This window comes from Pipistrellus kuhlii, unplaced genomic scaffold (genome assembly GCF_014108245.1).
Source record: "Pipistrellus kuhlii isolate mPipKuh1 unplaced genomic scaffold, mPipKuh1.p scaffold_m20_p_23, whole genome shotgun sequence".
Lineage (NCBI taxonomy): Eukaryota > Metazoa > Chordata > Mammalia > Chiroptera > Vespertilionidae > Pipistrellus > Pipistrellus kuhlii.
The window spans coordinates 4,893,863-5,038,041 of record NW_023425522.1 but is presented as its reverse complement, the minus strand read 5'-3'; positions in this window follow the sequence as shown (position 1 = coordinate 5,038,041).

Genomic DNA, 144,179 nt, shown 5'->3' with positions numbered 1-144,179 from the left:
GGGAGGAAGATATGAATCCAAATCGGTAGAACCCAAGGAGGCTTTATGGGATACGATATTTGAATTTAGCTTTGTAAGATAACAGGAACCTAAGAAACCAGAAGACTGGTGGTATATACCCATCTGTTTATATTTCACAGCAACAAATTAGAGAGGACAGTGGGTGATGAGAAGCTCCTAACCTTGGCTGAGGACAGCCTGTGGGCCTGTCAGCTTTCCCACTCCCCTGGGAGCCCCTTCTCTCCAAGTCACACAGGACTGAGCAACTTGCCTGAGGCCCTAAGTGTGGTTGGCTCTGTGTTGTCATTCCTGGGAGTTCAGCTTATGATCTGGGTGTGCTTTCTTTCTATCAGATTTATCTTCCCAAAAAGGCAGGGACTAGGAAGATAGAATGAAAAACTGGGGAAAAATCTCCTTGAATTCCCTCAAATGAAAGTTTGATGAGTTCTCCAGGGAGGTTACATGTAAAAATCTTGGCTTTGTCTGTGGGCCTATATGTGTATCACAGCTTTCTGGTGCAGTAGGAATATTTGATCATGGTTACATAAAATTTGTATCAGTGCATTGCTCCTCTCACATTGCCTTACAGTTTCAATTAACAACCATGGCCCTGAGGTCTTTGGACCATGTCAAATATAAGCACAATAACAGGCTTGCAATGGCCCAGATAAGAGCAGAGTAGCTCAACAAAATCTGGATGAGGAAAACAAAAAGATATGTGACTCAACAATTTCTATTCAGGACGTGCTTGAGAGACCCAAAGAAACTTGTAGACGTCAGTGCAGCCCAGAATATGTCTGTATTTTTTATCCTAACAATTTTAGTGCAATAATATTACAATAAAAGTTCAAATCCATGACATGATGAGAAATTGGCAATACAACAGGTGGTTGTATAAAGTTGAATTTAACTAAGTAACAGCACCATAGTCTAAAATTTGGCCTCAGAATACTAATTTTGTTAATATACTTAACGATTTTTTTAAGAGCTGATTTATATTAACAGATTTTTTTTAGATCAGTAGATAAAACTAGGATGACACCTGTGAATTTCAATGAGAGATAATACACCAAGATGCTTCTCAGGTTGCCATTGGCAGTTATGTCTGCTTGCCACACTTCTCCGCTCCCCATCTGCACAGGAGTCTTTGAATAGTTGGCTCCTTTTTATCAGTTGGCCTCAGGTTAAACGCTTATGATGCTATTTTCATTAGACTAATTCTGTAGGGCACATGTGTCAAACACAAGGCCCGCGGGCCAAATCCGTCCCGCCAGGCCTCGCAATGTGGCCCGCACCGCGCTGTCATCACTGCACTCCGCTGCGTTTCCATCACAATGACAGTTTATGACTTTTCAGTAAACCATTCGGCCCGCGATTTAGGCTGGATTTTAGATTTTGGTCCCTTCTCTGATTGAGTTCGACACCCCTACTGTAGGGAATAAACCAACAATGTATAATAGCTCACACACAACAGAAGTTCATTTTTGTTTGTTCATGTACGATGTGAAAGGCAGGCAAAGAGGTCACTGGGGAGATTGCTCTATAAAGTCATTCAGAGATCCAGAGCCACATCTGTTTATATTTCGCAGTAATGAAATTAAAGAGCAGAATGAATAGTATTAGCTTCAGACATGGTTTCTAAAGGTCATCCCGAAGGTTGTCTTTAGTCAGCCAGGACTAAAGGGAGAAAAGATAGGAATGATGCGAAGTATAATTTGTCAGAATTCTGGGTTTCCAGGGGACAGGCTTATATGAGTGCACAGTAACAATAAAATGAAGAGAGAATGATCAAATTTCTTTGAATACAGAATTTCAGGAGAAGCCAAATTGTAGCCAATGGATTCTTTGGGTGTGGGCAGTTACTTGAGAATTTAATAAAAGCAAGATAAGAGGTCTATAATGCTTCCTTCCTTGTGATAGGTAAATTCTGGTTCTAAAGGTTTTCAAACAGATAAGATTGGGATGAGGACTGCCAAAATTTGTCATCATTATTCTTATTTTCCACTCAATTCATCAACTCAGGTCATGAGAACTATGGTCCAGGAGACTATGCAAAACTCTGGTTTTACTAATGATTCATTTTGGTCCATTGCACATTAATTTTTATAGTTGAACTCAGACTAATCTACTACGGAAGTCTCACCCAGCCCAATGTGTGTGCTCTTAAAATATTGTATTAATACACCATTCAGTCCTCATGCCATTGCTGGGAGGAAGACAAGACGCTATCATGGCCCCCGTTTCATAGATAAGCACAGAGAAGAGTGTTTCTCCCGTTCATACAGAAAATGAAGCCCATTGAGGACACTATTTCTGACCTATATCCTCAGCCATTCCTTCTCCACTTGCTCCTTAACCTCAGTGTAACTATAGGCATAAGTCACCTTTATCTTATTTTTGTTTGAAAGTCCTTGCCCCTTAATCCTACCTCTCCTTCTATTTCTAATCATCAAAGGATTTCTTGCCTTCTCTTCACGTCCAAGCTTCTTTAACATGCCATCCCAGGTCTCCTAATAGCTCCTCCACATCTGGCTGCTGCTGCCTTCCGAATGAGGACTTCCTTGTCCCCAGCCAGCGAACAGTTAGGTGAGTGCTCTCTTTCATTGGACTGTTGATATGCACTCTTCTACAAGCCTGCCCCTTGAAAACACAGGAATTCTGACACTTCACCTATTCCCATCAAATAAGTTAAGAATATATATGGTGAATTATTAAGTGTGTTTCTGACTGGAGAGGATTTCAGTTTGAACCAGGTGTTCAAGATAAATGATTCCTCTTATAAGTTTGCACGTTTGAAGGTTGGCAGACATTTAAACCTAATTTTTCTTCACAATTCACCTATTTCTGATATCGAGTATTGCAAGTAACATACCTATTGTGATATGGCCTCTAAGATTTTCATTTCAAGAGGCCTGGTGAGTCAGCACAGTAGATGTGTTTGTAAAATCTATTCAGAGGCCAGACTGACAGGCTGTAATTTACTGCTCCTGGAAATGACTTTGGACCCCACAAGTACATCCCACAAAATGAAACCGAAATGCATCCACAACTAAATGTTTTTTGTAATAATTCTAAAAATGCCTCTCTAGTGCAATCTAACATCAGGGTAATTGCGATGGCAGGGGAGTCAGAGCAGAAGGAAGACTGTATTCACAGCTGGCTGTCTTTGCATTTTAACAAAACAGAGGCCATGTCTACCCATTGCTAACTCCATTGCTAGGACATGGAAGCTGTCTGTGTAGGTGATGGTCCTTGAACTTGAACTTCCTGGTGAATCTACTCTGGTGTGTACAACACAATCCAGGACGAAGGGAAAAGAACAAAACTGACTTAGCAGCAAAGTTGACTAAAAGCATAATAGGCTACAAATTAGTTTATATCTAGTGAACCCTTTCCTAAAGTTTTGAAAGCCAAAAACAAAATAGTTTTTTGTTGCTAAGGTCCTGTGCCAGTCCTGGGCCTGTCTGCCCTTGGATCCTTTCCTGGTCCTTGGCCTGTTCTCTCTGCATCACAACCAGGCTGCCCCTCAGGCTACACCTCCTTCTTAGTCCCAGGCTCCAGCTCTTATTGGACAGGTCCTCCATGGTCTGGCTTCCTCAAGTGCCTAGGCCCCTTGTCTCCTAGGTCACCACCCACCCTCCTGCTGTGAGCATCATCTCCGTGAGCTTTCAGAGGAGCTCTGTGCAAAGTCACCCTGCTAATGTACTACAATGGGTTTGTTTCCTGGCTTGACTGAGAAGACTCCGTGTCCTAAGGTATTTGGAACTGTTGACTGTTTGGAACTGAGAGACTGGTTGCTCTGAGCTTAATGGTTAGAACAGAAGCTATTAGTTGTTTATTATCAGAGGCAATTACTTAAGTGACATAAAGAATGTTAAAAAAAATTGTATTTGCTTAGATACTCCTTTTAGGAGACTAGAAAATTCCATAAAGTCAGAAATTGAGTGACACCCCTGCAAAAAATCAAGTAATGGTAACATACACTGAGTGGCCAGATTCTTATGACCACCCCATCAGTACTTTGTTGGGCCACCTTTTGCCTTCAATACTGCAGCGATGCTTTTTGGCATTGACTTCACGAGATGTTGAAAGGTGATGCAGGAATCTGAGACCATGTCTGATGAATAGCACTGTCCAGTTCTGTGAGATTGGTTCTTTTAACTTCGTATCACAAATGCTCAATTGGATTGAGATCTGGGGATTGTGGGGGCCGTCTAAGCAAGGGAAAGGCTCCCTCGTGTTCTTGAAACCACTCCTTCACAATATGACCACTGTGGCATGGCACATTGTCTTGTTGGAAGAAGCCATCTCCAATGGGATACACCATCAACTTGATAGGATGAACTTGGATCAGCAATGATACTTAGGTATGGTGCTATTCAGACGTTGTTCCACATGAATTAAAGGGCCCAAATCATGCTAGGAAAACATACCCCTAACCATAACACTGCACCCCTCCCTGCCAGCTTGAAGGGTTGTACTCATGCATGTGGGATGCATGCTTTCATGCTATTTCCGTGAAATTTCACTCTGCCATTTGCATGATGCAACTGGAAATGTGATTCATCAGACCACATGACTTTTCTCCAATGCTTGACTGTCCAATCCTTGTGTTCCTGTACGAATTGGAGACATTTTATCTTGGTAACTGCAGATAATAAAGGTGTTCGAACAGGCCTTCGGCTTCCATATCCCATACTATGCAGTGTACGGCGAACAGTGCCTTCAGAGATTATTTGAGAGGATCCCTGATTAAGATCTGCAGTAATTTGATGCACTGTTGCCCTTCTGTTGTCTTGTACCAGTCTTGCCACTCTCCGTTCTGCCCTAACATTGATTAGTTGCATATGGCCACAGTTCGCACATTCAGACCTAGATTTTGACTGACAGTCCAGTCTTTAAACACTTTAACAACAGTTTCTCTGGAACATTTAACGAATTCAGCTGTTTTGCTGATACTTGCTCCATGGCTCCAAGTGCCAACAATCATCCCACATTTAAAGGCTGTTAAATTGCGTTGCTATCCATATCTTCAGAAAAAAATCACTTCTGTGATGGTAAACAACCTGCTTCCTTATTTATAATGGTCTGGCCCTCCAGCAACTTTAGCACAAAATTATAGCTAATGTCAGGTGGTCATAATAATCTGGCCACTCAGTGTAAGTATGTAATAAAAATTTATCTTGCCTTGCAAAAAATATGAGAGTATATATTTAATATGTGATATAGATATACAGACACATATATTCACATACAGTTGAGGAGAAAGAATACTAAACGTTCCATTTATTTCCCTTAAAAGCTATGAACAGTGTGATAGTGTGATTTATAATAAGAATGTATGTTTTGTCTTCTTCCTGTTTCTGGCACAGAGCTCCTAAAATGTAGAGCTCCTTTGGAATTTTCTAATCCATGAGAGCTCTAGAGGTGTCTTTGGTTATGCTAAAGAAGTATTCTTTGGAAAGAACCGAAGGAAGGATGGGGGCTTATTGCCAGGAGAACCAGCCTTGTGATTTAAGGTTGAAATGTTCAGTCCCCTGAACCTCTTGCCCCCTACCTCCAGGGAGGAGAGAGGGGATGGAGGCTGAATGATTGTCAATGGCCAATGATGTAATCCATCACACCCGTGTAAGGAAGCCTCCCTTACACTGCCAAAGGATGGGGTTTGGGGAGCTTCCAGGTTGGTGCACACTAGGGATTCTGGGTGGCTGGTGTGCCTGCAGAGGGCACGGAAGTTATATCATTCTAATTAGCTAGCTGTTAACAGCAGGAAAGAAAAAAAAGGGAGGCCAGACATTATAAGCATGGGCAGCTGGGCAGCTTCAGCAGCAAGCTGCAACTTACACTCCCTAGGGAACCACCATTCCATGTCACTCACCAGGGAGGGGCCCAACGCGCAGGAGACAGGCACATGTGCAGCCAATGGGTGTCCTGTAGGGAAGGTGCCTGTCAGTCTAACTGGGAACTGGGGTGGGGCCACTGCCAATGTGCAGACATTTGGGCACACTTAATTTTCCAGACAAAGGAGTTAGCACTTTCGGCTCTTGGTCCTCTGATTTTGCTCCCGCTCCTTGTACTCACCCATGTCCCCTCAAATAAATCTGATGAAAATATAAAGGAAAAAACAAGAAAGGAAAAAAGGAAAAAACCTGAGAGAGGTTTAAATATTAGAAAGAAGTCAAAATTGTCATTGCTTTGCAGGTAATTTACAGGAAACCCAAGCAAATCAATGAAAAAAATTACATTTGTGAAAAGAGTTCATTAAGGTGGCCAGTTACAAAATAAGTGTATAAAAATCAGTAGCTTGTCTATATACCAGCAGTAAACCTTAGGCAATCTCATTCTCAATAGCAAAAGCAATATAAAACATTCAAAATTAAACTTAAGGAAGAAGTGTCCAGGGTACACAAAAAATATGACCACACATTATTAAGCTATATAAAATATTTTACTGCATTGAAATATATTACATGTCTGAATGATAAGGCATAGTATTGATAATTACTTTAAATTAATTGGTATGTTAATATAATTTCAATAAAAATTCTAATTTTTTTAAGAGTTTGACAAAATAGCCAAATAATATTTTGAAATAAAAAATAAAAATTGAGACGAGACCAGTTTGGCTCAATGGATAGAGCATCGGCTTGGGTACTGAAGGGTCCCGGGTTTGATTCCGGTCAAGGGCATGTACCTTGGTTGCGGGCATATCCCCAGTAGGGGGTGTGCAAGAGGCAGCTGATCGATGACTCTCTCTCATCGATGTTTCTAACTCTCTCTCTCCCTTCTTCTCTGTACAAAAAATCAATAAAATATATTTAAAAAAATAAATAAAAATTGATACCATATGATCCAGCAGTTCCTCTTTGGGTATTTACCCCCCAAAATAGGAAATCATTTATTCTTTGTAAAGATACCTCTATATTTATTGTAGTATTATTTACAATAACCAAGACATGAAAATGACCTGTGTCTATTGACAGATGATTATATAAGAAAGATGTGGTATACATGCACAATGGAATACCCAACCATAAAAAAGATAAAATATTGCCATTTGTGACATCATGGATGGATCTTGAAAGTATTATGTCAAATGAAATAAGTCAGACAAAAAAGAATAAAAAGTGTATGATTTCACTCATATGTGGAATATAAAACAAAAAATAACTAAGCCCTGGTTAGTTTGGCTCAGTGGATAGAGTGTGGACCTGTGGACCAAGGGTCCTGGGTTCAATTCCAGTCAAGGGCACATGCCTGGGTTGCAGGCTCTGTCCCCAGTAGGGGGCTTGCAGGCGGCAGCCAATCAATGATTCTCTCTCATTATTGATGTTTCTATCTCTCTCTTCTTTTCCCTTCCTCTCTGAAATCAATAAAAAACATTTTTAAAAAGTAAAAAAATAAACTTATACATACAGACAACAGAATGGTGGTTACTAAAGGGTAATATTAATAGGGGGAGGGCAAAGTGGGAAAAGCAAGTCAAATATATTGTAACTAGATGCCCAGTGCACAAAATTCTTACACAGGCAGTGTCCCTAGGCCTGGCCAACAATCAGAGCTGATCTGTGGGCAACCAGTGGGGTGCACCCTCCTTGGCCTGGCACTGCTCGCTCACCAGCCCTGCTCTCTCTCCATCTCCCCTCCTCCCTGGCTGCCACTGCTGGTTGCCATCTGTGGGGGGACTGGTGGGATGATTGGGCCCACTCACATACTTTATCTCAAAACAAGGTACATTCATATGGATTTAAAGTTTCAGTATAAAAAATCCTAAAGGTTTATCTGAGAGGAGAAATCAGAGATATGGACTAAAATTTGTGCAAGGATGATCTATGCGCCATTTAAAAAACATTTTTTTACTGACTTCAGAGAGGAAGGGAGAGGTAAAGAGAGATAGAAACATCAGTGATGAGAATCTTTGATTGGCTGCCTCTTGCATGCTCCCTGTTGAGTATCAAGCCCTCAATCCAGACATGTGCCCTTGGCCAGAATTGAACGCAGGACCCAAATGCCATAAGCTGACTCTCTATCCACTGAGCAAAACCAGCTAAGGCTCCATGGGGCATTTTCTTTAGAATAGTGGAAAAATTAGTAGCCAATTTCAGTATTAGAGTATAGATTAAGAAATCATAGAAAATCCATAAAATGAATACCATATGGCTACTAAAAATGTTATCTTTATTTATAGAGGACATTTTTAGTTTTATATTATTAAATAAAATAATTTAAACACTATGTTCACATTTTGCCATCTAATAATATATATAAAATAGCACTAAAAGATATATACTACCATGTTTATAATATTTTTTCTCTCTCCCCCTCTCTCTGCAAGATTAGCTCCTATCTCACAGATCTTTTCACTGTTCCCTCAAATTTACATGGACAACAGAAAGATCGGAAATCAGCGATTCCTCCAGAGTTTAACTAGTCACTATGCATTTTTAAATTGAATTTATTGGGATGACATTGGTTCACAATATTATACGGTTTTAAGTGTACAACTCAACAAAACATCCTCTGTCCACTGCATTGGACTCCCATCACCCCAAGCATAGTCTTTTTCCATCCCCATTTATCCCCATATGCCTTCCTCCAACTACCTCCACACCCTTTCCCTCTGGCTATCTGTAGTCTCTGTCTTTTATCCAGCTCCTAACACCCCTCCCCTCTGACAGCTGTCAGTCTGTTCCAAGTATCCATGCCTCTGTTTTATTTTGTTTGTCAGTTTATTTTGTTCATTAGATTCCACATATAAGTGAGATCACATGGTTTTTGTCTTTCTCTGTCTGGCTTATTTCACTTAGAGAAGGGAAATCTTACCCTTTGTGACAGCAGGGATGGACCTGGAGATCATTGTGCTGAGTCACTTTGTATTTTTAAGTGCAAGTGGTGTTAAGGTGTAGGTGCAGGATCTGCAGGGAAGCTCATTTGGTTGAGTGCATCCAGAAAATACTTAAGCTTCAGTAAAATGAGAGCTGGTCCTGACCTTTTTCCTACTCAGACCATAGATGCCTGACAGGACATGATTTGACTGGCAGTTGTGCCACCGACCGGATCTTTGTGATGCTTGGACCAGCAGTTCTCACACTTGAATGTACGCACCAATGACCTGGGAACTTTGTCCAAGGGCAGAGCTGGCTCAGAGGCCTGAGAGCCTGCATTTCTCACTTGCTCCCCCGTGCCGCCGGTCCACCTGGAGTAGCTAAGCACTTGGGACATTTCTGATCACTCGGTGTAGCTTAGTTCTAAATGATTTTCATCGTTACAGTTGTCCTCTGTTAAACAGTCATCTTGTGTTTGTTTCCTTTCTTTTGGGGTCTGACCATGGACTTTGTGTTCCTAAGAATGTGTGTTACCTAGCGTTTGAGTCAAGTGTGGAGTTACTGCCTCGTGTGTGCCAAGAGCAAATAGAGAATAAAAAATGCATGGAAAAAAGAATATTTTTTATCCTAGGCAAATACTTCAGTCAGATAAAACAGAAAATATCTTTATGAAACTATTAATAAATCCCCAAGACATCTCAGATTAAACAATGGCAAGAAATGTTATGTTTGTAGAAATACATAAAATTCATTTGAGGTCAGGACAATTTATGGTGTCAGCCAATAAAACAGATGGGAGATTCCACTCATTTGAATGGGCCTGGATAAAGCTGCGGGTCCATGGGACCAACCAGGGGACTGGAGTCCTGCGGTGGCCCAGGTAGCTGAGGGGCAGGGGTGGCAGCCACCCTAGACGGTTGGTCTGACCAATAGGCTCCTGTGTTCAGGACATACTGCAGAATGGCTGCAATTCGGTTTTGGGAGAGGCCCCTGAAGTCAGACTCAGAATGACTGACTCAGAGAGGGGACTTCGCAGACCATGGGGATGGGAGTTGTGTTCGCCTGGTAATGCGTGGCTGTCACCCACAGACCCAAATTGTCCAGTGGCTCAAAGACAGTAGATGGTTTATCCTTCACTCACATAACAGTCTAAGGTGATTGGTCCTAGCAGGTGGACAGCTTTCCTCAAGGTGGTGACTCAGGGCCCCAGGCTCATTTCATTTGCATCTCAATCAAACCCAAGGGAAGACAAAGGGAGCAAGGAGGAGGCTCACCTACTTCTTAATTTTATGTCCCAGATGCTGTCACATGGCAAAAACCCAGTCTGAAGGCCATATTAACTGCAAGAACACTGCTGGAACTGAGGACTGGCTATGTGAAAGGGAGAGGATACGGTGCCTGATGAAAATCTTCATCGGAATTGGTACTTATTGGGAAGCCACAGAGGATGACCCATGCCCCAATCCATAATCTCAGACTTAATGGAGAAAGGATGACTTATTAAGTCATAAGTAGAAACAGCCTAAGGTTCTTCTCAGTAAGGAACATTACCTACAGTACATTGGGTGATTGGGGGGCAAGGGGGGTGGTGGTGGTGGTGGTGGGGAAATTACCAATTTTCTGGGGGAAGTATAATTTTAAATTTAGTTTCAGGATGATTCATTCTCTCTGGGATACTTTACCTGCAATTACAACAAGCCCTCGGCAGGCGGTGATGAGGCTTTGGGTACCGAGATACTGGCACTCATTTCCTTAGAAAGAACCACTACAAACATTAAGAGCAGAGAAGCGAAAGCCCACACTATTACAGGTGATAGAGATCTGCTAGCTCTTGGGAGTGATGGGTGGGCCCGTGGGCTGCGGCTCCCGTGCTGGCTGCCCGGGTCCGCACGAATTCCATCTCCTCTCACACAGAGCTCACTACCACCTGTGTGTAGCTTGGCATGAAGACATTTGGGAAGCACTTGTATGTAAAAATGTGCATAGTGTTTTCTAAAAGCCTCACATGTGTCTAACCTCAAGATTAGATAACTCTTCCGTGTCTCTTCCTAGCATCACTGTAGCAGAACATCTTATTTATTTTATTTTATTCTCGCACTTCAACCTCACCCTCATTCAGCAAACACATATTCAGAATCTACTGTATATAGACACTGTTCTAGGCACTCTTTTTAAAAATAATATATTTTATTGATTTTTTTTTACAGAGAAGAAGGGAGAGAGATAGAGAGCTAGAAATATCGATGAGAGAGAGACATCGACCAGCTGCCTCCTGCATACCTCCACCGGGGATGTGCCTGCAGCCAATGTACATGCCCTTGACCGGAATCGAACCTGGGACCCTGCAGTCCACAGACTGATGCTCTATTCACTGAGCCAAACCAGTTTCAGCTGACTCTGGTTTTGACTGGAAGGTCATTTTAGCATCAAAAGACTTGACAACTGTTTTGATTTTAGTCTTATGGCTGTCTCTATTTTTTTCTTCTTTTTTTTTTAATATATATATTTTATTGATTTTTTACAGAGAGGAAGAGATAGGGATAGAGAGTTAGAAACATTGATGAGAGAGAATCATCGATCAGCTGCCTCTTGCACACTCCCTACTGGGGATGTGCCCGTAACCAAGGTACATGCCCTTGACTGGAATTGAACCTGAGATCTTTCAGTCCGCAGGCCTACGCTCTATCCACTGAGCCAAACCGGTTTCTGCTTTTTCTCTTCTTTAACTTTGAGTATGTTTCCCATTTGAGCAGATATCAAGTGGCCCTTCATTATGCTCCTGTCCCTGAGATGGCCTGGGCGTCTTCTCTGAGGGGCACACACAGGACACGTAATGTCTGGGAAGACGTAGGTCTATCCTGGAGGAAAAAAATGAACCCCAATGACAGTGTTTTTCCAGTCAAAAGGGAGGAATTTTCTAACCAAAACAAAGGGAAAGCCTCCGTCTGTTGACAGGTAGATACTCAGTGAAAGGCCCGCAGCGCTGCCAGGTTTTTACATTAAACACTTAGTTTCTGTGTAATGTTTCCTTTATAGAGATTCTTAGGCTCCGTCAGCCACGCAGGGCTTCGGTGGAGGAGTTCCTTAGAACTGAGCAGCTCAAGAGCTCGCCTCTCTTCCAGAACCGAAGATGTTTAAACAACATTCAAACAAAACAAAACAAAACAAAAAACTTAACAAGAATTTTTAAACAGAGATTTATAGTGGTTTCATCACGGGCTCATTCCTCCGGCTCTCAGCCCTGGTGGCCGCCTCGCTGCCAGAGCCTATATGGCTGGCTCTCCATGCAGCCCCACTCTGGCCCCCAGCCAGCCCGCAGGCCGCTCAGCACGCGTCCCAGGGCAGCCTGGTCCCAGCATCTGTGGCCAGAGGTGCCAGATCCAGGCTCAGAGCATGAACACCCATGTGGAGACGCAGCTGCTGCTCCTCACAGACACTCCTGGAGGAAAGGGCTTCAGGAAACCCAAGTGGGACACTTCTAGTCAGCCCTTCCAGCATCTGCAGAGGCAGTGAGTGTGCTAGCTGTGAGCTCAAGGCCAAACAATAATGTCTGGGAGCCGGAGGAAGCATGTGAGATACACACAGTCCCTGTGTTATCACCTGTGTTCGTTCAGGGAAGCTTAAGGCATTAGAGTGTGTCTCACATGTTTCAACGTGAAGTGCCTTCAGCCTAACCAGCTCATGTGGGCCCTGGGTGGCTTCGTTCTCTCTTCTTGGACCACAGATTTACCCCTCTCTTCCAGGTTCCATCTGTCTCTCCGTGGTAGTCTAAATATTGATATAACGATTCTCTCCCTCTTGACTAGTCCTTCTTTATCAAGTCTCTCTCATTCCAGGCTCTCGCTAATGAGCTGGGCAAACTCTCTACAGTGTCTGCTCCATTTCCCAAGACTTTCCTAGTTGACCTTGGAGTGGTTGATCTTGTCCTGTGTCTTAGGATCTTGCGATGCTGTGACTCTCCGCATCTCCCATGGCCCCATTTTCTTTGATTTATTGCAAAGTTCTCTTTGACTCTTCTTCCTTGCCCCTTGCCATCCAAAGCATATATTAGAAAAAGGGTTTCATCACAGTCCTCACCAAATCCTGTTTTCAGTGTCTTTTCATTTGCAGTGGCAAGAAAGGATATTAACATGTGGCTACTTCTCCATAAGTCTAAAACAGAGCGCTAAATGAGGTTTCATAGATTTGAGGCAGGTTTAACAAAGGATCTAGTTCAACTACTTGTTTTGCAATAGACTCTGCAAGATTTAGAAAACCTTGCAGACTGCTTGTTTCATTGGTTTCTGTTTAGAGAGTAGAAGATGTCTTGAGGGGATTTATGCCGGGGGCTGGCACTGAGATGAATTGGAAGACTAATGCTGAGCCCCATAATACACCTAGAAAACATTTAGAAAACACATCAGCTGCTCTTCCTGACTTGAAAGAACATATAACCTGAGCAGGAAAGATGGGCATATGTGATCAGGGAACAACACAAGATGACAGGATGCTTTTAACCAGTGTCTGCTGTGGGTGGGTAGGCTGGTGTCACTTCCTGAGGAAGTTGGTCTTGGGCTAGACTCAAGGGGTTTAAATAGGTAGGATGGAGGGTGTAAGCCATTTTGGGAGAGGGGGGACCAAGTAAGTCTTGGAGATAGAAGCAGAGCATGGGTAGAGGTCTAGGAGAACCTGGGCTTGGATGGAAGGTAAAGCCAATTGGAAGTTGGGAGACATATGGGCAGAGATAAGATAGCGCCAGATGAAGGAAAGTCTTTGCTCTCAGAAAGAACTTGTTTGGGTGTCTGGATTTCTTAATAATTTTTGGACGTACTTTGGCTTCAGGATGAGCAGCTAAGAGGAGAAAAATGTTGCTTCTTGGCACTTTAAAAAAAATGAGATAGGAACAAGATGTCATCATCTTAATTAGTGTTTTATCTCACCTAGTCTACCAAGAGGTTCACGTATGTTATCTATAGTTCATATTTGTGTTTGCTCTTATTTTCTTTGGAGGAATATATTTTAAAAATTGTTTTTCCTTGACCCTTCATGTCACAAAGTAATACTTGGATTTAGGTTTATGTATAATTATTTTAATTTAAAGCAGTATTGGTTACATTAAAAATTTTATTCTATTGTACAGACATGAAATCCTTGTTGTCTTTTGTTGGGAACTCTTGAGATGGTATTTCAGTGAAGAGAATTCATATAAGACTTCATATCAGGAAAATTCATATAACGAATATTCCTTGCAAGTGTATTTCTCTTCTGAACCTGAGATTTATTCACAAGTTAACTTAGGAATTTTACAATGCAGAGTACTGGATCCCTGAGCCTTAAGACTTTAAATCCTCTGTTAATCATTATTTTCACCTATAAAATGAGATGAGTAATAAACTGGCCATTTTTATCCTTTAAATGCCTAAGCTCTATAGTCTACAGTGTTTTGCAGCCATATCTAATTGCTTCAAACTCAGCCATAAAAACCAAGCCCCATTTTTTATCAGTCTTGGACAGAGTTTGAGTAGGTGGGCAACAAGAAGATGTTAGAGGTTTTCTTAGTAGAGCTGTGTCTAAAATTGGTTTTCCTAATTCTTTTACCTCCACTATTACATGTAGAGAACTACCACAGGAATCTTTTTAGGACAGAACTTTCAACATGTCATATAATACTCTTCTACCAGAGCTTCCAGAGTGGTTTTGACACCTTTTCCAAGGTTAAACTCCTTTTGGGTTCATATCTCTAAACCTCACCCATATTTCAGAGTCCAGTCCAATCCATCTTCCTCTAAACTTCTTCCTCTAACCTCACATCACACTGTCCTACCTTAATGTATCTTACTACATGCATAATCAATCCAATTCTCTCTTTCTCATTCTCTCTCTCTCTCTCTCTCTTTCTCTCTCTCTCTCTCTCTGAAGGGGGTATTATTATTATTTTTTTTTGCAGGTTAATTTCCCCTTTCTCCCACAACTTTCTATTTCCCAACTAAATAGATGGATATACACGGTCTTTTAGTTTAGGGTTTATGCTTTCAGTTTTCTCAAAAGTCCAAAAAAAATAAAATAAAATACTTGGGCTCCTCTTAGCCTCTCAGTATGTACAGATTAATTAATTGATTGATTAAGCTATACAATAATAGGGGTAGTAAAGGCATAAAAAAAGACAAATAGATGTTTTAAGTTCCAGATTCAACTATCTACTGGGTTAGGATATCAATACATGTGGGTGATTCTCTTTCAGCAAACAGTCTTTTTACAGCTTCATCAAGACGAGGAAATGTTCTGAAATAGAGGTGGTGCCAAGCCTGGATTCTGAAGACCACCCACCAAGGCTTCAGTGGAAAGGAGAGAAGACACTGGAGAGAGATGAAACAGCTCTGAGGGTGAAGAGTCTGGACAGAGGGATGGAGGACCACGAGGTGACCCCACCAGGGACAAGAAGGAAGAGAATAGGCTGCTGTAGGTCTTGGGCAGCAAGAAGTTTACATGGATCAGTTTATACTGTTGGATTAATACTGTTTGGCTGGAAAAAATAGTGTAAATAAGATGAAAATGAGCCATCTGGTTGGTATATTGGTGCAAAATGGGAACAATAATTGGGAGACATGTCGGAAACAATAGGAAATGAATCTTGGCTTTTTAAAGAAGTCAAACAACTTTGCTATTTAAAATTTGGGGAAATTTGCCAGATTGGTATCATAGTGATAACCACACAGAAAGCAATTAAGGGTGCATACCCAGGACCCATCTTGCCACCATGACTGATGTTCTCTGATGCTGGGAGCAGATGATAATGCTTCAGGGACAGCTGACTCAGATGACTGAGCATGTGCCAAGTATTTTGTGTTGCAATTAATTAAAATTTACAACAGTTAATCTGGCAGTATCCACATATTTAACAATATGGATAATTGTTATAGTGCTGGGAGGCTCTTACAAATGAATGGTGACCAGAACACATAAATGCCTGTACTTTGAGATTCTTTACACAGTTAGGCTGAGTCTTTACAGATTTTCTCCTCTTTGTTAGGGCTCCAATAACCCAGAAGCAAAGCCAATGTTAACAATTTTCTGTGACACTGAATTAATCACGCACACACACACACACACACACACACACACACACACACACCTTAAAAGACAAAGGTCCTGGTGCGATTACTTGAAAACAGACTCTCCTTGCCCTGACTACACAGTTGGGGCCCAAGTTCACTCTCTTTGGGCAATCCCCAGGTGCCTCAAGTCTTCCCAGTCTTTCCCTACCCATAACAGAGCCCCTGATTTCGTCAATTGCTGGAGGTCTCAATCCCATTGGGGAGCACTAGGTTGCCAAGTTCTGAGCCCAGCCTGGCTATGGAGTGAAAGCTCCAGAACCATTCTTAGGAGGTCGAGGAAAATGGAGCCTGAGCTTATGAGACCTGGCCCAGCACTGCAGGCAGTGAGTAGGGAGGTTCCCTGCCTCCAGGGTCTTGAAGAAGAACAAAAAATTGGCCTTTAACTGGTCCAGATGCCTTGTTTTTATGTTTCCCCTTCTCTAGTATAAATATATAACTTGGGGGAAAATTAAAAAAATAAAGTTATGTGAAAAGAAAAAACAAACAAACAGGACATATTTTTGTAGTTCTAAGTGATAACCACTTTAACTGTCACTTACCTATGCCTGTATTTGCATACACGGATTGTTCCCAAAAGGGGATCAGACTTTTTAATCTACTTTTTCTTTGAAGATAGTATGAAAACCTCAACAAGTTATGTCATATGCATTCAATGCATGATTTTAATAATCATTAGTTGTGTAGAGTGCATGCTGTGCATTGGATAAGTTTAGAAATGTGCTTTTTAGGAAAGCTAGAATTGACACCACAAATATATAAGTGAGGTGAAGCACAAATTTTAGAAACTTTTATATATTGCAGAAGAACAAAGAATTTTTAAAAAATCCAAGAGAAGATGAGCATTTTAGGGACAGACAGTTATCTCTACTCAGAGCTGCCATCTCCGATGAAGATTTTCTATGCTTTGTATTTTATAGGCCTTTGTGGAAGGATATTGAGGGCAGGGCTAAGCTTGTGTCCCTCATCTTCTACTTTTCTTTTGAAATCACAAACTTGTTCCTTTGACATGTTGGTTTCTGACATTCGGAGTAGTCCTTTAAGGGGAATATAGCACAAACCTTCACAATAAGTGTCTTTGAGGTTTATACTCACTCAAGCATATACTTTCATTTTCTAAGGTGAATAATTGCAACATTGTCATTCTACTTCTATACAATAGACAGGAAGTTGTGGAGAAGTCTGTACCACCAAAACAAGACCTAACTTCCCTTCCCAAAAGAAGCAGAATTTGAGATCCATACTTGAGGATAGAAAAGTAAAAGATTGTCAGTAGTAAAAGAAACATGTTGTGTATCAATTACCTATTACTACAGAGCAATCCATCTCAATAGTCAGGGTTTAAAACACCCACCATGGATTCTGATTAACTTATCAGTTGGTCAGTTGGGAGTTGACTGATCTAAACCATATCCAGACTGGCCCACTGGGGCGTGGCTTTTTCCTGCAGGTCATGCAGGAACCCAGACTGAAGAGGCAGCAGCTACACTGGGGAAGGATTCTTTTCTTATAGGAATGGCAGAAGTTCAAGAGCTCAAAAACCACCACTCACGCTTATTTCAAACTTTGCTTGTGACATTTCTTCTAGAATATCATTGGTCAAAACAAGTTACATGGCCAAACCCAAAAGCAAGGGTTGGGAAAGTCTTATACTGACTAGCTCATCCTAATACATTGGGAACTTTCCTGGTTTTAGTATCGAAAGCCACATCATGGGAAAACAAGATGGTTGGTTACCCTAAGGGAACTACCCTTTGGCTTCAGTGGAAAGACTTACAAAGTTATACAGCGAAGGACATAGATGCAAGAAGGGGTAAGAGACTGGGGTCAATGGTTCAATCTACCACAAGATAGGAGATACAGTTCCAATGCTAGGAGTTCTGTTGGGAATGGCCTCAGGCTGTCTACCTAACATATGCACAGCACTTTATATATTCACAACATGTCTGCACCCTCATTTGATCTCTACAACAAGCCTGGAAAATGGGAAGGACAGGCATTTTAGGTGATCTCAGCTGACAGTTAAGGAAACTGTGTCAAGGGCTTGCATGACTTGACCGCATTGGAGTGAGCCTGCTCAGAGCCTTGGTTAGTGAAGAATCGATAGTCCTCAAGCTCAGGTCTTCTGACTCTTAGCCTTCATCCTTTACATTCTTCTGAAAAATAATTATTTTGATAAAGTCTTTGGGTTCAACTGATGACAAGATTAAGCTGTGAAACCACATTCTGTCCTTCCAAACTCTTCAATTCTAGCCGTGTTTGCAAATATGTGCAATCATTCTTCATCACTTGCAAGCAGCAGAGAGGGGAGGAGGCTCTCTGTCACCTGAGTAATTGGCAATGCAAATTTGCCCTTTACACGTGGGGACACTTGAGAGCAGCCTGTGATGGATTCTGCATGGGAAGGGCTCTGGCAATGGGACAGGAGAGTCATGTTCACTTACTTACAGCAGGATCAATAGGAAAACCTGCAGAGATGGAACTACCCCAGGAACATGGTCCCCTGCTTTTTGCCTTTCCTATCTAGGGCCTAGGGACGGTACCTCCAGTGGTCTGTGCCTGTGAAATGCTGTGCCACTCATCTCTTCAGCAGACTCTGTGGACTTACTCTAACTTGTCTGGCGTAAAGGGACTGAGAGGTTGCAGAGCCGGTACCCTTGTGTGCATCCAAGTGTTTGAGTCAATATTTTAAGTAAGTGAAACACAGCCGTTGGTGGTTATTTATAAGGCACTGATGTAAGTCGCTCCTTACAAATCATTTATTACTATTTAACTGGAAGCGATGAGATCATGCCTAAAAAAATAAAAGGCCTTAATGAGATGATGGACCTTTGGGGAGGGCCTCTCCCGGAGCCAGTTTGCTCTGGATGGAGGAGGGAGGGAGTCAAGGAGCAAAGCCTCTCATCCCACTTCCAAAAAAATGTACCACAATCTTATAAAATAGGGGGTTTCGGTTACATTTCCCTGTATGCTTGGTGACTTCATTCACATGGCAAAGATTTATGAACAAGTCCGCTACCATAGATGTCTATGGCATTGTGTGCCTTTGACCTCACAAATATTCTCTCCCTGCTTGAAACGATTTTCTAAGTTTGAACTCTGAATTTTGAAAAAAAAATAGTCCTATTTAAAGAGGAATTTTGACTAAGAAGTCTAAATATGATGAGAAGTGAGTTTCTTGTGGCCAAAGCCCAAATATTCACGATTCGTTACAAATACTTGAGACCCAGGGATAATTCTGGCATCTTTTAAATTGAGAGAGTGACCTGTTTTGTCTTATCTGACTGAACTTCCCAATTGACATAACCTGCTCGTGGACTTAAACAAAAGTCAAATCCTGAGATGTTTATAATGGCTTGCGTTGAGGTTTCCAGAAACACACGTGATCTATTATTGTCCAGAAGAAAAATGACAACATTGTTTTTTATTAAAACAAACTAAAAGAAAAATAGAAAATCATAAAAGATTTTCAAGTTTATCCAGGAAGTCAAGAACTTTTAAAAATACATATATGTAGTAGATCATCCATCCACAATTCAGTTTAGTACCGTGAACAGGTAAGAGAGACAAGAACAATCAGACCACACTGGCAAGTAGGAGAAATGTGTGGAAGGGAGTGGTGGACAGTGGAGAGGAGACATTCAGGGGAAAGTAGATAAAATACAGAGAAGGTGAGTGGTCTTAATGTTTGCTCTATCAAAGGCTGCTCAAAACCTATACCTGTAAGCTTGTGGGTTCTTTGAAACTCTCACAGCCCAGTCTTTGCTTCTAACTACATAAGTTGAAATATATTTACTTATGTGTAATATAAGGCTGCTATTTATATCAACTTTATTTAAATACAAATTGCACTCCAAACAATTCACTCAAAGTGAATAATTCAATGGCTTTTAGGGTATTCCCAGAATTGGGCAGCCGTCACCACAATCAACTTTAGGACATGTTCAAATTTTTTTTTAAATATACTTTATTGATTTTTATAGAGGGGAAGGGAGAGGGATGGAGAGTTAGAAACATCAATGAGAGAGAAACATCGATTAGCTGCCTCCTGCACACTCCCCACCAGGAATGTGTCCACAACCAAGGTACATGCCCTTGACCGGAATCGAACCTGGGACCCTTCAGTCCGCAGGCCGACGCTCCATCCACTGAACCAAACCAGGGCCAAATTTGTTTTATGAGAAGCTGCCTATCTGTAAGAATTCACCTCTGGAGCCTTTCCTGTTGTCCACGTTTACATTTCTGTTTGTAGAACATCTTTTTCATGTTGCCTTTCTCTTTATTGTCTGGACTTGTTTGTTCAAGCTCCTGGCCTCTTTGCTGTTTATTTTTATATCCTTATAGTGATTATAACAGCCTCTGCATTTCCAAATGATGCTAATGAGTTTTAGTACAACCGTTTCTTTTTTTCCTCCTTACCCAAACCCCACATTTCACTATGATTCTTCTCTTAGAACCTGAAACACCTTCACAAGAAGATCTTTTCTGGGATAGCCTGTAAAAATAGGATATTGAACTTTATTGCAAAATTATCAACATTTCAGAATGCTAACTCTCTGAGAAAAGGCGCCAATTTTTTTGTACAATAGGTAATTTTTAAAGCTCTGAGGGGAAGCTTTAAAATTTTGGGGGGAGGGGCTCAGGGACTCCCTTTGGGTTAGTTTTCTCATCTGTCCTGCAGCAACTTTTGGGAATTAATCTGGAAACTGAGGTCAGTCCAGAAGCTTGCAGCTCTTTCGACCTAATTTAAATTTCCCTGAGAATTCTTTATAAAAGCTTCTAGAACAACAACAAAGGAAGAGATGGAAAAACCAACAACAACAAAAGGAGAGATGGAAAGAAAGCCGCATTTTATTTTTCTAAGCCAGTTATATATATTTCCAAAGGGTTCGTACTAGAAAAGTTGAAGGAAACTATGTGTAATTCAGATAGCAAGAGCCAAGTAGACATTTATTTACCTAAAAAAAGGGTCTACTTGAGAAAGTAGTTTCCAGTATAGTTCCTATTCTCGTGGTCCAACATTTTTTAACATTCTAAAATTAGCCAGGCAAACCCGATCACTTGATCCCAAGAGGAATTTTATTATCTTTTCATGGCCTGGAGCATAAGTGGAGTTAGAGTGATTGGATTCAAGCTGCAGGTTCACAATCTTCCAAGAAGCAGGTAAGCCCCCTGTGAAACTGCAAGCTCTCAGCATGGGAAGGCCCCTAACCCCCTCCTTTCCATATGTGCTTACAAATGTTGTTTAGGATTTCATTAGCACCTCTTTTAAGTTCACCTTCTCATGGATCAGGTGCTCCTAAAAGAATGACCCTCATCCTGCTCCATCCTCTCATCCGGCTCATTGCTCCTGACGGTAGCTGTATGCAGTTCACATGGCTTATATTCATGAATGTAGCTGCTGCCTGCTCTACTAGATACTAGTATACCCTGTGTGAGGAAATGAACATGGAAATCTCTCTTTCCAATGTCTACAAGTGTGCTTGGAACATATTAGGAGCTCAACAAATATTTGTTGAGTGTATGTGTGTGTGTGTGTGTGTGTGTGTGTGTGTGTGTGTGAGAGAGAGAGAGAGAGAGAGAGAGAGAGAGAGAGAGAGAGAGAGAGAGAGAAGCAGAGAGAGAAAACAGTGAGACAGAGAGTCAAAGAGTGAGACAGAGAAAGTGAGATAGCGAGTAAGTCACACAGGGAGAAACCTACACACCGGGAGAATATTATACTTTCAGTTTAAAATTGTCCACTCCTTGGTTTGAAGAATGCTATTAGACTTGAAGGGGACTGGAGTAGATGCTGAAAAAACATTTGAGAAGTTAGCATGACAGCTTAGGGCAGAAAGTCTATGTGGGAGAGGGTGCCCGTGATTGTAAAGGAGAGAAGTGAGTATGACTTGAGAAAGATTGTTGGATGTCCATGAGGAAGAGTTGGTGACGGACTGACCATGGAGAAGCAGAACGAGGTGATATCAGTGTCTCTTCCTTTCCTCTTTCTGCTCGTTCAGATCAGTGACCCTTGCTCTACCTAAACTATTAAATGTAGGCTGCTCATTGCGCAGCTTGCTGCAGGTCTTTGTTTTAAATACGTACTCCTTTGAAAGGAATATTGTAAGACATGATGCAGTACAAACATTTTTTACTGGCTCTCTGTGCCCAGAGGAGAAAAAACAGTCACTAGTGCTTCCTCCATCCTGCTACTCTGAGTTCCGTGCTACTAGCACTCCTCTCTGGGGAGCGGCCTCCTCTCTCCCGTGGAAATGTTGTAAATCTGACCACCCCATGCCTGACCAATGCAGCCTTCAGTGAACCTGAAACCATATACTATTTACTGCCTTGCTCATTCATTTGGCATCAAGCATTCCGTTCACTTGAGTGGACATTTATTGGGTACTGACCATATATTCAAATACAGTACTTGTTCCAAGTAATGTAAGGATAGTAATCCTTCTATCGCACTTTATAGTTTCTGGTCTTGTGATAATGGATGTTAATTGCAATGATGGTTGCCATTACTGAAAAACTACTATGATTCATTTAATTGTCACATTTCTTCTTTTAAAATAATTTAAAAAAAAACAAAAACACATCTTTATTTTTGAAAGTATTACAGGTATCCCTCCTCCCCCTCCATTGATCCCCTCTAACCCAATTCTTGCCCCTCCAGGCCTATTGCATTATTCTCTGCATCATGGACTATGCACAAATCAATTTGCATCCTTTAGCTAAATCCTACAAAGCTAAGGAGGCATGTTCTTTTAATATTCTGAAGAATTATTTTTCAGAATATTTTATTGAATTTTTGTTTTGTTTTGTTTGTTTGTTTTGCCTTATACTTTAGATTGGCCTATCAGATATCTTTTCTGCTACAGTACTGTAGTTCTTTTTAATTCAAATAATGAATCAGGACTCTGAAGAGTTCACATATTCCTATGAGCTTTTGGACCTTGATTCATCAACTCTCACAATAACACATTTTTAGCTCTGGGTCTTGTTAAATGGCAAATTCTTTGAAAACTTTTTCAGTTCCTTTTAGTCTAGTCAGGTTTTCAAGATTTGGGAGGAGGTCCTTCCACAATTTAACTTTTTCCATATTTTCATAAATTTCATCAGCTATAGAAACCTCATGCATTGAGTAGAGCATGGTAATTATTTATACTCTGTATTTATTGCTATGCTCACTTATTGATTCTAATTTCATTTTCTTTAGTTTTACTTCTTTTTGCCTGATTAGACTTGTCAGAAGTCTGCCTACTTTATTGTTTATGGTCCTCTCAAATTAAACTTGTTGATTTATTTATTACTCTTCTATTTCTATTTTTTAAACAAATAATTCTAATTTTCATCTGTGGTAATAAAAACATTTGGGCTATTAATTTTCTTGAGTATAGCTTCCACTGTGATACATATTTGGTATTATGAGTTCTTTTCTGTTTTAAAAAATCTAACTGGATTGTAATTTCAATTGTGATTTCTTACTTCTTTGATCCAAGAGTTATTTAGGAGAGTGTTTTCTTATTTCCAAGTAGTGAAAGTCTTTCAGTCATATTTTTTATTTCTAATTTTATTGGATTATGATAAAAGAATGTAGTCTAAGAAGTCTTTGTGTTTTTGAATTTGTTAAGCTTTCTCTGTGGCCAACTATATAATTGATTTCTGTAAAGGGTCCATGAATGTGAAGAAAAAAAATACCTTTATATATAATTCAATTATTTTGTATAAAAAAGAAACTTTTATCTTTTTGTATACTCAAACTCTCTGATTTTGAAAGAAAACCTTAACAATTTTCAGGGAAGTTGTTTAAAAAAAAATCAAAGATTCTTTGAATCTCTAATTATTATTACTATATCCTTAGGTGCCATGATCATGTTTTGATGATCTTTTCTTTTTCATAAATTGCCTTTTATTATTACGCAGTGTTCCTCCTTACTTTATTTAGTGCTTTTAACCTCAGGTTCTACCCTGTCTGATATTAATATTGTCATTCCTGCTTTCTTTTGTTTGCATTTGCTTGACATCTCTTTGCTCATCCCTTTATTTTTAACATTTCCATTTTTAAGAGTGTTCCTTATAAACAACTTATATCTGGGATTTGTTTTTTAATTCAATATGGCAATCTCAGTTTTTTATGAGATAATTCATCCTGTTCACATTCAGTTTAACATGGTACTTAATTTTTATTATCCTTATCTTTACTATTTATTTTACTTTGTAATTCTCCTTTGGTTATTTTAGTTTTTAAAATAATTTTAGTTAATTCTATTTATTATTCATTCTATGTTTTTCTTATCAATTTAAAAGTTCTGGCCCCTGCCCTTGCTGGGTTTCTCAGTGGTTAGAGCATCAGCCCACAGACCAAAGTGTTATGGGTTCAATTCCAGTAAAGTGCATGGACCTCAGTTAAAGGCCTAATTTCTGGCTCTGGTTGGGGTGCAAGCAGGGGGTAACTAATTTATGTGTTTCTCTCACATCGATGTTTCTCTCTCTCTCCTCCTCAACTCCACTCTCTCTAAAAAATATCAATGGAAAAAATATCCTTGGGTGAGAATTAAAAAAAAAAGTTCCATATGTTTTGAGAGATTCAAGATGGTCTTCCAGTATCAAACAGAAAGTAGAAATAAAATGTAGAGCAAGAAACCTGGATAAACAACTGAAGACTAGCTGCAAAGAAGTCTAGTAACCAAGGATGCACAGAAGAAACCACATTGAGATTGGTAGGATGGGTGAAGACATTACCCCACTCCCATGGGTGGCAGCTGAGATATCTCAGCTGCAGAGGTTCCCCCTGAGGATCATGGGGTCTTAACACCAATGTAAGATCCCCAGCCCACAAGACCAGGGCCAGGAAGAAATGCTCACAAAGTATGAGTGTGAAAATCAGCTATAATTTTATCTGCCAGGGAGAGACAATAGTTTGCTGGAGACATAGACAGCTTCCTAAAGGACCAACACTTAAAATCTTGCTCACAGCCACTTACCTGGGCTCTTGCAGAAGGAGAGACTGGAGTCATATGAGGAGAGACTGGGGTTTGTGGCTCTGGGGAGAGAGCCGAGGGGATAGCCATCAGGACTCCAGTACTGAGTCCCTCTCCCACACTGTAGACAATAACTTCCTTGTGTGGAGCACCCCTTTCTTTATGGCATCAGCCTGGGGAATGCAATAGTCCCACCTTCTGGATACCCTCTTGTCCAACCCTATGGAGATCACATCCTGGGCTAGGGTCAGCTGCCTGGGCTAGGGTATAGAGATCTGGGAAGACTCAGGAAGTGTCAATGACTGAATGGTGTGACTTTGGAGCAGGGACCATTCTCCCCAGTTTCCTATGAACCTGATTGGCTCATATCCCTCTTGGGAGGCCAACTAGCCCCACTCTTTAGGCTTCAGATGACCCCGCACTCTCAACTCCTGGTAGCATCACCTGCTAAAATCTGAGTAGCATCCCAGACAGAGTGGTGTGGCTCTGGAGCAGGGGCCACTACTCTCATGTTCCCCCAAGCCTGACCAGCACCACATCCTCATGGGAGATCCACTGGCCCCACCCTCCTGACTCCCAGCAGCCCTAACCTGTTGAGTTTGAGGTCCTGGAAGAATCTTGGACAGACTGAGTTGTGTGGCTCTAGGGTAGGTGACATTCCCTCTCTCCCCTTACATGCTAGACTGGTTCAGAGCTCTCCCTTCACATGGTCAAATCTCAGTTTGTTTGGTCTGCTGTCCTAATCTGATGGCTTTCCAAGACCCTACATCACCACAAAAGTCTGTGGGCAACTTGTAGGTAGCAGCTAGACTTGGTAAACACTGGGAAATTTGCTGAGTGGCCTCAGACCCAACACTGACCCTGAGCTTGAATCTGGTGAACACCACTTGCCTTAACTGATGACTCACTGAGAATTTATCTCATATAAATCAAATAATGCCAGAGGCTCTTTAAATGACAGGTAGAGGCAGGTGGAGGTGGATCTCAGGGTGCCTTGGGACTTGTGATGACCTGCCCCTGGGACCAATACTGGCAAAAGCTGGCTGTGGTGTATAGCATCATTTTCTTGAACACACCCAGGCCCAGCAGAGGCAGACACAAACTGTGGACACTTTGTAGCTCCAAACAGGTTGCCCAGGGCCAGTCACAGGTAGCATCTGACATTGGCCTGCACCAAAGTATCTTCCAAGGGGCCCAGAACCAACACACCCAGTGGCCAGCTTCAGAAAACATCTCTGCAAGATCCAGACAGCTTCACAAGTGGCATATCCACAGGGAGATCTCAGCAGGCAGCAGACCCTGCTGTGGTGAATTCTGCTTCCTGTGGTCAGCACCTGGACAGCAGCTCACACACTGTGCTCAAGGTTGATCCTCATAGTCAGCCAGCCTGAGGGTCCACACAACAAATGAACAAGCCAATAACAATGAAGACTCAATTACAGCAGGAGGGCCCAAATAATTCAGCAAAAGGACATCCCTGGAGCACCCAGAGCAGATGATCAAGAAGACTGTGCCACTTGGTCCCACAGGACACCTACTGTATAAGGCCACCCCACCAAGACTGGGATTCATAGCAGATTTACCCAATATATAGAAACAAACATAAACAGGCAGCCAGATGGGTAGGCAAAGAAATATGCCTCAAATTAAAGAACAGGAGAAATCTAAACAAACAAACAAATAAATACAAAAAACACTAAATAAAATGGAGGAAAGCAATTACTAGATATAGAGTTAAAGATTTGTTATAAGAAACCATGAAAAAGAACTAATCAGAAATGAAGAATACATTAGAAGGAGTAAACAGTAAGTTAAATGAAGCAAAGGATCAAATCAATGATTTGGCACACAAAGTAGCAGAAAACTCCCAATCAAAGCACAAAAGTGAAAAAAAGAATATTAAAGAGTGAGGATAGGTTAAGGTACCTTTGGACAATGTGAAGTAACACCTGCATCATAGGGGTACCAGAGAAGAGAGCAAGGGATTGAGAACCAGTTTGAAGATTGTCTTCCTAATATTTTATCTAGATTACTGTACATGTGTTAATGACATATATTGGCCTATCATTTTTCTTTCTGAGATTGGCCTCATCAGCACTAAGGTCATACTGGTCTCATAACAGGAATTATGAAGTTTCATATATTATCAATGATATGGAAGAATTTGTAAGACTGATTTATTTTATCTTTGCACTAGAGGCCCACACAGGGGGGGGGGGATAATCCTCAGCCCAGTCTGCACCCTCTTGCAATCTGGGACTCCTTGGGTAGCGTCTCTAAGCCTGGCTGGTGATCAGTGATTGGGGCCTATCGGGGCTTTTCTTCCCCTGACTGCCAGCAGCTGGCCTTGCTCCCATCGCTGCCATTCCTTGCCATCTGTGCAGTACTGCCACCCCCCTTCCCCATCCTCTCTACCAGTCACCTCCCTCTATGAGCAACAGACATGAGGTGTGATCACTTGGCTGGCCTTGGTTTCCCTCTGTGGGGTGATAGTTAACCTTAACCTTAACCTTAACCCTAACCCTAACCCTAACCCACCACAGTGTCACTGGCCAGTGGCATGGTCCTTTCTCTTTGGGGTGATTAATCGTGGGGCTCCATGGTTGATCGCCCAGCAGAGGGAGGCCCCACTCAATCGGCTGGAGCTCTGCGATGGATGGCCGTGCAGAGGGTGTACTGGGCCTCCCTCTGTGGGGTGACGGCCGAGGCCCCCCTGACCAATCGCATTGCTTCTGCCTTGGCTGGCCTGGCACCAGTGTGTGTTATAGTGTGGTCATCCGAAGGTCATTCTGCTGTTTGGTCATTTTGTCAATTTGCATATTATACTTTTATTATTATAGATATTTATAATAAAAAGATAAAATGCTAAAATTACCTGAATGAGTTTTCTGTGCTGAAAGATTTTTAGTTACAGACTCAATTTCTTTAGAAGATATATAATGATTCACATTTAAAATACATTTTATGACAGTTTGATGTCTTGGTTTTATCAGGAATTTCTCATTTTTATCTAAATTGTAATATGTATTGGCATATAGTGTTCATGTCATTTTTGTATTGTACTTTTAACCTTTTTATTTGCTTTTGCACTTTTATTGAAGATACTTCCAGTCTTCCATTTCATTTGTGTTAATTTGTGACTTTTTCTGGCCTTTTGTGATAGATCACTAATTTATTTTTTAGTCTTTATTCTTTTCTGATGTGTATATTTCAGGCTGTAAATTTCCATCTTGAGGTCTGAGGCTGGAGCTGGGGAGAGGGGCTCCTTCAGGAGTGCAGGGAATAGTCCCTGTGGTTGGCATTCCCCTTACATGGTTGTATCTGTCCTGGGTTTTGTGTTACTCAGATTGTTTGGCCTTTCCCAGCCATGATCAAACCAAAACAGAAACAATAGCTACTGGGCCAAGAGTTTTATTGTCACCAAATTGTCTCCTTTGCATCACTGGCTAACCTGTGCAGAGCCCTGAGGGCCTTACTATTTTACAACCTTTAATTGCCCTCTACTTAGAATGTGACTTACTGGGACAGTTGAGGGACAAGAAGTGATTGGAAGAATTGGTGCAAGAACTGCCAAAGGAGAGCTAAGAAGAGGTTAATAAATAATATTTTATTTACTCAGTGAACATTCCCTAATTGACTATTGGGGCAACTAATAAGTGGGTGGGTCAGTGTTGTTGGCAGAACCAGTAAGAGACAGTAAGTGTCTATGTGAAGGTTACAATCTCGTGGGGTGGAGGGGGCGAGTTTTGACATGCTTCTGTGACTCCTATTGTTAAGAAATAAAAAGGATTGTCCTTAGCTAAAATATTTTAAAAGGTGACAGCTTAAGGATGCTTTGCAAGAAGGGCTGTCTCTTTCTGTTCCTTACATTTCGTATTTTAGCTGTGTGACCAAAGGCAAATTATTAAATACTAGAGGCCCAGTACATGAAATTCATGCATGGGTGTGTGTGTGTCCCTCAACCCAATCTGCACCCTTTCCAATCTGGGACATCCCTCTCATAATCTGGGACTGCTGGCTCCTCACCACTCGCCTACCTGCCTGCCTCCTGATTGCCCCTAACCTCTTCTGCCTGCCAGCCTGATCACCCCTTAACAGCTCCCCTGCCAGCCTGATTAATACCCAACTGCTCCCCTGCTGGCCTAATTGCCCCCAACTATCCCCCTCAACAGCCTGGTCACCCCATGTTGCTCCCCATGCTGGCCTGGTTACTCCAGGCAGCCTGCTGTTCAGTTGTTTGGTCATCCCTCACTAACCCCCTGCCAGCCTGATCTCCCAGGCAGCCTGCTGGTTGTTACTGTTACTGTGACAGCATCCCAGACAATTTGCATATTCCTTTTATTAGTATAGATCTTTATTATTTAATGTGCCCCAGTTTCTTCACCTGTAAAATGCTTTCCTTTATCCTTAAATTACAGAGGATTTTGGGGTGAATAGATAAGTGAGAAAACCTCTGTGATGTGTTTACCATTTGGCCTGACACAACCCATGCCAGGTATTATTGTTGATAGCTCTTCTAGTGTTTGTGTTGTTATATCCTTTATATGTCCCTTCTTCTCTGTCTCTTTCTCTTTCACATAACTCACTCTAACAAGGACAGGAGAATTGTTATCAGTGTTTCTAGAATTTTTTTTGAAAAAGGAAGAAGTGATGACCACAGCAAGGGGCTGCCTGAGGTACCTCCCAGGATGTGAACCTCCCAGCCTCGTCGGGTGGTGATGGAAGAAGAAGGTGGCTGTAGGACTGAGCAGGGTGCAGAGCTCACGCATCTGGAGAGGCATCATCAGCACAGGAAAAGGGGCCAGCCCCAATGGCCATTTAGGAAAGGAAAATTTACACAAATCCCTCTGAGCACCACTACACACAAGTCTGCCTAGAACCTCCAGATCACGGAGTTGGACTGAATGCAGCACAGTTCAAACAGGTGCTTAGTTAATCCGAGGGACCTGGCTGGGGCAGTTGATGCAGCCTGACCCCTAATCTACCAAGAGAAGACCTTGTCAGCAACCATTAGAATATGTAGCGTGGTCATGTCACACTGTGAAGCCCGTCCACTCTGTTAGCATCCTGCAAAGGCAAGAAACGTGTTTTCTGAAGGCACAGCCTCCTCCTTTTCTCCTTGCATTATGTAGGAATAGGAGGTAACAAGTGTTGGACTGAAAAGTCTTCAATTTCAGACACATTCCTCTGTTCTCAAAGGTACTTTTTGGTGCCAGCATAATGTTTGAAGACTGAAGCAGGCTCAGCCCTCGGGTTGATGGAGTTTGAGGGTGACAAAGATGTTCCCAGCTGCCGTCTTTGGTGGGGTGGGCTTCAGAGGAGCATTTGCCAGAGCCAGCGGAGCTGGGAGGCAGCACTTTCAGCAAATGCACCTCCAAGCTGGAGACAGGGCTGAACTCAGCAAGGCCATCACACGGAATCCTTTGCGTTTAAATGGAGATTTTGCAAAACACACCAAGTTAGGAGAGACAATTGTGCATGGAGTTTTGATGAGTGGACTCATTTCCCTTCTCCTAGGTGCTAACGTGCCAGGGCCAGGCTGTATCTCTTTCCCAGGAAATTAACTCTGCAGCCCCTTTATATGTTGGAGAAGTGGTTGTAGCTTTGCAGAGGTGAAAGGCTGAGGCTGTTCCTTCTGCTATTGCCGTGTCATGCTTTGTAAGAGAAAGTGGAAAGACTGCTATGGAAGGCTGGATTAGGGTTATGGTCCTAGAGCTCTCAATTCGTGAACTATGTGTTTAAAGATGCAACTTCAGCATCAATGTTGCTGTTATTGAAGAGCCTCTGAGGAGAAAGGGTTGCTGCTCTTCCATGAGGAGTGGCCAGCAGACTCAGCAGCCCATGTTGGGGAGGGGAGCAGGTAGGGAGGTGTTCACATGTCAGCTTCACAAGTTGGTCATAAGCTTCACATAGACTTGAAGATATTAAGTATATGTCTAGGTTTGTAAAATTAAAAATATATTGGGAAATTTATCATTTAGCTAAAGGTTCTAGTTTTAGGATTTCAAATCTATTTAGATTTGCATTTGAATAACACAAACCCACCTATATCTGTCTAGAATGAATTTTTCACTAAATTTATAACTAGCTAGTAGTTGGGTCATCTTTAAAAATCTATATTTTAGCAGTAAATATTCTTAGATACTGTTCTCAGTGGTTTCTGGGTCAGAGTTCTTTGTAGTATGTTCCTGCTTGCACCAAGATGGCATCTTGCTTATCCTTCTCATGGTACTTGTCTTTCAGATGGGTTTCCCATTATCAGAGAAGGGTTGATGTGAAGATTTAGACTCAGTAGTTCTGTAAACTTTTGGTCTAATCCACACAGGTGTGTTGGAGATGACACCTACGAACAGCCTGTAAACAGTAGCCACTGTTATTGTTCATTCTCCCCTGTGAATGAGGTTTTCCTGAGTTTAAAGCTAATGGCCCACAGGTAAACAGGCCAATCATTTGGAGTATCATCCAATCTGTGGTTATTCTACATGTGGAATAGATCTTGAATGCAGGGTTTCTATTTTAGTAATCCAGATTATTTTCTCCCTTGCTTGAAAATATTATGGATTTCCCCTTTAAATAAATAATATATGCTCTGTAAAGAATATAAGAAACACAAAGAAAGTTAGGTTTTCTGTTTTTGATTTTAAAATTATGTTTGGCTTTTCCCCCCCTTATGTTTCACATATAAGTAATATCGTGTAGTATTTGTTTTCCTCTGTCTGGTTTATTTCATTTAGCATAATGCCCTCAGGGTCTATCCATGTTGTTTCAAATGGCAGGATTTCCTTATTTCTCATGGCTGAATAATATTCCATTGTGTGTGTATATGTGTGTGTGTGTGTGTGTGTATGGGGTGTGTATGCAGACACATAAACCCCACATACACTATTATCTTTTCATCTCATAGGTACAAACACAGATATTTATACTTGGAAGTGATGAAAGGTCTGATTTTCTAGATGTCAGAAATAGAGTGACTTCAACATGGACTTGTGAGCTGCTGTTGAGCTCATGGTGGAATCCATTCCCAGTGTGCCCAGACAGTTCATCAGGCAGTCATTGGACATAGCTCAGCATACTCATGAAGGGACATGGATGAAGTTGTGGAGCCATCATCAGTCATGAGATTGCTCCCAAGCTGTCAAAGACTGTGTAGACATCAAACCAGAAGGATTCAGAACTGTTGTTATTACATATTTTCATGTAAATGCAACTTTTCCCTGTGATTGTACAGAAAAACAAACAAACAAATTTGAAGTATCCCAGTAGAACTCCAGTGTAGAGGGAATATAAAAATCAGATTTAAAAAAATGTAATGTGGCCAGTTTGTGGTCTTTTATTACCCAAAGATTTATCACATTCACTATATAATTAAATCTCTACATCTGTGGGGCACAAATGTTTTGTTTCCAACATTTATGGTTTGACATCAGAAACATCTGTGCAGGCCCAGTATGCAACATCTGGAAGACATTTCTGAGCTTTTATGACATACAGAGTGATCTTTGTTTTGGAACAAGTGTGTGGTTTTCTCCAGTAGCTCTTCCTGCTGGTAATGTCCTTCTAATTGGCATTTCACTGGGGGATTGAAAGAAGCCTGGCTTCCTGACCTCTGCTGTGTGTAAGAAGATGCTACAGAAGAATCTTCCGACTCAAGATTCACAGACGGAGGAGATGCTGAGTCAAGGGTGTAATTCACTTAAACCATGACTCATTGATCAAGGGGAGCAGGTTGAGAGGAGGGAAGCAAACTGTCATTATTAGCTCAGAAATTTCCTAGATGCTTTTTGTCAGATGAAGGCATTTATAGCAAAGTGAACATTACTGCCCCTATTAACTAAGGAGGAAACTGTGTCTCAGAGGGGCTAATTTACTCAAGGTCATCCAGTCAATTAGTGGTAGATGTGTAATTTATCTAATACTGTGTTAGAATATGGTATCCTTGCTTGGAGAGTGGGCAAGATAGTTTAATATGATTTAAATATTTATTGAGGACCTACTATGTGCAAGAAGGTGTTTTAGGTGCTAAGGATAGATCATTGGACAAAATAGACAAAATTCTCTGTTCTTATGGCACTTATATTCTAGTGCAATAGAATGAGCATAAACAAAATATGTAAGTTACATTGTAGGTAGGATGTCAATGAGTGCTATGAAACCAACCAACCAACCAACCAACCAACCAAGCAGCCCAGCAGCCAGAATGATGCATTTAAATGTAACAAACAAACGGTGACAGATATGAAGTTCAGGAACATTTGCTTCAGTAGGAGGATTTGCTTCAGTTTGGCTTCCTCCCAGCAGACCTGACCCCAGCACCTGATAGTGGGTAGTTTATTTTGGAGGTGGTGCCAGGAAGTAAAATGAGGGGATAGGGAAAGTGACCCAAGGTAGAAAGAATGGCCAATAAGGGCACACTAAAGAACTGATTATCCCAAAAGGGAAATCTCTGGGAACTATGTAGAACACACCTAGAGTTGTCTTGTGGCAAAATGGAGAACTTGGGGCTTTAGTCTTTCATTGATTGAATGTTGCTTCTGGGGAACTCTAATTCCTCTCAATGGCCAGGTTGTACCTGTGAAGGAAAGGTCTCCTGTGGCTCAAAAGCAGCAATGCATTGAGGTGCCAGAGCATGTACTTGGTGGAACCCTGGAAATGATTCCAATATGCTGAATTCAAGTGGGCAACAAGCAACGGCATTGTATACCCCAACGGTCTCCATTACAGGGTTGAAATTTAACGTGGAAAGGTCATTGCAGCTATTGCTGTACAAGTGCTATTTAAATAAGGATTTAAAGAGGTTAGGGGTGAGCTGATAAAAGAGGAGTCTATGCTAAGGTAGACCAGTTTCAAGGCCCCAGTGTGAGAGGATGTCTAGCATGATCAAGGAATATTAAGGAGGCTTGCCTGGGTAGCTGGAATGAAGTAGTCATGGATGAGAACAATAAAAGATGAGGTAAAGGGTAGTAGAACCAGATCATACAGGCCCTGGGGATTACCATAAGGACATTTGGTGAGCCATTGGAGGGTTTTGAGCAGAGGAGTGATGTAACTTGGCTTACATTTAAATGCATCATTCCGGCTGCTGGGTTGAGAATCAACTGTAAGAGAGAGAATGAGTATGGCTGGGGCAGGGTAGTCAAGGTAGAAATGGTAGGAAGTACATAGATTCAGGATATGCTTTAAAGGCAAAGCCCACAGGATTTCCTTGTAGACTGTGAATTATGAGGCAGAGATAGGTGAAGGACAGTTGTAAGTATTTTGGCCTCAGCTACTGGAATAATAGAGTTGCTATTAAGTGAGATGGGGAGGCAATAGAAGGGACAGATTTGATGAGGAAGATCAAGTGTTCTGTTTTGGACATTTATAGTTTGAAGTGAAGAGTAGACAAAATGAAGATTGGTAAGTAGGAAGTTGGATCTAAGCCTAGAGTTTAGGGGTGAGGCCCAATTTGAAGATGTAATTGTGGGATCTTCAGCAGATGGATTTATTTCAAAGCCATGAAACCACATGAGATCACCAGTGGATGAAGAGGAAGAAAGTGCTCCGAGGGCTGAACATTTATGAGTAGGGAAGAAGAGGAAGCCAACACAGGGGACAGAGAAAATATAGCCAGAGATGAAGGAGGAAAGCCAAGAGAGAGTTGTGTATATGAAGTCAGACTGGCTCAGGTTTTAAGAGAAAATTGAAGGAGAGTTATTGGAGACAAGGAGTAGAAAATATTTCTTTGAGTTATTTGGCTACAAAGAAGAGTTAACAAATGGAGTAATAATTATATGGAAAGTGGAGCCAAGAGAGGACTGTTTGTTGTTGTTGTTGTTGTTGTTGTTGTTGTGAGAAATAATTGCAATTTGTCTGATGGATGGAATGATCCACTGGGTAGGAAATGAAAGATATAGAAAAGAGAGAGGAGAGTTGCTGCCTCAATATTCTTCCTGCTGCAGTTAAGAGGTAAGGGTATAAATCTCCAGGAACAGTTCAGCCTTACATAAGAACAAACAAAGTTCATCATCTTAACAAAAGAGCTCTAGGTTATGGAAGCTGGTAGACGTGGAGATGTTTTGATGGGAGTTTCTAAAAGTTACTTCTCATTGCTTCATTTTTTTTTTTTTAGTGCAGTGGTACAAGTTATGACATTGGATGCTGAAAAGAGGGAGGATTAAAATATTGCCTAAGTGAGTAAGGGAGAGAATAAATGATTGAAATATTCTGTGATTGCCTGGGAACAGCATTAAGTGTCCATCTGAAGTTTATACTCATAAATTTATTTTAGCAAGGTAAGACCCATGAATCAGTCATTAAAGGATGACAGAGATGAGTGAGGTGATATTGCCAGTACTTTAGGATTCCCTGTCACATGTTCCCAGGGCATACTAGGGATCCAATCATCAGATTTATGAGGGAGCAGAAAAAGGGACATTTTCATACATGAGTTAATGACAATAATAATTGATAGAACTTTTTGGGTGAGCAGTTTGATAACATCAAAATTTAAAACTATCTAGCTCCCTACATCTCACAATGTGGTGTACAACCCAGAGCTTCCTCCCCGGGACCATGTTCTTCCACAGGACTCCAGGACTCACTTCCCCAGCTGCTGGGAGTCCTGACTCTACTGCTAGTTCTTAGCTGACTTGCTTTTTGGGAATTGCCCTCAGACAAAGAGAACCAACCCAGTTGGGAGCAGCAGGCACCCACTGACTGTTCAATGTGGGACAATTTAGAAGAGCCACGGTAAGTCTAGAGCTCCCTGTGCAATCTGCTGAGGCCTTTGTCATGACTGCATCACAGCTCCACACCATCCTTTTTCCAGTTCTAGTTCCTGCTCTCCTCAACACCCAACAGGCGTCCTGCATTCTAACAACCTTCCTGCACTGACACACACTCAGGCTATGTCTCAGGGCACCCAACCTAACAACTCTTTGATTCAGAAATTCTACAATTAGGAATTTATCAAGAGGAAATAAGCAAGAGTGCAAAGATTTTGTTGATATTTATACTAATAAAAGAGAAATATGCAAACTGACTGTACCACCACAATGCCCATCAGCCAATACCGAGTGAGTATGCAAATTAACCCAACAAAGCTGGCAGCTTAATTTGCATATGCAAACACGGAGCTGCTGGGAGGGATGGAACACCTGCTATGAGAGTGAATGTGGGGGCAGAGAGAGCTACAGGAGCAGTGCTCTGGCCTGGAACAAGGACTTCCCAGGATGAAGCCAGGGGAAGGAAGGCATATTCTTACACAAATCTTTGTGCAATGGACCTTTAGTATTATTTATAAAAGTAAGAAATTAAAATGACTTAAACAGGAAAGATAGCATAAGTTATGTATGGTTTCTCCATATGAAAGAGGCATCTATCTGCTTAGAAGCATGTTTAAGAACATGAAAAGATTTTCACAATATTTTGTTGAGTGAGAAATGCCAGTTACAAAAAAATGAGTTCTGAAGAACCTTTTTAAAATGATCCCTATGGAGACTTGTGTATGAAATACATTAGTAGTGAGACATCTTAAAGAAAAATTATCAAGGTCATTAAAGTGATTAACTGGGCATTGGAATTATATAGGTGGTTCAAATATTTTTCTTTTTGTTCACTTTGGTTGTCTAATTTTAATATGCTGACCACAAATTGCTTTAGTAATACAATTAAGCAATTATTTTAATTTGATGAAAATGCATTAAACTCCTGTTATCTTCATTGTGAGAGAAATAGAAAACTCCCATGGGTAGACTGGTAGCACTACACAACTAGAATAAACTTGAACTCAAGCCCTCATGAGCAAACTTTTGAAGACTACATGAATGTGACTGTACTGAAATATCTAAATTTCCGGGACACTTCAGTGATTTATGGGGACAATACTCACAAAGTTTAAAATCAAGATTGAAAAAGGTGATCTACAGAATCACCATAATGTAAGTATTTCCACACTTACCACAGCTATGGAGACCACTTCAGAGATGCCGACATTATGCTGCAACTTTTGGCAAAATCATCACATCAATGGTTCCAACACTTCATCATGAATGGGCCACGCTCATGATTTTTTACATTCATGCTACCTGTAAGATGATAATCTTTTTCCTTAAGCAGACTCTTTGTGGGACAATGAGAACTTTATTAACCTGATTCTGAGTACAATGTTGAAGGTAAATTGACTTAATTTGCTAGTAATAATTTTTAGACACACATTTAATTAGGAGCATAACTATCAAAATAGGAAGCGCTTGTTCTTGAACCTGCTTGGGGAACACCCTGCATGGGCTGCCATTATCTGGAAGAACAGATGATTCTGGTACCCATGCTGTCCTGCTCAGCTGAGGGGAGAAGCATGGCATGTCCGCGACATTTGCCCAGCCTCTTCTCAGTACTAGCACATCCATATTTCTGCCAAATATTTATGTGTAGTTCAGTGAAGTGGAAGTTGATAGATGTTAAAGAGCTGATGGGAGAAAGTGATCATCACATAGAAAAGTGTAAATTTTTATGACCTGTTATCTCTGAGGCATGTGGTGTCACCACAGACATGACTTATGTATTTATTTTGGCCAAGGATAACATACCAGGGCCTGATACCAGGTTGGTGGTCGACAATGATTCTTGAACTTAATTGACTAAAACCTTTAAAAATTTTTCTTTGATATCCTAGACATTTCAGAAAGCAAATGATCCCCATTTGAAACTTAAAGGAATTCAGAAGCCACATTGAGGTGTGGGAGGATTTGTGGTGTGAGGTACAGGAGGGACTGTATGTAGAGTGTGGGAGGGGCTGTTGAGAGAACACGTGATCTCTGTTGGAGGACCTTGCTTCAGCTTGAAGAATAAGTTGTGGTAATTTATATAGATACTCAAATTATGTGGAGCAATCAAATCCTTGACTTGAGATGCAGGACCAATGTCTGGAAAACCTCCCTGGTTCTCATCCCCTCTTCCAAACTCTGTCACTTGGAATTGATTCAAAAGTGTTCAGCGTGGAAGAGACTCCTTACGTTTCATTGTCTAAAGCAGCTCTGGTCAGTTTTCTTTCTAATTGGAACTTGAAGAATACAAACAGAAAAGCTAGTTTACTGCCATTTTCATGGACTTCATACTGATTCAATATGCCATCCAAATATATTTTTCATTTATAATCTATAAAAGTAATAATAGTGATAGTTCTCTTTCATATAACATATACATAAACTTTTATACCTGTTCGAACGTCTTATTCTCCTTACTGTGCTTGGGGAAAAGCAGTGTAAATGTTATTATCTCTGGGCCATAAATAAATGAACATTGTTGGAATATTACTATAATCTGAATATTGTACTAGCTATCTTCAGATTTTAAGCCCTTTAGTGATACCTCAGAGGTCAGCATCATTATCCTCATTTATAGGGCAAAAAACTGAAATTCAGAGAGGTTAAATCATCTGCCCTCAGTGTTGTAGTTTGTATGATGTAGATCAAAACCAGGCCCATCTGGCCGCAAGCAGGGTGCTCATGTGATGCATGTTATGGCTACTCAGACAACCATCCATGCTCTGGATGTGAAGAAATGCTTTGGGGTCATACCTGGACTCCACTAATCTACTGTAATTAATTATTGAGTTGGAAGGATTGAATTCTGTCATTCCAGAGGCATATTTCTAGAACCTTAGCCAAGAGAAGAATCTTGATCAATCTGTTTTAAGGCCTGGACATGTTCATCTGGTTTAATTTTTAAAGACTTGAGATCTATGAGTTTTCTTATATGAAAACTATCTTTCAGAGTTATGGTGAGGATCAACAATAATGTACAAAAGGCAAGTATAATCATGTTTGGTGGGTGTGGATGCTCAAAGGCTGATATATTATGAGGTATTACAATGTCAGAAACATGAGCCTTAGTATTAGACAAATCAGGGTACCAGTCTTGTTATCACCAATTGCTAGTGCTATGCCTTTGAGCAGTGGACTTAACCCCTTAGCAGTCATAAAGTGAAGGGGGCACTCAAAGAGTAGTAGCCATCTTTGCTATCTTTTTTCAGGGAGGTATTCTGGCTGTCTGTATATTCTCTTGTCAGTAAATGTGTCTGTAGTAGACCTACTGTGTGCTCTATGTTTGAACCTTTATTGTGGTTTTCAACTTGGAAGGTGCTGAATCAATGTAAACTAGCAGTTGGCAATAGTTCAGCTCCTAGCTGGAGTGAAACACTTTATAATTTATCCCTCCTTCTTGATCAAACAAATTTTGGAGGCCTAGATGTGAAAAGTGCAAGTCTAGATGTTGAAACTATGTAGAGAAAAGGATGAAATGCTGTCATCGTTGTACATGATGAGTACTTTAGGAGGAGTTCAGAAGGGGGCTGTGACCTAGAAGTGATGAGGAATGTCTCTTGAAAGTTGCAAAGACAGGACAGGATTATTAAAGGAGATTCCAACTGTGAAGAAGGGTGTGTGTGGAGGGCATAGGCAGACATGTGCATTGTGTGCTAGAGGAAAGTTGAGTCAAGCTGGAGTAGAGGGAGTAAGATGTAAGGAGAATAATAAAAAAGGAGGACATTCCAGGCAGGTATCTTAAAAAATCAGTTAGGTCAGTTGAAAGCAGTGTTTAACAGCCCATCTGTTCCCTGAGTATTCATGTGTAGGAGGTCTGGTGTGGTGGGGCTGGAATTTAATGAGCTAATAACTTTCTAAGTTGTTCAAATGCTCTGCAGATGGAAGGAATAATAATTACTACTGTTCTGCTCAATTGACCACTTTCTCTTCTTCCATTCAGTTATTTCCTACTGTGTTCTCTATTTCTACTACTTGTCTCTTTTATATTTTATGTTTCAAGCATGGTAAAATGTTACTTTGATGGTCTCAAGTGACTCTCCCATTGTGTCTGTCTGCCCCGTGATCCACAGCATGTGGCAGAATTGGTGCTAATCCAGTTCTTCACCTATACTTTCAGAAGGCCTGGAAGCTTTGATTTTGTGTCTGGGGGAAGCCGTTCTGAGACCTTCACATTGTGTGAAGCCCAAGCTCTCCATGCTGAGAGTTTATGTGAAGACCTGAGGTCCCCAGCCAATAGACCCTGGTAGCCAGCATCAGCCATTCAGCTGTGGGACTATCTTGGAAATGGATTATCTTACCCTACTCAAGCCTCCCGAGCTGATGCCACAAGGAACACAGATGAACTGTGTATTAGTTTCCTAGCATAGCTGTAATGAAGACCCACAAGCCAGGTGACTTAAAACAACAGAAATTTATTCTCTTATAGTCCTGAGGCTGGAAGTCTGAAGTCAAAGGCCATGAGATTACTGACGGCTCTAGAGGAGGAACCTTTTTTGCCTTTTCCAAGACTGGCAGCCCTGGGTATTTCTCGGTTTGTGCCAACATCACTCCAGCCTCTTCCTCATCTTCATATGTCCACGTTCCTTCTGTGCCTGTGTCCAAAGTTCCTTCTTCTTATAATGAAACAGTCATTGGATTAGAGCCCACCACGACGACCTCATTTCAACGTTATCATATCTGCAAAGATCCGTTTTTCAAAGGAATCACAGTCATCAGTACCAGGGATTAGGGTTTCAACATATCTTTTTTTTTTGGGGGGGGGGAGCACAATTTAGTCCATTACAAAGTGTCCACATTGAGCCCTGTTCTAGTTGCAGAATCATGAGCAAATAAATAGACGAATTCCAGTTTTTAGCCATTGAGTTTTGGATTGCTTCATCATGCTCAAAAGATAATGGTACCCTGCCTTGGATTGCACTGTTTTTCACCTTTTTACCTCAGACAGTTAATGCCAGAGGAAATGTGAATGCGTACACCCCTATTCTCTCCCGTTTTCAATCACTCCTCATCTTCCTGGTCCAAGTAAGTTTGCATGAGGAGTCATGGCATTTCTTACTTTCCCAATATGATTATTCCAATATGGCTTCAGAATCTTCTTTTCTGCATGCTCAGGTGCCAATATTTTTTCTTATTTCAACATTGTTTTAGATTTCTGATAAATGTCTTGTCATGTGATAGACACAAACTTATGGCTGTCCCTTCCTCCATTTATGGGTCTATATACCTCCCCTCACTATAAGGATTTGAGAGCGGGTGTTCTCCTCTTTAACAGAACTGACTCTGTGTCTTCTCACTGCCTACTGCTGTGTCTTCTAACTGCCTGAGCCCCATCATAAGTACGAAGGTTGTTGTTTTAAAAATGTGTGTCCAACCTTGTATGCTTATATGCATGGCCCATGGACACGGACAATGGGGCAGTGAGAGCCTGGGACTGGAGGGAGATAAGTGAGGGGGTGGGGGGAGGGCAGGGGAACATATATAATACTTTAAAGTAAAGAATTATTTTTAAAAAGGTGTGTCCAGGCCAAGCAGGTGCGGCTCAGTGGTTGAGTGTTGACCCATGAACGAAGAGGTCACTAGTTTGATCCCTGGGTTTCGGGCTCCATTCCCAGCAGGGGGCATGCAGGAGGCAGCCAATCAATGACGTTTCTCTATCAATGTTCCCATCTCTCTATCCCTCTCCCTTCCTCTCACTCTAAAAACAATAAAAACTGATTTAAAAAAATGTGCGTCCAGGATCATTCTCAACCTATATTACCATACGTGGAGGTGGGAAGACATGAATTGAAGGTGAAGCTGGGTAGTTGATAAGAATGCAGGGCGAGGAGGAGTGAAATGCTAGAGCAGGAATGAACCTTGGGGAAAAATCTAGCTGCTTAATTCTATTCCAGCCTACCTTCCCTGTCATTCTTACGTATCCCAAATTCATGCTTATCTGCTTGCTAGTTTTAAAAATTATCTCCCTCTCATTTTTGTATTTATCCACAGCATCTTCTCCTTCAAGACTCCAATACAGAGCTCACCTGTCTTTCTTCCTGCTCTTCCATAACTTTGAAGCTCTGGGATTCCAGCCATCTTTCTCTATGCATTATTCATGTCTTCACATCACCCCTGACATAAACACTCATTTACAGGTACTCTAATCCCTCTACAGGTACACCTGGCTTGATGACCCAAAGTGCCACTGCTGAAGACATTAAGAGTTGACAGTGGGAAAGAGGTGCAAGATGGCTCCCTTAAGTCTTAAAAAAAAGGAGATCAGAGAATCAGGGAGTAGGGAGCAAGAGTTTGCAGGCAGGTACTGCCAATACACTGATTCTCCAGCTCCCCATGGATCCAACTTCCCAGCAGGCACTATGTTTTGTGTGTTCAGAATGGCGAGTCTCTCATGCAAATGAAAAAAATAATTTGAGAGACCTTGCAGCACCTGACAACAACCAAAGGTAGAAAGAGAAGCTGTTTCAAGAAAGTTATATGTAATCATGTCCAGCTTGTGAAAAAATGATCTTTCTCAATTATACGTGTTATCACTTATAATAATTATTCTAATAGAGGAATTTTATTATAAGGTGATTTGAGTTTGCATTTTAAAGAAAAGGAATCATTTATTCATTTGTTTATTCCTATAAGAATATACTGAACTATTTTGTATTTGCCATTAGATGTCTTAGCATTGTGTCTCTAGAAGGTCCAAGTCACAGATTTTGCACAAGCCTTTTATGAAGAAAGTTCTCACACTTCCCAAGCCCAGAGGAATCGTGCTGTGCACAGGCAGGGAAGAAACTGAGTCAAGATTCTTCTTCTGAGCTCTGGTTGTGACTCTAACTGGTGGTGACCTTAGATTTGTTCCTCTTAAAGCCTTTCTGAAAGCTTTTGAAATTTTTAAATAGTAATACATATTCATTTGACAAGTGCCCAGTGAGAGTCTCTATAGGTGAAGAAGAGGCAACTGAAGAATCCTACTTTTGGGAAAGTCCCAGTTGTGATAACAAGCTGGATGCTTGAGTCAGCACAGTAGCCACACCTGCTCAACCCACCAGCACAGGAAACGTGGTTACTAGCCAACTTAGACTTCCACCTGCGGTTTTTTACATGATGGAGTGGTGCCCCTCTCAGGGTGAGGAAGACAGGACTCAAGAATAGAAATTTAAAAGTCACTTCTTGATCCAGCCCCTGCTTCTGCTAAAGTAAGTGTTGCTGAAATAACTCAAGGTTTTATTGGGAAAGCATGGCAACTTTCGCTTTTACTTTTTATCTCAGCTTACAGATGTATGATTGACAAATATAGGAATTGCATATGTTTAAGGTGTACAACATGAATTTGTGCTCAAAAATAAAAATATTTTACATATATATTTACTATTTTTAATATAGGTATACAGTGTGAATAGATCACCACCATATACTGATTAACATATCTTTCATCTCACAGACCTTTCTCATTCTTTCTTTGTGATAAAGTACTTAAGATCTACCTTCTTAGTACATTTCAATATGTAAAGCAGCTGTATGAACTATAATCACCATGCTGTACATTAGCTCTCCAGAACTTATTCATAGGATACAAACTTTGTACTCTTTGGCCAACACCCTCTCTCCATTTCCCCTCAATTCTGCCTCTGGTAGCCACCATTCCGTGTTCTGTGAAGGCACAGCTGTCTATTGGGGGTAGCAGAAATGGGTTCAAATGCCTATCAGGGAGGTGTTCCAGGATATCTGAAAGATGACTCAGAGAAAAATCTGCATATCATCCAACACTCATTCACCATTCACCAAATATTTATCAATAGTAAGATCCTGCATTGTTCTAAGCCACGGAATCAATCTAGCAATAAGTGGAACAAACATAGTCTCTATAAACTTATATCCTAGCAAAAAAAAAAAAAAAGGCAGGCATAAGAACAATAAATAAGTAAACATAATAACATTTCAGGTGGTGATAGCATAATGGAAAAATCAGCCAGGGTAGGCAGTGGGGCTGCTATGTTGTATGGAGAGGATAAGAAAGGTCTCACAGGGAGGATGGTATTTGAGGTAAGAGCCCTGAAGGAGGTGCCATGGGTCACAGCAAAGTGTGCGCAGTAGGAGTGTGTGTGTGTGTGTGTGTGTGTGTGTTTAGTGTTTAAAGATAGCCTGACATGGTGGTAGGAAATCTAATGAGGAGGAAAACTAGAGGTCATAGTGGTGGGAGAGGCCAATTATGTAGGACAATTGTTGTCAAATTTTGCTATACATTAAAACCACCTGCAGAACTTTAAAAAATATAATTAATCAGACACTCTGCAGTTGGGACCCAGTATTAATGTGTTTTTAAATGCTTCTAGGTGATTCCACTGTGTAGCCAGGACTGAGGTGTATCAGTGAGAACGGCTGCAGGCTGTTGTGAGGAGATGTGATAGAGAATTATGTCTGTCGACTGGGCTGGGCCATGGTGCTCAGGCGTGTGGTCAAACAAAACTCTGGGTCTTTTATGAGGGCATCGTATGTAGGAGTTACAATTACAGTTGACTTTGAACAAAACAGATTGCCCTTCACTACGTGGGTGGGCCTCATTCAATCAGTTGAAGGCCCGACTAGAACAGAAGATTGACTTCTCTTTAGCAAAAGGGGATTGTGCCAGCAGGAGTTGCAAAACTGGCTCTCCCTGGATCTCTAGCCTGCAGGCTTGCCCACCCAGAAGATTTTGATCTTGTCATCCTCCCCAACCAGATAAGCCAGCCCCTTAAATAAACCTCTTTGGACTAACCAATGAACTTGTATCCATATATGCATAACCATGGACACAGACAATGGAGTAGTGAGGCCTGGTGAGGGGAGAGACTGAAAGAGGTTAATGGGGGAAAAAGGAGGATCCTTGTAACACTTTCAACAATAATAATTAAAATAAAAAACAAAATCAATTTTAAGAGATAAAAATATATATAAAAGAACCTCTTTCTACCGTGTTTCCCCGAAAATAAGACATCCACCGAAAATAAGACCTAGAGCAACTTTGGGAGAAAAAATTAATATAAGACACTGTCATATTTTCGGGGAAACAGGGTATGTATGTACACATCTCTGCAGAGCCCTGATACAGGAGCAGTATAAGCAGAAAGGGAATGGGATCTGATTAACCTTTTAAATAAATCTCTGGCTGCTCTTCTGCACTTAGACCACAGAGAAGGCGAGGGCAAAGCGGAGAACCTACCTAGGAACATGTTGTAATAGCCCAAGAGAGGGAGCCAGTGGTGGCCTGCACCCCGTCAGAAGCAAGAGGTGATCTGAAATGGTTGGATTCTGCATTATCTCTGAAGGTAGAGCCACCCGTATGTGCTGTTGGGTACATGACAGTTTAGCTGCAGTTCAGGTTTGAGAGATCTCAGGCTTCATCAACTCATAGGTTAGGTTGGTCACTTATTTTACATGACTCAGATCATGTGAGGCCAAACAGAAAAAGACTGTAAGTGTTAACAGACACATGCCGTTAAGTGAAAGCCTGATCCTCAGAGAATTCTGGCCTCCGCCAAACAATTCAAACATTTTCAAACATGTTGGAATAAGCAAGAAACAAAACAGGCTTTGACAGATAATTTATTTCTAAACTATATGTATCTTCAGGGTAACTGAATCCAGCTGTTTCCCCGCCTTTGCTCCTCCCCGAGCCCATCTCGGTGATGAGGCACCGACAGGCTTAGAGCGCGTGGAGCAGAGTGTGCGCACAGCGGGGACCAAACATTGTGTTACTCACAGGGACTCTGACCTCAGGAAGGCTGTTTTCTTCCATAAATTATCATTCAGACGCCCAAGTGCCGCTCTATTTGGCAAGGACCCTCTCCTCAAACCACGTCTGGCGTGCTCCAGGAGAGCCTCGCCCAGGTTCAAAAGCAAGCTCTTCCTGGCCCTGGCCCTGGCCCTGCTCCAGCACTACCACACTCCTCAGGGCCAGGGGTCTGGCCGCTGTCTTCTGCCTCAGGGGCTTCATGCAGGCGTCCTCTCTGTGGGGTGGCCACTTCTGCCAACTGCTCACCTGGCTCAAGCCATTCACCTTTCCCATGGAGCCTCTGCCCAAGGTAAGACAGGTGGTGTCTCAGTTAGCCTCCACTTAGAGCAGTGGACCCCAACCTGTTTTTGGCCATGCCCCACCTAAGCAAATCTAAAATCCTGGTGCCCGCCCCCCTGTGATATATCATTTTTATCATTCAAAAAGTGAGCTGTGGAGGAAGCCTGAAAGGCCATTACTTTGGTCTAAGCAAGCTTCCAAAGAAAATGGCATCCATGAAAGAGAAAAATAAAATAACTTTTATTTTCAGTTGAAGTCCTGAGGAAGAAATCACTAAGAACTTGTTAAAATTAAATATGAAATGATATAAAAAATAGCAAAGTTTCAAAACATATAATAGAGAACTGAAATACATGATCATGTCACAATATATATTTATATACTCTATTACTCTATAAGAGGTCCCTAGAAGCATAAGAAATGCAAAAAAAAAAAAAAAAAAAAAAAAAAAAGCTCTGTGAATAACTCATTCTTGAATTGCCCCCTTAAAAGTCAAATGGCCCCCTGTGGGGCATGTGTCCCACGTTGGAAACCACTGACTTAAGGCTGCTTCCATACTGAAGCTTCCTTGAGCCTCCCAGACAAGGTCACCTGTCCTGTCACTGGAGACTATAGCAACCTTGCAGATCCTCTTTTTAATGCCCAGCACATCTGTATGCATCCTTTAATGCCCAGCACATCTGTATGCATCCTTATGTCTATTTTAAAAAAATATATTTTATTGATTTTTCTACAGAGAGGAAGGGAGAGAGATAGAGAGTTATTGATAGAAACGTCTATGAGAGAGAAACGTCGATGAGAGAGAAACATCAACCAGCTGCCTCTTGCACACCCCCTACCGGGGATGTGCCCGCAACCAATGTATATGCCCTTGACAGAAATAGAACTTGGGACCTTTCAATCCGCAGACCGATGCTCGACCACTGAGCCAAAGCAGTTTCAGTTATAATGTCTATTTTTATTCTCTGGCTCCAAAGATCCAGGAGGACAGCCCCAAACCAGCTGGGTTCACTCCTGTATGTCCAAACACCAGCATATTACCTTGTATTCTTTGGGTAATATTTTTTTTGGGAAAAATTGCTATGTGTCTGGCACCATGCTGGGCTCTGCACATACACTAGTAAAGCTTTGTTGACTGACTGAGGATTGTAATGAAATTGTAAACATATCTAAAATCTCAATTATTTCCCTAAAATTAGGTCCCATTTCCAAATTTGGAGTATCAACAAAAGGCACCACCATTATATCTCTCCATCTCCAAGCTAAACACACTACTTTCTTTATTTCTTGTATTAGTTACCATCAATCCCTACAAATAGTCTTTATATTCATCTCTTCTTTACTCCTGCTGAAAACTAATTGGTGGTCCTCATCATGCCTCAATTACTAAAATAACTATTCCCATCCCTTCTTTATCGAGTCAAATATCATCAGGAATTTGGTGATATGCAGTCCACAATCTTATATTTTTATATGTAAATATGTAAATGCACACAAACATATACCACATTGTATGTATGTATATATTGGGTCGGCAGCTAAGTAATTGCGGATTTTTTAAAGAAAATCAAAGACAATTTTTTCATGGAACTAAATAACTTTATTCTGTAATGTATTGCCCATTTTGATCAATGACCTTTTGCCATCTTTCAGGCAGCATCATAATCCCACGTTCAAAAAACTTCTGGTTTTTATTAGCAAAAAACTGAATCAGGTACGATTTGACATCATCATCATTATTGAAATTTTTACCATTCAAGGAGTTTTGTAAAGATTGAAACAAAAAGTAATCAGATGGTGCAAGGTCAGGACTATATGGTGGATGTGGCAAAACATCCCAACCAAGCTCCATTAATTTTTGCCGAGTGACCAAAGATGTGTGTGGCCTTGCATTGTCATGATGGAATACAACACCTTTTCGATTTGTCAATTCGGGCCGCTTTTCTTCAACTGCATTGTTTAATTTCGTTAGTTGTTCGATGTAGACATCAGAATTGATCGTTCAGTTGGGTGGTAAGAGTTCAAAGTAGACAATTCCTTTGTAATCCCACCAAACTGATAACAAAACCTTCTTTTGATGAATATCAGCTTTTGATGTTGTTTGAGTTGGTTCACCTGGCCTGCTCCACGATCTTTTCCGCTTGATATTGTTGTAAACAACCCATTTTTCATCGCCAGTTATCAGTCGTTTTAAAAATGGATCATTTTCATTACGTTTCTTTAGCAAATCGCAGCTGCTAATGCGTTGCGTTAACTGTGATTCTTTCAGTTCGTGAGGAACCCATGTATCGAGTTTTTGAACATAGCCAAGTTGTTTTAAGTGATTTTCAATGCATGTATGTGATACATGAAGCTTCTCTGCAATCTCACGTGTTGTACTGTGACAGTCCGAATTGATTATTGCTTTGATTAGGGCGTCATCAACTTCAACTGGACGACCAGAGCGTTTTTCATCTTTGAGTGAAAAATCACCAGAACGAAATTTGGCAAACCAATTTTGACACTGCTGTTCTTTTAAGGCTTCGTCACCATAAACAGCACATAACTTTTTATGAGCTTGCGATGCGTTTTTCCCTTTGCGGAAATAAAAAAGCAAAATATGACGAAAATGTTCCTTTTGATTTTCCATTTTTCAACGAACGCCAAACGAAAACTACAAAACATATCAAAAAACTTTTTTTACTGATTAACAGCTGAATAGCCAACTATCAAATAACAAAATGTGTTTTACATTTGTACTACGTCTGCAAACCTAAAAATTCAACTGAAGCCATATATGCGTGGAACCCGCAATTACTTCGTTGCCGACCCAATATATATATATATACATTGGCATATATATATTGGCACCCCCATGCATGAATATTTGTGCAAGAATGGGCATTTCTTTCCCTGGCTTCTGGAACTGCCTTTTTTCTGTGGCCCCAGAGCCACCTCTTTCCACTTTGGCCCTACTCTGGCACAGCCTTCCTATACTTCCCAGAGGCCCTGAGCAGCTGGGGAGGTACAGAACATCTGTGTCATCTCCATGGCGATGATGCAAGCATCCTATCCCACCCCTGGCTGCTGGGTGCCTGTGTACGCAAATTAAGCCTACATCTTTGTTGGGTTAATTTGCATACTGAATTCTGATTGGCTGGTGGGCATTGCGAAGGTAGGATCAATTTGCATCTTTCTCTCTTATTAGTATAGATAGAATATGTATATGTATATATAGATATACATATTCTCTCTCTATATTGATATAAACAGAATATACACATATATTATATATACACATATATCCTATATATGTATATATACATATTCTATATATATTGAATATATATATATATATTTTATATGTGCATGTATACATGTATATATATAAGTATATAATACATGCAATCAGATATGGACACATATATATATTTTAAATATTTATATGAATAATATAATACTATATGTAATATTCTGCAGCATGCATTTTATTTATTTTATTATCTTATTGATATGAAATAAATATTTATGACTTAGTAATCAATACTTATAATTTTAAAATATTATACTTTTTTAAAATAAGGAGACTTGAAATTCCCGTTTTAAGATTGTAACCTAAGACATGTTTTGCTTTCTTTTCCTCTTAAAAAGGCTTCAGAAACTAAGAAATGAAACAAACCACAGATTCTATTGGATAAAGTGAGATATGTGACTGCAGTATATGAAGATGGAAAGCAGAGCAAGGAGGACACATGGATTAACCAGAGGAACAGAAGTAGGTTCCCCCAAGGCATAGAGAGGGAAGGGGCCAACAGGACAGAACTAAAACCTAGGACTTACCTGAGGTGGAAAGCTAACAGGAAACCTCCCACTATAGAGTCATGTCCTCAGGAGGAGGGGGAGGGAGTAAACCTATGACCAGCCTCCACCCACAAGCCTGGGACTACAAGCCAGGACTCTCATGGACTTGCTATTTAAATTAACATCATCTGGGTGGCTCCAAAAACTTCAAACTGTGAACTTTATTTATAGTGTTGCTAAATTGGCAGATACCCTGAGTGCCTGGCAAAAGCAAATAAAAAATGGAAGCAATTATTAACCCCAAGGAAAAAAACAAAAAGCTGTACAAGAATTATTTGGTGGGGAAATATATCTACATAGTCATAATAATGAAAACACTGAATATGGATCTGACAAAAATGGAAATATAGTAATTATATTGAGAGGATTGGAGGGGGGGGGGATAGAAGTGGCCTAAATAATAGGGAGTCAATAGTTAAGGTCTGAAATAGATGAATAAAAAGAGAATTTCTATTATTTTTGTGAGATTAAATAATAATAACAACAGTTAAGCTTGTAACTTTTTGAAGGAGTTGCTCTGGGGACTTAGAAGTAAGAGTAAGATTAAGTTAAAAAATATATCTGTGTGTGCCTTTTAACATTATTTGACTTTGAGTGGTTGGGTGGAAGAAATCAACCAAAGAACTTGCATGCATATGTGCATAATCCATGGACACAGACAATAGGGGGTGGGAGTCTGGGGCAGGGGGCTAGAAGAAGTCAATGGGGGGAAAATATGTAATACTTTTAACAGTAAATATTTTTTTAAAATGAAACTTTAAAAAATACACATTTTTAAAATATATTTTTATTGATTTCAGAGAGGGAGAGAGAGATAGAAACATCAATGAGAGAGAATCATTGATTGGATGCTTCTGCACACTCCCTACTGGGGATCAAGCCTGCAACCTGGGCAAGTGCCCTTTATTGGAAATGAACCCAGGACCCTTCAGTCCACAGGCTGACGCTCAATCCACTGAGCCAAATCAGCCAGGGCAAAAAAATGATACTCTTATGGGATGGTAAAATAAATTACACAGATATAAGCCAAGTAAAAACATTGTGATGTTAATACAAAAGTAGAATTCAAGGCAAAAAAAAAATATCAGATGAGTATTTTAAATTGAAATTATAGTCCACAAGGGAACTATAAAATCATGAATATTTTTGCCTTCCAAACACTAGTAAAATAGATGAATCAAAAACTATTTTAAATTGCAGGAACAATTGCTAGAAGCATAGTAATGCCTGAGGCATTAACCATTATAAAATCAAATTGGAGAAACAAGGAGGGAAAGAATTTAGAGAGAATTTAAATAATGCAATCAGTAATTTAATAAGATGCTATTAAACAGAAACTGTATGAACTATGTATACTGATTATGAATCTATACAATTAGAAATAAATAACTTAAACATAATAAAATATTCTAGAATCACTCAAAAGTTTTATTGTACTGTCTGAAGTAGCTCTTGGAAGAAAGTGAAACATCAATCCTTCAATTAAAGTATGTTGAGAAAGCAGTGATAATGTGAACACTACAAATTAAAGCTTATGAGGAATGGCTAACAGGACTGAAGAAAAATTCATATTTATTACTTTAACTTTCAGACAAATTGAAGTGAAAACAAAATGTGTTAACTCAAAGAATTGGAAAAAATAAATAAGATAATTAAGAAAATACAAGAAAAATGAAACAGAAATATAAAACATGTTAGTAACATAAAACAGAACTGAATAATTAGGATTCATAAATAATAGTAAAAAAAGTTTAGCTTGTCTAATACAAAATAAAATGGTCACTCAAAATCATACCTTTTAGGCATCAGAAAGTATGTATAGTCACAGATAGAAAATAAATAAAATACTATGAAAATAAATATAAACTACAAAGTTAATAAATTTGAAGGCTTTTGGAAAACATAAATTAGAAATGTTTAATGAGAAGATCTGAAATAAGATCTTAATGAAGAGACAAAATGAAAAAAAAAATTAAGATATCACCAAAAATAAATGTGTCAATTCTCAACACTTTTACAGATGAATTCTTTCGAACTTTCAAGGGACAGATAATCCCTAGAATGTAAAATCTGTTTCCCTTTCTATCACTTTCTGTGGTTTTAAAAAACACCTCTGAACCCCAGTTTCTGAATTAATAAAATTAAAGTAGTAATAATGAATATGCCTGATTATAATAATGTAAGAAAAACTACACACACTTAAACATATGAGACTTGATAAGAAACTACAGTAATGTCCCCAATTATAAAATAAATATGGAAAATTTCAATATCTTTATTATATAACAATTATATTTGAAAAATTTTACAGGGAAAAGGTACCATTCACAAGAGTAAACATAAAACTAAAACTAAAATATAACCCACAACAAAAATGTAGTACAAGAAGCACCAATGGACTGGCACCCAAAATAATACTTGCATAAATAGGAATACATAGATTTAGGATTAGAGTTGACACAAATTGATTGTGGGAATTATAAGTACTTGAGCAGTCTGATGCTGAATTTATACATTTTCTTTGGAATTTACTTTCTATGGAAGTCTTGTCCTAAATATTTTTCGTAATTTTCAACAAAGGGGAATATCTACATTCATACCATATTGTGGCTTATATTTAGTCTGCTACTGAACACGAATGAACAAATACGTTTCCTAATTTTTATTATTAGGGGGTTTGCTTCTATATTCTGGAGAAATCTCTTCTTTTGCCCAAATGGTGACTCACATAAATTAAATACTCGAGGACTCAGATGATGAGGTCACCCAGGAGGCATGAGAGACCTCCCAGGAGACCAGAGCAAACAACCATCGCCACCACCAGTCTGGCATTGGGGGCAGAGAAAGGAGGATATGCGATTAGACATAACATATCTCTGAGAAAGCCTCAGACGAACGTCAGTTTCCAGAGAACCCCTGTTTCTAAAAAAAAAAACAACAAAAAACCATGACAGAAGTAAGTGCCAGACTGCAGCTGCTTCCTACGAAGAGCCCTTGGGTAGCTGCTGCTTTATCATTCGGCAGGAACTGGAAATACTCTTCCATCACAGCATTTGGTCCAGTAACAGGGGTTCTGAAGTGAGCCAGGACAGCAGGATCTGGGAATTTAAATATAACTCCCCAAAGGCCACAACTGGACCAGGCCAAGCTGTGGGGGTGTGGGCACAAAGGGTGGAAAGATTCTAAGAACAGGCTACAATGAATCTCACACACACATCCACCACTGGTGTGCCTTCTTTATTCCCATTGTGATTCATCTCTCTCTCATCTTTCAGACATACAGAGTTTTTCATGGTCTTTTCTAAGTTCATGTGATACCCATTGCAAGTAGTGTTCTAGGCCCCCTGACGATGCTCTCTTCAGTATCACCATAGTTTATTGAGCACTGTCTAAGTTCAGAGAATGGAACAGAAGAGTCTGACATAGTTTCTGTTTCTGATGGGCTCACGATCTTCTCTGTGTAACCCTGATTTAAAAACTATATCCAAGTAGAGCAAAATTGGCCAAGGGCTAAGTGAGGGGTGAAGAGCACAGTGTTCTATAGAATGGTCCCCGGGGCTAAAGGCGGCGATATGGGGAGAGGACAATTGGAGGTGCCAGGGTTTGATGGCTGGCTTGAACACCCACATGCTGGGGAGATGGTAACTGGAGTCCTATCTTATTAGAGGCCAGAAAAGACCCCCCAAGCTCCACCTTCACTCCACACCAACACCTGCTACAAACAGCCATAAAACAGAACTCCGCTGGGGAATGTGATTCTTGAATTTAAGATGGTCAGGCTCTCAGAGCACACCCTGGGCAGAGAGGCTGAAGAAATGGTTAGAGCATACGGTGAAGTGGAGTAGTCTTGCCAGAGGGATCTCAGAGCTCCCGTTCTGCATTAGAGGTCTGGTGCATGAAATTCGTGCACTCAGTGTGTGTGTGTGTGTGTTGGGGGGGGAGTGTCCCTCAGTCTGGTCTGTGCCCTCTTGCAGTTTGGGACCCTTTGAAGGATGTCCAACTAAAGGCTTAAACCTGCTCCTTGTGGGGAGCTGGCCTAAGGTGATAGTGAAACATCCTTAGTGCTGCAGCTGAGGTGGAGAGGCTCCTGCCACCACCGCTGCAGCTTCTGGCTGAGTGGCACTCCCCCTGTGGGAGTGCACTGACCACCAGGGGGCAGCTCCTGTGTTGAGCATCTGCTCCCTGGTGGTCAGTGTGCATCATAGCAACTGGTCATTCTGCCATTTGGTCAATTTGCATATTAGCCTTTTATTATATAGGATAATGGACTATTACTCAGCCATAAAAAGGAGGAAATCTGCCATTTACAACATCATGGATGCCCCTGAGAGCATTATGGTAAGTTAAATGTCAGACAGATGAAGACAAATATTGCATGATCTCAAGTATATATAGAGTCTAAAAAAACCCAAAAAAACCCCCCAAACAATCCCCCAGAAAAAGAAATCAAATTTCTTGTTTCCAGAGATGGAGTGTGTATGTGTGTGTGTGTTTGTGTGTGGGGGTGTGTGTCAAAAGGTACAAGCTTCCTGTTATAAAGATAAATAAAGAACGAAAGAAAACCAAAACCCCAAAATACTTTGCCTAGGGTGGGAGCTGGGTCATCACATGGCAAGAAGAATTTGAGGTAGATATGGCAGGTTAAAGAGAAGTTCTGGAATTTGAATTGGCCAGGAGAGAATGATCTAGAAAGGGAGGGTAATGTTGGCACTCACTTGCAGAAGAGAAACTGTGGCTTGCTCAGAAAGCCTTAAGTAGTCCACTTTGTTGGACAGTGTAGACTATGAGCTGGAGATCTGTGAAAAGGCCAACCTGAGTGTCCAGCGGCTCAGCTGGACACTCGAGAGCCAACACGCAATAACATAATGGATCATATTCTGATCCTCTAACACCCTCCTTGACTTGCCACTCTAAGTGTAGTCCATGAACCAGGAGATCAAGTTTATTAAAAAGGAGGAATCAACCTCATTTTACAGATTCAACCTCAGGCCTGTTGAATCAGTATTTTCACAAGATCCAGGGTAACTTACATGCACATGAAATCTTGGCAACCACTCTTCCGTGACACAGCTGATTCAAAGCCCAACCCTCCCTTAAAGTTTTAAACAGGACCAGATGGCTTTGAAACATAGCAAACGACTTGGTTTCCCATCATTGCCTGGATCCTTCATTTCTCCTGCAGTTCCCACCTGTGGAGAGGGTGCATCAGAAATTCTCACTTCAATGGGCAAGGAACAGCCAGACCTGGGTATTAACATGCCCTTTGTGGGTGCCACCCTCCAGCGCTCTCCAGGCTCTGAGGCTGGTCCCCAGAGACTAGGGTATGATAAGCCCTGGGCTAGAAGGACCGCTGATTCTCGCCAAGTAAAAGGTTCTGGAAAGATCAGGGAGCTCAAAGATATGAATATTTCCCGTATGAAAAACTTAGGAATTTCTCGTATTGGTCTTTCACTTGCCCCAGCCCTGCTCTAACCGAACATTTATCATAGTTAAAGTATAAATAATACCATCAGCCTTCCAAGCAGTGATAAAATTAGCAGTGTAAACAAAGCGAGCCAGTGACCTTGGTCAGACCCCTCGCTGACGCTGACCCAACACCTAAGTCAGGTCCAGTGTGAGCAGGACAGAGGGCCCTGCAGAGGAGAGAGACCCGCCCCCTGTTTCATTCCTGAGAACCATCCAGTGCAAAGGCCTGCCGACGACTGGGGCACTGAGTGGCTAGGGTTTCAGCTCAGCTCTGTGCCAAACTCTTTCATGGCTAGTTTTCTCCATGAGGAAAGTTTCTTCCAACTTCAGACTTTCTTGCTGTTAATATTTAGGCTTCCCAAGACAGGAGCCCTCTCTCACAGAGCTACGGAAGGCAAAACACAGTGCGGGAAGCCAGCCACAGTGTCCGCTTCATTCTTCATGAAGATGGGTCCTTAGTGGGTGAACAGAAACCGTGTCCATTGGCTTGAGGCAGATACCAATGCGGACCCCACGTTTTGCAGTGGCCTGATTGGCTTCGGGGCCACAGTGAGCCTCCTTCTGACCCGCTGGTTGGCGTTATTGACTTGGACCGCTGTGGCTAGGCTCCCTCTCCCCTGGATGTCTTCTCCTGATTGTTCATTTCTTGACCGCATTGCACTTCTTTTTTGCTTGTTTGTAGGAAAAGTCTGCTTATTCTCAGAGGACCTGACTCATCTCCCTAGTTTTAATGCAGGGCTGGAGGGAAACGCTCCTTTCATACTCTTTCTAGCTCCTCTCAGGAGGAGGCAATCTTGATCTGGCTGTCAGATCGCAAGCATTAGATTGGGGGGCTATGTGTTAAAAGGCCCAGTTTGCAGGTGAGAGCATGTGTGTGCACGTGTGTGTGTGTGTGTGTGTGTGTGTGTGTGATGTGCATGTTACTTCCTCCTCCTAGGCAGCTGAAGCAGTAAGCTCTCTGCACAGTTATCACCCACATGGCGAGTATGCAGAGAGCTTACTCTGCAAACAGGCCAAACTAGCACTGTTAGTGGCAAACAGAGCTACTCTGCAGCCTTTTCTCATGGCCTGGGCTCTCTCTGGCTCTAAGGTGAATCATTTCTGCAGTCTCTGGGCCACAAGGGAGGCCTCCAGATGCACCTGGGTTATTAGAGCAGATGGACAGTGGCCCTGAGTGTCCTGGGAAGCTAGACTAGACTAGACTCACACTCAGCCTGACACAGAAGGGAAGCTCACAAGTCCATGGCCATTGCTGGCCACATATAGTCTTCTCTCAGGAAGCCTCCGAGGGAGGCAATCTCTGGCAGTGGAAAGGGTACATAAGATGGAATTAGTCCAATTCCATCAGTTAGCACCTGAATCCCAAGTTAGCCAGCGACAGAATTCTAGCCCATGTCATCTTGTAAATCACACACACTCTCTAGATCACAGTGTCTCCTCTACAAAACGGGGATCATTCAAATAAAATAACATTGGCAAATGCCTGGCAAATTTTTAAAATGTATACAGAAAGCAATTTTTTTATTGTCTTTCTCTTCAGGTTTGGTGTGGTTTCTTGATGAAATAGACACAAGTCATTCTAGGATGGTTGATTGAACAAACAGGTAAGACTTTTTTTCCCCTTACATATAATTGATGAAGCAATATATCTATTGCAAGTTGATATAATATTCTGCAATGGGGTATAATGGAGCTGAACTACCCTGATGGGATGGAGGGAGTACTTGTCAATTGTAAATTGTCTCTGAGGACATATATTAGGTCTCATCATCTAAGAAGTCCATCTGGTGAGTCGGTGTTCTTGAGAGGGCTCCATTAATTAACCCAGTATGATTTTGCTTAAATCATTTCTCTAAACAAACGTTGATTGATTTTTACACTGGATTTGGTTACTAAGGGCTAGACCTCTGCAAACATAGTCTCACCATGGAAAAAGTGGGTAAAGACACTTATATAGCCTTTCCACACCAGAGAAAAATGTAGCTTTTTTGTTTAATCTATTGCACCCCAAATTGTAGGAAACCAGATACTGATAAAAACAATCCCCTGGTGAAACTGTCAAGGAGCCAAGCCAGCATGGCTCTGTGGTTGAGTGTCAATCTATGAACCAGGAGGTCATGGTTCGATTCCTGGTCAGGGCACATGCCTGGGTTGTGGACTTAGTCCCCAGTAGGGGGCATGCAGGAGGCAGCCAATCAATGATTCTCTCTCACCATTAATGTTTCTATCTCTCCCCCCTCATTCTCTCTGAAATCAATAAAAATACATTTTAAAAAACTGTCAAGGAACCTTTTGTACCGGCCAGCTCATTCCAATCTCCGCTCGCACCATTGACCACTACGTGAGGTCGGATAAGAGCATCCTCTCACTGGGAGCCCTGACGTCCACATGCATTATGTTAGAAGTCAAACCGGGTGTAGGCCTTCTTCTACCCACTGCTTCTCTTCCATGGAAACAAAAACAAATCTAACGAAACAAAATAATTTTCTCTTATCCTATTATCTTACTGTAGTCACACTGCTTTTCTTCCTTTCCTTTTTATGCCATGTATATGCAGAGTACATGATCAGATCCAGTTCTTAGCCAATGACTTTCTTCTTATCCCTTTTTGTCTGGACTACTCTGCCCAAATTACTTCCTGAAAGTGACCCCATAGCCACCTAGCTGGGAAATCTAATACCTATTTTGTAGAACTCAACTTCCTTGACATCTTTGCAGCATTTGACTCTATTACATGTTGTCTTAAGTTGTATTAATCATGTCTTTTCATTTTCTCCTTTGATGCTTTCATACATTCAGGCTTTGCTAACCCTGACCCTAAAGGGACTACCCCTGGAAGGGCTGGCCATTTCCTAGAGAAAGTAACCAACTTGCCCTCAGGTGCACCTTTCAAATGCAGCCCCCACCCCTTCTAGCAGACTCACACTCAGGGCCACTGTCTATTGCTCTAATCACCCAGGTGCATCTGGAGGCCACCCCTGTGACCCAGAGACTGCAGAAATGATTCAGGCTAGCCAAGCTAAGCCTGTTCCCCCTACCTCACATGCTCCTTCCCACACACAATAAAAGCTCTTGTTCACAGTCCCTCCTTATCCCTTTGCCCCTCCACCCACCCCTCCCCTTTTTACCCGTCAGACCCTGGTGCTCCCCATGCAGCAGTGCCTCCTGTTCCCAGGGATCTGTGAGTATAAATACATTTTCCTTCTTGGAAGTCATTTTCATGTATGTCTTACCATAACCTATCAAAACAAAGCCCAGGTACCCTGAAAAACCATACTCTTTTTGGAAAGTCATTTCCCTTGCACTTGGAACAGCTCCCTGGTCTTTGATTCTCCTTTTGTTTTGCTTTATTCTATATTTTGCTTCTGATTTGCTTACAGATGCTCTGGAATCAGGGTCCTATTTACCAGCTAAGGGATTTCTAATTGTGAGATGAAGTGGATGGTACATTTAAAAAGGTTTTGTTGTTGTTTTTCCTAATAGGAGAGGGGAAGAAAGGATTTAGAAAAGACAAGGGTTAGAATAAACTCTGTAACTATACATCAAACACACTCAACCTGTGAGATAAATTAAAAAGTATCTTTATTTTATCTCCTATAATCCCTTTAAAATTGTGATTGCCATTAGCAACACCCAAGGTTGAACACTTTGTCTCTGAGTTGTTATTCAAATGAGCAGTTCCATGCCATAACCCACACCCCAAACTTGACTTAGCATTGCATCCTTTTGCTCTCCCTACCAGGACTAGCCACCTGCTGCCTAGGAGGGAGGTAGAGTCAGCTTAAAACAAACAAACACTTGGTTGATCTCAACAATCCTCTTACTAACTTCAGCTCCTATACCTTGCAGGCTGGGATGCTGGGAGACAAAGTGAAAATGAATATTCAAGTTTCTTGCATGACAAATACCATCACAATACTCTGAGTACCTGACGAGGACAAAGCTGGCTCTTCCTCCAAGGGGGCTCCTGTATGCTCTCCAGAGACTGCTCCTCCAACTTCAAGGCCTGGGCATCTCTTTTGGCTGTGGCTCCATGGTCAGCCCCTACCTTTCTGATCGTCCGCTCTGAACAAACTTTCTCAGTTGGACTCTGCTACACTTTTAAGAAGTCCTCTTGGATGGGATTTAAAATAGCTCTAGGAAGACATTTGCAATCTACATTCGGTCCCCTTCCATGGAGAGGAGCGTAGTCACTCCAGATACACAACTGCATCACCTCACTAAGTCCTTCTTCCCACGAGAGGAAACATGCCTCTAGTGCTCTGAGTGGTCTCATTTGAGTCCTTCCCATAAGGCTTGACTTTAGAGGAAGCTCCCTTCCCCTGCACCATTGGTGGGCCAGCAACATCTCTTTCCCAGGGCATCTTTTCCCTTCTCTTTTAAACAGAGCTTTGGAAATGCTGTCCCTAGAGTTTGCCTTTGGACCCTTTATTCCTCCAAGTCTCATGATCAAAACTTCCATTTTAACATCACATACATTATTTTTAAAAGCAAAAGAAAAATGAGAATTCTTAATATACCTATGTCTTAAATGATATTTTAAAAATTATGTCACTATTATCTAAAATTATATCTGCAAGGTGGGTAGGTATTACGTTTCTTCTTACCAATGTAAAAGGGAAATCAGGCTATCCTTTATGACATTTAGTTTTCTATGCCTGTGCAAAATCTTTCTGTTTGGACAAGGACATGATCCAGATTAGCAATTCTCAAACCTGGCAGCACATCAATATAACCTGAGGAACTTATTTAAAATTCAGATGTCAGAATCTATTCCAGACCCACTAAATCAGACTCCATCTTGTCGGCATTGTTATCAAGCCTCACCTGTGGTTCTTTTGCATAACTAGGATTACAGGCCTCCTGGTTAGCTAGTCAGGAATGCCAGTGTCACCTCAAAGGGTATAAACAGCCTATGATGGGCAAGTCATGCAAATTCAAACTTCCATACCAAACCAAACCAAACAAAATTACTCCCTGTAACTCCATTGGGAGTAAATTCCAATGGAGGTTTATTTTTACTTAGTTGTCATGAAGGCTATTCTTCCTTCGTTTACTCTGCACCTCCAGGTTGACCAGTTAGCTCCTTGTTGAATCCTTTGTTATGGAATGTCCCTGATTAACAGAGTTGCTAGGAAAGCCTGAGTCATAACCTTCAACCCCACGGTTTCTATGTTCCAAGGCTAATTCCGTTATTAACCAGTTTATCCACTTGCTCTTTACCAGGCTTGACTACTCGTGTCTCTGCTGCCAATTCTCTTGTTTTGTGTGTTGGTAGCCTTGGGGATTTTAAACATTTCACCCCTTTCTCTTTCTCCTTAATCAGAGAACTGGACTTCTCCATGGTTCCCATCAGTAACCTCTGGGTATGAAAAATGATATCTAAAGTTCATGACCTTTAAAATGTTTTCCTCATCGGCTATTTTGATTTTGTCTTTAACGCGTGGTAAAAAGCTCCCTGTTCTAATTCACAGTCTCAGCTCTGACACTGGGAATTCTTTAAAGGTCTCCTAAGAGAAGGAGGTGGTGATGGCTAAGACAGAACATAGGTCTGGAGGGGAGAATTTATACCTCTCCATTACAATCTCTGCAATCTAGACAATTAAAACAATTCTAACTCTTCCCTCTGATCTGAACTTCTTCCCCAGCCTTTCACCTACCTTTACTCTTTTATTGACAGTGATTACAGTCACTCTTATAGATTTTCCCCAGCCTAATTCTCCCCTACCCCCATCCCAAACAGCCATATCACTAAGTGCCTGTACAACCAGTTGCTGAAGTCTATTTCTGGTTATGACTTCTATTTCTCCCACTAAAATTTCCCATTTTGTCATGATCCTCCAAATATGCAATCCCTGAATTGGGGAAAGGAAAGGGAACTTACTTGTTGAGCTGCTTTCTGTGTCTCAGGTACTATGTCCAATGTATGGCATTCATATTTCTCAGTGGTCCTTTAAAACAGCTGTCATCAACCAGTGGTATGCAGACCACTGGTGATCCGTGAGGTCCAAATGTTGGTACCGCTGCTTTAAAATACTTATTTGCAGCCCTATTTTAGATATAGGAAAATAAATGCTTTAAATAAATAAATACTTTAAAAAATCTTGTCTGATGCCATGTAACTAATAAGAATCAATGTCACTTTTCCATGAAATCTCTTTTACTTTCCTCAGTTTATTGCTTTCAATTTTTTATTCATAAATATTTATTTATTAGTATTTATTGAGAATGTACCGTCTGTCAGGCACTGTGGTAGGTCATTGGCAAGAACAAGACAGAAAATTATTGTGTTCAAAGAGCGTACATTCTCATGGGCAGATAGATAATAAACAGGCAAATGAATGACTAAAAAAATTAGTGGGGTAAGTCCTGTAGGGGCGATAAACAAGGTAATGGCAACTGATAGTATCTGGAAGGAACTTGCTTGAGATACAGAGAATCAGAAAAGATCTCTCTGAGGAAGTGATATTTGAACTGTGACTTGGAAAATGAGAAAGAGCTAAATAAGTTAAGTGCCATAGAACTCCAAACACAGAGAGAAGTTAAGTGCAAGTGTCCCGGGGCAGAACATAGTTCGATATGTTTGAGGGATACCCTTGTTGGAGTAGGTTAGGCTGACAAGGTAGAGTAGCACCAGATCAGATTGAATAATGGATACTTTGGATTTTATTCCAAAAGCAATATAAATCTCTTGAATGATTTAAAACATGGCTTTATTGAGGTAAAATTAACATGCAATAAACTAAACATATGCAAAGTGTATGAGGATAAATTTTGACACACTTATCCACCTGTGAAAGTATCATAATGCTGAAGATAATAAATAAATATATTCATCAAACTCCACTCAGCACAATTCCTGACTGCAACCTCAGGCAACCGCTGCTCTCCTCCTATGACTATACATTAGTTTGCACTTTCTAGCATTTTATGTAAATAGAATTGATCACTTGGGTCTTTACAAAATGTACTTTTGTGTGCATGTGTGGCTTATAGGTTTTTCATAAATACCTTTTATCAGGTAAAGGACAGTCCTTTCTGTTCTTATTTTCTTTTTTTTTATTTTAATATATTTTTATTGATTTCAGAGAGGGAGTGTGAGAGGGAAATAGAAATATCAATGATGAGAATTATTGAATAGCTGCCTCCTGAACACCCCCCTACTGGGGATCAAGCCTGCAACCAGGGCATGTGCCCTTGGTCAGAATAGAACCTGGGACCCTTCAGTCCACAGGTCGATGCTCTATCACTGAACCAAACTGGCTAGGGCTATTCTGATAGTTTTATTTTTTATTTGGGAATGGGTGCTATATTTTGTTTATTCTCAATCTTTTTTTGTTGTTGTTAATCCTCACCTGAGGACATTTTCCCATTAATTTTAGAAAGTGGAAGGGAGGGGAAGAGACACAGAGAGAAAAACACCAATATGAGAGCAACACATTGATTGGTTGCCTCCCATACACACCTTGACTAGGGCCGGGATGGAGCCAGCAACTGAGAGGTTTGCACCCTTGATCAGAATTGAACCAAGGACCCTTCAGCCCGCTCTATCCACTGGTCTATCCACCAGCTAGGGCTGTTCTCAATTTTTGATATGATCTTTTCTAAAAGAAAAATGTTGACAGTATTTTCCCCCTTTGCCTCCCTCCACCCAGTCCCCGCCCCACCCAGGCTTTTTTCACACTATTGTCTGTGGCCATGGGTTATCTTTATATGCATATATGTTCTTTGGTTAATCTCTTCCCATTCCCTTTACCCCTCTCCCCTCTGAAATCTGTCAGTCCTCGTAGCCATGCCTCTGGATCTATTTTATTCATCAGTTTATTTTGTTCATCAGATTCCACATATAAGTGAGATCAAATGATATTTGTCTTTTTCTGACTGGCTTATTTCACTTACACAATACTCTCTAGGTCCATTCATGCTATAACAAAGGGTAAGAGCTCCTTCTTTTTTACAGCAGCATAGTATTCCATTGTATAAATTATGTTAAAAATCAACTTAATAGATTGTTTTAAAGGTTAAGTCAAAATGACATTCTTGGTATAATCCCTATACTTGATAATTATTTATTATTCTTTTTTATATTTTTGGATTAAGTACCCAAAGATTTTGTTTAGAAAACATGCACCTACATCATTTTCTTTCTTGTACTATCCTATTTTTTTGGATTTGATGCCAGAGTAATGCTGGCCTTCTAAAATGTCTTGGAAAACATTCCCTCTTAATTTTCTTTAAGAGTCTGTTCAAATGGGTGTTATCTCTTCCTAATGTTTTGTAGAATTCACTGGAAAATCAACTTGTATCTGGAGTTTCCTTAGTTAGCAAGTTTTAAACTACAAATTCAATTTTTAAAAATAGATATAGGCTTATCTGCTCTGGTTATGTCTCCTTCTTGAGTAAGTGTTGGTCTTTTGTCTTAAGAAATTTATCCATTTAAATTGTCAAATTTATTGGCATAAAGTTATTCATAAAAATAAATCATTTTAATATCTGTAGAATCTGTAGTGATTCCTTTCCCCAACATTGTTAATATTTACTTATCTTTTCACTCTATCCTCCATGCATGTGATTAGAGGCTTAGCAAATGTATTGATCTTTACAAATACATAACTAGTTTTAGACTCACTCATTTTCTCTGTATTTTCTATTTTACATTTAATTGGTTTTTGCTTTTATTATTATTTCTTTATTCTATTATTTTGAGTTAAGCTGGCTTTTTTCTCTAGAAATTTTTTAGGGAAGAGTTTTTAAAAATATATATTTTATTTATTTTTTTACAGAGAGGAAGGAAGAGAGATAGAGAGCTAGAAATGTCGATGAGAGAGGAACATGGACCAGCTGCCTCCTGCACACCCTCCACTGGGGATGTGCCCGCAACCAACGTACATGCCCCTGACCGGAATCGAACCTGGAACCCTTCAGTCCGCAAACCGACGCTCTACCACTGAGCCAAACCGGTTTTGGCAAGGTTGTTTGTTTTTAAGGAGGAAGCGGTGGCCAGAAATATGAGAGCATCATCAACCTTTTTTCACTCTAACTGTGAGAAGAGAAATTACTCCCAGTCTTGGTTGACCTCTGAGGAATTATTCTCTCTAATCCTTTCCCCAAGTCCCAGCTCATTTTCTCAAGCACACTCCCTGAGCAGCATTCATCTCACGCGGGACCCTCTGAAAATTTCCAGAGCTCTCTCTGTGGAACCCTCTTTCCCCAGCGCTCTCCCTTCAGCCTGGTGTTCCTGGCCTCCTGGGCTCCCACCACTGCCCCCTCATCTCCGCAAGACCAGCCAGCCTTTGCTTCCTGTCCCTGCACCAGGGCTGGCCATTCTCTCCAGGCACAAGCTGGGGCTGTCCTAGGGCTTCAGTGTTCCTTATCTCTCAGGTCTCATTATCCTTCATCATCTGACATCCAGGGTTACAAAAATCATAGCTTTACACATTTTGTCCTATTTTTTATTTTATTTTATTTAGTGATTTTATATAGGATAAATCTATTCCCTGTGTTTTTTTTTCTTTTTTTCTTTTTCATGTCTATCAGGAATGGAAGTCTCATCCTTTTAAGGATTTAAAGTACAGGAGGACTTGCCAAAACTGGTTTGGCTCAGTGGATAGAGCATTGGCTTGGGGACTGAAAGGTCCCGGGTTTGATTCCTGTCAAGGGCATGTACCTTGGTTGCAGGCACAGCTTCAGTGGGGGTTGTGCAGGAGGCGGCTGATCGATGATTCTCTCTCATTGATGTTTTTAACTATCTACTCCTCTCTTTTACTCTTTGTAAAAAATCAATAATATATACCTTAAAAAAATAAAATAAAATACAGGAGAACATTATACCAGTTGAGTTTAAATGATCATATAGCCTGCAGTGCGGAAAACAGACTAGAAGTAGGAAAAAATGCAGGCAAGAAGGGATGAATATTGAAGCTAGGTTTTGTTCAGGGCACATGGAGACAGAGGCCAGATGTCGTCGGAGATGGAATCAGTAGGGCCTGTGTGTGGAGAAGGGAGGAAAAGGAAGGGTGAAGGCTGTCTCCAGGCCCTTTTCCTGGAGCAAATGGGCAGAGGGAGATGCCTGGGGCGGGGGCCAGGGTGCTCTGGGAAGGCTGAGTCACAAGTTACTATCTGTACTTGAGCCTGAGGTGCCTTTATTCATTCAAGTGCAGCTGGTAATACAGTCAGAGGCTATGAGGATGTGGAACTCTGTGGAGAGTCAGGGCTGGGGACAGAAAAAGAGTCAATATGCAGCCTGGGACTGGGTGAGATAACCAGTGCAGCCAGAGGAGAACCCAAGTGAAGGGTCAGCACCAGAGGTCAGGGGAGGACGAAGAGCTGAGATGGAGCTCAAGTAGCACCTGCCTTCTTACAACACTTGGCTCTGCTATTGAACCATGTGTGATTCTGTGTCATAATCACCTGTCTCTCCACCTGACACTCACCTGGCCTGTGAGCCATTAAGGTGAGGTGCCCCTCTTAACTTTGTCACCATGTCTAACATAATGCCTGGCACACTGGATCCTTTAAGTGAGTGAGTGAGTGAATGAATGAGATTAAGATTTGATTGGTGTGAAATCCAAGGGACACAGCCTTTTATAGCCCAGGGGAGCCCAGGGGCTAATTGTGGGGGAAATCTGATGGGCTTAGAGGAAAAATAATGATCTAGAAACAGTCCCTGAAGTCCAGTGCTTGATCGACAAACTACAGGCCTGGAGAAGTGATCTCTGGAGCTGCTGCATGGACCTGGGGAGCAGGATGGGCTCTGGGTGGACCTGGGGAGCAGGACGGGCTCTGAGTGGACCTGTGGAGCAGGATGGGCTCAGGGGACCTGGGGAGCAGGACCAGTAGGCACTCTCTGGCTTCCCCCCGTGGACCCTGCAAGGAGACAAAACAATGAATTGAAGCTGGGCTTTCTCCATGGAGGTTTCTCTTCTTTCAGCCTTTTGTCTGTTTTCAAGCAGATCAAAGCAAGGCTTGTGAAATGCCTTGGCCCTGGATTAGAATTTACGATGCACAAAGGTCAAGAGTGGACTTTAGTAAAAAATCGTGCTGGTCCTTTGGGACGGGAGGGCCACCCGGGGGTCAACAGAGGCCAGGTGTGTCCCTGCCAGCCCCAGGGACATGAAGGTGTCCTCCCCGAGAAGTCAGACAGCTCCGCCTCTGCCCCTGCCAGGCCGGAGCCAGCCTCCCTCTCCTGACTTACAGGACTGGCAAGGGCGGTGACAGGAGCCTGGCCCGAGAGCCTGGCCGAAGTCCTGGCCCAGCAGAAGCCGAAGGCAGCGCAGCAAAGCGAGGTGGCCCCAGGCACAGGCAGTCCAGCCCCCAGCTTCCTGCAGAGCTGGAGGCTGCGCTCCGCACTCCTCAGTGAGCAGACCCGAGGGTTTTAACTGTCCACTTGAAACTATAATACAATACAGTTTATTTTGGTTAAAACCTGAAATGAGCCTGAGTTTGAATTTTTCAGCCTGGTGGCTTCATGTAAACAGTTTACTTAACATCATTTTTTGGCTCTTTTTCAATAAACCACCCCGATAATCCCATTCACAGACAAAACAGATCGCAGATTAGCAGACAGGCCGCTGTAAACCAGAGCGTTACCTGCTCTTTGTGGGAACTGTGAAAATCGGGGTTTAAGAAGGGACTCAGCCCACCTCTTGTTTTTGTAGTCCAAAACAGACTTGTGTGGAGAAGAGAAACATGACATTGTTTAGCTTCTTTTTATGCCACGAAAATAGATTTTAATTAAGCGCATGAAGTGTGCCGGCCCGGGCGCTGCTGTTTTTCCAGAGAAGGCATGCTGGCTTTATTCAAATTGGAAGAGACCCCAGGAGAATGCCAGAATCACCTATTGCTTACATTTCATTTTAATGTGCTCAAGTTCAATAAAAGTTTATCATCTCCATTAAACCGGTACCTATTGGAACTGATTTAATCTCGTTAGCACAAAGAACCACATGAAAGAAATCAAGTCTCAGGACAGGATTGTGCACAGCACAGCGTGGGGTATAAATCACACACAAGCAACGAAGCAGCTCCCCAGACAGAGCGCCTCCCCTGCTCTCGTGTGCTGGTGTGTGGATGTGTGCCTGCCTCTGTGCAGTGGGAGGTGTGCATGCCTATATGTGTGTATGTGCATGCACACACCCTCTGTGCAAGGGTCTGGCCGCCTGCCACAGTGCAGCACGCCTGGGAGGCTGCCAAGCTCGGGAGTCCTCAGCTGCTCAGTGTCACAGCCCCACTGTGCTCCCACACGGACCATGGATTGTGTGACATTTGAACAAACAAATGTCATGCGTGGGGGTGCTAGTCAAATGTCTTCTGGCAACAGCACAATGAGGATATATATCATAATTCCAGCCCACAGAGCCTAGCGTGGGGAGGGGGCATGTGTGCACACGTACACACACACACACACACACACACACACACACACACTCTCTCTCTCACACACACACAGCCACACACACACTCACACACGACTTTCTCTGCAAGGAAGAGTCGGCTTGCTCTTCATTTCCAGCACGCTCTTTTCCATGTACTTGAAAACCTCCTGTAGTTCATGACTAGAAGTGAACTGAGTCCAAGAATCCAGGGATGCTGGGCCTCTCATTCAGCATGTAGCTTGACCTTGGGGCTTTCATGCTAAACATGAATGACAAGTTAGTGTGAAGATGGCTGCTCAGCAGTGTTTGCTTCCTCGTCATCTCATGAGCTGTGAATGCAGTGACAGGGTCTGGGGCCTAAGCTCATGGAGACAAGGCTGTGGGCAGAAGCTGAGGGACCTATTTCCCCAGAAGACTCAGTAAGCGTAAGGCACATGCGAATTTTCTTAGGGCGCCAGGTAGAGAGGCCAGGACTGGATCACCTGCTTCCCCAGGTCTGCCCCCTCCTCAGTGTGGGCCACATGGACTGCAGCCTGATCTTGGCACTCATGGCTATAGCTTTGGGAACAGAGGGTGACTGCCACCCTCAGCGTGAACCTTTCGGTGTCTTAGCAACAGGGACAAGAGACGGCACAGCTTTGAAAGTGTCAAGGGAGGGAACCTAGAATGGAGGAATATGGGATTGCTGTGAGACTTTCTCAGGATCTCCTGAAAATATGTGGTTGAGCTTTGAGTGGGGGTTGCTAGGTCCCTTCTGCACAGGGTGGGGCATGAGTCCTAACCGAGAGGACCCATTGACTCCGTTTCTCACTGACAGAAGAGCTATTTATAGACCCTCTGTTGAGTTCCAGGCATATTAGTAGACCCAGGTTAGTCAGCCCAGGGTGTCATAACACATTACCAGAGACTGTGTGGCTTAAGCAACAGAAATCTGGTCCTCACACTTCTGGAGCTGGAAAGTCCGAGAGTTAGGCACCAGCAAGTTACTCTTCATTCTGAGGCCTCTTCTCTTGTCTTATAGGCAGCTGCCTTCTCGCTGTGTGCTCACAAGACCCCTTGTTCACATGTGACAGGAGAGAGAGGAGCTCTTTGGAGTCTCTTCTTCTGAGGCCACTAATTCCATTATGAGGGCCCCACCTTCCTGATCTCCTCTAATTCTCTCTTTTTAAATATTATTAACCTTATTTTATTAATGTAGAAATTGAAGCTCAGAAAATTTTGTAACTTTCCCAAGATCACAATATTGGAGTAAAGAGAAGGAACTTGAACCCAAGTTTTCTGATCTATTGTTCTTCTTTCTATGCCACAGACCATCCTTGTATAACCAAACGAAATTAATTTTAATCAAAAAAATGATTTGCCGAAACCGGTTTGGCTCAGTGGATAGAGCATCAGCCTGCGGACCAAAAGGTCCCGAGTTCGATTCTGGTCAAGAGCATGTACCTTGGTTGTGGGTGCATCCCCAGTAGGGGGTGTGCAAGAGGCAGCTGATTGATGTCTCTCTTATCGATATTTCTAACTCTCTATCTCTCTCTCTTCCTCTCTGAAAAAAATCAATAAAATATATTTTAAAAAAGTGACTTCTAACTGCCACCATGATTCCTGGAAGCTATTGCAAAATCAACAGAGCTTTAGATTATCTTCAGTGAAGTTAACTACAATGGTCCATTTGAATTATCTTTAGTGCATCATTAAAATAAAGGATTGATTTTTAGCAGACACTGGGAAACATTAATTACCAGCAATTTATGATCAATTCTGTCATAATTCAATGCTAACATTAGCTGCTATTTATTCATTCATCCATTGGGCAGACACTGAGTGAGCACCTGCTGTGTCCGTGCCCTGAGCTGAATGCTGGTGATAATACTGTTCCTATGGTTAAGGAGAGAGAACACTGAATTAGAAGTCAGGAATTATGACTTCTAGTCTGGCTCAACCACTAATTATCTGTCACCTTAGGCAGGACATTAAATGTCTTCTGAGCCTCATATAGTTACATGACTGTATACAATTCAAATAAGAAAATGTGTATAAAAGAATTCTGAAATCTCTAAATCTAGAAGAAAAAAAAAAGTGAGGCTTGATAAGGAAAAAGAAGGTCACAGACTTACAGACCAAGACAAATAGCGATGGTGTGGCAAATCTAATCAATTGGTGATTGAAACACCAGAGTTTTTATTTTTTTTATTTTTTAATCTTTATTGTTGAAAGTATTAAAGCCCCCCTCCCCATTAACCATTTCTAGCTCCTCTAGGTAATTCTAATGATTTCAAAAAGTCCGTCTTCAAGTTCCATCATATTGAGGGGAGCACAAACATTCACCCTGTGTGGGAGACCAGGATCCTTTCAGACCTTTACACAGTAATCAGAGTGAGAGGACTGAACAGTACCCTCGGGAAGACAGCTATCAGCAGCCTCCTTTTCTCTCACTGTAGCCCAGCAAGCACCACTCACATTGCTTGTGTCCATCTCTTGAACATGGCAAGGTCACCACTCTTCCCTCCTCCCTGAAGTCACCTGTAAGCACACTGGCTTTCTCCACCCGCAGCTCATGGTCACCTCCTCACAGAGGTCTCTCCCTCCTTCCTGTGGCTCTCAGTTATTTAATCTGTGTTGTTTCTCCACAGCACCAAAACTAAGTAAAAAGTATTCTGTGTATTTGTTTCCTTGTTTATCATTTGAATTACCCCCGCCCTCCCCCAGCAAAGTGGGTTCCATGACATCAGAGACCTAGTCTTTCAAGACCATTTTTGTGTCCCCCCAAAAAAAACTAGAACAGGATCTGGACATGGTAGGGGTTAATAAGTGTTGATGAATCTTAAGTGCCCCAAAGGAACTGTGTCTATCTTTCTACACACAAAGCATGGGGAGAGTAGTGTTCTATGAGCATCTGAGACAGGCCTTGGATGGGAAGGATTTTGGCAGATGGACATGTAGGGTGAGGAAGAAAGCTAACTCATTCATTTGGCTCTGGAAAGACCACCTTTTCTTTTCTTGAACACAAACTTATTCCTTCTTTAGAAAAGGCTCGGTGATGGTCTTATGCTATCAGGAAGTTCTTCTTTTTTAAAAAAAATATATATTTTATTGATTTTTTTACAGAGAGGAAGAGAGAGGGATAGACAGCTAGAAGCATTGATGAGAAACATCAACCAGCTGCTTCCTGCACACCCCCTACTGGGGATGTGCCCGCAACCAAGGTACATGCCCTTGACCAGAATTGAACCCAGGACCTTTCAGTTCCCAGACCAACACTTTATCCACTGAGCCAAACCAGCTTTGGCAGGAAGTTCTTCTTGATGTCTGACTTAAAATATGAACTTTTTTCTACTCCATGCTCAGCCCACATTTATCTGCTATTCCATAGAACACTGTGCTCTCTGCTCCTCTGTGGTGTCTCTGCAGCTTTGTCTCATGCCTGAGCTCTGCTGGAGCCTGAGGTGACAATCTGCCCAGGCTCCATATCATGCTCTGCCTGTGTGGGGACGGATGTCACTTAACAGGAACCCCATAAACTCTTTCCTTCACCTGTACATTTGGAAAAAGACCATACAAGTGCAACACATGGACACTCCTATGTGCAATGTTATCTTCCCATAAACACTGCTAAATAACACTGGGAGAGGCAGAACTGTGCTTTGGACCCATGGAGGACGCTGATTTCTGTTTGTGTTAAGGGAGTTTCCTGGGCTCCCATTGGAATGGGAAGCAGTAGGAGAAACAGAGCAAAGCTGCTTTTGGGAGCTCTGTTCCCTGCGTGTTGTGATTTAAAGCTTCCTAGACTGACTCTTAAGGACCCAGGCACAGCTCCGACAGCTCTGCTGTGCGGAAATTCACTCAGCAGCCACTTAATGCATTGCCCGGGGCCAGACATGGTGTTTGGTGCTGACTCACCCAGGGAGGCCATGAGACCTGGTCCCATAGGAGGGTGAGTGAAGGGAAATGTGAGTCACATAGGTGATATGTGTAGGATGGCACATGGCAAAGGTGGAACAAGAAGGCTTCTGAGCAGCATCCTCTCAGGATGCTCTGGTCCACCGGCTTCTAAGCTTCAAAGTCAGCTCTCCTCTTAGCTGCTGTCCTGCTTTTGAGCCTGGATTTGTGTTTTCTATACACTGAGAGGGGTAACCGAAGCTAGCCCACCGACAGGACCTCAGGAGCCAGCCCTGGGAAGTTGAGCTGCTGCTGAGGCCGGTGGTCCAGAGCATCCTGAGGGAGGTGCTGCTCAGAAGCCCAGGGCACAACGAGATGTGGGCCAGAGCCACCCACAGCCCATAAGGACAGGAGCCCATGGCACTCCCCCCTGCCCAGTGGCTGCACAAGCAGAGCAGGAGGCACCTCTCTGCGGGACACTCTGCATTTCCCGGCCTCAGCAGCAGCTCATCTTCCCAAGGCCGGCTTCTGAGGTCCTGTTTGTGGGCTAGCGTCGGTCACGCTTTCTCTGTGTACAGAAAACACAAATCCAGGTTCAAAAGCAGGACAGCAGCTAAGAGGAGAGCTGGCTTTGAAGTTCAGAGCCTCAGGTTGAAGAGAATTCTCTTGGCTGAGTCACAAAGAGAATAAAATGCCATCTTCAGAGAATAGCTTTAGATTTTCACTTCTTCTTCAAAATGAAAGATTAGGGACACAATTCTGGTTGAGATGGTTAAGCGGGTGCCTGTATAATTGAATTTCATGCTCATTATTTCCCTCTGAAGTGGTGTACACAGGCGGTCATTGGAAAGCAGGTTGAACAAACACTTTGGCCAGGGTTTTGCTGAGCCTTACAGCATTCCAAAGTTTTTCAGGTTCGTCTGGTGCAACATACAGATGAGGTAGCACCGATATAGCCAGTGAACCCACAGGGTTCAAGACCAGCTTCTCTTCCATCAGCAAACTGGTCATAGGGTTCCAATGTCTTATGTTCTGCACAAGACTACCGTGGTCCGGGGATGCTGCATGTTGCAGGACAGGCAATATACCTGCAGCTTTGGCCTCTGGATGGAGCTCGGCCTGAGTCTGAACCTACCAAGGCCTTACCTAACCCCTGCCTGTGTGGGGCAGGAGGCCTATGGGAAATCTCTGTTACTTCTGCTCAGGGTTGCTATGAACCTAACACTTCTCTCAAAAACAAAAATTTTAAAAACAAAAAGAAAATGCCAGGGCCACTGTTGTTGGGAGAAAAGCAAATGCTGTTGGCTATGGTCTGAGCCCTTGTTTCCTCTTTGCTACTCAGTTTCCTGTTTTAATAAGAAGCCCGAAAGGATTGTTTGATGCAAGTGAACAACTACCCATATGAAAGCCCAGGGGGCAGCGGGGAAATGCTCCCTCCTGGGGAATGATCACACTACTCACACAGAAGGCTGATCCTGATTGCTAGCCAATGTGGTCTGAAGATGGAGGGTGGGGGATGGGGGCTTCTAGATGGAGAGAGGAGGGAACTTCTTTCATGGACCCTGCTGTGTCCACATTGTCTCTGGGGACCAGGGCTCCCGTGCACAGCCTTTCTCCCCACATGGCTCCGATGCAGGATTCTGACAAGACTCGTCCTTGCATTTCCTGTTGGAGCAAGGTCTAAGTTCACGGGTCACAGTATTGTCTGTAAATCTCTGGGATGGAGCATGGAAGGCACTGCCGCCTCTGAAGCTCCTACAGCGCGCCAGGCCCCACAGTGTCCGAGGCGTAGCTAACATCACCCTTACTTGTGTTGCTCAACTAGTCTCCAAGGAAAGACCACAGTTTGGCTGCTGTGTTTCTTTCCTAGGTTTTCCTTTTTCTTTTCCATGTTGTCACATTTTGGCCCACACTCTGTTCAATGACATGAGCCAAGGATCAAGTGTTTGAGTGTCACAGCAAAACCAAATCACTGGAAAGCGTTTCTTAACATGCACTTTCCGTTTCCACACCTCCATGATCTGGGCAGCACGATCCTCTGAGCAGGGACACAGGGACATGGGCACTACCTCTGAGGAAGTTAGCTCTCCTCTCCCCCACCTCCCCAACCCTCGTCACACAGCAGGAGAACTCTGGGTCCCACTTTAGGTGGTTAGAACTCCTGTACCTCTGCTCACTCATGGAAACTATTCAAAAGGCCATGGAAGGAATTAGCTCCAAGTTACTAGACTTCAAATAAGGTGAAGAGAATGAAAGGAAGAATGGCCTCTCACTTTCCTAAATTCTCCTTTCCTGATTCTTCTCAAACTAATCAGGCCCTTTCCCCCAACCCCTAGGGCAAACCTGCGACTGTGGCCTTGACCTTTCTCCCACTGCCTTCCCACCCTGTGCCTGCTGCAGCCACCCCTTGCTGGCCCCTTCCCACAGCCCCCTTAGCTTACAGCGTGAATTCAGGGGTGTGGGGGAGGAGCGGCATCAGAAAAATGAAATAAATTACAGTGTCCGAGAGCCCTCAGGAATCCAAACACAGCAAAATTATTATGTTTAATGTAAAAATGGAACTTAAAATAATCCTGCTCTGTGTTTAATAACAACAGGTATGGCTCAGCACAGCCAAGCCAGCCAGGGCCCCTCAGCCAGGCAGCCTGGCTTCTCTTAGCAGGAAGATAAAGCAAACGAGAGCCCTTGAAGTGAATCGAATCTATCACCTCCTGAAGAATGCAAACTGTATAAATACTCAGGTTCGAAATGAAATCCGCAAAGCCAGCCCTGCACGGCGAGGGCAGCTGGGTCTGGGGGCCTGCTGGCTGTCTCCGCGCCGTGTGGCGGTGGCGTGTGACCAGAGCATCCATGACATATAGACGTAGTCTCCGCTCTCAACTGTATATTGAAACTGAGAAAGCAGGACTCCCATAGCTCAAGTTTACAGAAACACATGACAATGTTTGAAGTAGCTTAGCCGAGACTAAAACAGTCTGACATCACAGCCTTGAGAAGATGATGGAAATTTCTTAATTTCTTCAGGAAAATTAAAAAAACACACACACACACATCACAAATTCTTTTCAGGTGTTTCTTGGGCCACCCACGTGCAGCTTTTGGGCTGCTGTTCGTTTCTGGTTTTAGAAAAGGACACAGAAGCATAGAGACTCTGTGGCTTAGCACGTTGGCCACCCCTTGCCCGGGGCCCTGGGAGGCTGACCCCGGTGGATGGCATCACCCGGGCTCCCCTTACCTCTGACTGCCAGAGGGGTGTAGCCACAGGGAGCCACAGCAGGACCGGGCAGGGGGAGAGAGAGGTCAGCCTCTGTTCCCATCGGTGCTCCTCTTCCGTGCCTCCTCTCCCGAGTCCTCTCACACGATTCCCTCCCCTGGGCTCTTCTTGGCAAGCTGAGAGGTAACAGTTCCCCACTATTGCTGGTTCCTGGGTGGCTCACCTCATGTCCTTACTCCCGCCCACTGGCCCATGTGTTTCCAGCTGGGCCCTGGGTGATACGGCTGCCTCTCAGCCCTGGGCTGCTGGTCAGGAGCTGCGTGTCCTCATCTAAGTTTGGTGTCAGAATACTATAGTGACTGAGCAGGGGATAGATGAGGTGACCTCATATTGTCAAGTCTCATTGTTAAATGATTCTTTTCGTCTTTGAAGCTTTCTTTTTCTTTCTTCTTCTTCTTCTTCTTCTTCTTTTTTTTTTTTTTTTTTTTTTTTTTTTTTTTTTTTAATATTCCTCTCATCACCTGTTGCTGGTGAAAGGAAACAGTGCTTTATTGTTCTTTCTTTTTCCATTTTCTGAACTAATCTGCCTTCAGTCACCATCACCTCTCTTGTTTTTCAAAGCAGAGTCATGCATTTCTTTTCTTCTTCTTCTTTTTTTAAAAATATATTTTATTGATTTTTTTACAGAGAGGAAGGGGTAGGGATAGAGAGCTAGAAACATTGATGAGAAAGAGTCATCAATCAGCTGCCTCCTGCACACCCCCTACTGGGGATGTGCACACAACCAATGTACATGCCCTTGACCGGAATCAAACCCCGGACCCTTCAATCCACAGGCTGACGTTCTATCCCCTGAGTCAAACCGGATTTGGCAGAGTCATGCATTTCTAACCTGTGTTTCCCGTGTTCACACTGGTGTTGTGTAGGTGCCTCTCTGTCTCCTCGGCTTCTGTGATCATGGACTGTCTGGGGGATTTGAGCAGGTTTTTCGGGTTAAAGCGGGCTCCCTAGGGACCTGCTCAGTCTTTCGCAATGTCTCTGCCCAGGTGCTCCCAGCACCCTTGCCTCTCCTCCAATCAACTTAGTTTTCTGGGATAAGGGGAGGTTTATGTGTCCTCCTGGCTCTGCTTCAAGAGGCCTTGGGTGCATAACCATCTCTGGGGCCACACTGGTCCCTGCCCTGGGCTGACTGGTCTGGTCCCAGGGCACCATATGCTAGTGGCCACTCGACTGGGTCTACTCCCATCTGGCCTGTAGGGAGATCATGCTGCCCTTACTGCTTGGTTCTGATCCTGGCTTTGGTCACAAAGCTTCTGCATTCTGTTCTGACTGCTCTGTGAGCTTGCCGTGACCCTCCCCACTCACTCTCTCTGTTTCATTTGTCGTAGGAAATAGCTCCCCACTCCCCCATCAGAACCTGAAGGGCCTCCAAACTCTCCATACCATGCACCAAGTATGGAGGGCCCACAGCCTAGGCTTAGATGCTTACCTCAGCCCACGCTTCCTGCTGGGCTGGCACCCAAGACATGATGCATTGGAAAGAGAGCTTACAGTGGCCCAGTGTGTGGCTAAGAAGGCAGAAACAGGCTGCTGTGCAACGGAGTGACCTGGACTTCCACCTTTTCTTTCTATTAATGGTGACAAGGGTTTTAAACTCAAGGGATTCAAGATTCATGTTCCTGACTTCTGGTTCCTCTCCTTCCCTTCAACTTCTTCCACCTGCACCCAGATCATTCTCTGCGGCCTCTCTGAGCCTCTCTCACACAGTACTGAGTTTTCTCTAGTTAAGGATTACAGTAGAACTTGGTATTTAACTCTGCTTTTGGTAGGTCAGAAAAACTTTGACAATTAGTCATCCTATTTATTGCTCATCAAAGACTGGTTTTCAAGATTCTTATTTTTCCAGGTTGCAGAGCGTAGAGCTGGAGGTCTGTGGTGTTTAGTTCTTTTCCCTCCCTCCCTTCCTTCTTTCCTTCCTTCCTTCCTTCCTTCCTTCCTTCCTTCCTTCCTTCCTTCCTTCCTTCCTTTCCAAACGCTGATTTAGTGCACATGAACACACTCTATGTCTATTTCATTAGTAATAGAAAGTGGTGTCCATTGTAGAATTTTGAAAGTGGCCTTATACACACACAGGGTGTGTTTTACCAAAATTGAAACTACTCAGACTTATTGGTAGGATTTTTTCTTTCTCTTGAGAGCCAGATCCTGTCACCGTCTTGCCTCTGCATTGGACTTCTATTTGATTGGTATGGTTGTTTAGCTAGTTGGTTAGAAGCCAAAGTCATAGTTTTCCTCCAACTTTAATTGGCACTTGTGAATGTTTTCATTATATATAGACACACAGATTGAAAAAACAAGTGTTTGTGTCTAAGGGATGAGAGAGGAGAGGATCATTAGAATCTTCTGGGAGGGGAGAGCAATGGGGTACAGAGTGTGATGACAGGACATCGGTGTGTCACCTTCAGAGAACTGGCAGCTCTGCTGGTTATTTTGTGGCAGGTTGATAACATTTGTCCCCTCCTCTTCTCTCTGTGGCCACTGTTGGGGTTCAGACCCTCACCCTTGCCTCTCCTGCTCACTTCTCCTCTGCCAGCGCCTGCCAATGTGCATGCCATTGTGCAACCAGAATCATCTGCGAGGAGGACAGGCCTAATTTTAGAATTTCGCTTGGCCCTTATAAGCAGTAATTTGAAAACTCCAACCACATTCTTGAAGCCAAGGGGGTTGCTATTAAGAGATAGGTGACTCAGCAATGGGCCATTTCTTATTCCCTGCAAGTCCTCAGGGATGCAGTATAAATGGAGTGAAGAAAAGGGTAAGTGAAGGACTTCGCCTGTTCTCTTCTCCGATGGAAAAGATTAACCCATAGTGAGGGATGTTGCCTTGGAAATGAAAGGGCACCAGTCTAACTCTGAACGTCTTCCCGCCTTCAGACTTAGACTATTGTTATAAAGCCAGCCCTCACAGGGCCAGGCAGGTAAAAGGATGAGTGTCCTGGCACCCTGCAGGAAATGATAGGGACCAGCAGACTGGGGAGAGCCTGACTTGTCCAAAGGGACCACTCTTATTCAACTTCAGCTAGAGCAAATCTTTCTTTCTTGTTTTTTTTTTTTTTTTTTTTTTTTTTTAAAGAAGCTGGAAATCTGGCTTTTTATATAAAATCTGATAATTTTTTTGTATCAAACTGTGTGTGTTGGTTCAGCCCTGGGATTCCCAATTTGTGACTTGTGGTTCAGACTGTATCACATATAAGATGTGGTGGTAGTGTGGTGGTAGAAGTGGTGGTGATGGTGGTGGTGGTAATGCTAGTGATGATGGTAGTGGTGGTGGTGGTGGTGGTGGTAGTAGTATGGCTGCTGGTGGTGATAGTGTTAGTGATGGTTGTGGTAGTAGTGGTGATAGTGGTGGTAGTAATGGTGGTGGTGGAGATGGTGGTAGTGGTGGGGCTGATGGTGGTGGTGGTGGTGGTGGTGGTAGTGCTGGTGGTAGTGGTAATGGTGATGATGGTGGTGGAGATGGTGGTAGTGGTAATGCTCATGGTGGTTGTGGTGGTGGTAGTGCTGGTGGTAGTTGTGGTGGTGGTAGTGGTAATGGTGATGGTGGTGGTAGAGATGGTGGTAGTGGTAATACTAGCAGTGGTTGTGGTGGTGGTGATAGTGCTGGCGGTGGTAGTGGTGATGGTGGTGGTGGTAATGGTATTATAGTGGTGGTGATGTTGTGTGGGTGATTAAACCTTTACCTCCTGAACAATATAAGAAAGTCTGTAAATTGCCTTGGAGTTGAAATGACTGGAGATACTCCCTCCATCATGAAGTGCTCCTCTAAAGTTCTCTTCATCCCTTCCCATCCCTTCTCCATATGTACAGGCATCAAGGACACATTCATCCCTGCCCATGTCCCCTGTGCATCAAGGACAGACAACTCTGTGGGACACGGAGTGTCAGGCCTATGGAGCCCTCGCTTTCACCTCCGTGGAGCACTTGTAGCTTAGTTGACTCAGACTTGGAGAGATGCAGCACTGGAGAACAGGCTGTGACTTTGGGACTCTGACCCATCCTGGGGCCTGCAGGGGAGCTTCTAGAAAGCTGGATATCAAGTTGCTCAGTAGAGGTAAGAATAAAAAGTTATTTGTGCAGAGAAGGCCAACCTGAGGATTGAGGAACAAGAGGAGGAGAGGAAGCATCTTGGAGCTTCTCACTTGGATTGTGCAAAAACTCATAAACACATTTGCGGGTTTTCTTCCTGGATTATAGTTTCAATCGCATTGGAGAAATCAATATTCAAATACAATCTCTGCAATGAAGGAGACAATTACAGGATGTGATCCTTAGATTGCGTATGGACAAAAGAGACTGACCTCGACAGGGGTGGGTTGGGCCGGCATCAGAGAAGGCCTCCCAGGGGGGAGGAAGATTCGAAGGAGGGATGGGCTGGGCCTGAGCCAGGGGAAGAGGGAATGGGAAAATGCTGCAGATGGAGGAATGAGCACGTGCAGAGCATGTGGGAAGAAACCTGGGCATTGTAGGGATTGGCAGGAGGTTGGGGTGGACGATGGGCAGGAGCAAGGTGGAACAGTGTGGGAGATGGCCTTGGGAGATGGCAGGGCCTCCTGGGGCAGGGAGCAGGGAGCAGGGAGACATTCAGGGAAGGCTTTAGGTGAGGCAGGCACATAGTCAAAGCTGCGACAGGAAAATACTCTTCTGGCTTCCCAATAGGTTAAAAAATAGGTTAGAGTAGGCAGCAAGTGGCTGCAGAGAAACCTTGGAGAGTTTCTGCAGGCTGTTTTATTTAATTATTATTATTTTTTTAATTCTCACAATGTGCCTGCCAGTGTTCTAAGTTCTTTGCAGCATGGATATATGTTACGCCCTCACAAAGTTCTGTGAAGTAGGTGTTTCTATTGTCCCATTTTATAGCTGAAGAAACCAAGGCACAGAGAGTAACTTCCCAAAGCCACACAGCAGGCAAAGTAGACCAGGGGAGTGTGAACGGAGAAAGGGAGAAGGCAACACACCTAGGAGGTAGATATTCAGGATTTGATTGGATGTGGAGTATGTGTGCCAGGCATTTCCAATAGGGATTCTGGGTTCCTGACTTATGCCAATGGTTGGATGGGAGAAACATTCCCTAAAACCGAATAACTGAAGTGGCCCAGGTCACACAGCTAAGAGAAAGAGACAAACCCATCAGTGGCAATCCAGCTTTAGGGGTCTATGCTCTTAACCAGCACCATAAGCCTCATTTATTTCTAACTGCATTGTGGGAAGATGCAAAACACAGTGTGACCCAAGGCAAACGGCATTATTTAAATCCTTGGGAGAAAATTTTCTTTTTCGCCACAACAAAAGAATATCGGACCACCAGTAGCCACTCATTATTTTCCTTGCGGCAGCATAATACGGCTCCCACAAAGGGCTAACAGGACCCCAAGTTCACTTGGCCATTGGATGTGTGACTTGGGCACATAATTCTTCTCTGAGCCTTAGTTTCCTCATCTTGTATAATTATATCTTCCCCAGGGGATTTTTGTAAGAATTACAGGAAACTATCTAGCTATCCTAAGTAAGATCTGGTAGATAGTAAACGCTATGTGAGTACTTGCTCTTATTATTTCTGTTATTGTCGTTAATAACATTAACAGCTGCTTAAATTCTGGTTGTGGTGGTTTCTTTAATAGCTCCCCCTTCCTTGCTTCATTTTCCAGGAATTACGTTAACTCTTGCTCCTTCTCTCCCCAGATTCTGGGCATTATATTAGGACTCCACATTCAACGGGGATTGTTTGTAAACTTCTGCATGTTGGTCGTCAGCAGTCTCAATGCCGCGAGGGAGGTCTGACATTGTGGCCATAGTTCACGTCTGAATTGTTAAGCCGTTTCAAGTGTCCCAAATTACTGTTCGCTTAGAATCTAGGGGAATGGTCATGTCTCTCTGGTTTCAAGTTAGTTTTATCCATTAAGTCCTGGATAAATGCCTCCTTTTTTGTGTCTTATAATCATAAAACCATTTGTTTATTGGTTCAGTAGATAAAACCAAGGAGCACCCTTTATATGTTAGCACAGGACCCTATATTATGCAGATGAAAGGGTTAAACTGGTCCTGGCCAGGTGGCTCAGCTGGTTGGAGCACACTCTGGTATACCAAAAAGGTTGTGGGTTCGATCCCCACTTCAGGAGGCAACAGATGGATGTTTCTCTCTCACATGGATGTCTCTTTGTCTCTACTCCTTTCCTCTTTCTCTAAAATCAATGGAAGCATATCCTCAGGTGAGGATAAAAGTAAATAAGTAAGTAAGTAAGTAAATAAATAAAAGCAAAGGGTTTAGCTATAAGCTTAAAATCTGGTTGACATAATAACTCTGTACACATGGAGAACCTGAACAACCAACACTTCGGGATAAAAGAATAGGGATGTCACAATTGGCAACAGTTGTCTCTTCCTTTTGTCTTTTCAAAGACATAATCAGAATAAGGATAATAATTAGCTGACATCTCTTCTCTCTATGTGTCAGGCACTATGCTAAACTCTTTCTACATATTATCTCATTTGACCCTTAAAAAAAAAGGCCACAATGTAGGCATTTATATTATCCCCATTCCACAGATGAGAAAACTGAGGCTTAGGCTCAGATATATTAGGGGACTTTCCCAAGGTTACACAGTGTTGGAAAAACTGAAGCATTAAATTGAACATCCCCTTTGAATCCAGCAAGGTTTTCTTGTTATCATTTTTGCTTACTTTATTACTACTCTCCTCTATCACCAATTCACCAATGGTGAATTTCTTTGGCATCTTTTATTTTAGCTTTCTCAATATGTTCTTGATTTCCACAGCATTTCTTTCTCTATGAAACTATTCCTTCACCATTTAATTCTTTGCCATATATTCATGACTGATTTACTCTGAGTGAATTCATTTCTAACAATTCATGTACTTATAGACAATAATCTAAAGAGATAAATAATTTAAATTTGAGGTACTTAATTTAAATAAGTTCTAATAACCGCTAGAAAAAAGTAGTGCTTAGAAACAGCGTTTGCTAACTTTTCTCTCTCAATGCAACAAAAAGAGCAAAATATAAGTTTTTGAAATAGAAAATATACACCAGTAGTATTCAAATAAAAGAGTGAATATAGTCTTACAGCCATAATCTTGAAAAGTTCTCTAGAAACAGAGAAATGGATCATGCTAGAATCAAGTCATGACATCAATTTCTTAACCCTGCCAAAAATTCTGCAACAAATTATTTTCTTTCAAAGGCTTTAAGTAGACAAGAAACCTAAGAAGCAAGGGATAAACAATGTAATAAAACAAGATAATATGAAAGAGGAAACTGTAAGATTAAGAAAACAGAGGGATCAGAAAAAAGGAGGTCACTAGAAATAATAGTAAATACATCACTACTAGAAAAAAAATGGTTGTAACTGAAATTGAATCTAGAAGATGAAAAAAAGACTTGAGGTAGAGAATGACATGAATATAAAGAAAAAAGCAGGGTGAAAATTGTACACTAGATACTAAATATGTAGGATAGATAATGATGTTTTAACATATGAAGAGTATAAAACTGCAGTAGGAAAATGTTCATAGATACAGGAGAAAAGGATTGAAGTAAAAGAATTAAATCTACAAGGGAAAGGACATACTATGTTCTAAGGAAAAAAATAAAATGAACAATTACTATTGAAGGATAGACTAATAATTTTCTGAGTTTCTAGGATAAAGAATTCCATAATTATCCAGCCAGAAGAAGTAGTCACTTTATGAAAGGAAAAAATAAAAGGTAAAACTTGGATAGTTTCATAATCTTCATAAAAATATTTGCTTTTAGGAGATAGTGGAACTACATTTGTAATATTATAAATAAAAAGAATAAAAAGGTGACTCAGGAATTTTTAGGCCCCGCTAAGATGTCATCCAGGTATAAAAGGCAATATTTTTGCATGTCCACATAATGACAGATTCAGAGACTGCAATTCACACTTGGTAAGGTTTCCAGATAAAATATAGGATGCTCAGTGAAATTTGCATTTCAGATAAACAATGAATGATATTACAGGACTGGAGGCCCTGTGCACAAAATTTGGGCATTGGGTAGGGTCCCTAGGCCTGGCTGGAGGTCAGAACCAATTGGGGCCTTCCGGCTGCCAGCCAGGGCCTTCCTTCTAGCTGTCAGCTGGCACCTTCCTTCCCAGGCTGCCAGCTGCCGGCTGGGGCCCTCCTTCATTCCACACCTTCCCCTGGTGGTAAGTACACCATAGCGAACAATCACACTCCCGGACTCCCAGTCGAACTCCCGAGGGGACATTTTACATAATATATAAATATATAAATATATATTTTTTACATAATATATAAATATATAAATATATAAATATATAAATATATTTATACTAAAGGCCCGGTGCATGAAATTCATGCATGGGGTGCGGGGGGGTTGTTTCTCAGCCCAGCCTGCATCCTCTCCAATCTGGGACCCCTCAAAGGATGTCCAACTGCCCATACAACTAAATGAGCAGTTGGACATCCCTCTCACAATCCAGGACTGCTTGCTCCCAATTGCTTACTTGCCTGCCTTACTGATTGTTCCTAACCACTTCTGCCTGCCAGCCTGATCACCCCCTAACTACTCCTCTGCCAGCCTGATTGATGCCTAACTGCTCCCCTGTCAGCCTGTTTTCCCCTAGCTGCCATCCCCTGCCAACTTGTTTGCCCCTAACTATCCTCCCCTGCAGGTCTTGTCACCCCTAACTGCCCTCCCCTGCAGGCCTGTCCCCCCCCCACAACTGCTCTCCCCTGCAGGTCTGGGTCCCCCACAACTGCCTTTCCCTGTAGGCCTAGTCGCCCCCAACTTCCCTCTCTGCTGGCTTGGTCACCTCTAACTGCCCTCCCCTGCAGGCTTGATCACCCCCAACTGCCCTCCCTTGCAGACCTGGTCCCTCCCAAATGCCCTCCCCTGCTTGCCATCTTGTGGTGCCATCTTGTGTTCACATGAAGGCAGCCATCTTTGACCACATAGGGGCAGCCATCTTGTGTGTTGAAGTGATGATCAATCTGCATATTACTCTTTTATTAGATAGGATAAGTGTATCCTGTTTATTGCATGGAACATACTCATACTAAAAAATTATTCATCTAAAATTCAAGTTCCATTGGAGCTTTGTATTTTTTTCTAAATCTGGCAACCTTAATGTGAATCCTATGTGAGCAACTATTTTATGATGAAACTTAGCCATCTGAATGCTAATTCTAAGAAAGAAAAAGGAAATAAAGAATACAAAGCTGTACTACAAAAGCGCTAGTATAATCACCCACTCAATTCAACAAGAGATCCTAAGGGGAGGGGTTGGGAAATGAGAATTATGGTTTTAGAATTATGGTTTTATAACTATCACTAACCTTGAAAGAAAACATACTATATATAAAACATACTATATGTATAATCATATATAATTTTAACATGTATATGCATATACATGTTAAAATTTCCAGCAACTCTGGCAAAAATTGGGAGGAGGAGCAATGAAGATGTGAGAAATAGTAAGTGAACTAATTTCCTTATCTTAGTAAGAAGTTAATAAATGCTTTATTTTTTAAGTTGATAAATTAAGAATTCATGTTGGAGTTTGAGGGAGTTCACATCTCAGGACCGGGTCTGGTTCCTCGGGCAGCATGAGTGTAAACCATTGTCTTACGATGCAGTGGTTGCAGACAATCAAGACAAGTGCAAACTGACTTCAACAGTAAATGAGACATTGATTCACTTTAACTGCAGGACCAGACACCAGACAGTGCTGCTGCTTTGACTCAGGGACTCAACTATCCTCTCAAGAACCTGTCTTTTCCTCTTTTGCCTTTGTTCCTTGATAGCAGCTTCATGCTAAGGGGAAGTGTTGGGGAGGGAAGGGGCGAGAATTCCATGCATGGCTGCAAAATGCCTGCCAACAATATCTGAGATAATATGCTTTCTTCATTATCCAAATAAAAGAATCTAGAGAGAATGGCATTCTGTTAAGTTCTTTCAAAAAGAGTGAGAAACGAAAACGAATTTCTTTTTCCAAGAAACTCTTAGAAAAAGCCGTCCCTGTATCTTGTTGGCATGGATAGGGTTTTGTGTGTACTATCCCATAATGAAAATGACCATGGGTGCTGATCAATTTAGGCGCCTATTCCTAGAACTAGGAGTGGCGACAACTTTCCCCGACCAGTGCTGTGCTGTGAAGTGAGTTTACAAATGAAAATAAAAAAGTATTACCAAGAGAATAGGAAAGACCTTCAGGAAGCAGCCAAAATGTCCACTGTAATATCCCATAACCAGGATTGCATTGACAATCTATAAGAAAGGTGTCTTATTGGAAATCAATCTATTGTCTTTTAATAAGTTCACCTCAGCAAATTGTCTCACCAGCCTTAAAATGTGATGTTTTTCATTCTTAACACCTAATAGGACTGCTTGCCTGTTTCTAGGGGTCATGTTTATAAAGAAGACATATCCCAAATTCCTAGACTAGCCCCCATTCCAGCATGATGGGAGCTGCAGGCTGTCACCTCCAAGTGCTATTCTTTATAGAATATGGTCTTGAGCAAAGAGCGAGAAGAATGACCTTCACCATTTAAATACACTGAAAATAGCCCTAATGGTTTGGCTTAGTGGATGGAGCATTGGCTCGTGGACTGAAAGGTCCCAGGTTCGATTTCTGTCAAGAGCATGTACTTTGGTTGTGGGCACATTCCCAATAAGAGGTGTGCAGGAGGCAGCTGATCAATGTTTCTCTCTCATCGACGTTTCTAACTCTCTATCCCTCTCTCTTCCTCTCTGTAAAAAAATCAATAGAATATATTAAAACAATAAAAATAAACACACTGAAAATATATTTACTATCCAAAGTTGTAACTACCACAGGAACTGGGAAAAAAATGAATATAACCTTACAAATTATCAAAAAGGAAGAATACATTAAAGAAAAAACAGACAACAAAGCAAAAGATACTATTTTTTTTAAAGCAAGGACACATTAAAAGTAAAATTGAATGTAAACTAAAAATGGTAAGATAACAAAAAAAGTGATACTTGATAAAAACTTTCATAAATCCAATTTTCGGTGGGTCCACACATGTGAGGCAACCACTGAAAGGGAAGGAGCCAGAGAGACACAGCAACATGCAACGTTTGCAGCCTTTCAGCTTCAGACAGAAAGAAGGAAGTTATAGTCAAGCTGACTAATGTAACAAGGGAGACTGAATAAATGTAGAACAAACTCCAGATCTGGTAAAACAGAAAACAGACTTTATTTCCAAGTGCCATGATGATATATTAAGACATTAAAAAAACTCAACAAATTCTAATAAGTAGAAATAATACAGACCTCATTCTCTTTACCTACATTGCAATAAAGCATAAAATAGCAAAACTAGAGTCAAGCAAACAAAAATTCCAAGTACTTGGTAATAAAAAGGAAAAGAAAAGAAAAACTCTTAAACAACTTTTAGGCTAATGAGAAAATTTGATGATATATGTATATCAGAATTATGCATTTTCTCAAAAAGTTATGGGAAGAGAATACTATATTTGAGAAAAAACATTCACAGCCTTAAATATATCATGACAATAAAATAAATTCGCATTGAATTATGGCATTGATAACTGGATCTGATAGAATCTATGGCAGGCAGTTAAAAATTTAACAGATAAATCTACATTAATTAAGAAAAATGAGAAAAAGCACAAACAGGTAAATTTAGAAATGAGGCAAGTGAAATAAACATGGGCAAAGACAATGTTATTAAAACATAAGAGGATACATTTTAAAACTTCAGAAAAAATTTAAAATCCTGAAATAAAAAGATAATTTTTTCTTTAGAAAAATATAAATGACCAAAATTGACCCCAGAAAAGAGAGAAAACTCACATAGAACCAATATTTATAGAAAAATAAAAAAAAATCAAAATTAAAAATTTGCATTAAACTTATATGGTTTCACAAGAAAATCCCCTGTAACTTTCAATAAGTAGAAAGATCCAATGCTATTATTGTTTCAGAACACAGAGAATAGAACATAGAGAACGAAGAAAAATTAGTTTTAAATTTCTTTGTTTAAATTCATCATAACACTCACACACACACAACAAAACTCTAGAGAACAGCCTATATTATAAAAGGCTAATATGAAAATAAACCAAATGGTGGTGGAATGACTGCTCACTAAGATGATGCACACTGACCACCAAAAGGCAGATGCTGAAGGCAGGAGCTGCCCCCTGGTGGTCAGTGCACTTCCATATGTAGAGCACTGCTCAGCCAGAAGCCAGGTTTACAGCTGGTGAGTGCAGCAGTGGTGGCAGGGAGCAGGCCTAAGCCGGCAGTCGGACATCCCCTGAGGGCTCCCAGACTGTGATAGGGCGCAGGCCAGGCTGAGGGACTGCTCCCAACCAAGTGCATGAATTTCGTGCACCGGGCCTCTAGTCAATTATATTGAAGCAAAAATTTTAATAATGTATTAACAAATAAAACTTATCAATAATTTCATAGAATACCACATCTCAACTAAGTACATTTTATTCTAGCAAAATAAAGATATTTTCATTTTAGAAAATTAATTGCATTGAATAAGCATTTTAACTGGTCAAAGTGGGAAAAGCATATTATGAATAATCAATGCCTAAAATATATTTGATAAGGTCAACATGTATTTTTAGTGAAAACTCTTTAGTAATTTAACAATAAAGGAATATTTTCTTACCATTATTTTAGACACACACACACACACACACACACACACACACACCCTAAAATCCAACCAAAAGCTCAATGGAAAAATTGTAGAATATGTTCATTATTGTGGAGTTTGAGGTCAGAAACAAAAATAAGATCCTCACTATTACTCCTTTTATGTAACATTGCTCCAGAAACCCCAGTCAATATAATTAGATAAGAAGTTAAAATAATGAGACATATAGAAAGAAGGAAGTAAAACTTCTATTTCAAAACTGTGTTCCTGGAAAACACAAATAGAATAAAAATATTGTGTCATTATTATTAGAAGTAACTAGAGGCCCAATGCATGAAATTTGTGCAAGGGCCTTGGTCACTGCCACCAAAGTGGCCATTTCTGCCTCCGGCCTGCCTGCCATGGCTTTGTCCAGAAGGAAGGACATCTGGAAGGACGTCCAGTCTAATTAGCATATTATGCTTTTATTATTACAGATAAGAGAATTTAGATATATCTAAGTCAAGGCTTTTCTTTATACATATGGTAGGTTTTTAGAAGACATACAAATGTTGATAATAATGATAACATTAATGAGAGGCATTTCTTTAAAAAAACAAACTTAAAAATCTTTATTGTTGAAGGTATTACATAAGTCCCCTTTTTCCCCCATGGACTTCTTCTGCACCATCTCCACCACCCATTTCTGAATGCTTCCTATGTGCCAAAGTTCTTTTAAGTGCTTTAAATAGATGAAATCATTTAAAACTCAAAGAAACTTCACAATGAAGAAAATAATCACCTTTGAAATAGCAAGAAGATAAATTGTGTAAGAAGCAGTATAGTGTAGTGGGTAAGAGTGATGAAGAGTCTAAGTACCCAAGTTTCAAGTTGACTAGTGTGTTGCCTGGAGCAAGTTACTGAATGAATCTTTACATGCCTCAGTTTCTACATCTATAAACTGTAGGTGCCAGTTGTACGTACTGCGTAAGATCAAATGAAATTAAGTTAGTACATGTAAAATTCTGAGAAAAGTATATGTGTTAGTTATCTTCATTCTTAAAATAAACCCAGCAAGAAATGTGTATGGCCTTGTGACTTGTTATTTATTTATTTATTTATTTATTTATTTATTTATAAATATTTATTGTTGAAAGATTGTGACATTATTTGAGCATTCAATGAACATTAGTAGAGAATCACCCAAAACACCATCTCAAGTGATTTACAATGACTCAGAGCCTCAAAGATGAGGAAATGAGGAAGCCTTGTGAAATGAATGAGTCAAGGGCCATATGATAGCCACACATTTTCATGATCAAGGATATGTAATTAGTGAAAGAACAAAGCTTCCTGTGACCATCTGGTTATTAATTAACTTATTCACTGCTAAATTGAGAAGAAACAAAACCTTTGCAAAAGTCTTTTCTCTGTTTAAGCAGACTTTGAAGACTACTATTTCTATTTTTTTTTCATTTCTGAGATTTCATTGTTTTGCTCAAAATCTGAAATGCATAATATGTACAATCCAATATTAAAACCCTAAGCTTCTGAATTTTTTCAAGATTGTTTCAAATCAATTGCAGCATATTTGCTTTTCAGTATGTTGTGTTCTCTCTCTCTCTCTCTCTCTCTCTCTCTCTCTCTCTCTCTCTCTCTCTCTTTGCTTAAAAATATTTCAGAATGTACTACTCACCAACTCCCCCATATCTCACTATTATGAGATTTGATTAATCATTTAGACTTAATTCATTAAAGATTCAATATTTAATTCTAAAACCCAAATGAAACTATAGCATTTAAAAATAATCTCATTTAATATGTTGCATGATATAACTTATAAGTAGTAATAAATTTGTATTGAGCCCTTGGTAATATTCTTCTGGTAACCTGCCTTCTGGATTCTCTCTGTGTCCTCAATGTCAGTGTAATGGTGGCCCATTGTCAAATGGATGACGAAGCCTAGCTTACGCAGATAACAAGGAAAGGAAGTTCCAAACAATCTGCACAAATCAGAGCATTGCAATAGGTTAGAACTAGGCCCCCAGAGCCAGACTCGAGAAGTGTTGGGAGGAACTACAATACATTGCAGCTACAATTTACCTCCATAACATTGTAAACTAAAGAAAGCTAAGCCCTAACCAGTTTGGCTCAGTGGCTAGAGCATTGACCTGTGGACTGAAGGGTCCCAGGTTCGATTCTGGCCAAGGGCATGTACCTTCGTTGTGGGCACATATCCAGTGGGAAGTGTGCAAGAGGCAGCTGATCGATGTTTCTCTCTCATCGATTTCTCTGACTACCCCTCTCCATTCTACTCTGTAAAAACTCAATTAAAATATTTCTTTTAAAAAGAAAGCTAAGTGCTCAACTTGCCATTATTTCCCATTGGCATAAGAGACTGGCCTCAAGTTTGCTCTAGGAGGTTTTTAAAAATTAAATAGTAGTTTTAAGTTCACAGTAAAATTGAGTGGAAAGTACAGAGAGTGCCGACATACTCCCTGCCCCACTTATGCAGTCTTTCACACTGTCAACATGGCCCATCAGAGTGGTACATTTGTTACAATTGATGAGCCTGTGCTGATATATCATTATCACCCAGAGTCCACAGTTTAGGGCTCCCTCTTGGTGTTGTACGTTGTATGATTTTGAACAAATGACATGTATCTATTGTAGTATCACACGAAGTGCTTTTACTACCCTTACATTTTCCTGTACTCTGCTGATTCATCTCTCCCTCCTCTCTCAACCCTTGACAACCACTGATAATTTTCTAACTTCCATAGTTTTACCTGTTACAGAATGTCAAATAGTTGGATTCATTTCTTTCACTTGCTAATTTGTACTTTTGGTCCCTTTAAATCATGTTATGGCTGAATAATATTCTGTTGCCTGAGTGCTCCATAGTTTATTTACTGTTCACCTACTAAAGGACATCATGGTTGTTTCCAATTTGGAAAATTTTTAAACAAACATCCATGAGCAGTTGACGTAAGTTTTTAGTTCATTTGGGTAAAATACCAAGGAATACGATTACTGGATCATATGGTAAGAGTATGTCTAATTTTATAAGGAACTGCCAAACTATCTTTCAAATTGCCTCCCATCTTGCATCCCCACCAACAATGGATGAGAGCTCTGTTGTTCTACAATCTCTCTAGCACTTGACATTGTCAGTGTTTGGGATTTTGACCATTCTAATAAATATGCAGAATATGATTGTTTTAATTTGCCATTCTCTAGTGACATATGCAATTGGACACTTACTTTCTTGTTTTTATTTTACTTTATTGTTTAAATTATTACACATAGTAATATATAGATTCCCCCCCATTGACCTTCCCCCAGCCTCCCCAACCTTCAGTCACATGCCCTCATCCCACCCTCTCCCCACAGTGTCTCTTGTCCATTGGTTGTGCTTATATGCATCCATACAAGTCCTTTGATTGATCTCTTTCCCCCAGTCCCCAACACTCTCCAGCCTTCCCACTGTAATTTGACAGTCTGTTCAGTGCTTTACTGACTCTGTATCTATCTTTTTCTTCATCAGGTTATAGTGTTCTTTATTTTCCATAAATGAGTGAGCTAATTTTTCTTTCATTGCCTGGCTTATTTAACTTATCATAATGCTCTCTAGTTTCATCCATGCCACTGCAAATGGTAAGAATTCCTTCTTTTTTTATATAGCAGCATAGTATTCCACTATGTAGATATACCATAGTTTTCTAATCCACTCATCTGCTGATGGGCATTTGGGCTGTTTCAAATCTTAGCTATGCTGAATTCTGTTGCTATGAACATAGGGGTGCATATATCCTTTCTGATTGGTGTTTCTGTTTTCTTGGGATATATTCCTAGAAGTGGAATTACTGGGTCAAATGGGATCCCATTTTTAGTTTTTGAGAAAACTCCATACTGTTCTCCACAGTGGCTGCACCAGTCTGCATTCCCACCAGCAGTGTATGAGGATTACTGTTTCTACACATCCTCGCCATCACTTGTCATTTGTTGATTTGTTAATGATTGACATTTTGACAGGTGTGAGATGGTATGACATTGTCAATTTGATTTGTTTTTAAGTTGAGTATAATCTGTATATATAAAAGGCTAATATGCAAAGTGTTCCCTTCGGAGTTTGACTGGGATACTTAGAGTTTGATGGCTTGCTATGATGTGTGCTGACCACCAGAGAGTGGTGTGCAACAAAGGAAGGCCCTGGCTGGTAGCCCACAGCTGGAAGGTCCTGATCAGCCCTGATCACTGCCAGGCCTATAGACCCTAGTGCACCAATTTCATGCACCAGGCCTCTAGTTGGTGCTTGAAATATATTAGTTTTACTTATTGTAAAAATATAATAACATTATATTAGTTTTAGTTATACAATATATTGATTTTATATTTGTATATATTGTCTAGTTAACATCCATCATTATACATAGTTATACATTGTTTTTCTTATGATGAAAACTTTTGAGTTTTATTATCTTACAAATTTCAAATATGCAATACAATATTGCCAACTACAGACACCATAAAATACATTACATTTCCATGACTTCTAATAGGAAATTTGTATCTTGTGACTCCGTTCACTCATTTCACTCACCACCCCCAAATCCCACCTCTTGAAATCATCAATCTGTTCTCTGAATCTATGAGTTTGTTATTTTTAGATTTTATATGTACATGAGATCATATGGCATATTTTCTCTATGACTTACTTTACTTAGCATAAGACACTAAAAGTCCATCTATGTCATCACAAAATGGCAATATTGTCTTGATTTTTATGGTGGAATAATACTACTTTGAAGATATATACTACTTTTATTTTATCCAGTTCTCTACTGATAAACACTTTAGGTTGCTTCTGTATTTTGGTTACTGCAAATAATGCTATAATGATGCATATACCTTTTCAAGTTAGTCTTTTCATTTCCTTCAGTCAAATTCCCAGAAGTGGAAGTGCTGGATCATGTGGTAGTTCTACTTTTTATTTTGAAGCCAACCTCCATACTATTTCTTGTGTGTAGCTGCACCAATTTATAGTCCTACCAAAGTGCCTGGGGATTGCCTTTTCTCCACATCCTTGCCAAAATGTGTTATATTGATTATTTCTTGTCTTTTTTTAATAATAGTCATTCTAGCAGGTGTGAGGTAACATCTCACTGTGATTTGGATTTGAATTTACCTGATGATTAGTGATGTTGAGTAACTTTTTCATGCACCTGTTGGCCATCCATATGTCTTGTTTGAAAAAAGGTGTACCCATTTTTTAATTGTTTATTTATTTATTTTTTACTACTGAGCAGTATGAACTCTCTATATACTTATAAAGTTGTCCTCTTATTCGATATAACATTTGCAAAAATTTTCTGCTGTTTGGTAGAATGCCTTTTCATTTTCTTGATGGTTTCCTTTGCTGTGCAGCAGCTTTTCAGCTTGATTAGTCCCATTTGTTTAATATTACTTTTGTTTCTCCAGCTTTTGGTGTCAAATCCAAAACAATAATTGCCAAGACTGATGTCAAGGAGTTTACTGTCTATGTTTTCTTCTAGGAGTCTTTTGGTTCTAGTTGTCACATTCGAGTCTTGACTTTATTTTGAGTTAATTTCTGTGTATGGTGTAAAATAATAGTCTTATTTCATTCTTTTGCATGTGGCTGTCCAGTTTTCCCAACATCATTTATTGAGAAGACTTCCTTTCCTTATTCTAGGTTTTTGGCTCATTTGTCCTAAATTTATTGATCATAGAAGTTTGGGTTTATTTGTGGGCTCTCTATTCTGTTCCATTGACAAATGTATCTGTTTTATGCCAATATTAACATCATACTCTTTTGATTACTATAACTTTATAATATAGTTTAAAATCAGGAAGCATGATGCCTCTGGCTTTATTCTTAAGATTGCTTTATCTATTTTGGGTCTTCCTTGGTTCCATACAAATTTTAGGATAATTTGTTCTATTTCTTTGAAAAATGCCATTGGAATTTTTTTTATTGTTGACTCTAGTATAGGTGTTTCATTGAAAATTTGATATGGATTTCAGTGAAACTAGTGATTACTTTGGGTAGCATTCCCTCTGGTAACCACCATACTGTTGTTTGTCTCTATGAATTTTTGTTTGTTTGTTTTTCTTGGTTGATCACTTCTTGCTTTCAGTCTTATATCCCACATATGAGTAAAATCATGATTCTTAGCTTTTTCTGTTTGACTTATTCAACATGATTTTCAAGATCCATCCATATTGTTGCAAATGGTTGTATTTCAACTTTTCTTAGAACTGATTAGTATTCCACTGTATATATGTACTACATATTTTATATTTAATCATCTATCAAAAGACACTTTGGTTTTGTTTCCATGTCTTTGCTACATGAATAATGCTGCAATGAACATAGGGGTTTGCACATGTCTTTGTGAATAAATGTTTTAAAATTTTGGGGGTAGATACTCAGAAGAGAGGTTGCTGGATCATATGGTAACTCTATTCTTAATTTTTGAGGAGACTTCATACTGTTTTCCATAGTGGCTATACCAGTTTACATTTCTACCAGCAGTAAATGAGTAAATGAGGGCTCTTTTTCTTTCTCCATAAACTCTGCAAAACTTACTATTTGTCATGTTGAAAATAGCCATTCAAGCAGGTATGATGTGATATGTCATTGTAGTTTTGATTTGAATTTCCCTAATAACCAGTGAAATTGAGCATCTTTTCATATGTCTATTGCCTATTTATATGTCTTCTTGGGAGAAATGTCTGTGCAAGTCTTCTGCCCATTTTTTAAAAAAATATATTTTATTGATTTTGTACAAAGAGGAAGGGAGAGAGATAGAGAGTTAGAAACATCGATGAGAGAGAGTCATCAATCAGCTGCCTCTTGCACACCCCCTACTGGGGATTTGCCCGCAACCAAGGTACATGCCCTTGACCGGAATCGAACCCAGGACCCTTCAGTCCCCAAGCCGACGCTCTATCCATCGAGCCAAACCAGTCCCGGCTCTTCTGCCCATTTTTAAATTAGATTGTTTACTTGTTAAATTTTATGAGCTCTTTATATATTTTGATTAGTAACACCTGTTGGAGTTGTTGCTTGCAAATTATCTTCTGCCTTAGGTTGGTTGCCCTTTTGTTTCATTGGTTTATTTTGCTCTGTAGAAACTTTTTAGTTTGATATAGTCCTATTCATCTATTTTTACCTTTACTTCCCTTGCGTTTGGGGTCAAGTTCATAAAATTCTCTCTAAGACAAAGAAAACTATAGGGCTATATCTCTCAGGAATGCAGATGCAGAAAATTCCTAAACAAAATTATATTAAATCAAATGCAACAATATGTTAAAAATAATACATCACAATAAACTGGAGTTCATTCCAGAGGCACAAGGATCATTCAACATGCACAAATTGATCAATGTAATGAGCTACATTAACAAAATAAATAATACAAATTATAAGATCATATCAATAGATGCAGAAAAAGCATTTGACAATATACAACATCTATTTATGACTGAAACACTCAACAAAATAATTGTAGACTTGTTGGGAGGTTTTTGATTCCTAGTTCATTCTCATTATATAATTGGCCTGTTAAGATTTGTTCTTTCTTTGTTATTCAGTCTTTGTATAATATGTTGTATGTTTCTAGGAATTTATCCTTTTTTATAGATTGTGAAGTTTGTTGGTGTAGAATTGCTCATGGTATTCTTTTATGATCATTTGTATCTCTGTAGTATCAGTGTTAATATCTTCTTTTCTATTTGTTAAAAATATATTTTATTGAGTTTTTACAGAGAGGAAGAGAGAGAGAGATAGAGAGAGTTAGAAACATCAATGAGAGAGAAACATTGACCAGCTGCCTCCTGCATACACCCCACTGGGGATGTGCCTGTAACCAATGTACATGCCCTTGATTGGAATTGAACATGGGACCTCCCAGTCCGTAGGCTGACACTCTATCCATTGAGGCCGTTTCGGCTTCTTTTCTATTTTTAATTTTCTATTTTCTGTTGGCGAGTTTGGCTAAAGGTTTGCCAATTTTCCCCCAAAGGATCAGCTCTTAGTTTGTTCATCTTTTTTATTGTCTTTTAGGTCTCTTTTTTATTTATTTATACTCAAGTATTTGTTACTTCCTTCTTTCTACTAACCTGGCTTTGCTCATTCTCTTTATCTAGTTCCTTGAGTTGTAAAGTTAGGTTGTTGATTTGAGATTTTTCTTGTTTCTTGAAGGCATTGATTTCTATGAACTTCCCTTTTAGAACTGCATTTGCTGCATCTCATAAATTTGGTGTGTTGTAGTTCTGTTTTCATTTGGCACAAGGTATTACTTTTCTTTTTGATTTTTAAAATGTACCCTTTTTTTCAGTAGCATATTGTTTAATATTTACATATTTGTGAATTTTCCAGTATTCTTTTTGTAATTGATTTATAGTTTCATCCCATTGTGGTAAAAAAAAAAAAAGAAAAGAAGCTTGATATGATTTTAGTCTTCTTTAATTTATTAAAAATTGTTATGTGGCCTAACATATTTATACTGAAGAATGTTCTATGTATACTTGAGAAAAAAATATATGTTCTATTGTTTTTGGATGGAATATTATATCTGTCAAGTGAATCTCGTGTAATGCGTAATTTAAAAAAAGGGCTGATGTTTGCTTATTGATTTTCTGTCTGGATATTCTATTCAGTGATGTAAGTGGAGTATTAAAGTCCCTACTATTATTATATTGCTGTCTGTTTCTTGATATTTTTTTATATGTTCATTTGCAATCTATATATCTTATTAGGTGAGTTGTCTAGTAATGTTTTTGATCAGGTTTTAGTTATGTGGCTTATTTTCTTATTGAGTTTTAACAATTCTTTGTATATTTATATTTTAAATTATAGTTCTTTTTCACATATGTCTTTTGCAAATATTTGCTTCCACTTTGTGGTTTTTCTTCTCATTCTCTTGATATTGTCTTTCACAGAATAGAAATTTGTAATTTTAATTAAGTCCAGGCAATCAGTTATTTTTTATATGGGTCATGCCTTTGGTGTTGTATTTAAAAGGGCATCACCAAAACTAAGGTCAACTAGATTTGTGCTATGTTATCTTCTAGGAGTTTTATAGATTTGCATTTTACATTTAGGTTTATAATCTAAACTATTTTTGTGAAAGGTGTAAGATCTACAACATCTATTTTCAACATCTATAGATTCATTTTATTTCTTTGCATGTAAATATGTAGTTTTTCCAGCACTATTTATTGAAAAGACTGTATTTTCCTCATTGTATTTTTTTTTCTGTTGCCAAAGATGAGCTGTTATATTTATTATATGTGGGCCTATTTTTAGGCTCTCTATTCTGTTTCATTGATCTATTTGTCCCTACTTCAGCCAATAACACTGTCCTGATTACTGTCGCTTTCTAGGAATTCTGAAGTCAGGTATTGTCACTCCCCCCATGTTGCTTTTTTCTTTCCATATTGTATTTGCTATTCTGAGTCTTTTGTATCTTTATATAAATTTTAGAATCAGTTTGTTGATATCCATAACATAACTTGTGGCTTTTGATTGGGATTATGTTAAATCTGTAGATCAAGTTGTGAAGAATTGATATATTAACATATTGATTATTTCTATTCATGAATGTGGAATATTTATTTATTTAGTTCTTTGATTTTCTTCATCAGAGTTTTATAGTGTTTCTCACATGAATCTTGTACATATTTTGTGAGATTTACAATTAAGTATTTCATTGGGGCAGTGCTAATGTGAACATTATTATGCTTTTAATTTTATATTTCATGTATTTATTGCTGATATATAGGAAAGTGATTGGTTTCTGCATATTAAACTCGATCTTACAACTTTGCTATAATTACTATTTCTGTAAAGTTTTTTTTTTTTCAATTTTTAGGGATTTTCTACACAGATAATTATGTCATCAGTAAACAAAGTTTTATTTTTCCTTCCCAAAGTGTATACATATTATTTTTTGTCTTATTGCACTAATTTTTATGTTGTTTTGAGACTTAAATTTGTTTTATAGTATTGAATAATTTTTAAAACACTTTTAATTCATGGAAAAAATGGCACTTTACTTTTTATGAGTCATATTTTTGTGGTTTCCTATTTGAGATTTTCATTTTTTGTAAGCACTGGATCTTTGTAATTTTTTATAGACCTTCCAACTTTGCTTTCAGTAAGGTGCTTCTCTATGAACATAAATTTTGTGATCATATTTTATTACTCATTTTCTACTTAGATTATTACACTCTACTTTTTTTCTTAATTAGTGCAATCTTACAATGAATACTCTTTCCTTATTATTTATTTTGTGAAGATGAAAATATTATTAAAATCTGATTATTACTTCAGGGAAACTTGCTAAATGCTACTTGTATATGGATCAGTTCTTAGACTTTAGTGACTTCAGTCTCAAATCCCATGCTCTCCCTGAGAATTGCCATCAAACATTTCCTTGAAGCCTTTACCTTCTTCAGAACTCAATAAATCGTAGACATGTATTCCACTTTGGGGGATCTCTAACTGTTAGAAAGTCTTTCATCAAATGGAACTAAGATCTGCCACTCTGAAAATGTCTCTTCTCAAAGTTTTGCTCTCCTGATTCATAAGAACCAGCCCCATCCATCTTCCCCATGTTGGCTCCTTATCTATTTGTAAACCACCATGTTCCTCGTTCAAGTTCTTTCTTTTATGAGGTAAACGTGCCAGTAATTGGAAATATTCCTATGAAAATCTGCCTTCCCATCCTCTCTCTGATTTTGGTTCTTCTACTCTAGAAACCATTTTAAAACAAAAACAAAAACAAAAACTTTTCCTTCAAAATATAAAAGCCGTAGTGAGTGATTCCTTGAGACAACCTGTATTAGTTTCAGAAGGTGATCTTAGTGTTAGGAAAACTATCTAAAAGTTGATGAATAATAAATGATTCCCACCAGGGAAATAAGCTTTTAGGAACTGGTAAGAGAGGTATTTTTACTTTTTGTTTTATGGATGTCTCACTTGGAAAGAATCACATGCCAAGAGTTAGAGGTGGAATTCGGATAGTTTTCTAGCCTGCATCAGCACTAGAGCATTTTGTAGACAGCAAATCTTCAACCAACAATGGTTTGCATATGCAATTGGTGGCATATTGCAACAATGCAGTGGGCCCCTGAGTTTGGGAGTAGGCTCATGCTCAAGACTTGAGTGTCATCCACTTCCTTACAAGAACCACAATGACTCAAACTGGGAAGAGAAGAAGCTCCTATGGAGCCTGACTTTTGAACCACCCCGCCTCTGGTGTATGCAGTAATCCTGTCACATTGTGTTTGTTATTTTAATGCAAGTTATGTTCCTTTTCCATATGTGGTTGTTATTACCACTCATTACATGCATAATAAGATAATTTTTCCAAAGAGCTACAGAATGTGGTGGAACATCTTTGTGCTTCAAGCCCTTTTTTAATTTTACAGATGATCATACAGAACCTTTGAGGGATGAAGTGATTTGCCTCAACATCTCTTATTTAATTTTCTGTTCTAATGGGCTCAGACTATGATGAGGTCTATGTGTGCCATCCTTTTAAATAGCCTGAAGGAGAGCAGAGTGATGGAGAAGTCAGAGGCCAGCAGAGAGAAAAAGAGCAGCAGCAGGGTGTAGGCAAGAAGCGAGGGAATGCTCAGTGGTTTATGAACTTTAAATTCCCAACCGCTGCCTATAATTCTGTCTTGGGAGTCTGTTATAAGGAACTCATTTGGGTGCCTTGGATGAGATCCATGGGAGATGTGCCTTGACATCTTGTTTGCGAGTGTGTTATAGTGAGATGCCATTAAGAGTCTCACAGCCTTTTGGAATGTGGGGAGGAAAGATGTGTTTATTTTATAATTCCACAGTTAATGCTTCCAGTGCCTAGGAGCTTCCATTCATTCAGTCATTCACTCATTCATTCAAACGCATTTGATGAATGCCCATATCCATTTTGTACAAGCCACTGTGTTAGAAGTTTTGCATTTAAAATTAAATAATTCAAGCCTTGGATTAAATCATTAAGGTAAAGAAATTGGTTTATTCATGGTGAACTAAGGAGGTTTGCTTTTTAACCTGGCTTATTTCATGTTGCTTCAGAGCTCCAGCCGACTAAAAAAATAAACTGTTTTGCCTAGAAATTCAATGCTCACTCATAAACATCAATATAAAACTTGAATCTAGCAATTCCTCTTCTAGGAATTTGTCCTAAAGATTTATTTGCAAAAAGATATATGTACAGAATTAGTTTTGCACGACTGTTTTAAATTAGAAGTAACAAAGATAACCTAAATATTCAGTCACTGAGAACTGATCAAATAATGTATGCACAATAGAAAAAAATAGATGTGAAACAGAGCTAGTCTACTTTTTTTTTGTAAATATATTTTATTGATTTTTCACAGAGAGGAAGAGAGAGGGATAGAAAGTTAGAAACATTGATGAGAAAGATTCATTGATCAGCTGCCTCTTGCACACCCCCCATCGGGGATGTGCCCACAACCAAGGTACGTGCTCTTAACGGGAATCAAACCTGGAACCTTTCAGTCCGCAGGCTGAGGCTACATCCACTGAGCCAAACCAGTTCTGGCAGAGCTAGTATACTTCTTATGTAAGCTAAGGAGTTATCTCTAAAGATGTAGACTCTATCATCTATCTATCTATCTATCTATCTATCTATCTATCTATCTATCTATCTATCATCTATCTATCTACCTACTTACCTACCTATCCCCTATCTATTCATCTATCTTCTTTGATTTTACATTTTAAAAAGTTTCAAATAGAGAGAGAAGTTATAAGAATATTACTCTAAGTATATAATTTCACCTAGACTCATGGATTGTTAATTACATTTTAATGGAACCATTTAAAAAATAAATGGTAAATATGACATTCATTCCTAATACAAAACCCTACCATTACACACCTAAAAAAATTTTAGCATTGCAGCAATAGTGTTATATGACACACTATTCACTATGACTTGGTCACCACAAAAATATTCTCATAGACTTTTGGGGTAGAGTTGGGGGGAGGGGAATCTAATGCTTAGAATTTGGTTTTCATGTCTCTTTTCCTCCTAGTTATGCTTTCAGTCTACCTGCCTTTTGTCTTTTACAACAGAAATCATTTCTGAAGAATGCCAGTCAGTTGTCTTATAGAATTTTTTCATAATCCAGATTTATTTTGATGCATTACCATAAGTTTCAGGTAAAACATTTTTATTAGGAAAAATAATGCTGAGTTTGCTCATAAGGTTAAGGTAGTGACTGCCAGACTTCTCCATTTATTTATTTATTTAAATGTTTTTATTGTTGACACTATTACATTTCCCTATCCCCCTTCCCCACATTTTGCCACCTTCATCCTGTCTTCTGTCTCCCCTACCCCCCACCCATCAGCACACTGTGTCTATGGGTTCTGCATGTATATTCTTTAGCCAATCCCTTCACCTTCTTTCATCCAGTCCCATGCTTCCCTCCCTCCTCTGGCAGCTGTCATTCTGGTCCACGTATCCATGTCTCTGCTTCTATTTTGCTTAACAGTTTATTTTGTTCATTATATTCTACATACAAGTGAGATCATATGATACTTGTTTTTCTCTGACTGGCTTATTTCATTTGGAATAATTATCTTCAGGTCCATTCATGCTTTTCAAAAAGTAATATTTTTCTTCTTTTTTTATGGCCATGTAGTATTTCATTGTGTAAATGTACCACAGCTTTTTTTTTTAATTAATATATCTTATTGATTTTTTTACATAGAGGAAGAGAGAAGGATAGAGAGTTAGAAACATCAATGAGAGAGAAACATCAATCAGCTGCCTCCTGCATACACCCTATTGGGTATGTGCCTGCAACCAAGGTACATGCCCTTGACCGGAATCAAACCTGGGACCCTTCACTCCTCAGGCTGATGCTCTATCTACTGAGCCAAACTGGTTAGGGCATGTACCACAGCTTTTTTTTTTATTTTTTTTTTTTTATCCATTCATCTACTGATGGGCATTTGGGCTGTTGTAAATAATGCTTCTATGAAGAAAGGAATGTGTATATCCTTTGACTTGATGTTTCAGGATTCTTAGGATATATTCCCAGAAGTGGGATCACTGAGTCAAAAGACAGTTTCTTTTTTAATTTTTTGAGAAAACTCTATACTGTTTCTCACAGTGGCTGCATTAGTCTGCATTCCCACCAGAAGTGTCCTAGGGTTCCCTTTTCTTTCCATCTCCATCAGCACTTATTGTTTGTGGATTTATTGATGGTATCCATTCTGACAGGCGAGAGGTGGTATATTATTATGGTTTTAATTTGTATTTCTCTGATGATTAGTAACATCGAGCATTTTTTCATATGTGTATTGGACAAATATACATCTTTGAAGAAGTATATTTTCAGGTCCTTTGCCCATATTTTAATTAAAATGTTTGTCTTCCTGCTGTTGAGCAAGTTTGTTTATATATTTTGGAAATTAACCTTTTATTAAATGTATCATTGGCAAATATATTCTCCCATACAGTGGGTCCCTTTTTGCTTTGCTGATGGTTTCTTTTGCTGTGCAGAAGCCTTTTAGTTTGATGTAGTCCCATTTGTTTATTTTTTTCCTTTATTTCCCTTGCCCTAGGCAGCATACCAGCAATAATGTTGCTCTGAGAGATGTCTGAGATTTTACTGCCTATGTTTTCTTCTAGGATTCTTATGCTTTTGTGACTTACACTTAGATCTTTTATCCATTTTGAGTTTATTTTTGTATATAGTGTTAAGTTGTTGTTCTAGTTTCTTTCTTTCTTTTTTTTTTTTTTTTTGCATCTACCTGTCTAATTTTGAAGAGACTTTCCCCATTGTATGTTCTTGCCTCCTTTGAAAAATATTAATTGACTGTAATAAGTTGGGTTGATTTCTGGGTTCTCTGTTCTGTTCTGTTAATCTATATGCCTGTTCTTAGGCCATTACCAGACTGTTTGGATTACAATGGCTTTGTCAGTATAATTTGATAACAGGTATTGTTATCCCTCTGACTTTGTTCTTCTTTCTTAAGATTGCTGTTGCTATTTGGTATCTTTGTTGTTGTTGTTGTTACATATAACTTTTTGGAATATTTGTTCTAGGTCTGTGAAATATGGCATTTGTATTTTAATAAGAATTGCTCTGGGTAGTAAGGGCATTTTGATTGTGTTAACTCTTCCATGGTATATGCTTCCGCTTATTTGTATCTCCCTCAATTTCTTCAGTGTTCTATAGATTTCTGAGTAGAGACTGTTTACCTCCTTGGTTAAATTTGTCCCTTTGTACTTAAGAACACATCTGTTATGGGCTGAATTGTGGTGTCCCAAATTCTCATGTTGAAGCCCTAACCATTGCATCTCAAAATGTGAGTTTGTTTGAGGCAGAGTTTTTAAAAAGGCAATGAAAGTTAAATCAAGTCACATTGGTAGACTCCAAAGCAATCTGATTGCTATCCTTTTAAGAAAAATGTAAGTGCAGAAGGAGCCAGCAGTGGCATGCATGGGCAGAGAGAAACCCAAGTAAAGAGAGAGCAGCAAGGAGTCACCTGAAAGCTAAGGAGAGAGGCTATCTCATTGGGGGTTATAAGTTTAACATGTGAATCTGGGGAGACACAAGCATTCTGTTCATCTTATCCAAAGCACAAGCTTCTTTCTCACTTTCCACATATGTTATTTTCCTCTCTCACATGAGAACCCATGATTCCCAACTACATCAATTTGCTTATTTTTCTCTATTCTACTATATATCCAAAATAATTTCAGAATAACTACCTCTGCCCCACTACCAAACAACAAATAAAATAAAATAAATTCAGATTTTTTTTACAGTACTTGTTCTTTTATTCTCACCCAAGAATATGTTTATTGATTTTACAGAAAGAGGAAGGAAGAAAGAGAGGGAGAGAGAGAAACATCGATATAAGAAAGAAACATTGATTGGTTGCCTCCTGCATGTGCCACAACTGAGAATTGAACCCAAAACCTGGGTATGTGCCCTGATCGGGAATTGAACCCAGCAATTTTTTGTTGTATGGGATGATGCTCCAACCAACTGGCCAAACCAAAGCTACAATACTTTTTATCCTTAAAGCATATTCCCCTAAAAGTGTAGAGTTAGAACATACTGGTTTCAAAAGTTAGTGAAGTTTCTTTTTTTCTTTCTCTGTACTTAATTAAAGACAACTTGAAATGGAGTAATTTCATTGGCTTTTTACGTGTGTTCAATTTTAAGATTAGTTTCCAAACTCTATTTTAAGTTGCAGAATATTTTATAAAGTAGCTTAAAATTTGAATTTTAAAAAGGAAATTTTAAAAGATATATCTGTTTGCATTACCAAAACTTATGTGTAGAAGAATATACTACAAGAAATTTATAATTGACTAGAGGCCTGGTGCACAAATTCATGCATTGGTGGGGTCCCTCAGACTGGCATGCAGGGATCTTGCTGAAACTGGCAGTCCAACATCCCCCAAGAGAAGTACTAGTGCTTAAAGCGGCAGGCTGCCAGGGAGGAGCCCAACCCTGCCTGGGCACCACGCCACTCCCTCTCATCCTGGCCCTGCTGTGCCTGGCACCTGTAGGTTAGCCGAGCGGCACCCCTGCTGTGGGAGTGCACTGACCAGCAGGGGGCAGCTCCTGCATTGAGGGTCTACCCCTGTGGTCAGTGAGTATCATAGTGACTGGTCAAATGGTTGACCGGTCACTTAGAGTTATATATATATATATATATATATATTCTGGGAAGGGGAATTGGGTTTCTGAGACAAGAGTAGAAAGAGGTTTTTCACCTTATACTGCTTTTTTACTTTTGACATTAAAAAAAGAAAAGAAAAAGCAACTCATAGACACAGACAATAGTATGGTGATCACCAGAAGGAAAGGGGGGTGGGAGTAGGTAGGAGAGGGTTAAGGGGCCATAAATGACGATGGAAGGAGTCTTGACTTTGGGTGGTGAACACACAATACAAGGTACTGATGATGTATTATATAATCGTACCTCTGAAACCTATATAATTTTATTAACTAATGTCACCCCAATAAATCCAATAATTAAAAATAATAAAACTAAATTTTGTATTATGACTGTATTATCCATTAAAAATAAATTTAAAATGTAAAATAAAACCCACCTTTATTTCTTCCCTCCGTCTCTCTCGCACCCCATTACATAGATGCCTCGCTCTCCTCTTGCTGCACAACCTACAGGATTCTACGTGGTCTTCATAAGTTCCCAGTGCAGTTACCTAGCGTTCCCACTGGCTTCTCAGCCCGTGAGTCACCCAAGCAGAGGGTGCATTTTTCAGGGCCTTTGACTCACTCCCCAGTGTTTCCATGAGGCATCGGAGTGCATACTTGAGCCATGTCTAGATGTACTTCTTAAGTTTCTGAAGAATTTTTTAATGATTCAGTGCATTCTCTCTCTGAGCTGCATTTTGTCACTTTCAACATTCAACAGATGCATTTGGCTCATGGGCAGTTTTTGATTCTCATAGATGAAGAATTTTTCATTCTCTTTGTTCTGTCTGGTCCTGGAGGCTTTTTGGCTAAATGCTTTCTGTCTCTCTGTCTGTCTCTTTTTCATTTTCTATTTCTCTAGTCTCCTCAGTTCTCAGTTGAGCCCCAGGTGCCCCAGCCGTCTCCTCAGGGCAGTCCCAACTCGGGACAGTAACGTGACGAAATGAAACAAAATTGAACTCTGTGGACTCAGGCATCACTGCTGCAACCTCTTCAGCCTCTTCAGGAGCCACAGGTTTGCAGCTAAAACCATGTGAATGATTGTTTCCTTTAACTGCCCTGCACAGCCACTGCCCTGATTGCAAGTTTATAGATAGTGTGTGTGTGTGTGTGTGTGTGTGTGTGTGTGTGTGTGTGTGTGTGTTGGGGGCGGGTGGGGGGAAGGTAGGTGGAGGGGTGCACATGCTTGTGTGGTACTTGTGGTGTCCGTGGGCTATTTGCCATCCTGGAACTCAGGACTCCAAGTTACTCTACAAACGCAGAGAAGTAACACACAGACACCATGTCTATGAGTTGCTTTTTCTTTTCTTTTTTTAATGTCATGGGGTGGAGACAATTCCCGATGGCCTGGAATGGGAAATGGAAACAGGAGTGGGGGAGGAAATGGCCAGCAGGATGAGGTAAGCATACAGAACCTGCATCAAGAATCGGGTCACCTTTATTTGCAACCTGGCTTTCATTTTATTTTTTTCATTAGTTCACACCTGCCTTCAACAAATGTTTACTATCTACTATGTGCAAGGCACTCTTTCGAAAGACTGTACCCAAGCCACTGAACCTCTCAGATATGTTCATTTTAAAAAAGAATGAACATTTAGGGCAGTTTTAAGTTCACAGAAAATTTGAGAACAAAGGTACAGAGATGTTTTTATTTTTATTTTTTATTTTTTTAAATATATATTTTATTGATTTTTGTACAGAGAGGAAGGGAGAGAGATAGAGAGTTAGAAACATCAATGAGAGAGAGTCATCAATCAGCTGCCTCTTGCACACCCCCTACTGGGGATATGCCCACAACCAAGGTACATGCCCTTCACCGGAATCGAACCCGGGGCCCTTCGGTCCCCAAGCCAATGCTCTATCCATTGAGCCAAACCAGTCCCGGCCAGAGATGTTTTTATAGATCCCTGCTCCCCACCCTGACTCCCTGCTCCACACAGCCTCCCCATTATCAACATCCCCCAACAGAATGGTGTATTTGTTATACCCGAAGAACCTACACAGTTACATCATGATCACCCAAAGTCCATAGTTTACATTAGGGTTCACTTTTAGTGTTGGACGTTCTGTGGGGTTGGAAAAATTATACTAACACGTGTCCACCATTATGGTATAATACAGAGTAGTTTCATGGCCTTAAACATCTTCTATGTTCAAACTAAATCATCCTTTTCTCTCTCCAACCTCTGGCAACCACTAATATTTCCACTGTCTTCATAGTTTTGCCTTTTCCAGAATGTCATATAGCTGGAACATATAAAGGTGAGCCTTTTCAAAGTAGTTTCTTTCACTTAGCAATATGTATTAGGCATCTTCCATGTCTTTTCACTACAGGATAGCTAATTCCTTTTCATTGCAGAATGATGGTCCATTGTCTGGGTGGACCAGAGTGTATGCACTAACTTACTGAAGGACATGCTGGTTGCTTCCAAACTATGAATAAAGCTGTTATCAACACCCGTGTGCAAGTTTTTGCATTAACATGTGTTTTCAACTCATTTGGGTAAACATCGAGGCGAGCAAGTGCTGGATGACATGGTAAGAGTATGCCCAGTTTTATAAGAAACTGTGAAATGGTCTCCCAAAGGGTGGCTCCATTCTGTCTTCTGGCGAGCAGTGGGTGAGAGCTCCCAAGGCTTGGCGTCCCCACCAGCACTTGGTGCTGTGTTTTGAATTCTGACCACTCTAGCGTGTGTGCAGTGTTATCTCAGTGTTGCTTTAGTTTGCAATTCCCTCATGATATATGACGTCTAGCCTCTTTTTATGTGCTTATTTGCTATCTGTATCTTCTTTGTGAGGTGTCTGTTAAGGGTTTTGGCTCATTATTTCATTGGGTTGTTTGTTTTCTTACTGTTGACTTTTAAGACGTCTTTGTATATTTTGAATAACAGGTCTCTGTCAGAGATGTCTTTTGCAAATACTTTCAGTCTGTGGCTCGTCTTCTCACTTACTTGAAAGTGGCTTGCGCAGAGCAGAAACATTTGATTGTAATGAAGTTCAGCTTACTCATTCTTTCTTTGTTAGACGTGTTTTCACTTTTTAAATGAGCCTAGTTAGCATATCTTGCAGACGTGTGATGGATGTAGCATGAAAGCCTTTTATTTCTTCTTCAAGACTTGTGGTGGTGGTGAGTGTTTCTGGCCCCTTAAATTCTAGCACCACTGTAGGCCTTATTTTAGTCACTGGAATATGATATGCTGTCTTCCAGTTTGTCTCAAACACCAATATGAATTTCTCTTTTCTTTCTGTCAAGGAGACTGGCAATGCTCATAGAGTGCATGCTGCCTCAGCCTGGATTCGGGGTGAGAAAGAGCTTGGAACAGAGCCTCTAGCCCATCTGCATGGAGCTGGAGCAAGAAAGAAACTTTATTACTTTAGATACAGAGAATTTCAAGATGCTTGTTACCTCAACTTACCCCATCCTAAAGAGTCAGGAAGATGTGATCATGTCAAAGCACAGCGCAGACTGCACCATGAGGGAGTGAGGCTGAGTTCACAAGTCAAGTAAGCTTGGGGCCATGTCGGCTAGACAAACAGAGACGAACAAGCTGCAGCATCTCTCACTCCTGACACACGATGAGAAGGACAAGGGATAAGAATGGAACTGGAGTCGCCTGGACCCCTGTCTCTGAGTGCTGGTGCTCACAGGCTGGGGCAGCTCAGAGTACCGACAATGCTGATTTCCGTGGGTGGTTGACAGTCTAATTCTTTAGGGCATGCTGGAGCATGGAACCAAGAGGAAATGGTAGTGGAGGTTCTGCTTTCTCCTATCTTCAGAAACAAAATGCTTTTCAGCCCCCAAATACTCTCTCAGACTTGAATAAATAAGAACAAAGAACCATTCCCTGACGCTACTCTTAGTGTGAGTCAGGTTCCAAGGAGCTCGGTGTTGAGCAGGTGTGTTTCTGAGAGGAATGAGGGAAGAGAGAGCATATTTATTAAGCACATATGTGCCAGGCATCATGCTATATATGTGAGATCTTGAATCTTTAAAAAAATATTTTTTAAATTTTTTACAGAGGAAGGAAGAGGGACAGAGAGTTAGTAACATTGATGAGAGAGAAACATTCATCAGTTGCCTCCTGCACACTTCCTATTGAAAATGTGACCTCAACCAAGGTATATGCCCTTGACTGGAATCAAACCTTGGACCCTTCAGTCCAGAGGCTGACGCTCTATCCACTGAGCCAAACTGGCTAGGGCAGATCTTGAATCTTAATACCAACATTCCAATATGTAGAAAAATGGGACTCAGAGCAGTTAAACCCTGCTACAGGCCTTCACTAGGACACATCAAACCCAAATCTGGGTACTTCTCATTCCTGAGCTTTTTGCATTATCTCATACTTTCCCCACATGAGTCGTTTTGTTGGGTCTAGAAAGTGCTGAGGCCAAAATGAAAATCCCAATCATTAGGAGACACCCTGAGAAATTAATTCCTCAAAATATAACTAATCTACTGCTTTCCAGGCCGTTGTTTTGGTTCTGAATCTAGGGGTTAATGTTTGCCTTCCTGGAACTGAATGCTGAACAAGGATGATAGCGTTAGAACCCGCATCCAGATGTTGCAGAGAAACCACTGGAAAACTAAAGCATGCTAAGGAGGGTGAAAATGTGACCAAGGCTTTTTGGTGGTGTTTCTGCGGTGTGTGAAGCTGTCTTTAACAACCTTGGTGGACCACGACGGTTGACGAACATCCAGTCAAAGGTAAGACCCACTCTCCTATCTGCCGGGGGGACTATGTGTGACCACGTTATTTGACAAAAAGAAGGACTAGACTAAACTGTACTCACTCATAAAGATAATCATACAAACTTCTGCTAGACTTCTTGGACAACGTGCCAGCAGGCATTCTTTAGGGTCAGGTTGATTCAACAAAGTGTTGCCTGATTTAAAAACAATAATAATAATAAAATTGAGAGGAAGGGGAAAAGGGGCATTTATATACTGATAGTCTATCCCTCGGTTAGGCCAACAAACAAACCCCTTAAAGCAAAATAACAACAAATTGGCAGGCTCCTGAGCTTGGAGCCTCTGAGTGGCTTCTAGCTTCTCAGCGTTGTATAAACGCTCATCCGTTAAGTCGAGGGCTGATAGATAGAAACCAACAACCCGCAAACGGAAACCTTTTGGAAGAGCTTAAAGATTTAGCGAGGGCACATCTCCAATTTTCCATCTTTCATTTAACTCCTTTGAACTCCCACTAATTTCCAGGCAACACTTCGGAATTCCATTTTTAGCTTTGCCTTTTGAATTATGCTTTCTTCTCCCTCCGAGCACGAAGATGACCCCTCTTTTTCATTAAAAACTGTTTCAATTACCGAACAATGTTCACTGCCAGAATGTTTTAAAAATAAAGACCAATTTGAAGAAGAAAATGAAAGTGCTCCGTAATCTCATCATCTGGAGAGACCATCATTGTTCAGGCTGTATTAATGTATTTCTAGTCAGGATTTTTTCTAAATGTGCAGACTTTTTTTTTTTTTTTTTTTTTAATATATACACATGGCTGAGATCATGCTGCAGGAGGAATTTGTCTTGTGGGGAGGTGGCAGCGGGAACACAGACTTTGCCTCAGATAGGCCTGCCTTCAGGACCCATCTGTGTCGCTGAATGATTCATGGTGCAGATTTGCTCTGAGGCTGTTTCCTCAGTGGTACACTGGGGTAATATTGGTCCTCACTGTTCATAGGTATCTTGAGAGGCACATGGTAGGGTTTATCTAAAATCTTTAGATAAAGCACTTGCTCAACACTGAATACCGGTAACTGTTATGAAAACTTTTTCACTTTCTGCCCTTAATGTCACATTATAAACTTTTTTTCCCCCACAATCATGATTTTTAATGTCTGCATGAAATTTTATTTTATGGAGAGATGATTCATTTTTTGTTGACTATATTTTCAATTTTTTCTTTGAGTTCTGTACATTATGTTGCAATGAAAACCTTACAAGGCAAATAGTTCTTTGCTGCTGCAGTTTATTATGTTTTTAGGACTGTTTCCTGTAAGTGGGATGGCAAGGAGGGAGGAGTTTAACAATTTCAAAGCTATTAATCTTATTAAAGCGTTGCACCTATTCATACTCTCACCATTACTCTGTTAGTGGGACCCCCTCACTGTCAAGGTCAACCTTGACTATTGTCCTGCTACTTAATTCATTTTTCTTCTTCTACAGTCCAGACTATATGTTAAGTCATCTTTGCATTTTATACATTTTGAGTTTTCTAGGGGAGGTTGCATTTAATCCATAACTACATTTATTTAGGTGGAACTTTGCACTAATTGCTTCCAGTGCACACCCAGCAATCTGTGTACTCTTATTTTACCTCCTTTGTGCTCCTTTAATTTCTTTGTCACTCAAGCAGTTAGACGATGTCTTCAATTGTGTTTTTTAAGAAGGCTCACAGTCTCATTATTTAAATCTTTTATAGTTTCCAGGCCTAAAGGCCACTTGACTGGGCATAAAATCCTTGAGTTAAAACCACCCAAAATGATTTGTTTCGAAGATGCCAAATCATCTGGTAGAAAGAGAAAATGTGTAAGCAGTTTCTTTTTCTCTCTCAAGGCTAGCAGACTCCACGGGAGTCTAGCACAGGTTTCTCGCTTTCTGGAACGGAGAAGCTGCCATGGTCCGCACTGTCTGGTGGGGCACACTTGCCTCTCACAGCAACTGAGCACTCTGAATATGGCTGGAGCAATGGAGGAGCTGGATGTGAAAGTTTTTAAGTTTAATGCATTTACTTATAAATACTCATGTGTGGCTAGTGGCTTCTCAACTGGACGGCACAATTCAAGAAACGCGGAGCGGAAGGAACCTAAGAGGCTCACACAGTTTCATTTCCTTGAGCACATCCTCTCTGGTGTCTGTTGATCAGTGAGTGCTACAGCTAAGACCAGAGTCTCCAGTCATTCTTAGCTAAGTAGTGCTCCCTTCATGCCAGGGTGCAGTTGAATAGTTACACTTTGAGCTATGATGCTAAAGATGGCAAATTAGATTCACCTTTTTTCCTGATTCCCATGCCTTTTAAGCTTACATCTTTGGTTTATCTAACCACGCTATACAAAATGCTACTCCTCATTGTTCTTTATTCTTATATCCTGCTGAATTTTTTCTTTTCTTATCATGATGTGAAATTATGCTAAATATGTATGTAATCATACATTTATTTGTTCCCCCACCAAGAGGTCAGCTCCAGGGAGGCATGCACTTGACTTATCACTGTAGCCTTATTGTCCAGATAGAGCTCTATGTATGAGAGCTATGCATTACATCCCTATTGAGTGAGTGGATGAGTGAAAACAAATCCATTCATCAAATTCAACTGAGGGAGGTTTGCAGTCCAGCGGAAGGGGAGTGGGAGGGAGCCCTACTTATCTGGCCACATAGAGATCTTGGTTTCCAGCTAACAGTTTCAGTTTGAGATCCATCTTTCCAAGCTCTGCACTGTAGGGTAGGCATGATCTCATGCAGAGGCATTTTCTCCCCAATTAAATGATCAGTCCTGGAGGACAGCTCTGCTCTTCTTGTTTTTATTGCTCCCACTGCACTTGGGTCAACTTTTGGAGAAGGTTGATGTGTTTGAAGGGATGACCGAGGCCCAGACCAGGATGACCTGTCATTTTCTGAAGCCACTTATGTGAACCTGTAAATGGAAAGGTACTACCTGCCGCATAAGTGCTGACATGATATCAGTGAAATAACAAAGGAAAAGCATCCAATGCAATGCCTCCTCTTCCCCATCCTAGAAGTGCTCCAGAGCTTGACTTTCTGTCTCAAAGTACTGTGTTCTTCTGATCACCCCAGGCTTGGTCTGTGGCTTGTCTGCCTGGTGGCTACTCAACATAATGAAGCTGCTGGGGAGGGGGGGAATAGTTGGGGAGGGGGTAGAGATTGATGACACCAATGTCCATGGACTATCTCAGGCCAAGTCTTCCAAGTCCTGTCCAGCATACCTGGATGTGTGTTGACCAAACACTCCTGAGCAGGCAGGTTGTGGTCAGCCTGACCCAGGGCCCAGTCTCTTCCTGCTGCATATCTGCTCTGCGTGTCCATAAATGCCGAGGAGCCCTGACAATGAAACCCTCACAATGGAGTGCCTGGATTTTATTGAGAAAAGCCAATCGCCTCCCATCTGTCATTTGGCACTTAACGCTGTAGTTATTCTAGATGAGTGAACACTTGTGTTATATTTTCCAATAGCAAAACTGAGGTCAGCAGGGTGCCTGCTGTTTTAGTCAAACCCAGATGGGGTTTTCCTATAAACAAGTGCACATGGAATATTTATGCCGCCCGTGGCACCTGACGCCTTAATACTTAGGACTTCTATGTAGTAGCCACTCTTCCTATAAGTCACTTCAGCACACTAAGTAAATATTTTAATATAGCCATGTCACTGTTTATTATAGAATGGCTTGGGCCCAGATCTTGCCTAATGCTTGGTTAAAAAGTCAGTTTATACCATCCTTTAAAGTGAATCAAAGAATGCATAAACGCCACTCTTTTGTTACTCAAAACTCTGTTTACTTTACTTTTCTGTAAACCTTGTGAAATGCTTGCTTACAAAAAGCTGACAGATGCCAGATTTGCTCACTAACTGGAGGTGTTTTCCAAGTCAGGAAGGTGAGGTGTGAATGTGGGAGGTGGGATCTCTCCTCCAAGGCCACCTTCCCATGTCCCCTGCCCAGGAGCCTCGGTCCTGCCCAGGGATCTTGACCCGTAGCTACCAGGTGGCAAATGGGATGGAGAAGTGGGCAGACAGAGCCCTGGCTCCCAAATCAAGCCTGGCTCCCAAATCAAGCAGTGAAGGCCACCTGGGCAGCCTAAGATGTGGAGGGACCTTCATCGATGAGTCCCATCCTCCGCCCCCACCAGGCACCTATTTCCAACAAGTGCTAATACCCATTGTGTGAAGCCTCGACATGGTTGCCCATTCTTAGTAGCATTTAATTTCTTTCTTTTCTTTTTTTTTTTAAATATTTTATTGATTTTTTTTTTTTTACAGAGAGGAAAGGAGAGGAATAGAGAGAAGAAACATCGGTGATAGAGAGACATTGACCAGCTGCCTCCTGCACACCTCCCACTGGGGATGTGCCCACAATCAAGGTACATGCCTTTGACCAGAATCAAACCTGGGACCTTTCAGTGTGCAGGCCGATGCTTTATCCACTGAGCCAAACCGTTTTCAGCATAGCATTTAAGTTCTGAGCCTCACCCTGAAGTCTGGGGCATTTCTTATAGGCATGGCCATTGAAATTTTGATGTGCTTTTAGTTGCCTGAGAGGTTTAATACTTATGTTCTTGGTTAACTAAAAAGGTGTGTAATAGATAAATTGGTGCATGATATAAAGCCAATTATAATGTTTATACTAAAATCAGTGTTTAATGAAATAGAATTATGCATCAGTTGACAAGCTTGACTAAAACATAAAGAGATACAATCTACAGCTTTATAGGAATAGAGTAGGGGTGTCGAACTCAATCAGAGAAGGGGCCAAAATCTAAAATCCAGCCTAAATCGCGGGCCGAATGGTTTACTGAACAGTCATAAACTGTCATTGTGATGGAAACGCAGCGGAGTGCAGTGATGACAGCGCGGTGCGGGCCACATTGCAAGGCCTGGCGGGACGGATTTGGCCCGCGGGCCTTGTGTTTGACACATGTGGAATAGAGCCTTTTAAGAAGGCAGTAGAGACTCCTCAGTGTGGTGTCAACCACTTCCTTGAGACAGAGTCTGAGCCAAGGGATAGCCAACCAAGGTTTCATGAGGCTTCTCTGGGGCAATGGGAGAAAGAGCTACATACTGATGGTAAATTCCACTGGATTATTGAGCCCCATCTCCCTTCCCCCACCCCCAGCACAAAATATCATTTGGATTTGTCAAACTTTCTTCATGAGCACTTAAAGTATACTGCCATGGAAGTTTAGTTTATATACCATAAAAATAATGTTCATTACTTTTTAGCATTTATGATAGAATAATGCCCCCCTCCAAAGATGCCCAAGTTTTAATGTCCAGACTCTGAGTGGATTATATTACTTGGCCAAGGGGAATAAGGTAGCAGATGGAATTAAGGTTGCTTACCTGTTGATCTTAAAATAGGGGGATTATCCTGGATTATCTATTCATACCCAATATATTCACAAGAGTTTTTAAAAATATATATATTTTATTGACTTCTGAGAGGAAGAGAAAGGGAGAGAGAGAGAAACATCCATGATGAGAGAGAACCATGGGTTGGCTGCCTCCTGCATGCCCCCAGATCGAGCCCGCATCCCAGGCATGTGTCCCCACAGGGAATTGAACCCTTACCTCCTGGTTCCTAGGATGATGCTCAACCCCTGAGGGAGGTGGAAATTAGAGGTTGGAGTGATGCAATTTTAGAAGGGCTCTACTGACTGTTGCTGGATTGGAGATGAAGGAGGGGGCCACAAGCCAAGTAATGTGGGTGTAGCCTGCAGAAAGGAATGCACCCTTGCCAGCACCTTGATTGTACACTTCTCTAGGATAGTCTATCCTAGAGAAGTGTACAATCATGGATTTGTGTTCAGTTGCTAAATTTGTGGTAATTTGTTACAACAGCAATAAAAAACCTAATACAACATTTATGAGAGAAATAGTCATGTAAAACATTTTTTGAAAATAGAAAAATGTGTGCAAAACAAAATAAAAATAATCATATTTAACCATGCATAGAGATTTGTTTATTAATTCACCTCCAGACTTTTTTGCATTGCCCAAATTATTTGGAAGAATACAGAATCACATTGATACCCCATCTGCTATTATCACCTAGTATTATGTTGTATCTCCCCACATCTTTAAATGTGATGGAAAGCATATATTCTTATTTATAGATCCCATACTTTACCGAATTAATCACCTACATTTTGTTCCTGTGAAAAACACATTTGTATATCTCTGATGATTTTCTTAACAATAATTCTCTACTCCAGAAAGATTGCATTAATTTGCATCTCACAGAAAACATGATTAAACCTGCATTTACTTGCCTTAATAAAAACTAAGTATTATCAGTTTTTAAATGGTTATATTGAAAGGTGATAAAGAATAGTCTTTAATTTGTGTTACTTTCATGACAGATGAAGCTTACCTATTTTCTATATAATAATTAGCTATTTGTGTTTCTTTTTTAATAAATTGCATGCAAAAATGTCTTTTTGTCTTGAGGTGTTGTGTTTTTACATTGATTTGTAAGAACTATTTATTTATTAAAGATATTAACCCATTACCTCTATTATATGGTTTAATATCTCCTATTACTTGCCTTTTATTAACTTATTTGATCATGCATTACCTGAACTTTGTGTTTATGTGCACACACACTGTCATGGAAATATCACTGGAGAACCTGCACCATAATCCCAGAGAAAACCACTGTTACATTTTTTTAATATTTATTTGAATAGATTTACCTTCCACGAAATGATACAGTATGTATTTATGTAAAATAGTGACATGCCATATGTATTGCTCAGTGATCTATTTTTAACACTTGACACTCAGATTTTTAATAGAAATATATCTTGATAATTATTCCTGACAATTATATTCTAGCTTATGAATGTAACTTATTAGCATTTAATAAATCCTACATCTAAGACATTTTGGCTACCTTTGATTTTTTTGGAATTATTAACAACATTGAAGCTCTCGGCACACTGGGGTAGGCAGAGAAGAGAAATGGGACCTAATGTTTAGGTGCACTATTGTTAGCACTTAATACATATTAACCCATCAAACCCTCTACAAACCCTATTCCGTTACTCTGATGGGGTACTATTAATATTCTTATCTTCGTCCTCAAATAAATAGATGAAAACACAGACAGGTAAGGCAACTTGTCTAATATTTATCTGGGTGGCAAGAGAAAGCACCATGTGTTTCTGCTCCCCGACTTACATGAGGTTGAATTGGCTCAGTAAGAAATGTCCCAGGGCAGGGACTAGCCCTCAACAACAACAATGTCTGAGATTCGGTGTTAGGTTGCTTCCTGCTCTGTGCTTTAAATACCTTTCAACAGCCTCAAACATTCAGTAAAATAAATGCTCACAAGCTTTATATGAGTTGTGCAATGAGGAACAGTGAGAGGGTATACTCCCATTTGGGGCAGAAGGAGAGAAGAGATTGTTGCTTCAGTGTGGAAAGCGGTGAAATGGGGTGGCTCCCAGGGGTGACCAGGAAGAAGCTATGGAAACACACCTGCTGTAGATATCTCAATGTTTGATATTTAGAGGGATAGCAGAGGCTATTGGAAGACTTGAAGATACTAAGGAAATCATTGCAATGGGGCATGTACAATAGATTTTTATTCCTGGGGATCTTTGCAGCTCTGTAAATGACATATGCTTCCTTGACATGCCTGTTTTTTTATACCTGCTGGCAGTATGCACAATTAAATCACTTCAAATATTGATCACTAAACCCATCTATGCCTTCCTACCTTGCCTGCATAGGACTCCCATTAAGAATAGGACACTAGTTGAAGAAATAAATTTCAATTCTGTCTTCTTGATTTAACTCCTTTTTTTTTTCTTTTCTTTTTATACTATCCCTCTTTAGCTCATGTGTATCATTTTTCATTTTTTATTTTTATATTTTCACCTCACTCTATTTTCTCCTCCTGCCTGTTGATCTTATGACTAGATGCATATCTCCTTGTTTTATTTTGAGATGGGGTGATAGAGTATTGGTGGGGAAGAGATCATATTCTTCCTGCAGCCATAAGACATCATCCTGGGACAACAGGAATGGCTTCCAGTTCTCTAGCTGCAGTGACAAATTTAACTATGAAGCTTGAACCAGCCCTTTCCATGACCTGGAGAGGGCCTGAGAAGAGTGTTCCCATTCTCATGTTTTTGTAAAACTTGCATGAGCACGATGATTTGATGACAATTGGTCAACACTCACTGTCTCTTTCCACTTTCATTTATCATCCATTTTACTTCACCTCATGTGCACTGGCAATGGCAGGGACTCAGGGCATTGGCGATATGAATAGGGGAGTTCATTTAATCTGAGTTTATCCATATGTGGTGGTGTGTTTGGTCCCCTCTACCAATTGTCCTGGTGTAGGTGTGGCTTTTGGGGAACTCTCCTTGCCCACCGTGACAACTCACCCTGGATTGAGACAGTTGGGTTCAGGGCCAGAGATCACCTCAAATCACGCCATGCCCGTGTTACCCAGAACTTGGGTATGGAACCAAAGCTAGTCTGTGTAAAGTTCTGCTATACTTTACATGTGGGGGAAAAAAACACCACATCTTATAGATTTCCCAAGTTTACAATAATTTGTATGGTATTACCTAATGTTCTTGGGAAGCTACAAGAAACTTTCAATTGTTGTTATTTCAAAAGATGTTCAAAAGATTCAGATAAGACATGTAGGGAAAGTATCATGGAATCGTGTTAGGCTGTTAATTATTTAAAACTAGAGGCCTAGTGCATGACATTTGTGCACTGTAGGGGCTGGGTCAGGTCCCTCAGCCTGGCCTGCGGGGCGTGGGCCTAAGCTGGAAGGCAGACATCCTCTGAGGGCTCCTTATCGCTGCTGTGGAGGCAGGAGAGGCTCCTGACACTGCCACTGCACTCGCCAGCTGTGAGCCCAGCATCTGCCCCCTGGTGGTCAGTGTATCCTAGGGACCAGTTGTTCTGCCATTCAGTCAATTTGCATATTAGGGTTTTATTTTATAGGTTGCTCTGTAAAATTTAAAATTTTTATGATGTTTATTATATTTCTCAGTTTTTAAAATTTGTAATTTGTTGTGATTTATTTTCTCATCCTAAACAAAATCCCATTTGTATCTAATTTTGTATTCTTTTAACTAAAGAGAATCCAAAAAGTGTGTATATTCTGGCCCTGGAGAAAACCTAGATTTGCCCCTGTTGGCCGGTTGAGTTCTTTCCTCTCGAGGCAGGGCCATAGTCTGTGGGACTTTCAAGAGTCTGTGACCTTTTGAGGTTCACTGTTGTTCCCAAAGCAAAGCTAAGCTACCTCATAAAGTGGAAGCCGGCATCGGTTTTTCTCAACCTTCCTCCATCTGTCTGGCAACAAGCCCAACCCTCCCTGTGTCTTGGCATCAAATTCTCTAGTGGTTTCCTTGTCGATTTCACTGTGAAGTGTTTTCTGGTGTGAGTCTTGGTAGGAAGCTCAGAAGTGCTGCAGGGGAGGATGTTACTTCCATGGCCTTTGAGTCCAGAAGCCTCAGTGAACTCTTAAATCTTGGAACATGTCTACTAGTGGACAGCTGCCAAAAGTATGTCCTGTGTAGGGTAGCAACAGCGTTTCATGGGGAGACATGTGCTCTGATTTCCTGGGTTAGTTTTCTCAGTTTGAACCGTGGCATCCTTTTCATGTATCTGGCCGTTTTCTTTCTGGTCGACCTGACAGACAGTGGGAGCTGGGAGGGGACCTCTGCTTATCACACATTGGACTTTAAAATGGATCCTTTAAGAGACTGAATTCTAGTCCAATAGTTCTCGTCCAGATGGGAGGGGAAAGGAAAGGGTTAGGCTTACGACAGCGTAGGCTTTAGGTTTGTGATCGTTTTGACTTTATACATCCTGAGATCTGGCGGTCAGAAGAAGAGAATGAAGGTTGCCGGTGCTGGAGAAATCTCCTCAGGAACCCTCACCTCTCTCCCAAGTCACTGTGTTGTGTTTGCTGCTGCTGAGGTCAGCAGTTACCTGGGACAAGACCCCAGTCTGGGCGAGGCATAGTCTCTCTCTTTCTGGGCCCCTGATAGTGCAGGGACCCTGTTTTGCTTTCCTTTCTGGCACGTCAGCAGGGCTGAGTAAGGAGTGAGAAGTAGCATGATGAGCTTCCCATGCAGGGTCACCTTCAGTGCCAGGGAGCCCCGCTGCATCCCAGATGTGCCCCTTGGCGAGCCCCAGCTACACATTGCCTTCAGCACACTCCCTCCGAGTCAGGCAGCTGTCAGTAGTTCTGCCAGGGCTCTCCCCCTTCCTTCATAAATGAGGAGGGAGTTCATGTGTCAGACTGGCTGTTGTTTTAATGTAGACTCATCCACCGAACAGCGACTCCTCAACGTTTCTGGCATGCGTTGAAGTTTCCTTTGTTTCCAGTGCTTGATCACTGTGTCACAATTCCTTCATTCATCAGACAAGCTTTTACCGAGTCCCTGCTATGTGCCAGCCTCTGCGTACAGTGCTCAGGATGCAGATAAAATGGATCTAATAAGTCCTTGCCATCTCTCCATGCCAGTGGAAGAAAAACACAATGAAGAAACAACGTGCTTACTGCGGTTATTCGTGCTCAAGGGTTTTTTCTTTTCACATTTCTGAAACGGAGGCGTGTTGTGCAAGAGACGTGATCTAACTGCTGTAAGACGGGTGGCAGGCATGGTGCACCTTTCTTGTGTAAACTTGGCCAAAACGATTCTGCTGTCATCAGTCAACTGAGTGAACACTACCTGTTTGCTGATGCTACACTTGTTGAATTTGATTATCTTTTCGAACATTTTCAAAAAGATTGTCTTTTGATTTGGCTTTGAAACAGGAAGTTATTGTGTAGACCCAAAGGCATAACAATGGAGCATAAAGTTGGCATTAGAGAGGCACATATTTGCTGTTGGATGAATGGATGCAATTCCATCTATTTTTTTTTTTTTTTTTTTGTAAAGCAACAATCAGACTTTATAGAATCTACGGAAAGAACCTGTCTATGATTAGATGATGCCTATCATAAGCTAAACAATTCAACTGAGTGCAGAAGAATTGCCAAATCCTCCAACATTAACAAAAAATTCTCGAACAATATAAGGCTGGAGTAAAGGATTCTTACATTTTTTTGCGACTCCCACTGAAGTATGATGCCACTACTGTTTGCCAGTGAGTTTCTAAGTTTTGTTATTATTGGTGTGTACATTCGTGTGCTTTACAGTTAGTGATGCTTTACATTTGGTGCAGATCAGTAATAAGTGGTCAGGTAGTGAGAGTTGCAGTAAAGAAAAGCAGAGCCAGGCAGTGGAGAGCAGGCAGGAGGAGGAAGAAGAGGAGGAGGAGGAGGAGGAGAAAGAACAGGAGGAAGAGGAGGAGGAGGGCGTGGCTATCTCAGATGGAGCAGGGAAGGCAGCCTCTGTGAGCAGCCTGAGAATAGAGATTGGCATGGATTAGGGAAGAAGTCCTGGGTGGGCCTTGGAAAAAGGAAGGATTCCAGGTGGAGGAAATAAATATGAGACTGAAGTAAGAACACAACTGGATGTTCAAAGAGCAGCATAAGGGCCTCCTGGGAGTTACTTGGAGAGGATTCAGAGATGAGATGGGCTAAGACGCAGATCATTTGGGTTCCAGAAGGCCTGGGTGGAGATTCTGGATTTTATTCTGAGTGTCTTGGGAAGCCATCTAAGAATGTTAGGCGGGAGAGTGACATTATTAGACACATATTTTAAAAAAGGGTCAGACTATCATTGAAAATTGACTGAGGGAGGTCAGGGTGGCTATATACTTATAAATCAGAAGGAGATTTAAGAAAAAATAGGAGGTGAGAAAGTAGAGACAGATTGTGTGTATTAGACTCGGGGATGACCTTGAGCAGAGGCAGGGCAGCAGCAGGAGCAGGACCTGTTTTGGAGTGGGCTGGCAGGGTGAGGGGGAATGTACATGATGTGATGAGGATGCAGCATCACGCTCCAGGAGCACAGAGCTGCTGGTGCATGAGGGGAGAGGGACTGTAGAATGGGGTTCTCACCCCTGCCCCCAGTACCTTGGGGTCTTTTCACTTGAAATATAAAAGAGGTCTGGAAGGTACTGGGGCTCCTATGTGCCTCTCGTTTTTCTCATAGCCAAGATTATATATTTCTTTTTTAGGATAAAAAGCAATGTGCACTTTCAAGCAGCTGGCTCTCTCCTGGTCCAACTCCTCTCTTGAAGGACCCATGTGGCTCTAAAATATGGTTCCCTGTGCATAGAAGTGCCCTGAGGTTGCCACCACAAGCATTCCATTTACATGGAAAGTGAGTTCTAATGAAACAGTTTTGTAGCTTAGCGGATGGCAAAAAGTCACATTCTCATTAGGCTCTTTCTATGTAAAACATGGTCTCTGGGCTTCTCAAAAACGCCAAACACTTTTCTCTTTTGAACAGTCCCAATATATGTAAGTGGTCAGACAGCTAGTTATTTACTAATGCGCAAAGCGATGTTCTTATAGCATCGCCGGAAATCACAGCACGACTTTCATTGGGACCTGCTCTCTGAGAGGGAAGCTGGGTTGCAAAGGCACTGAGCTGTGGAGTGCTCAGCCTGCCATCCTCCCTCTTTCATCCTGTGCTGCTTTTCTCCTCTGCCTCTCTTTCCTTTCTTCACCCTTCCCTCCCTGCCACTCCCCCTTTTCCTGGAAACTGAAGACTCCACTCAGAGGGAGTGTAGCTATGAAATGTCTGAGAAGGAAGCACAGAATCTCAATGCATAATGAGGATGTCTGTGTGTGTCTTTAGATATAATGTTTATATAATGAGAATAGTATGAAATATTTATATTATATAATTTATTATGTAATCTAAATATGTTGCTTATACATGATATTACGGTGTATTATTAAAATCTAATTCAGAGGGAAATGTATATACAATACATTCTCATATATAATGAGTGTATATATATATATATACATATATATATTCACACACACATACATCTCATATATATATATATATATATACATCTCTATATAAAAAATATATATATAGAGAGAGGATACATACAGATACCATGTCTATATGTACATATATAATGTATAATGAGAATACATATTTGTGTATATATATGTATACATATATAGCTGTGTATATATATGTATGTGTATATAGAATATATATCTGTGTGTATATGTATGTAAAGTATATATACAGTTTCCATTGGAATGAGGATTTAATACAAGATTACTTAATCACATTTTGGCTGTGAATCCAGGGTTTGTATTTCTGAGTGAGTGGTAGTGGTATACAGAAAGGTTGGATGGATATTTCCTATGCAGTTAACCTGCTTATTTTCTGACTTAGAAACTGCCTGCTATTCCCCACTTCCCTTACAATGCCTTCATCCACAGCATTGTTGATGTACCCACCCCACATACCCCTTTTCTCTCTGCCCATTGCACTGATGACTCCCGTGAAGCCAGGAGCATGTGTTTCTTGGCATGAAACAGATGCCTCCTTCCAGCGAAAGGCCATTAAAATACGCTGCCGAAGCAGATCCTCCAGGTCTCCCAGCACTGCTTCAGGTGGAAAGGGAAGGGCCCAGCCTTGGGGATGGGGCAAGGCTGGTCTCATTCAGATCTAGGGAGCACTGGCGGGCCTGGATTCTGAGCCTGAGCTCACCTGCTCTTCTCTTCTACCCTTTCTTCATCCCAGTCTCCCCCCTAACTCTCCGCAGACTCCTCTCTCTGGTGAAGGATTTGCCAGTCCTTTATAACAGCCTGTTCAACCTGCCACCCCTTCCCCAGCTCCAATCAGCTTCTCTGTCCTGTCTGCCAATCTGTCACTGATCTTTGATAAGAGATGGGTGTGCTCTGTGCTGGTGTGACAGTGGCTGTTAGTGTATTCACTGTGTTCCCCTCCATGGCGAGGTGGTCATAGTCACAATGGCTTTGACTAGAAAACAAACTAAAACATTTTTCTCTCTCAGTTCTCCTGAACTACCACAGGCTACTCTCTACTTCAATACTGGTGGACAGAGTGACCCAGGACCTGGGAAATGTGGGTTTGACTGGTCGCTACCACTTACCAGCTATGGAGTCCTGAGCCACTTCATTCATTCATTTATTTAGTCTGCAAAGAACTTGTGAGCATGGACTGCATGTGAGTCTATCCTGGCCACTGTGGGTGCAGATGTTCACAAAACAAAGCCCTTGCTGCTGTCAATCTTATGCTCTAAAGAGCGTCACATTAAAAGACTTCATGCTTTTGCTTCTGCATGTGTAAATGTGAATAATGTTTCCTTCTTAGTGATGTGATAGGCATCAGATAAGAATGCAATGCATCACATTACATAAATAATCACATTATGTAAAAATAGTTCTTTGTGGCAACAGCAGTCACTATTCAGTGATTCTCTCCTGGGGAGAGGGGTGCATAGCCTGCAGGGACCTCTGTGGACTTGTGGTAGCTGCTGCATTGCATGTCATAAGCTCTCTCATCTCTTCTTCCAACAAAGAGTCTGTCTCCACCTTTGCTGTGTTACCTCCAGTGTTCTATCTTTCTAGCATCTGTCTTTGGTTCAAGAGGTGGACACACAACTCAGAAAGAACCAATATGAGTCTCCATGGACCACCGTCTGGGTGAAGGAAGCTCTTTCTCTTTGGGGAGTTTTAAACTGGAGCTACTTAGGAATCTGCCATGTGGAGAAGGACTCTCTGTAGGAGGGAATGAGGTCAAAGAAAAGAAAAGCGGAATTAACAGCAAAGATGCTATTAACTGTATTATAAATCCATGCCAAGCATACATCTAATTTTCTCTGCAGCCCTTGATGTAACTACTATCATCATCTCCATTTTAAACATAAGGAAACAGGGCACAGAAAAGTTATGTAACTGCCTAAGTTCACAAGTTCATAAGTGACAGGACCAGAAAAGGAACCAGGTACTCTGGCTCCAGAATCAACACATGTGACCAATATGTCTCTCTTCTCTGGTTGTTTAGAGTCTGGAGTTACAATATCTTGGTCTTGGTTCCCGTAAGAGATGGGTGTGCTCTGTGCTAACAGCACAGAGACCTTCCTTTGGTTCAGTGAGGAACAACAAAATCCTTCCCAGGCTTTCTATCTATATTTGCATCATCTGTATCTTTATATCTCTTTTTATCTGCATCTATTGATACTTTTAATTTCTGAAGTTGGTTTGAGTTGAATTTCTGTTATCTTGCACCTGAAAGATTCAGCCTCTGAAAACTGTATCAGAATATTCTGAAAAATGTTTGCATTTAAAAGAAACCTCTTAGGCCAATTCTTTTTTTTTTTTCTTTTTTTAATATATATATATTTTATTGATTTTTTACAGAGAGGGAGGGAGAGAGATAGAGAGCCAGAAACATCGATGAGAGAGAAACATCGACCAGCCGCCTCCTGCACATACTAGGGAGGTGCCCGCAGCCAATGTACATGCCCTTGACCGGAATCGAACCCAGGACCCTTCAGTCCGCAGACCGACGCTCTACCGCTGAGCCAAACCGGTTTCGGCTTAGGCCAATTCTTGTATGCCCCCCCACCCACCCACCCTACCTCCATCCCCAATACACTGCTCTGTCAATCTCTATTTCAGAATTACCACCTTAATATAATTTTATTTCTACAGTTAGTTTGTTCTTATAAAGTCAATGCTTAGAAGTAAGTGTGGGTAATTGGAATTCATCTAGAATTACCTCCTGAGTTCACTTTGACCTCATGGTACCATGATCTTGGGCTCTCTGACTAAGTTTTTCACATAGAAACTACCCTGGAACTAAAGACCATTTAAGGGTTTTATTATAAACTAGAGACCCGGTGCATGAAATTCATATATGGGGCAGGGAGGGGAGGCGGGGGAGAGAGTCCCCTAAGCCTAGCCTGCACCCTCTTCAATCTGGGGACACTGGGGGATGGATGTCTTACAGTGAGTTTAGGATCAGATCTAAACCGGTAGTCAGACATCCATCTCATAATCTGGACTGCTGGCTCCTCATTGCTCACCTGCCTGCCTTTTTACCCCTAACTGCCCCCCTCCCCAGCCTAATTACCCTTAACTGCCTCTGCCTGTTGGCCTTATGACCCCTAATTTCCCCTCCTGCTCCTCACTGCCTCTGTGTCCTGGCCTGATTGCCCCTAACTTCCTCCTCTACAGGCCTGGTAACCTTTAACTGCCCCCTGCTACAGCCAGGTCATCCCAACTGCGCCCTTCCTGAAGGCCTGGTTTCTCCCAACTGCCCCACCCTGCCAATGTGGTAAACTCCTTACTGCCCTTCCCTGCCAGCCTGGTTGTCGCAATTTCCCCCCCTGCTGGCCTTGTCACCCCCAAGTGCCCCCAGCCGGCTTGGTTGCCCCATGTAGCCTGCTTGTTCAATCGTTTGGTTGTCCCTCACTAACCCCCCTGCCAGTCTGGTTGTAGGCAGCCATGTTGGGAGGGTGTGACAGTCAATTTGTATATTACCTATTTATTATATAGGATGGTATGGTTATTTAGCATTAGTGTTATTTATAGAACATTGTTTAAATATGTATTAATATAAATTTTATTTATGAATAATCTATTGGATTAATTCATCAAGTTGATCCATATGTACAATTCAATTTTAAACTTGAGAACTTACCTGAATTCATAAGAATCTCCTGGGAATGGGGATTTGCATTGTCCAAGAATCTCAATCCAAAGGAGTAACTTCTTCCAAATGAGTAGCACAGAGAATACTAGAATTTTCTGATAGCTGTGATCTAGTGTTTCTTTCCATCCTACTGGGAAACTCCTTTGTAAATGGGAATTTTAGTTTGCTGTCTTATATCCTGACACTAGCTAAAATGTTTTTTTCCAGGTGTAAGTTCTCAAAGTTATGGCCTCTTTTAATTTATTGTGTATAATCTAGATTTTGTTTCCAATGCACTGAAATTAACACCAAAATGGCTGGTTCCAAAGGAGCTTCATGGTAGAGCAGAACATGATATTCCTGGTCACTGATGAGACTCTGGGTGTCCTTTATTGCCAAGGGGCCTCAGTTTTATCAAATTAGGGCTCTCAGAAGGGGAGACTATAAAATCTATTGCTCACTTAGCGACTCAAGCTAAATGGAACTCCAGGGAAATGTGACAGCTACCAAGAGGAATGTATACATGTTTGTCCTATCACTGAAGCTCATAGTGCCCACTTACTTGGTATGAAACTGTAAGTGCTTGGAATAAAATAAATATTGCTGCATTCATGCAAGGTCATGATGTAAAAAGTTTTTGGGACACACAGATAAGAAATTCCATATTGTCTTTGAAGCTTCATAGCACATAAAGGGCTTTCCCAGGCTCTGCGGTTCCAGAACCTGCATGGTCTATGGGTGACCTACAGAAGGAAGGACATTTGTCCCAGGACACAGAGATAAGAATTGTGGTGGATCAGGGACTCCTGCTGACAGAGAACTGTGTATAATCCCACTGGGTAAAAGGAAAAGGGCCTGTATTTCTTAGCAAAAAATAATAGAAGGTTGTTACCTGCCAAAACTCACTAATCCCCAAGTTGCAATTACAGAATCACGTGTGAATGGATAAATGCCACATCTAAAAGGGGCCTGAAATGCGTTTCTTCCATGGAGAATTTCCAGGTAGAAAAGGGAAATTTGTGATATTTCTGTGCATATGTGATATTTCTGAGCTACAGAAGTGAATTGCTTCTAGATGAACTGAAAAGATATAAAGTGATCTCTGCCAATAATCACAGTGATTTTCAAAAGGGTTACTTACTGAACATTTCCCAAGATGTACAACTTATTCAAGATTGAGTTTTCTGTACAAAAGAAGAAAAAAACACTTAGATTAAAATGCAGAATTTTTATGGTGGCAATAATGCCAAGGTTATACTCAACATGTTGCATGTGAATGTAACATAGGAGTCAGATGGAGAGAGAATCTATGATTGTATCTATACTAATAAAAAGGGAATATGCAAATTGGTCATAATGACCACACTATAACAACCAAACAGCAGGCTGCATGGGTGACTAGGTTGGCAGGGGGGTTAGTGAGAGATGACCAAATGACTGACCAGCAGGCTGCGAGGTGTGACCAGGCTGGTAGGGGGAGGTATTGAGGAGTGACCAGACTGGCAGAAGGAGGCAGTGAGAGGTGACCAGGCCAGCTGAGGGCGGGGGCAGTTGGGGGCAACCAGGCTAGTAGAAGGACAGTTAGGGGTGACCAAGCTGGCAGAAGGGGGCAGTTGGGGTGACCAGGCCAGCTGGGGGTCAGTTAGGGGCATTCCGACAGGCAGGCAGAGGTACTTAGAGGTGAGCTGTTAAGAGCCAGCAGTCTTTGACTATAAGAGGGATGTCCAACTGCTGATTTCGGCCTGATCCCTGGGATTGGGTTGAAACCGGCAGTCAGACATCCCCCACGGGGTCCTGGATTGGAGAGGGTTCAGGCTGGGCTGAGGGGGAAACCTCTACTCCCCTGTGCATGAATTTCATGTATCAGGCCTCTAATATATATATAGTGAGAGAAAAGGCAATATGTTCCAGCCAATTCTGAAATATAGCCCAGGCATATTTTGCCATCTGCAAGCCATCTTTAAGTACTTGATAAAACCCATTTTATTTAAAAGTATAATGTTTTTATAAAAATCAGATAAAATAGAAAGGCAAAAATAAATTGCATTTTATAGTTTTTAAAGGCATTCATTTCCTTATTTTAAAAAAATAATTAAGCAACAACCAAGCTCCTCTCCTATGCCAAATGGAATTAATATAGAAAAAAACATAGGCTCTTTCTCCTTAACAATCTATAATAAAATTGAAGAGATTCATGTAAGTATAGCATTATAATGGGAAGTCATATGGCCAAAGAATAAAGAAAGAAGTAAAATCGTTGAAAATATACTGTGAATCAAATGTCAGAACAAGGCAATGTAAACACAATTTGCAAACTTGGCACAGAAGCAAAATGTTGTCATGACAGAGGCCCCTCTCCCTGCAACTGATGAGCACCAGATTTAGGAAAAAAGATGAATTCCTAACACATTTTCTTCATTTTTTAAATTGTAGAAAAATATACGTAACATAAAACTCACCATCTTAGCCATTTTCAAATGTACATTTAAATGGCATTAAATGCATTCATATTGTTCTGCAACCATCACCACCATCCACCTCCAGACCTTCTTTTATCTTGCAAAACTGAAGCTCTGTCCCCATTAAATGATGACTCCCCGTTTACTCCCTTGAGTCCCTGGAAATCACCATGCTACGCTCTGCCTCTATGAACTTATCTGCTGCACATATATTCATAAGTCATACTGTGCTTGTCCTTTTGTGACTGGCTTACCTCAGCTGGCATGATGTCCTCCAGGCTCATCCATGTTGTAACATGTGTCAGATTTCCTTCCTTTTTAAGCCTAATATTCTTTTCTATGTATAGACCATATTTTGCTTATTAATGTATCTGTCAAAGGACATGAGCTGTTTCCACATTTCAGCTATTGCGAATAATGCTGCTCTGATTATGAGTGCAAAAACATTATTTTGAGATCCTGTTTTCAAATTCTTTTGAGTATCTACCTAGAAGTGGAATTTCTGGGTCATATGTTAAATCTATTTTTAATTTTTTGAGGACCCAAACTAGCATTTTCTACAGCAGTTGTGTGCTATTTTATACTTCCACCATCAGTGCGCAAGCATTCCAATTTAAAACATTTTTTTGAACTGTGTTGCTGATAATGAGAATATAAAGTTTGTAAGAAGTATTTCCATTTATAAATATTTATTAAATAACACCGCTTAAGATTCGTCCTAAGCATAGTCTAGCATACAAGAGCCTACTTTTTAACAAGGAAAAAGTAATTATCAAGATGAAGTCACAGATAATATGGGAAAAAGAGACCATTTGTACTCAGAATTCCTAATATTGTACAAATGATATATTTCTTCATTTGTAATATATCCTAGACACCATTGATTTTAAAAGTTGAGAGAAAAAATGGAGAGGATTCATTCCTGGGTACACAGAGCCAAGAAAACCTTTCTCTCACATCTAATAATTTATTTTTGTTTATAGTTCACCTTGTTCTAGAACGATTTTGAGAAAATTTACAAGAATAGACTTACTGAAATAAAAAATAGGAGATTAGAACCGTGGGAGTAAGGACATAAACATGCCAGGCATGAATTAACCTGCGTGTCGGAGGTGCACACAGCTTGTTGCCTGTCACTGGGCAGGAGTGGGACACAGCGTTCTAACACCCTGTTGGTTGAAATGTGGTCCTGGGACCATCAGCATGAGCACTGAAGGGAGCCTGCTAGAAAGGAAAGACATCAAGGAGATGCAGGCCCACTGAAACAGAATTTGCATGCTGACAGCATCTAGATGACTTATCGGTACACCAGAGATTGACAAGCACTGTTCTAAGAGACATCCTCCACCTGGGACCGAGAGCAGGACCTACTGAGAGACAGCAGGCTATGTGCCTGCAGGACTTTTCCAGCATGCGCAATAAATCACCGAATGTATCTGTTTCTCATAGCGATTTTTGAGAGGATAATGGATATAATAATAAAACTAAGCCCCGGTCAGAGAGTCCTTAGACAGGACACCAAAAGCACGATTCATTTTTTAAAAATTGGTAATTTGAACTTCATCACCATTTAAAAGATTTGCTCTGAGTATGGAAAGACAAGCTGTGGGCTGGGAGGGAATATTGCACACTATATCCAATACAGGAAGGTTATCGCAGATAGATAAAGAGCTCTTCAACCCAGCAGTGGGAACAATAACTGAAGTAGAGAATAAGCTGCACACACATTGTCATGGGTTGTTTTCCATCCAAATCCATATGCTGAAGTCCTGCCCATCCGGGACCTCAGGACGTGATGGGCCTTCAAAGAGGTGGTTATGTTAACATGAGGCCATTTGGTTGGATCCAGCACCGCCCTGCCTGGTGTTCTGATCAGAAGAGGTCTGGACACAGAGACTTTGTGCACCCAGAGGAGTCAGTCCAAGGCCACTGTGGGCAGGGAGACGGGCCTGGGAGACAGGCCTGGGAGGAAAGGCGCTGCTGACACCTTGCCCTGGGTCTCCGGACCTCCTGCACTGGGAGGAAATACATTTCTGTCTGGAAGGAGCTCAGTCTTTGCCCATTTGGTGTGTGCTCCAGCAACCACACTCAGCCATGAACAGACATGCCACCAGTGAGCACATGGAAAGGTGCTCAACATCAGTGGCCATTAGGGAAAAACAGATTGAAACAGCGATAGACTTCACCACAAGCCTGTTTCAACAGCTAGAGAAAAAGGAGTGATAACACGAAATGCTGGTGGACCAAGTCTGGTCTCACATGCTGCTGGGGGGGGAATGCAAAGCCATAAGGCTTCTATGAAGATGGGAAGTTTTAAAAATCAGAGTAAGCACCTCCCTACGGAGAATGCCTTGAGGCATAGCATGAAGTAAATGCCCAGGAATTCATTTAAAGCAAAACAATTTTACGTCTCTATTAGTAAGTGTGGCTGTTCTTTCCTGCTGGCGTGGCACATGCCCTGAAGCATGTGGGAGCTGTTTCTGAAATTTCTTTTTATGTAAATTCCTACCTCTATAGTCAGAGAATCTGAGACTGCCTTGGTATTTTGATAATCCTGTGATTTGAGATAAAGCACTGTAATGAATGTTATTAATTCTATTTCACATTTTCAGATTTGGTAGGCAAGGCTTACAATTTTCTTCACTCTTCACTGGCAAGCTTGAGAAGTGATATTGTAAAACATTGATCTCGGTCCTTGCCTGTTTATTGGAAACTGGTCTCTGGGCCTACTCTTGTGGATGCCACCGCTGGGAGGCAGATGCCACAGGTGGAAGCAAATGGATTTTCCATCATGCAAGAGCTCGTCACAGCATTCCAGATCAGGAATCTCATTGTTTAACCAGTACCTGAGGTTAGAACCGTTTGCAGATAAATATTTAATCTTCTGGCTCTATCACAAACTCTCAAGTGCTCCCCAGCAAACTCCCCCGTCTTTCTAAAAAGCGATGTATATTCGTAGAATTGAACCGATAACAAATAGTGCGCTTTTTAATTCTGTACTTTAAATATCCGAAAAAGACCAGGTCATGTCACTGGGAACTTTAAGGAAGGTTCCAAACTATTCTCTTTGGCTGAGAGTTGGAAATAGTGTTGTGCAGGGAAATACTGAGCAGGATCTCAGACTGTGGGAGTTGTAGTGCTCATATCATATCATCACAGTTACGCATACAACGTTCCCTGTTTCTGAGGAGCCATGAAGGTAGGTACAGTTTCATTTGAATTAGAATATCTGCTGACTTGAACCACCTTGAAATAAAACCTTGGTATGTGCCATCTCTCCCTCTCTACTTCTCTCTCTGCCTTCCCTCCTCCATCTCTCTCTCTTCCTTCCCTACTCCTCTGCCTCTTTCTGCTCATTCTCCAATTTAAAATGAATTGCTTGAAGTTCTATGGAAAATTTAGTTTTATTTGTCTTTCACATGCAGGACAGAAAAAGCAGACACAGGCTGTACTTAAAGATCCAGTTTCCCCGCATCTATAGGGCTTGCAATGTTTGGATTAAAAAAAAATTTAGATGACGTTCACACACATAAAATTTATCATTTTAAAGTGGCATTTACTACACGTATCACATTGTGCAACCACCAACTCTATCTTGTTGCAAAACATTTTCATCATTCTAAAATGAAACCCTGTACCCATTACTTTCTCGCAATTCTGCCTCTTCACAGCCCCTAATAACCACAAATCTGCTTTTTATTTCTATAGATAAGAGTTATTCCAAATATTTTATATAAATGACATCATAGAAAATGTGACTATTGTGACTGGCTTATTTCATTTAGCATAAGGTTTCTGAGGTCCTTCTGTGTTGTGGTATGTGCCAGTACTTTTTATGGGTGAATATTTCATTCTATTTATATACCAAAATTTGTTTACCCATTCATCTATCCATGGATATTTGGGGCTGTTCCAACTTTGTAGATATTATAAATACTGCTGCAATAAATATGCATGTACATATTTTTTAATACCAGTTTTCAGTTCTATTGGCTATATAGCTATTCTATTGGGTCATATAGTAACTTTATGGTTAACTTTTTAAGGAACTATCAAACTTTTGCTACAGTGGCTACACCATTTTACATTCCCACTAGTAATGAAGAAGGGTTTCCATTTCCCCTTATCTGACCAACACGTCTGGATTTTGTTATTATTGTTACTGTTACTATCCAATTGTGGGTGACATGCATGGTACTCTGTGATCTTGTAGTCTGTAACTTTGCTGAATTTATTTAGTAGTTTGTAGCTCTAGTAATTTTCTTGTAAATTCTTTGGGATTTTCGATATATAGGATCATATCATCTGCGAAAAGCAATAGTTTAACTTTTCCTTTGCAATCAGATGCCTTTTTTTCTTGCCTAATTGCTCTTTCAGTACAGTGTTGAATAGCAGTGACGACAGTTGGCATATTTGTCTTAGTACTGACCTTAGAGGAAAAGTTTTCATTCTTTCTCATTAAATATGGCATTTGCTATGGGCTTTTTATAAATGTCTTTATCATACTGAGGAAGTTATTTCTTATTCCTAGTTCGATGTTTCCATCATGAAAAATTTGTCAAATGTTTTGTCTGTATCAATTGGAGATGATCATGTGAGGTTGTTTCCCTATCTTCTATTAATTTGGTGTATTATATTGATTTTTTTTTCATGTTGAACCACTCTTGAATTTTTAGAATAAATCTCACCTAGTCATGATAAATACTCCTTATAAAATGCTGTTAGATTCAATTTGCTAGCATTTTCTTTGAGCATTTTTGCATCTATATTCATAGGGAATATTGGTCTGTAAATTGATTTGTATGTCTGTCTGAATTAGGTATTAGTTTGCTAGAGCTGCCATAACAAAATGCCAGAGATTGTGTGGCTTAAATAACACCATTTTGTTTCCCACAGTTTATCTAGTAGTTTTTTTATTAAATATTTCTGGGTTCTGTATATACAGCATTACATCTGCAAATAATAAATTTTATTTCTTTCTTTTCAATTTGGATGCCTTTTATTTTTTCTTCTTGTCTGATTGCTATGGCTAGGACTTACCGTACTATGTTGAATAAGAATAGTGAAAGCAGACATCCCTATCTTTTTTTTCTAGTCTTCAGGGTAATGCTTTTTGTCCATTGAATATGATGTTGGCTGTGGGTTTATCATAGATGGCCTTTATTGCATTGAAGTATGTTCCTTCTTTTTCCACTTTGTGACAGTTTTTATCACAAATGGTTGCTGGGTTTTATCAAATGCTTTTTCTGCATCTATTGATATGATCATGTGGTTTTTCCCTTCATTTAGTTTATGTGGTGTATTATATGTGTTGATTTTTGAATGCTGTACCATCTTGCATCTTCAGAATAAATACCACTTGATCATGTTTTACAATCTTTTGAATGTATTGATGGATCTGGTTTGCTAATATTTTGTTGAGTACGTTAGCATTTATGTTCACCATGGATATTAACCTATAATTTTCTTCCTTTGTAGTGTCTTTATCTAGTTTTGGAATTAGGATAATACTGACCTCATAAAATACGCTTGGTGGACTTTCCTCCTCTTGAATTTTTTGGAATATTTTGAGCAGTATATGTGTTATTTCTTTGAATGTTTGGTAAAATTCACCTGTGAAGCCATCTAGTCAAGACTTTTGTTTGCTGGGAGGTTTTTTGTTTTGTTTTTTATTGCTTCAATTTCACCAGTTATAATTTGTCTATTAAGAAATTTTGGAGGTCAGGGAGTGGCAATAAATATTAAAGTTATGAAAGGCAAGGAATTACAACAAAGATTACCCAGTAAAACTTAAAATCAAAAGACAGACAAAGAACTCCTCAGATAAGAAAAAGCTAAAAGAATTAATCACCAGCAAACCATTATTATAAGAACTGTTGAAGGGTGTTCTTTAAGAAGGGGAAGAAGAAGAAGAAAAAAAAGAGGAGAGAATAGATAAAAATATGAAAATAAAATGACAATAAATACATATCAACAATTGAATCTATTATAAAAAATCAAAATAAATGAACAAGAAATTTAATGAAAAAAAATAAACTGAATAATAAAATAGCATCAGAGGCATGAAAACATGGAACAGATTGATGAATTCCAGTGGAAAGGGTGTGGGTGAAGAGATTAACCAAAGATGTTATATGTATACTAGAGGCCTGGTGCACAAAAATTCATGCACTCAGGGAGGGGGGCCTTAACCCAGCCTGCACCCTCTCACAATCCAGGACCCCTTGGGTAAGATCCCTAGGCCTGACCTGAGGAAAGCTCTAAGGAGCTTTTCTTCCCTGGGTTGCAGGCAGCTGGCCCCACCCTCACCGCTACCACTGCTTGTCATCTGTGCACCACTGACCTCCCTCCCCTGTCACCAGTGGCCTCTCTCTGAAGGCAACAGGCTGGGATGCAATGGCTAGGCTAGCCTGGGCCTCCCTCTTTCTTTGCTAGGGGGCAGGGCCAGCCCTGCAAGGGGCCATTTGCCTACCTGATTGCCCCTAACTGTTCACCTATCTTCTTGATCACCCCAAACCGCTGGTCTGCCTACCTCATCACCCCTAACCACTCTGCCTGTCTGCCTGATTGCCTCTAACCGCTTGTTTAGGGGCAGGGGCAGCCCGGCAAGGGGCTGTCTGCCTATTTGATTGCCCCTAACCACTTGCCTGCCTACTTAATCACCTCTAATTGCTGGTCTGCCTGCCTGATTGCCCCTAACCACTTGTTTGGGGGTGGGGCCAGCCCAGTGAGGGGCTGTCTGCCTACCTGATCTCCCCTAACCACTTGCCTGCCTACTTTGTCACCCCTAACCACTCTGACTGCCTGCCTGATTGCCCCTAATGCTTGTCTTGAGGAGAGGCCATCTGCCTACCTCATCTTCCCTAACCACTTGCCTGCCTACCTCATCTTCCCTAACCACCTGCCTGCCTACCTGATCACCCCTAACCATTGGTTTGCCTACCTGATCACCCCTAACCCCTCTTTCTGCCTGCTTGATTGCCCCTTATTGCTCACTTGGGGGCATGGCCAGTACTACCTTCCAGTTGGTCAGCCTCTGGTTGTTACTGATCGTTAGGACACAGGGTTTTTGTATATTAGATGTGCATTACTTATAGACACAGATAATAGGGTGGAGAAGATCTGGGATAGGGAAGGAACTCAGTGGATGGGGGCAATGGGGAAAATTAAGGAGGGGGTATCTGTAATGCTCTCAACAATAACGATGTTTTTAAAAGGTTGAAAATTAAGAGGAGAAAAAATAAAAAGTAGGAAAGCACTAAACAAATCTGAGACGCACCAACCACCTCTGCAGACTGAGGTTAGGAATGTCTAAGACCAGGTGTATGTGTGCTTGAGGAGATTCACTTAATACGATAGAAAAGACTTGAGGTATATCAAATGAGGTTAATAAAGCATTTATGTTTTAAAATCCACCCATAATATTTATTAAGTACAGACCTAGGGGTAGAAGTTAATAGCAATTAGACATTAAAGAGGAAGCATGAATTTATAGCTAAGCTTTGGCATTTTGAAATACCTTGCTTCAAACCTACAGACCAGGTGTTGGTGAGCTGGCGAGTACCTGAAACTTATATCTAGATGCAGGTCATGCACATGGTGCAGTCACTTTGGAGATTTGTCTGGCAGTTTCCTTGAAGAAGTTAAATATAGCTGAAACCGGTTTGGCTTGGTGGATAGAGCGTCAGCCTGCGGACTGAAGGGTCTCAGGTTCAATTCCCGTCAAGGGTATGTACCTTGGTTGCAGGCACATCCCCAGTTACTGGGGGGGGGGGGGGGGGGAGAGGGGGCGGGTGCAGGAGGCAGCTGATTGATGTTTCTCTCTCATCGATGTTTATAGCTCTCTATCCCTCTCCCCTCCTCTCTGTGAAAAATCAATAAAATATATATATTTAAAAAAAGAAGCTAAATATACTGTCACCATACGACCCAGCAATTCCACTAGGAGGCATTTACCTAAAGCAACTTAAATATCCCCTTAAAGAAACCACAGGTGAACACAAATACAGTATTTTGGAGGCTTTATCTGTCATAGCTTCAAACTGGGAACAATCCAGACATGATGAAATTATGCTATATTCACCCGGTGGAACACTACTGAGCAATAAAAAGAAACCCACCAATAAATACAAATCATGGACGAATCTCTGAAACACTATGTTCAGTGAAAGAAACCAGATACAAAAAAAATATACACTGTCGCATTCCATACATAGAGCATCCTAGCAAAGATAAATCTGTTCTCCACAGGGACACATTAGAGACCAATGATTACCCACAGAGGAAATGGGGAGCTTTCCGGGGTGATGGAAATGTTCTACAACCTCGTGGGAGTCTCATGGATGCATACATTTGTTAACGCTCACCAAACTGGACACTATAACTGGGTACATTTCACTGTATGTAAATGATACCTTAGTGAAGTTGGTTTTAAAAGAAAAAGTAGAAAACAGTCACCCTATAAGATTCTCTATTTCGGATGATGTAATTAAAACAAATCAAAGTCCTGGCATGTCTACTAAGAGAGAAAACACCTAGACCACCCAGGAAAGGCCAGTACAAATGGTGAGTGGTTAAACTGGAAACGAACAGGAAATAAAGGACGTTGCCCTAGGAATGGCCTGATCCTTCAGGGGTAATCAAGGAACCGAAAGGAAGATGAGCCACACCTGGTGGAACCTCTGCCAGGGCTGTGGCTTGCTGGACTTCTGGCCCCGCTGTGAGGACAGCGGTGTCTCAGGGGCCCTGGGCTATGTGGGGAGAGTCAGGCGGGGTTGACAGGGTGCAGAGGGAGCCCAGACACAAAACCTCCGGGTGCGACTGTGCGGGGGAAGAGCGCGGGGCCTGATTTATGTCTCCATCTGCTCTGGGCTGGCTAGAGCCCTGCTGAGGAGCTGTGCTCAGCAGCCCAACTGTGCTTATGATTTGTAAATAAAACCACGTCCAACAACTGCAAGCAAACAGTGTGTAGGGTGTCCTCTGCCCCCAAACCAACCATAGAATCCATCGTGAAGGCCCCCCAAGTTCGGAAAGCCAGTGTTTCTGAGGTCAGCATCGTATTCTAGTCTAGAGCCGAGGGACCCTGGCCTTCCCTCTGAAAACGAAACCGCTCGATGTGCAGAAGTGGACTCAACATAAATAAGGCAGCAGCCTCTCGCAGAGAGGCCGCTCCAGTGCTGGTGGTCTCCGCACGCTCACTGTCTGGCAATTCATGATACATTTCAAAACCAGAATCATTTTAAGCCACATAAATCTGTCACTTCGGTTGAGTTTGTACATCACCAAATCCCTGGCTAATTTGTCAAAGATTATCCTCGGCCCGAACACAGCCGGGGCTCCTCTCTGATCCAATGGGCTTCCCTGGGTGGTTATATCACCCAAGTCGCAGCTTGTATTTTATTATGTGAATGAGAATTCTCCAGGAAGGTTGAGCAGAGTTCAGCTAAGACTTCACAGAAACCAAATTTAGAAACCAACTTATATTGGGGTTTGCTGTAATACTCCTTTTTTTTTTTTTTTTTTGCAAATCCACCTAAAGAAAGACATGCTTGTTCCATGTTATTTGCCACCATTATCTTTTTTTAAAAAAAATACATTTTATTGATTTTTTACAGAAAGGAAGAGAGAGGGATAGAGAGTTAGAAACATCGATGAGAGAGAAACATCGACCAGCTGCCTCTTGCACACCCCCTACTGGGGATATGCCTGCAACTAAGGTACATGCCCTTGACTGGAAAGGAACCTGGGACCTTTAAGTCCTCAGGCTGATACTCTATATCTACTGAGCCAAACCGGTTTTGGCTGCTACTGTTATTTTAATTACAATCCTACCCTCTACTTCTGTCTGTGGTCTTCTCTCCCACATTTCTCCCTGGAAACTCAGATCCCCCTTCCTTCCCTCAGCATACACACCAGTCTCAGCTCCACCCTTCCCATTTCCCCTACTGCCCGCTCTCCTCCCTCCAATGGCAAGAACTAGTTCCCTGGTTTGTGTTATTAGTATTTTTTTTAAAATAAGTATATTAGTAAATTGATTTTATTGTATTAAAGCTTGATCTACTAAATACATGAGCATTCTTAGAAAGGGCTTAATGTTGAAAGGGAAAGGAGAGAAGTTGCCATATTTCATGTCTGCTTTTGTAGCTCTCTTCCCATCACTTTTCCATCACCGTGCACACTCCTCCTCCAGCGGCCCGCCTAGAGTAAGCTCAACTCAACACTTTCTTCCAGGCACCTGTTTATCTGCACAGACTTCAGACTCCTGGAAATCCATTTCAAGGATGTTATGGGGCTGTCTCTCACATGTTTTCATACATGAGTTCACTGGTTAGTTACCAACTGGAGCTTGTTTTGCCCTCCCCTTCTGTTTTCCAGCCCCATCTCTCTACCTGCGCTTGCTACCGGCACATCTATGTTCCGCCGTGTTCACTGCCTTCTGCCCATCATGTATGGATGTCACTATACTGTTAGGCAGACTGCCAGGTCTGCCATCCCACTGTGCACAAGTGTCTCCTGCCAAGTATCACACACTCTCTCTCTCCAAGTGCCAGCTCTGCCCAGGATAAGTGATGGAGTAGGAAGTCTATCTTTTGTATCACACTTTGTAGAAAGGGACTGATCTAATACCAAATGTGCCAAGTTCTCTTAAAAGGTGTTATTTGACTGGCTTATTCTGTTTTCATTTATTGCCCCCTCTTCAACAAAAGACTCATATATGGGACTAATAACATACGTGGCTTGGCTGAGTGATAGAGATTCCACCAAATTCAGAAGAGCCCTGCTTATTCTGTAATGACTTGACAATTCTAAAAACATGGATTCAAGGAAGTTATTTCCCTGGCTTCTCTTTTCCTTAGAGTAAGCTTTCACTTAAGGAATTCTTCCTTTCCGAGGGCAAATTGACATCTGGTTGACCCACAAGTGAATATTCTGATGCATGAACCCTGGGAGTTAATTCAGCTGAGGCTAAAACTGAGACAGCCACTGTACCGCTTATCAATGAACTCTTTAAACTTTTAAGTTTTCAACTGAAATATATGAAATATACCCTCATGACCTCATCTAAACCTAATTTTCTCCTAAAGGTCCCATTGTCAAATACTATCACATGGAGAGTTAGGTTGTCAACATATGACTTTCAGGGAGTGGGCACAATGCAGTTCATAGCAGCATGTGAACACACACACACACACTCACACACACACACACACACACACAATCCAGATCTTGAGTCTTGGTGACTGAGTGACCATTGACTCCTCACTCATGTAGACATGGGAGAAATTGTTTTCCAGGAGTGAAAATCAACATGATGGTGTATGTTGATAAAGTTGACAGATTCACACATAACTAGCAAGTTAGGTCACTTCTTCTTGTTAAGTTTCATCAGAATGAGTTAATAAAATGTACTTTGAAAAACTTGGAGATAGTAAATAATGAGACTTGCTTGAGAGCTTGATATATGGTAAGGTATAAGTGGCTGTCATATAAATGGCTATCCAATAAGGCTGACGTTCTGCATGTTTCCTAGAAAAGAGAGAGTCAGAGAATAAGAATTTATTAGTGTTGACCCAAATAAATATCTAGATGAGTCACTAGAAAAGTACTCTGTATTTAAACATGGGTAATACCCATAATTTCAACTTTAAAAATGGCCAAAATTACAAAGTTAGTTATCAAACATGTATATTGCAGACCACCTCTGTGCTAGACACTCTGATGAAGACTTGGGACCCAGTAGTGAACAAAAAAGACCTTGTCTCAGCCTTCATGGAGCTTGTAGTATATTTGTGAGTATAGATTTTTGACTCAGTAGCTCTAAGTAAAAAGGGTGTTATGAAAATGGAAGGATAAGGCAGAACAGAGCTTGTAATAGGGGAGTTACACTAATCTGGAGGGTCAGGTAAGTTATCTTTGAAGATTCAACCATTAGGTGATACTTGGAGTATACACAAGATTGATATAGGTGAAAATTAGAAAGAAGAAGATTACAGGCAAAGAAAATAATATTTCTTAAAAGTTTGGACAAAGAGTATGGCTCCTTAGACATTGTAATAGAAAATCAGTATGACTAAAAAGTAGAGTGGGGAGGGCAAAATAGCTTGAGCTGAGGTTGGGAGATGGACAGAGAACTGAACACAGCTGGTCTTGTAAACCATACTAGGGATGTTGGACTTTTCTGAAGGCAATAACTAGGAAGCCGGTGAAAAGCTGCAGGCCTGGGTTGTCACACTCAGATTTCCTCATCTCCAGTCAAAAGCTATGATATAATAACAAGCACCTAAAGGTGTCACAAAGAGTAGTGACCTCCTTGTGTCCTGAGTTTTTATTTAAACAAATTGCTAGGCAGTGACTCAAAGAGGCAGCTACCAAACGATACTGATAGGAAGAAATGAGGGATGTGCTATCCAGATGTGAAAGCATTTTTAGGACTACAAATAAATAGGATCAACACAAAATGCTACAACCCTTTTTACAAGATAAATGGAGTGGGAAACATCTATTGGTGAGAAATCTCTATATTGCAAATTAAAGAAAATCCAGTACTCAACTTGGTTTAAAAATAATTAAATTTATTAGCTCAGCTGAAACCAGTTTGGCTCAGTGGATAGAGCGTCGGCCTGTGGACTGAAAGGTCCCGGTTCGATTCCGGTCAAGGACACGAACTTTGGTTGCAGGCACATCTCCTGTGGGGGGGGGGTGCAAGAGGCAGCCGGTCGATGCTTCTCTCTCATCGACGTTTCTAACTCTCTATCCCTCTCTATTCCTTTCTGTGTAAAATCAATAAAATATATTTAAAAAAATTATTATTAATAGCTCAAGTAATTATATGTCCAGAAATAAGGCGTTCTCCAAGGTCAGCCGAATCTGGGGAATTTAGCCCTATTTCTGTGCGCATCTCTTAGCTGTGCCGTTCTACATGGCCTCCTGGCTTTTTTTCTGGTGGAAAAATAGCGGTGGTACTGCATACAACACCCTCCAGAGTATCTCTTCCAATGAGCTCAATTAAAAGAAGAGAAATGTATTCCCCCAAAACCATCCTCATATGATTCTAATTGGTTTACATACCCATTTTTGAAACAAAGTCTATGATGGGGGACCTCCATGTACAGACTGGCTGAGACCCTAAGATCCTGTTCCCAATTATTGCGGCAAGACTGATGGGACAACATTTAAACCAATCAGAGATGGGAAAGGGTGAGCATTTTTTGGAACACCTGGGCTGCATGAGGAAGGGGGGAAGCACAGATGGGGGAGGGGGGAAATATAGACAAATCAAGGTCTTATTAGGAAAGAAAAAGAGAGGAATGGGTTCTAGGTAGAAAGCAACAATCACTAACACCAGGGGTTAGCCAACATTTTTCTGTAAAGGGGTAGATAATAAATACTTTTAGCTTTGTAGGTCATGTGGTATCTGCTGCAACTACTCAATTCTGTCATTATAGTGACAAAGCAGATAAAGATGCTATGGAACTAAGTAGGCATGGACATGGCTGTGTTCCAATTAAACTTTATTTACAAAAGTAGGTGAGATTGGCCTTTGGGCCATCACTTTTTGATTCCTGACCCGCACTATCTTACATAAATTCCTACATTTTAGCCTTCTCTAGAGTTATTTTCTATATAAAAATGTCCCTTCATGTTAATTTTTAACCTTATTTTATAGATATATAAAAATGATGGGGTCAGGGATGTATGGCAGTAAGTAAAAGAGTTATAAGATAGCAAGACAAACTGTATTTTTCCCCTGGGTCCTGCAGGCTGTGGGTAGGTTCCCTCCCATATGGATAAGCTGCTTTGTCATGCTATGACATTTTGAGATGGTGTTATTTGAAAAGCTTTAAACTTAATCCAAATAAAGGATGCAGACCTCTTTTCATATTCATTGCCTTGCACACTAACAAAGCTTTAGATATTTTTCTAAATGTGGAATTGGACATGAGTCATATAATTTTTACTAGGGGAGTCATAGCGAAATTAGAAAGACAAGACACAAAGACATGAAGGGGACATTAAAGGTGATAAATGTGATATGATTCTGAGGCTGAATGTCCCACACTTGCATGTTCTTCCTGATCTTTTTCTATTTTGAAATAGAGACTGGGAATTAAATTCAAAGAGAAGAAGGAGATAGATTCACTGTCGAGTTACAAGAGGGAAGGAAGGGCTAATGCTTTTCCACTGAGCACCGAAGAGCTCATGCTCTGGCACTGTGCTGGACAAACACTGATTACTGACTCATGAGCTTATTTCCCTCAGATTTCAGCGGGAAAGGCTTGCAGAATGTCAGGAGTTGCAAAATGGAAGTCCAGGATCAAAATAGCAACTGAATCTGGAAGCCAGAATGGGGTAGGGAAAAAGAAAATTTTAGGCAGAAAATGAAAACTATTAAAAAAGCAATGTTCCATCTAAAATGTTATAAAACGGTATATGTAAAATGAGAGGCTCAAAAACACTGATCAGTCATGAGACATCATTACTGGTTGGAAATAAATAGGGTGAGATGTGTCTCCTCAAATTGAATATTGGAATATGAAGGGTAGCAATGAAGAATGGAGAAAGAAGTCACACTTGCAATCATTTTTTTAATGTTCTTATTTGCATAGAGCTCTTTTATTTTTATTTATTTATTTATTTATTTTAAACATTTATTTATTTTTACATATTTTATTGATTTTCCCCCCTCCCTCCCTCCCTCCCACACATCCCCTCCCTCCCCAGAGTTTTATGTCCATTGGTTGTACTTATATGCATGGATACAAGTCCTTCAGTTGATCTGTTATCTCCCCCAGATCCTCCTCCCCTCCCCGCTGAAACTTGACAATCTGCTTGTTGCTTTATTGTCTCTGTATCTATCTTTCGGTTCATCAGTTTATAATGATCTTTATTATCCACAAATGAGTAAGGTCATGTGGTGTTTCTCTTTCATTGATTGGCTTATTTCACTCAGCATAATGTTCTCCAATTCCATCCAGGTTGCTGAAAATGATGAGAATTCCTTTTTATGGCAGCATAGTATTCCATTGTGTAGATGTACCATAGTTTTTTGATCCAATCATCTGCTGACGGGCACCTAGGCTGTTTCCAAATTCTGGCTATTGTAGATTGTGCTGCTATGAACATAGGGGTGCATATATCCTTTCTGATTGGTGTTTCTAGTTTCTTGGGATATATTCCTAGGAGTGGGATTACTGGATCAAATGGGAGTTCCATTTTCAGTTTTTTGAGGAAACTCCACACGGTTCTCCACAGTGGTTGCACCAGTCTGCATTCCCACCAGCAGTGCACGAGGGTTCCTTTTTCTCCGCACCTCGCCAACACTTGTCGTTTGTTGATTTGTTGATGTTGGCCATTCTGACAGGTGTGAGATGGTACCGCATTGTTGTTTTGATTTGCATCTCTCGGATAATTAGTGACTTTGAGCATGTTTTCATGTGCCTTTTGGCCTTCCTTCTGTCTTCTTTTGAAAATATTCTATTTAGGTCCATTGCCCATTTCTTAATTGGATCATTCACCTTCCTTTTATTTAGTTGTAACAGCTGTCTGTAGATGTTGGAGATTAAACCTTTATCAGTGGTGTTATTTGCAAATATGTTCTCCCACACCGTGGGCTTTCTTGTTGTTTTGTTGATGGTTTCTTTTGCTGTAAAAAAGCTTTTTATTTTGATGTAGTCCCATTTGTTTATTTTCTCTTTAGCTTCCATTGCCCTAGGGGCAGTATCAGTGAAGAAGTTCTTTTGGCATACGTCTGAGATTTTGCAGCCTGTGGATGCTTCTAATATTTTTATGATTTCCCGTCTGATGTTTAAGTCCTGCATCCATTTTGAGTTTATTTTTGTGTATGGTGTAAGTTGGTGATCTAGTTTCATTCTTTTGCATGTGTCTGCCCAATTTTCCCAACACCATTTATTGAAGAAACTGTCTTGACTCCTTTGTCAAATATTAATTGAGCATAGTGATTTGGGTTGATATCTGGGTTTTCAATTCTATTCCATTGATCTATATGTCTGTTCTTGTGCCAGTACCAGGCTGTTTTGAGAACAGTGGCTTTGTAATACAGTTTGAAGTCTGGTATTGAGATCCCTCTTACTTTACCCTTCTTTCTCAGGATTGCTGTGGCTATTCGGGGTCTTTTATTGTTCCAAATGAACTTTTGGAGAGTTCTTTCTAGGTCAGTGAAATATGCCGTTGGTATTTTAATGGGGAGTGCATTGAACCTATAGATTGCTTTAGGAAGTATGGACATTTTGATGATGTTGATTCTACCAATCCATGAACATGGTCCGTTCTTCCATCTCCTTACATCTTCCTCTATCTCTTTTTTCAGTGTCGTGTAGTTTTCCGCATATAGGTTCTTTACTTCCTTAGTTAAATTTATTCCTAGGTATCTTAATTTTTTTGGTGCGATGGTAAATGGAATTGCTTTTTTAGTCTTTGTTTCTGTAGTTT